Source organism: Lygodium microphyllum, chromosome 8 (assembly GCF_053477565.2).
Source record: "Lygodium microphyllum isolate KBCC chromosome 8, Lygodium_microphyllum_v1.1.10, whole genome shotgun sequence".
In the NCBI taxonomy this organism is placed as follows: Eukaryota; Viridiplantae; Streptophyta; class Polypodiopsida; order Schizaeales; family Lygodiaceae; genus Lygodium; species Lygodium microphyllum.
Genome location: NC_141142.1, coordinates 76929696 through 77073874, shown reverse-complemented (window position 1 = coordinate 77073874; position 144179 = coordinate 76929696). Strand labels below are relative to the sequence as shown.

Here is a 144179-nt window from a genome sequence, read left to right as displayed (position 1 = left end):
ACAATAGGTTATTGTTTCAAAAGACCACATGCCTATGAGTGATTAGAGTAGCGCAGCAAAAGCATGGTAGGCCCATAACCCATAGGTTCCAAAAAGATATCTCGGTTTCTCTCGAGATGAGGACATCTCGATTTCTCTAAGGGGAGGAGGATGTAATGTTTCCACACAATTAAAGGTTAGTTGGTTAGTTTAAAAGTTAGTTGGTCAATTAATAAGTTAGTAAGACTACTAACTAAAGACTAACTAAAGTAAAAACTAACTAACGTTAATAATTAACGATTTTTATATAATTAAAAATATATGTAAAAAAATCGAGAGTCATAAATTCGATATTTTTCTCGGATTGACAAGGACCGTAGCCAACCTTCACAGAAGTTACAACATGAACGAGGATTATGAGCCATATTAATCATTAGTGTTAATGTGTATAGTATGGGTGGTCCAAAAATATTAGATTTTGGGAAAAAACTAGCATATTTTAGATATTATTCTAAAAATATATGGAGATTTCTAGAACTCAATGTCATTTAAAAAAGGAGCAAGTGATGTTTCAGCTAGTTTTGGAGATATTATAAAAATGAAAAAATAAAGAGAGTAATTAGCAAAATCATGCACGCCGCAATCGCAGTCCACAGGCAGTAGACAACACTTCGAACAGGGAGAGAAAGAAGGAGTGGTCTAAAAGCTTTCCAAGCAAGTGTCTTGGGGTTTTACCCCCCTTTTTGAGCCAATGGAATGATCATATTTATGAGTTAAGCATAAAATCACTGAGTTTTCCAAAAGTCCCTCCACCAAGAACTCTTGTTCTCAATCTCATCCCCTCTTCTCTAATTCATTATAAATATGAGTGAATCCAACTGCAGTTCCGGTTGTAAGTAATGTATTTCTAAATTGATAGATGCTTGCTTTGATTCTTGCATGAGACACATTAGGCTCCATACTATGATGTACGAGAATAGGTCATGGGAAGGGATAGACCTCTTCTCACATATTCGAAAGATGGAGCTTGCAAAGTGCATATATCAAGGGAAGTTAATTGCACTTAGTTGCATATGACTTATTCGTTGATAGAGCAATCGGTCAGGGGTTATGAATAGCAAAATTGTAAAAAGAATAACATTAGGAATTGTGCATACAAGTATTAAGTAAATTTTACATAGGATCACTCTTTGATCCCAAGGGAGAGAGCGAATATGTGATGGAATTATTATCGTATCTATTCTTGTATTGTTTAAAAAAAATACAATTAGTTTTGTTGGTTGATTGAAAAACACCCTAAATACTTTTTTACAATCAACTGATTATTGCATTGTGATTTATATAAATATTCCAAGTGTTTGTGTTTGATTGTAAAAGCATGCCAAAGGTCACTAATGACAAGTAGCCATGAGAAATAAAAGAATGTTTCACTGGAAGATGATATTAGGCTGATTGCCTTGATTATGCTTGATTCTTAATTGAATTAATTAAGAAAGGATATTTTGCACGGGTGGATCATCTCACTCCAAGATTGCACTATGGATAACCTCGAGAGGGCACTGATCGATTCACGAGCCGAAGGTCGAGTGGTGAAAAGGCCAACCATAGAAGTTGTGTCTCACTCCTAGGTCGCTTGGGGTCAGGGGAGCTCTAGACACACCTTGCCTAAATCGGAATGGAATTATAGACTGCCGTGAGCCCAACGTCTAGGGTATTGGAAGATCCTATTCTAGATAAAAGATGAAAATTATGGTGCCATGTGATTTGGACCGAGTATTTTGTTGGACAGAAGGGATACATAATTCTCCTATATGGGCAGGAGACAAAGATTAACTTGAAGATAAGTTAAGGAACTTGTTTATCAAAAGGACTACTTGTTTTTTTTAAAATGTCTATGATGTAAATTATGCGAACAAACCCTGTTCTCTAAAAGGCTTAATTAGTGAAGCTGATTTTAAATGTCGCACATAAATGTAATAGGAACTAATTAGAAAACTAAAGCTATCAAGGGAAGCAGGTGGACGAAATCCCCGACAGGTTCTATGGTAGTAGGGTGGTCCCGAAAAACTCGGAGGCTTCTCACAAGGTTTTTACCAACCTTTGACCTTTAGGTATGGTTAGGTTAGAACCCGATTCATGTCGTTTTAGGGGATTGGAATGGGACTATGCCCTACGAGTAGAGAGGTTAGGTATGGTTAGGTTAGAACCCGATTCATGTCGTTTTAGGGGATTGGAATGGGACTATGCCCTACGAGCAGAGAGGTTGAGCAATGCATCCCTTTCATTTCCTATTCTCCTTGAACCAAGTGCGGCATGGGTCTGCTTCGAATTGGTTATCTTTGCGTAAGTAAGATGTCCAAAACCCAACGCTAGAATGCCGTCAGGAAATCTTGACAAATAGGAACCCGGATTTTAGGTCGACCTTAGTGGGTTCGGGCCGTGAACATTCTATTGCGAGGCGGACTTGGGAAACCCTAGGCAACATACACTCGAACATTCCATGGGAGTGCCAAGCGGTGAGGCTTAGATTTGTTTCTCGATGGTCCGCTAAAACATGCTTGGACAGCCAATAGGCGGGCACATTATAGTTAGCGACTAGGGCACACACTTCATCAATGAAGTAATAGCTCACCTCCTGTCCTCCTTCCTAGTCATCAATCGAAAATCCTCACCCTATTACCCATAGGAAAACAATCAAGCTGAATTGACAAATAAAATCCTAATGAACATCTTGAGCAAGGTCATCTATGCTTCATGTAGTGATTGGGATAACAAATTGATAGCGGCCTCGTGGGCCTACCGCACGGCCCCCCTTTAGATTGACATATGGCACAAAGGCAATCCTCCCCTTGGAATTCTTCGTACCAAGCCTCAAGATCACCCTTCAAGAAAGATACGATGGAAAGGAGGCAAGGACGAAACGCTTGATTGAACTCGAACGCTTAATGAAAACTAGTCTTCTAGCCACCCATGCGCTAATATGTGAGAAGGCAAGGCACAAAAGTTGGTTTAACAAGCATGTCAAATAGCACAACTTTGAACAAGGTGACTTAATACTGCTATAATCAGTCAAAGGACATAAGCAAAAGCTAAAGTTTCGGGGGCTAGGACCTTTTAAGGTTTAGACTATCAGTCGAATTGGCAATGTAGCAATCAGAACCCTAGAGGGTCAAGGAATAGGCTTCTTCAATGGCAGCTGCATAAAGTATTTCCCTCCCACACACCCCTTGCATGAGTCCCCCAATGCTAGCACCTCCTGTCCACGTACGAGTAGCCACTATCACTGAGATAGAGGTTGAGGATGAGGAAGCAGTACCACTAGCCTACCTCAACATGACGGTCACTGCTAAGCACACATACACCATCAACACATTGATTTGATGAGGGAGCTGACTTTAATATCTTAACCTATGACCATTGGACCCAAATTGGCAAATTGCCATTGTAGCCTACTAATGCTAGTGTCACCCCTTATGGAGGCCAACCCTACAAACTTCTGGGAAAGTGCAAGGTTGTAGTTTCTATCGAGTTGCAGCCTACTAATGCTAGTGTCACCCCTTATGGAGACCAACCCTACAAACTTCTGGGAAAGTGCAAGGTTGTAGTTTCTATTGAGTCTGAGAGCATACTGATAATTTTCTATGTATTGCCCAACACTAAGAATGTAGACAGAGAATTCTGTTAAGACGAACTTTCAAAAAGCAAGCTCGTTGCAATGTTGACTATGAGTCATAGCGTATCCACCTAGCCGTGGGTAACGTTCTCATAGTTACAGCTTTCGGCAAGGGTGGTGTGACTCTTTCCAAGTCCACAAAGCCACTGGTAGAGAAACCCATCGCCAAGTCTCAAGAGGGGGGTCGTGACTTGTCACAACCTCTCCAGCCTCGAGGCTAGCAACCCACTAGAACTGCCACTGAAACCCACGAACCCCAGTTCCAATGGGTAAGTAAATAGGGAGCTTCACCTAAGAATAGAAACCCATGGTCTCGCAAGGCCAACAATCTGCACCCAAAACCTAGGAGGCCAAGGCAGAACCATAAACATTGACACATGGTCAAGCTGCAATGGGTCCCTAAGACCTTATTGCGTGCGCAAGGCTACTATGAGGGTAACATGTGGATTTGGATGCCTAAAGCCAGAGTGACCAAAGGCCCTACGCAAGTGCCACCCTCAAGATTGACCACCCACAACATCATGTTAGAAACACTCAAACCACTGTGAATCGGGCCGTTGAGCCCATATAACCTACAAAGCCTAGCTCTGTAAGGCTTGAACCAATCTATCGCCCACAATCGCCGACTACTACTAACAAAATGCCCAATTCTAGCGCACATGATGCCACTTCAATCTCAAATGCATCCAGTGGCATGACAACTGCAACCACCACCAAAACCCTCAAACAGGAAACCCAGATCCAACCCGAAAAGCAAACCACGCAGTGACCATTACCAGCAGCTGAATTATCTAGCCCTGCTAAGCCTCAACCACCTCCTGGCCTTTGACCCTCTTATGAGCGACGATCAATTCTAACTTTGGCCGCGCAGGCTTAGCCGAAAATATGGGGGATGACTTGGTTTCTTGTTGCCTCTGATGCCTGGATGCTACTTTCATGACCTTGGCTAAAAGCTACGAACGGCTAGACTTAGGCATCTTGGAAGAACCTATAGCAACGGAAGTACGAACACTCCCTTGCTCTTGGGAAGAGTCGGAATTTGTATTCATCAAGGTTTCCAAAGCAGCTCAGAAATTAATTGCAACTAAGATATCCCAGGAGCAAGCTATCAAGTAGTGCCTCATTACGTTGTATAACAAGATTACAACCCCGGCCACAAATCAAGAAATCACGGAGTTGAAACAACTTACCGACCACAACTCCTTCTTGCGGAAATGGTATGCTCTACGATTGCAATGGGAGCAAGTGGGATACCAAATAATGACCAATGCCAAACAGCGACGTGCAATCAAGTATCTATATACAACCCAACCTATGTCGCTCGAACTTCCTATAGGGTGTTGACTTCTATTCGTAACCAACCCCTAGAAGAACACATTGAAGGACATTCATATTTAGATCGCATCATCATTGAGGAAGAGTTGCATGTCGCTAGTCAAATGGACTCCTGACTTCTTGCTTGACGTTCTCACTTATATTATGCACGTAGGCATCTGCCCTTTCAACATGGATAGCTATGCTAACCTTGAGTATAATCCAAATTTCTATGCCTGGCTCATGCGAAGGTAAAGCACTCACATTATGTGTTGAACGACCCTTCATCCTCTAACCCTTTAATCCTAGGAAGGATTCTTTTCAATTCAGGGGAAAAAGGATAGGTGAATCAAACCAAACACATGAGGAGAACAATAAAGGAAAACCACACATTGCAAGAGTAGGATGAAACAACTTGTGGTTGAGGAAAATATCAATAAAAGTGAAAACAATAGACCAATGGGAGGAATAAATCCATTGATGCACTCAAACATTTCAGTTCAACAAGTATGTAGTTGTTTCTCATTGCTTGTAATTATTTTGAAAAACACTAATGGTGAATATGGCTTCATGATAGGCACCCATCATGGCAGGACAAGAAAAGGCTTGCAAATTGCCTTTTCAGAGGAAGAACATGCAAAATATGAATTTTCAGTGGAAACGTGAGCCTTCAACCAGTTCAAATTCCGGCATATCTTCAACCTAGATGACATGGCCATTGAAGAATGGGCGATAAGGCAGATCATCGAGCAATGAAATCTGCAAAAATACATGGAAGCGGTGAGCCCGGGGGTGGACTACTTCCATTGCGCAGAGTTCTTGAGGACTTTCCATAGAAACTGCAGCATCATAACAGTGCATGAGGGGGAGGAAACTCGCCAAGTGTAGATTGAATTGACCCTGGAGCTGGTGGAAAAGGCATTGGGCCTGGCGAACAAAGTAGAAAGGAAGTCGAAAAGAGATGAGGGATGAACAAGGTAAAAGCCCACACCAACGATGGCATCAACTTGGCGGATATTCTTCATCCCGAAATCCAACTCCAAGCCAAGATTGTGCACACGCTATTTTCTAGCCAAAGATACAACTCCATAATGAGCCACATAAACATCCCCCTGCTAGAGAGTGTCGCAGCAAGGTCACTGGATGAGGTCAACCTGAATGGGTTCGTGAGATAGACCATTGAGACCTCAGCAAAAGCCTTGGCAATGAGAGGGCAACCCACTGGATGTACTATCTCCGCACAATAAAAGTTAGTTGGTTGGTTCGTAAGTTAGTTAGTCAATTAATAAGTTAGTAAGATTACTAACTAAAGACTAACTAAGGTAAAAACTAACTAACATTAATTATTGATAATTTTTATTTAATTTAAAATATTTTATTTAGAAAAATAAAAAGTCATAAATTTGATATTTTTCTCGAATTGGTAAAGACCGTAGCTACCCTTCACGTAAATTACAATGTGAACGAGACTTATGAGTTATATTAATCACTAAGTTCATGTGTATAGTTTGGAAGGTCCAAAAACATTAGATTTTGGGCAAAGCTAGTATAATTTAGATACTTTAGATATTATCCTTTAAAAAAAAGGATATAGAGATTTTTAGAACTGGATGTCATTTAAAAGAAAAGACAAGTGATATTTTAGTTAGTTGGAGATTTTATAAAAAGAAAAAAATAAAGAGAGGATTTGCGAAATCGCGCGCATCGTAATCGCAGTACACAGGCAGTGGACAGCACTTTGAACAGAGAAAAGAAGAAGAAGTGAACTAAAAACTTTCTAAGCAAGTGTCTTGGAGTTTTAACCCCCTTTCGGAGCCAATGGAACCATCAGATTTATGATCTGAGCATCAAATCACTGATCTTTCCAAGATCCCCCTCCACAAAGAGCTCTACTTCTCAACCACAAGCCCTCTTCTCTAATTCACTATAAATACGAGGCATGGGAGAGGCATAATCAAGCATAAGGAGACCCCGAGAGGCTGTAAGAGAGAGGTAGAGAGAAGGACACCCCTCCAAGATATTGTGAGGAAGAGCTTGAAAGAGAGCTTGAGAGAGAGAGAGAGAAGAGTCACCTCGAGAGGCTGCAAGGAAGAGAATTAGCTCAATTCCCTCTATCTCGATCCTCGACTTAACCATCTTCTCTTACGCTCTCCCATCTTGAATCTATTCCACCTCTTTAATCTCTTGAGTCTATTTGCGGACAATGGCCTCCAAGCGAAGAATGTCACGTGTGGATGACAATCTTGCAACTAGCAACAAGGCTTCGGGCAAAGGCATCACTATCAATCCAACTGCGGTTCCGGTCGTAAGTAATGTATTTTCAAATTGATAGATGCTTGCTTTGATTCTCGTATGAGATACGTTAGGCTCCATACTATTGCACGAGAATAGGTCATGGAAAAGGATAAATTTCATCTCACCTACTCGGAAGATGGAGTTTGTGAAATGCATATATCAAGGGAAGATAATTGCACCTAGGTACATATGACTTATTTGCTAGTAGAGCAATTACAAGGAAGAATTAGTCAAGCGTTATGAATGCCATAGTCATCAAAAGAACGACATTAAAAGATTGTGCACACAAGTGCTAGATTAAAGTATAGACAAGGGTTATAAATAGCATAATTGCTAAAAGAATATGACATTAAGAATTATGAATAGAGAAGTACTAGTTTAAAGTCTAGATACTTCAAAACTACTTAGCCTAAGAGCCCAAATATTAAGAAAAACTAGATTCTAGCTCAATGCACGGCCTATTGGAGTCTAATTACTTGAGATCATCTCGCACTTATCTTATCAAGTATTTACGCGTTATACCTATAACATGTTTGATATATGAGGATAATTTTCTAGTTGCCTCATGACTTGACTAAGAGCTAGTACAAGAAATTAATCATAATGGTTAAAACTAAGATGTCCTAAGATCCGTTGGATAACAATGACTTTTGCCAATCCAAATTCAGGGTTGGGTTATCAATCAAGGTAAGTGACCTATAGAACTTACATAATGAATAGTGTTTGAACCCTTAACATATATTCCCTAGCCGAAGGAAGGAAGTGTTAACAACATTTTTGCATGGTATTGCTCTTAGATCCCAAGGGGGAGAGCAAATATACGATGAAAATGTTATATCGTCTATTTTTGCATTGGTTGGAAAGAATGCAATTGGTTTTGTTGATTGATCGAACAACATCCTAAATGCTTTTATATTCAACTGGTTGTTAGTTGTTGTTTCGATGATTATTCCAAGTGCTTGTGATTTATGGTAAATGCATGGCAAGGGTCTGTGATGACAAGTCGCCATGGGAATAAAGGAATGTTTTCTTAGAAAATGATATTAGGCTGAATGCCTTGTTTGTGCTTGATTCTTAAAGGATTTAATTAAGGAATGATATATTGTACGGGTGGATCACCTCCATGGTCACACCGCATATTAACCCGAGAGGGCACTGCTCGATTCATGGGCCGAAGGTCGAGTGGTGAAAAGGCCAACCACGGGAATGATGTTTCACTCCTAGACAGCTTGCGGGTCAGTTGGAGCTCTGGACACCCCTTGCTAGGTCTAGAATGGAGTTGAAGACCTCTGTGGCCCCCAACATCTGGGCATGTTGGGAGATCCTATTCTAGATAAAGGATTGAGTTTTGGTGCCATGTGAATTGGACCAGTTACTTCTGCATGGCAGAAGGGATACTTTTGTTGGACAGAAGCGAAACATAATTTCTCCTGTATGGGTGGGAGACAAAGATTAACTTGAAGATAAGTTAAGGAACTTGTTTGATCTTGTTTGTCAATAGATTGCTTTGCTCTGTTTTTGTGTCTGTGCTATAAGTTATGCGAATGAACCCTGTTCCCTAAAAGGCTTAATTAATGAAGCTGACTTTAAGTGTCACACATAAATGTGGTAGGACCTAATTAGAAAACTAAAGCTATTAAGGGAAGCGGGTGGGCGGAACCCCCGACGGGTTCGTCCTACGGCAGGGTGGTCCCAGAGAATTGGGAGGCTTCTCACAAGGTTTACCATCTTCGACCTTAGAAATTGTTAGGTTAGAACCCAATTCATGCCGTTTTAGGGGACCGGAATGGGACTATGCCCTATGGGCAGAGAGGTTGAGCAGCGCATCCCTCTCGTTTCCCATTCTCTTTGAACCAAGTGCGCCATGGATCTACTTTGGATTGGGTATCTCTGCGTAAAGTAGGATGTCCAAGATCTGACGCTAGAATGCTAACAGGAGACCTTGACAACTAGGAATCCAAATTTCAGGTCGATCCTAGTGGGTTCGGTCGTGAACGTTCAGTTGCGAGGCGGATTCGGGAAACCCTAGGCGGCAAAGCTCGGAACATTCCCTGGGAGTGCCGGGCAGCGACGCTTAGATTCGTTTCTCGATAGATCGCTAAAAGAGTGCCTGGAAAGCCGATGAGTGGGCACCTCACAGTTGGTATTAGAGCGAAATTTTGTAATGATACGTGATTGATTAATGTATGGTTTGTAGACATATCCTAAACAAAATAATCTAAGTAGTATGGCTTGATTGTTAGGCACCTTCTGCACCCACGAATGTTGACATGCAAGAGAAGAAATTCCTTCTCAAGCAAATTAAGGTACCCGAGTTTGATGAAGGGATAGACATTGCAGCGGAGGCAGAGATATGGATTGAGTCGATGGATGACTATTTCTTTGCTTCGGGAACTGCCTCTACCAATCAAGCAATGATAGTCGAACTTAAGTAAGTTGGCCAGGCTCGGTTATGGTGGAAGCAATGGTGTAAAGATCAAGGTGTTTCTGAAGCCATTGTTACTTGGGTTCAGCTGAAAGATACTGTATGCAGACGATACCCTTCGCCGACCTACCAATCTTTGAAGATGAATGAATTCTTCAAGCTAAAGCAACTAGAATTAACTTTGGAATCTTACTACTCAAATTTTGTAACCCTACTAAAATACACACCACCTATGGATATTGCGCAGCAAGTATCCAAGTTTTGCCATGGCCTAAACACTCCTCTGAACCACCGTCTTGAAGCAATGCGTCCAACGGACTTGCAAGACGCATTACTCCGAGCGAATCCAATCGTCCAAGAATTTAAATCGAAAAATTTTAGTAAAGATAACTCCCAAGATCTGGGTAAGAGATGCCATACATGTGGAGAGATGGGGCACATCCGTAGGAGATGTCCCTACCGTCAATGTTTCCATTGCAATGAGCTAGGACATGTCCACATAGACTGCCCTGACTTAAGTCCAAAAGATACGGAGTCTCCAAGAAAACGAAGTTACACAAGTGCAGTCTTCGGATATATAGAGGAATTTGATGAAGACGAATACTTAGAACCTACTACACCACTTCAAGATTATTAGAAATCCTAGAAATTTTATCGACATGAAATACAGCTTGTATTGGAATAAACTTTACTCTTGTAACTACAATTAACTTGAGTATTATGAGTTGCATCTATTTTGAGCCTAGAACTTGCAAATGATTAGAGATACTCTGGCAAGGAATGATAGTCATAATGTGCAATGAATTTCTCTTAAGTCATTTCTTCTCAACTAATATAGATTGGGTCTTACCAGAATGTCGAAGCTTGGAAGTATTCTTTAGTATTACAAGCAAAGCCAATTGTCCATGGAGCTCAGTCCCAAACTAAGGGCAGGACAATCTGGAAATGTAGTTTCCAAGATAAAGGACCACTCCAATCTGCTAAAAGAATCCTAGGATACTTTGGTCTAAAGAAAAAATCCTACCAAAGGACAACCAAGAATCTTGTGACCACAAGTGATAAAGCTCCGCATTGTTTCTATTGTAGGGAGTTAGGTCATTTCAAAAGGGAATGTCCAAAGCACCCTAAATACCGATGCTCCGAGTGCCACAACATTGGACATAACTATATCATTTGTCCCAATGGAACTCGAAGAGAACTTGAGCTTACAAGAAATAAGCCGTACAAGCTCCAATGATCTAGAATATACCAAGTGCTTAGGAAAAACCTAGAAGATATCCATGAGATGTAACTACAATAAAATTTCTATTGTAAAGACTCAAATATATCAAATACCATAGGTTGTTTTTTTCAAAAGACCGTATGTCTATGAGAAATCAGAGTAGCGTAGCAGAAGCAAGGTGTTCCATAACCCACATATTCCAAGATGATACCCCCTATTTCTCTCGAGATGAGGACATCTCGATTTCTCTAAGGGGAGGAGGATGTAATATCTCCGCACAATAAAAGTTAGTTGGTTGGTTCGTAAGTTAGTTAGTCAATTAATAAGTTAGTAAGATTACTAACTAAAGACTAACTAAGGTAAAAACTAACTAACATTAATTATTGATCATTTTTATTTAATTTAAAATATTTTATTTAGAAAAATAAAGAGTCATAAATTCAATATTTTTCTCGAATTGGCAAAGACCGTAGTTACCCTTCACGTAAATTACAACGTGAACGAGACTTATGAGTTATATTAATCACTAAGTTCATGTGTATAGTTTGGAAGGTCCAAAAATATTAGATTTTGGGCAAAGCTAGTATAATTTAGATACTTTAGATATTATCCTTAAAAAAAAAAGATATAGAGATTTTTAGAACTGGATGTCATTTAAAAGAAAAGACAAGTGATATTTTAGTTAGTTGGAGATTTTATAAAAAGAAAAAAATAAAGAGAGGATTTTCCAAATCGCGCGCGCCGCGATCGCAGTACACAGGTAGGGGACAACACTTTGAATAGAGAAAAGAAGGAGTGAACTAAAAGCTTTCTAAGCAAGAGTCTTGGAGTTTTACCCCCCTTTCGGAGCCAATGGAACCATCAGATTTATGATCTGAGCATTAAATCAGTGATCTTTCCAAGATCCCCCTCCATAAAGAGCTCTACTTCTCAACCACAAGCCCTCTTCTCTAATTCACTATAAATACGAGGCATGGGAGAGGCATAAGCAAGCATAAGGAGACCCCGAGAGGCTGTAAGAGAGAGGTAGAGAGAAGGACACCCCTCTAAGAGATTGTGAGGAAGAGCTTGAAAGAGAGCTTGAGAGAGAGAGAGAGAGAGAAGAGTCACCTCGAGAGGCTGCAAGGAAGAGAATTAGCTCAATTCCCTCTATCTCGATCCTTGACTTAACCATCTTCTCTTACACTCTCCCATCTTGAATCTATTCCACCTCCTTAATCTCTTGAGTCTATTTGTGGACAATGGCCTCCAAGCGAAGAATGTCACGTGCGGATGACAATCTTGCAACTAGCAACAAGGCTTCGGGCAAAGGCATCACTATCAATCCAACTGCGGTTCCGGTCGTAAGTAATGTATTTTCAAATTGATAGATGCTTGCTTTGATTCTCGTATGAGATACGTTAGGCTCCATACTATTGCACGAGAATAGGTCATGGAAAATGATAAATTTCATCTCACCTACTCGGAAGATGGAGTTTGTGAAATGCATATATCAAGGGAAGATAATTGCACCTAGGTACATATGACTTATTTGCTAGTAGAGCAATTACAAGGAAGAATTAGTCAAGCGTTATGAATGCCATAGTCATCAAAAGAACGACATTAAAAGATTGTGCACACAAGTGCTAGATTAAAGTATAGACAAGGGTTATAAATAGCATAATTGCTAAAAGAATATGACATTAAGAATTATGAATAGAGAAGTACTAGTTTAAAGTCTAGATACTTCAAAACTACTTAGCCTAAGAGCCCAAATATTAAGAAAAACTAGATTCTAGCTCAATGCACGGCCTATTGGAGTCTAATTACTTGAGATCATCTCGCACTTATCTTATCAAGTATTTACGCGTTATACCTATAACATGTTTGATATATGAGGATAATTTTCTAGTTGCCTCATGACTTGACTAAGAGCTAGTACAAGAAATTAATCATAATGGTTAAAACTAAGATGTCCTGAGATCCGTTGGATAACAATGACTTTTGCCAATCCAAATTCAGGATTGGGTTATCAATCAAGGTAAGTGACCTATAGAACTTACATAATGAATAGTGTTTGAACCCTTAACATATATGCCCTAGCTGAAGGAAGGAAGTGTTAACAACATTTTTGCATGGTATTGCTCTTAGATCCCAAGGGGGAGAGCAAATATACGATGAAAATGTTATATCGTCTATTTTTGCATTGGTTGGAAAGAATGCAATTGGTTTTGTTGATTAATCGAACAGCATCCTAAGTGCTTTTATATTCAACTGGTTGTTAGTTGTTGTTTCGATGATTATTCCAAGTACTTGTGATTTATGGTAAATGCATGGCAAGGGTCTGTGATGACAAGTCGCCATGGGAATAAAGGAATGTTTTCTTAGAAAATGATATTAGGCTGAATGCCTTGTTTGTGCTTGATTCTTAAAGGATTTAATTAAGGAAGGATATATTGTATGGGTGGATCACCTCCATGGTCGCACTGCATATTAACCCGAGAGGGCGCTGCTCGATTCATAGGCCGAAGGTCGAGTGGTGAAAAGGCCAACCACGGGAATGATGTTTCGCTCCTAGACAGCTTGCGGGTCAGTTGGAGCTCTGGACACCCCTTGCTAGGTCTAGAATGGAGTTGAAGACCTCCGTGGCCCCCAACATCTGGGCATGTTGGGAGATCCTATTCTAGATAAAGGATTGAGTTTTGGTGCCATGTGAATTGGACCAGTTACTTCTGCATGGCAGAAGGGATACTTCTGTTGGACAGAAGCGAGACATAATTTCTCCTGTATGGGTGGGAGACAAAGATTAACTTGAAGATAAGTTAAGGAACTTGTTTGATTTTGTTTGTCAATAGATTGCTTTGCTCTGTTTTCGTGTCTGTGCTATAAGTTATGCGAATGAACCCTGTTCCCTAAAAGGCTTAATTAATGAAGCTGACTTTAAGTATCACACATAAATATAGTAGGACCTAATTAGAAAACTAAAGCTATTAAGGGAAGCGGGTGGGCGGAACCCCCGACGGGTTCGTCCTACGACAGGGTGGTCCCAGAGAACTGGGAGGCTTCTCACAAGGTTTACCATCTTCGACCTTAGGAATTGTTAGGTTAGAACCCAATTCATGCCGTTTTAGGGGACCAGAATGGGACTATGCCCTATGGGCAGAGAGGTTGAGCAGCGCATCCCTCTCGTTTCCTATTCTCTTTGAACCAAGTGCGGCATGGATCTGCTTTGGATTGGGTATCTCTGCGTAAAGTAGGATGTCCAAGATCTGACGCTAGAATGCTAACAGGCGACCTTGACAACTAGGAACCCAAATTTCAGGTCGATCCTAGTGGGTTTAGTCGTGAACGTTCCGTTGCGAGGCGGATTCAGAAAACCCTAGGCGACAAAACTCGGAACATTCCCTGGGAGTGCCAGGCAGCGATGCTTAGATTCGTTTCTCGATAGACTGCTAGAAGAGTGCCTGGAAAGCCGATGGGCAGGCACCTCACACTGGAGGAGAATCTCCCGCCACCAAAGCTAAAAGGAAAGCTTCATCTTCAAAGGTTGCAACCATTGAATTCAGTGGGGATCCTCACTGCGATCATCAGGGAAGCCCTGGGATAGGAGCAAGAAGAAGGAGAAGAAGAGGTGGATGAAACACCGAGTAGGTCGCCACTCCACTAGGAATGGGAGGCACAGTCCAGCGAAAGGACACTGAGTGAAGAAAAAGAGGGCAAGAAACAAGAAGAGCAAACTAGTCAGGGAGAGGCTAGGAAGATAAAGAAGAAAAAGCACAAGAACAGCAGGAGGAGGAGAGGAGGAAATAAGAAAGGGCAAATTTGCAAAGGGTCCGCAGGGAGTCCAAACGGGCCCAAGAGGAGAGAAAGAAAAAGCAAGAGGAGGAGGAGGAGGAGCTGAGGAAAAAGGAGGAGGAAGACATGGCCCTTGCCACGCGTAGGTCCATTGAGCAGCAGTCCAGGTGCGATGAGCCAGAACCCGCAAGCCTTGTCAGAAACAAAGGGCCAAGCTCAAATGCCTATGTGCCTGAGTTCGTGCCACTTGCTGCAGTGTAAGAAGGCAAGGGCAGGGCTTCGATCACCCCCATCCCTACCCTCATGACGCTTGTTACCACCACCTCTATCTCCACTCCTAGTTCTATGACCCAGGTAGACGCCAACAACCTAATGGCTTGGGTCCAAATAAGGAAATGGGCCAAGGAGCAGGAAAAAAGAAGCCCCCCTAGTAGGGACCAAAAGACTGGCTACGACAGATGCCAAGTCAAGGCAAGACCCTAAGAAGCAAAAGGTGGCAGGCTCTACAATCTCCGTCCCTACAATAGAGAGGCTGCCCAAAGAATACAATGAGTGCGTCAAAGAGCTCCTCTCTTAACTAGAGAGAGCCAAGGAGGAGAAGAGAACCATGATAGCAGAGCTTGAAGCTGAAAAGGAGGCCATGGCAGCATTCCAGCTGGAGAGAACAAGCCAAATGGACATGGCCCAAAGGAAAGTCAATGGGCTGAAAGAGCAGCTACAAGTTAAGGAAGAGACAGAAGCTGAATGGCAGGTGCACTTGAATGGAGAAACCGAGGCCATATGACACCTACGGCAGCACAATGAAGAGATTGTGGCACTCTACGAAGGTCTGCAAGCTCAAATGGAGAAACTTACTAAAGCCACAAAAGAGCTTGTCCTGCCGCCTCCTTCCTTGAGGCCTGAAGAGCAACAACACGTAGACACCTCCATAAAAAGAAAGGCGACACTAAGAGAAAGAAGGAAGCAAATGGTGGAGAAACAAGGACAAAATGGAATGCTAGGGGAGTGAGGGCACCTCAGATGCCTATCCTACCATGTGCGGATGACACCCTAGCAAGCGTCCACGCCAACCTTATAATTTGGGAAAGGCAAGAAAACATTGGAAAACAGGCTCTGGCAAAGATGGTTGGAAGAGAGAAAGTAGAACCCCACATCATGGGCCACAAAAGATGCCAAATTTTGGAAAAATAAAGTTTTTGAAATACCACGGTCTGTACCTGGCTACGAATGCTAACCTACATGGAGAAGAAGGGTCTACAACACCAACCTGGACACTTTGATGGCCTTTTGCAACAACCCTTCGAGCAGAACGACCCAAAATTTATGCCCTACCCTCAAAGGGTGGGAGTGGATTTTGACTCCAATGTCCACGATCACTACGACTTCCCTGTAATCTATAATCCTCATTGTACTACATATGAAGATACCCTCGTCTTTACATCAGAAAACTTGTATAATACCCTGATCCAATTCACTAACGCATTCTCTTCGTGCCCTGACATTAGGAAAAAAGTGAACTCACAAATGGGCCTTTTAGCCCCCCCTCTCTCCTCCTTAAAACAAGGAAAAGAGGAGAGAAGAATAGTAAAATAATACTCTTCTCTCTCCAATTTTGCAATCTCGTTTTGCCTTTTTTATATTATCTACAAAGATATACTTAGATTCCTTCTCTATTCTCATTTAAGAAGTCTTTTTCAACCAAATTTTATATTAAAAAAGAAGTTAGTTATGAGAGCGTGGTGCTTTGTTTTCAATGCAAAATGATTAGTAGATACGAAGTAATTGATTTTTTAATCAAGAATAAGGAAAATGAAAATTTGAATGTTCCTTTTAAAATATTTTGGGGATTTTTATATTCTAGCTTTTGGTCAAAAGACAAACCAGCTGGTCAAATTTCGTGTTTTTTGGAGGTAAAATAGAAATGTCTAAAATACGAAAAGTCTTGGACATCCCTACTCTCTGAGCTATTTTTCCCCATATCTATACTCTCTCATAGCTCTATTGTGATCTCTTCTCTGTATTTATGCAACCTTCATTAACAGAGTGAATTACTTACACCCTCCTTTCCCTTGGCACCTTTGTGTGCCTCTCTGTGCATCTCCACTCTACCTCCTGTGACAACCAAGTAGGCTCCCCATTTCTATTAATAGTAAAATGAATACAGGAAAGAAGGAGCTGCATATTAAGGTAGAGATTGAATACACCCCATTATTCAAAAGAACCCATCATACCAATGTCAACCCTCAGGTTTTGCAGAGCTATAGGCAAATGGGATTGAAACATGTGGACTTATGGGTTGATGGGGAAATCTACCCAATTGACCCCTTAAACAATAGACCTCCAACTTTCTCAGGAATCACAAATTTGTTGAAGTATGTGTGCGAGGGTGAAAATGGGTTGCTTTGTTACACTAGGCAGCTCAGTGATCAGGCGTTCAAAGTATTTATAACTTGCCAAAAGCAACTATAAAAAATTATCATGATGTGATCGCTACACATCAACTTCATATACAACAACTCATAGGATAAGTAGTACAACTAAATGACACTATAATTCAACAAAACAATCAAATTATTTCAATGCAGGACACTATCCATGACATTGGTATCTCATATGAGGAGGCAAATGCACAATTGGACGACCTGAGAAAGATCAATAGCAAGCTAACACAGGAGCGCAAATGAAAGAAGAAGACAATCAATGAGTTAATTGTGAATAGGGCCAGTGGAAGCAATGTATCAAAGCATGTAAGGTAGCTCAGAATGAGAACCTAGGTGAGGGTGAGGTTGGATCGTGTATTAGTAGATTGCTGAAGGCAAGTACATTAGAAAACACTTTGAGCAATCCTAAGTTTAAGGCTGTGAAGGGTGGGTGGAAGGAAAGGATGGAAAGAAGAACTAGCAAATGGTGACAAGTGCTGCACAGACACGAAATAGAGAAGAAACCACTTGGAAGTCCATCTTCAATATTCCATTGGATTGTATTCACATTTGTTCATTGCATACTTTTGTCAGAATCATGGAGAAACTTGTACATGAATAAATTTGCTTTGCTTATAGGATGCTACCAAAAAAAGAAGCCATTGCAACGTGTAGGAATGTGGAGCGAGTGCTATCAGAAATTGGGCCACACAAGCATCAAAAAGTGATGATTGAAAAAGATGAGAAGAGATCAAGAAAATCTAGTAACTTGCCAAAAAAGCCTTACTTTGGAGGAGCAAAGGCTAGGAAGTTTTTCTCAACACCCATCAATGAGGAAGGGAATATCATGGTTCATAGGCCGCAGGACTACGATGGGTGGAAAAAGTTACATTTTGCAGTTCCTGATCGAAGTAATGGACGAAAAACAAGGTTTGCCAAAGCTAAGGTTTGGATAAGTCTTAACAAATTGGATCCGCAAGATGGTGTTTAACAATGAAGATAAGCAAGATTATATTGATGTTGTGCATAGCTTCTACGAAAACATGGTGGAAACATGGGGCAAAAGCTCTATCACACATTACATGGTACGTACTAAGTTAATATTTTAAAATTGTATGAATTGTATATATTATTGAGCATAGTTATACTCATGTGTGATATGTGTCTTTGTAGCATATCCTTGAGGCACATGGGCCATACTTTGCAGAAAAGGGAAACATCGGAATTTGGTCCACAAAAGGGATGGAAAATTCACATTGGATAGCGCGTGGTGCATACCAAAGAAAAATCGATCATGGTGGAGGGGTGAATGGTAGCAATCTAATGATCCAATTGCTATCTTGGTGGTATAGGATTATAGTAGCGAATGAAGCTAAACTCTCGCAAAAGAGAGCAAATGAAAGTGCTGATGAATTGGCTCTAGCATGATGAAATCCCGTCGTGTCACTAAAAGAGTGCGTTATGAAGCCTTAAGTGCCAAAGAAAACCATGCCAAGTGGCTAAAAACAAGTTTTCGACAAGGCAGCAAATGGGTTCGAAGAGAGATAAGATAGTAAGATGAATAATGTGTTCAATGTGAATGCAATTCATAGTTTAAGAGAGAAAGAGAGCGTGTGCATCTATATGAATGAGTCTTACAGTTTAGGGTTATATAAAAGAGGGTTTCACTTTCTATCTGATTCATTGAGTTCTCACATCTCTTGTGCAAGAAAGATGGCTAGGTCTAAGGTAGTTGCAAATAAGCTTCCGCTCAGAGCCCCATATTGTATTCAGCCCCTTGGAGCATCTACTAGCTCAGATGCACCCCCCTTCTCAACCTAACCCAGCTTCCTCAAGCCGCCCTCACAAGGGTCCTCCTCAGCATCCCCACAAGAAATGCAAGTGGAAGCCAAGTACAGTGGCCCTGAAAGAAATTAGGATGTATCAACGCTCTTTTGATCTCATCATTTTGAAGGAGAGCTTCTCGAAACTTGTTCACAAGATTGTGCAAGACCTCTACCGCACAGAAAGCAGGAGGTGGTTTTTGGCACAAGGTCAAGATAGACTTGATCACTTCACAAAAGAATATCATCATGCTCTACAATGTGCTGCAGAGACCTTTTTAGTTAACTTGATGTGACTGATGCTCAATGTTGTGCAATACATGCGAAGTGCATCACTATAACTCCCAAGGACTTCCAACTTGTAAGAAATCTTCAAGCAGTGAAGGATGCATTCGTTCCAATGGAATGAGCACAGTTTGTAATGTTATTTTTTTTAGCATAGTGTTCTCCTCATGCATTGGATATATGAATATGTCCTAGTGCAAAAGTATTGTACGCGCCCTTATAATATGAATTAAATTTTTACTCTTTTTCTTTGCTCTCAACTTTGACTATGTATCTTCGTTGTATTTTCAATTCTTACTTATAGTTTTTGCTAGCACTGCCAACTTCAATAGGAAAAACATGCAAAAATTTACAATTTCTTATTGCGGACTTTACTCTTGATGCCTCTGTATAGTTTATGTGGTGTAAAGTTTCTAAGGGCCAGTAGTCACGATGTTGATTTCTCGATTATCAATCCATCCATAATTTTGGTGTGGGATAATTTTAAAAATACTAAACTGTATTGGAATGTGACAAAACTTCACATCCACACTTGTTAGGTGGCCAGGAGCCCTTTTTTTAAAAAGCATGCAGACCCTTGGTCCTAAGTCTGGCATTTGGAGCCACTTTTCTGCATCTAACGAGTGTGCTTGTAAAGTTTTGTCACATTCCGATAAAAGGTTATGGATCTACGATCACATGATGGATAGTGCATATGAAGTTGCATTAACCCAGGTTTGGGGTTTGAATGGGTTAAAAGTTCATTCTTCTTCTCATTTTCACATCTTGCTTTCTTTGTTTCCTCCATTCTCACACCCCCAATCTCTGTCTCTTCTCCATCTTGCCCTCCTCCTCGAGCTTGCATGGCAGGCACCAAGCAAGCATGTCATCGTTTCAGCCTCAGGAAGGCCTCACGCCAAGGCCCACCACCTGGAGCACAAGGTGGAGCCTCCTCTAGTGTAGCAGCCAGTAGGTGCTCCTCATAGAGCACAACGACCACCACAGAATAAGAGGAGATGGAAACCGAGCATTGTCACCCTTTGGGAGATAAGGAGAATCCAACGCGGATATGAGCTTCTCATCCCGAAAAGATCTTTCTATAAGGCTGTTCGGGCAGTCATGCAAGACTTGGAGCTGAAAGGGATGGGAGAATTTTGGGCAGCGCATGTACGGGATGGCCCACTAGTAGGAAAGTGGACTGCAGCTGCTATGGAGGCCCTACAAACAGCTGCAGAGGGGTTTCTCATCAGCTTATTTGATGATACACAGCTAGTGGCCATCCATGCAAAGCGTGTCATAATCATAGATAAAGACATGAACTTTATCTTTTGGCTTCGACACTGCAAAGGGACTCCTGTATAGGTTGTGAGATTAATGATGAAAGGTTTTGTGATGAGTGTTATAGCACCATAGCATCTTGGAACGCCAAATTTTTTTTTATACTCTGCCACATTGGAATATTTATTTATATCTACATAATATCTCATGTGATGTGTACTGAATTCAAATAATTTAGTAAAGTTCTTTGTTTTGTTTCTTGAAATACACAATTCTTAATTTTTGTTTAACATATGAATGCATCGAAAGTAGTAATACATACGGATACGAGTTACGTTATTGCTTATGCACAATCGCAAGTGCAGTACCACACGTTGACATAATTAAATTGGATTATGTTAAGTATGCGAATGTGTTATATTCAGCAAGAAAAATACATGCGATGGTGGGCTGATAGTGATGGAATATACAACTAGCCGATAGCCAACAAGAACTCTCAATTGTTCCTTGGTTTTTTCATCTGTGGAGAAGAGGGGCCAGCTTCCCATGAAAATATAAGTTCCTTATTTGCTTCAAAAATGATGCGCTCCCCCTTCAGCTCTTTCTCCAGGAGAAGCGAATTTGACACTTTAGCAAGGTCACCTAATGTAGTAAGCACACACATTGCTCCACCATGCATTTGGTCAAATAATTAAAGAAGCTTTGACCGCTTGATTAACACCACCTTCTCCAAGCTAGATGTCACATGTATCGCTCACAAAGGTCCAAACTTGGCCAGGTTTAGCACCCGCTGCACCTCTGGCAACTCCATGCCTTGCCTTTGGCTCGTAGCCTGTTGTTCCCTATTGTATTCAGCCATGCTTTGCAATGCTTTGCGGGCCAACTTTCTCTCCTCTTCTAGATCTGCAATGATAACATCTGCTATCCTACCGCAGTGCTCATACCGAGCATGACGTTGTAACTGCTGACCAGCTGGGCATCTGGAAAGGCTCCTAAGTCGAATTCCTCATTAGATCTACAGTCTGAACTTTCTTCTGCCATTGTCGAGTTATCGTGCTCCACCAAGCTATCGATCAGGTTCAATAGACTTGTCAGATCCACTTCGTCTGCGTCCCTTGCTTGGTTCTACTTTTGTGCATTGATGGTTCGTTTATGTCTTGGGTCCTCTCCTACTGGTGGATTCCTTGAGTGGTTTATCTGGGTGAATTCCTTCAGTTATTGAATACAGTCCTCAACTCATGGCCACTCAATGCATGTATCTTTCCTTGTGCACTTGTGCTCAATCAGGTTTTCAGTTTCCTTAAGTGTATTTCAAGTGCGGAAACTCAGGGTGAGTGCAGCAACCAATTTTCTAGGCATCTTACACGCGCTCGCGTTGTTTCGGCCTAATAGGCTTTGAAGGGGAGCTACAAGCTCTACCCCAAGAGCTACGGACTACTTATTGCTCAAGTGTTTCGAATCGAGCGGCCATGGCTACCTCTCACATAGCCAATGCACAATGCCTACCTTACGAGTGTAGTGAGCTTACCTTGATTCTTGATCAAGTACCCTCCTCTTTCTTGCACATCGATAGCTCCACGATCCTTGAGGCAAGCTCAAGCAACCTCAATCCCTCTCCCATGAGCTTCATCCTCCATAGCCATGGACGAGATAAGAGAAGAGAAGAGAGGAGGGGAAGATGAAGAGAGAAGGTGGAGAGCTTCTTCTCCAAGATCCCTCACTCTCACACAATCACTCCCTCACTCCCTCACACTCTCTCAATCCCTCTCTCAAGCACAAGCAAGAAGGCAAGAAACAAGAGAAGAAGAAGAAGAAGCTTTGGCTACACACAAGAATGAGCTTCTAATTCACTTTTCAACTTTATATACAAAACCCTAAATCCCTTTTGGGCGGTCATCCCCTTTTCCTCTTTTTTACATGGTCGGTCGTAGCCTAGGCCCATTTCTCATTTCCCACCGTTCTAATCTATCCTATTCCCAACTAATGCATACAATTTGCACAGGAGTGAGCCTGACGCTCTTTTACAAGGATTCGGGAGTGCTTTCACACTTAATGGTGTGCTTTTTACTCTTTTACTTTCCTTGGGCGACTCTAAGACTTCCTGAGGGTCGTGCCCATGCTTTTAATTTTTTCAGGGTCTGTTTACCGGTTAAGGCGCCTTTTTCTTCCTTTTGTCCTGCGCCTTTTGCTATTTCCTTTTTTCCATTTCCTGCTCCTCTGTGCTGCGGTAAACATTAACCCCTCCTAGCGAAGTGCCAGTCCCAGGGCACTGTGGTGGGAAGTAGTGGGATAGATGATGCTGTTGCTAGGTGGAACTAGTGGGTAGATGACACCGATGCTTGTCAATGAGAGGTGATGGAGTTTGATGACGATGACCAGGAGAGATTCCGGTGTGCTTTAGGCTCCATGAAGATACTCGGCATCTTTCACACTGTTGTGGCACCCCTTATGTAGTCGGTCATCTTTTGAGTATCCGAAATGCTTGAAGCAATAAGCAATCCCTTAGGAGGATGGTATTGGAGGGATTTATTCTGGAGAAACCCCCCGAACATTGTTTGCCTTGAAAATCCGTGGCCTTGGTTGAAGATCCTTGTCTTTGAGTAGAAGGTCTTTAGTTTTGAGTTGAAGGTCTTCAGGCTTGTGGAATCAATAAGCAATCCATAGATCTTGAGGCGTTGGGCATGGATCATTGGACGATGTGGTTTCAAGATCTATGCCAATGGCAGATCCATCATTGGGTTTTTCTTCTGCTTGATTTGGTTCAGTCATGGCAGCCATCAGTAGGCAGATGATTGGCAACATGAAATCTGTTGAGCCATTTAAACCTTCACAGCGAAGCTCCTGAAGTTGCAGTAATGGAGTCATGTCCGACTCATGGAAAAATTCCTTGTCATTGGAGGATGTAGTGGATGATCTTCTTCAGCCAAACAGCCAGTTCTTGAAACACGAACATAACCTGCAAGAAAAGTTGTGCACTTCCTAAGGAGTGTGTCTGTCTCACTGTGTAGTGCATGGTACCCATGCCAATGGAACTGGGAGATGGGTAACCTTGGGCGAGCCCTTGGTAATGTCCCACACTTGAGGACCCAGTTCGTGTGTCATTGGAGGTGCGGTGTAAAACTTAGGGTGACAGGTCTGAAAGTCCTGCCCTTGATGTGCCCTAAATGTGAAGTGGGGAAGGGGCTAGGGAGAACCCTAGATGCAATGAGTGTGGTGCACAATAACAATGAAGGGAGACTGCAAGCACATGTGAAGTGTTCTCCTTGTTAACTTACTTAGTAGTAGATTCATCTTTCAGCTTTGCTATTTTTTGCTCTTGTCTTTCTCTCCAGTCACCTTGTCTTTGTTTCCTTGTGGCTTTTTCTCTCTTTGCTTTCTTTTCTTTTCTTTTCTTTTCTTTTTTTTTTGAGAATAAGAAAGGGAGTACAATTGTCAAGGCATATCACACCCATTTAATCACACGGCAATCGCAGGTATTGAGATAAGAATGCGCAACTTTGTAGGTATTCTTTAATATAGGCCTTAGGTTTCAGAGGAGCGATTGACAAGAAAGGGTGATTACACCTTGTGAAGCGCGTGTCACTCATATTTTCTAAGAGCTCTAGATAGAAGGAAGGAAGGAGAGTAGCCGCATCATTAACCTAGTCATAGCTCTACTATCTATTCCCAGGTTGATATCAAAGAAGAGTGGGGGGAGATAGGCTTCCTCTGCTGTGGGTTTTTGGAGTAGGAGGAATTTGATAAGTCGGAGGTAATTACAAGTGGTCAAAAATGCAGGATCTAGGCAAGAAGAGAAGTCTGCAAGGAAACGATTTATAGAAGGAAGTATATCTTCTAACCTAAACACTAAGCATTCCTCAAGGCTCCTAGCATTTACATTATATATTTTTGGGAAGTCGTAATCCCCATGCAAGTCTCTATCATAGTCCACTCCATGCCTATGGGGGTAGGGCATGTAGATAGGATCATTGCGCTCTTCGGGGAGTGAACTGCAAAAGTCGGTCCATGCATCAAAATTGGTGTCCCAAATCCTCCTCCGCCATTTCGGCTGTGCCTCATAGCCTTGGACGGTTTTGAGAACCATATTGACCTTATCTTCCCAGTAATCATGTGGTTCTTGTCGCCACCTAGTCATTATCAGGCTCCTCTCTTCAATCCACCTATTTGCAAGTTCATTATCAGGCTCCTCTCAGTGGCATGGGCTCTTCAGGAAGTTGTCTTGGAATTGTGCATGCTCGGTGTTGGGCCTCCTCAGCTAATTCTTGTCTTCTCCTCCTTGCTGCAACTATACGCTCAGGCAGATGTGCATCTGCAGGTTCTTCCTGTGGGAGATCGGGTTGAGGCAGACTCGGCATTCTTTGTTGCTCTTCTTCATCACCTTGCTCGAAATCCGGACCCTCTTCGACATGTCACTCAACCACAGATGGGATGACTAGCGGTGGTGGTGGTGGTTGTTCATGCTCCTCAAAACCTAGCTCCTTGAGCTCAGCAGTGGAAAGGCTTGTACAATGTAAGTAGTGGAATTATTGCTCCTTAGTGATCCCAGTACTTATTGGGAGCTCCCGCTCTTGAGAGTGAGTGGCGAGGATTCCGGTCTCCGTTAGGCGCTCTAACTCCCCTAAGTGATTGGTCCAAGCCTCTCTTCCCTCCCAATGCTCCTGGACTGCTATCCTTAAGCTAGGGATGAAGAATTCTAAGGGTAAAATGGCTTCAGTTCCGTACGTCAGCCTAAAAGGCATCTGTCCTACAGCCGTTTTATAAGCTGTGCGATAGGCCCACAAGGCTGCCATTAGCTTGTTGTCCCAGTCACTTCCTGAAGTAGACACTACCTTTGTAAGCACGTTGACTAAGATTTTATTCGTGGATTCCGCTTAACCATTAGCCTGAGGGTAATAGGGAGAGGACTTCTGATGAATTATTAGGAAGGTAGAGAGCAGGTGGGAAATCACCTCATTAATGAAGTGCGTGCCTTGGTCGCTTACAAGTTCGATTGGACAGCAAAATCGTGAAATGACCTGCTCCCACAAGAACTTTGCAGTGGTTCTAGCATCATTCTTCCTCGTGGCTCGTGCCTCTGCCCACTTCGTTAGATAATCAGTTGCCACTATGATGTAGCAAGCTTGGGAATATTGTGCCGCAGGACTGATAGGTCCAATAAAATCGATGCCCCATTTTTCAAAGGGTTGTCGGGCTATGATAGGGGTCAACTCCATCTTGTCTTTCCGCACAGGCCCTTTGGTCCTTTGGCACTCATCGCAGTGCTTTACGAATTTAGCTGCATCACGGAAAAGGGTGGGCCACCATAGTTGGGATTGTAGCACCTTTCGGGCTGTTGTGTCCCCGCTAAAGTGTCCTCCAACGATTTTGCCATGTGATTCCTTCAATGCATCGTGCATCTCATGCTCATATACGCATCTGCACAATAAACCGTCTTGTCCCAACCTGTAGAGTTGGTCGGCTATCAGTTGGTATGGCTGAATTTTCAGGATAAGTCTTCTCAGTCTGGCCTTCTCAATGGTTCTCTCAGGTAGTCCGCTCTCTAGCACTTGCACTATGTCATCGGCCCAATACGACATCAGATCAGCTTTAAACAATTCTCTCTCCCTAGACAGGTTAAACAGATGAGCATCCGGTAAATCGTCAGGTATGCCTTGTCCAGCAGCTTCTCCTGTGGGTATGCGGGACATGTGGTCAGCCATGTAATGCTGCTTTCCTTTGCATACAACCACAGAGAAGTCAAACTCCAGTAGAAGGAGTAACCATCTAGCTATGCGTCCCATAGCGCAAGGCTTGTTCACAAGATATAGCAAGGCTTGATGGTCAACAAAGAAGACAAAGGGAGTGGCCAACAGGTAATGCCTAAATTTCTTTACCGCAAATACCATGGCCAACCCCTCCCTTTCTGTCATGGAATAGTTCATCTCAGTCTCTGTGAGTTGCCTGCTGGCAAAACTCACCGGGTAATCTAAGTTATGTTCACCAGGCTGGCATAGCACGGCTTCAATAGCGAACTTAGAGGCATCTATGTGTATATGAAACGTTATGTTCCAGTCTGGGGCTCGTAAGATTGGTGCACTAGTAACAACCTTTTTCAACTCCTCATATGCGCACTAGCATTCCTCAGTCTATTCGAACACTATCAACAGCTTGTACAATGGTCTAGCAATTAGTGCGTAATTTAGTACAAAGCGTCGATAATATCCAGTGTGTCCTAAGAAGCACTGAACTCCCTTGTAGTTACCGGGTGGTGGTAAGTCAACAATGACTCTGACTTTAGAAAAATCAGTGGCAATGCTGTTCCTTGAGACTACCTGCCCTAAGATGCATCCGTGTTTCACCCAGAACTGGCACTTTAAGAGGTTCAACGAGAGGTGGTACAACCTACACCTTTCAAAGACAGCTCTCACTTTCTCTAAGTGTTCGGCCCAACTAAAGTGTACGCATAAGTAGTCTACAAACACTTCCAGTTCGCGCCTAAGCATATCCTTAAAGATAGTGCACATTAGGCGTTGAAAAGTCGCAGGTGCGTTCATCAACCCAAAAGGCATGACAATGTAGGCGAATACACCCCATTCCGTGGCAAAGGCAGTCTTGTGCCTGTCGTCGGGGTGCACTTGCACTTGATTATAGCCCGAGAAACCATCCAGAAAACTGTAGGCTTCTTTACATGCTACCCTCTCAAGCAAAGGATAGTTATCCCTCTTTGTAGCGGCATTCACTTTCTTGTAGTTCACGCACACTCGAATTTTTCCATGGGATATTATGAGTCACAACCCTAGGGTCGACTCCCTTAAGTTCATCCAATGTCCAGGCAAATACATCAATGTACTCTTACAAGAGTGCAACAAGTTTGGTCTTCTCATCCTCCATCAAGTCATCTGCAATGAATATAGGTCTTGGCTTTTCGCCTTCCCCAGCCAAGTTAACTTCCTTGACTTTGGCAGGTCCCTCGATCGGTTCACTAGTTTGGCCTTGTCTTTTTGCACCTAGCAGTATCACCACTCTGTCACCCTTTTTAAATTTTGTAAACCGTTTGGGTAGATCCTGTGGGTTCTTTTGCCTTTCTGCTTCTGAGTCCTTTGCTTGCTTCCTGGCCTCCTCCTTTAGCCTTCTGCGCCTTAGGTGGACTGGCAAGTCTCCCTTGGTGTGTTTGACTTTAGAAGGTTGTGGTATCTCGGGATCACTCTCAGTGCTGACTTCTGACTCTGAGTTAAACTTGCATCCCTCACTTGAGGAAGGTGTTTCCCCAGGGGGTCGTAGTTCGATAGGTACATCCGTCTTGAGCACTAGGATCACCCATGGTCGTGCCACTCCGGCTTGCTCGTAATCCACGGCTCCTATGTGTTCTAGCCAGGATCTGTCACACTCCATTCGCATGACTCCTTTTTCGTTGTGATTGGTCCTTCCTCTCCTAGGCCTCGAGTCTGCCCTGATTTGATCTATCGCTTTTCCTTCCGTGTCGTACTCTATTGTATCTATCTCTTCTTCACTCTCTCCCGTAGAGCGACAGTCCTCATATTCCTCGTCATCAGAGTCCTATCCTTCTGACTGCTCATCATCACCTAATCTTTCCTCTCCAGTCTCCTTGTCATCAGTAACTAAAGCCTAGTTATATAACAAATTCAGGTCGTGGACCTTGGTCCATTTCCATTCTGGCTTAGCTAATAGATCACATAGAGGTTTTAAGTTAGCAGCCAAGTTGCCTTCCAGTTTATTGGTCAGATACTCTACGATTTCCTCAAGCTCTAGTTTGTTGTTGGGGATATGGAACGAGGATGGTTTGCCTGAGTTGAGTGAGCTTCCTACCATCGTGCAAAGTGCACAATTGGCTCCTCAATTGGCATGGTTGCGGCTTTAGCAACCTACCGATATAGTTATTCCTCATCCGAGAATGGTAGGTCAATGGTTGCCAAAATGTGCATCCAATCCCTCTCATCCTCAGGGCAAGGAATATATTTCGTGAGTGATCCATAGGGTTTGGTTGTTTGAGTATCGCCTTTCAACACAACTGAGATGGCATCTAGGTCAACAGGGGTCATCTTCCAAGTGTCCATCTCTACCCTTACTACACTAGTTCTGTTCCCTAGGAAAATCAAACCATTGCCCCAGTCCTCAATGACACGCGCATTCCTCATCCAAGGTCGGCCTAATAGTATGTCGTAATCCACTCCCTTCATGACAATGAAGTTTACAGAAAACTGCACGCCGGCAATCTTTACTGGCCAATTCTTTAAGACCCCGAATGGTCTTACCTTCATTCCATTTGCTAACGTGACGTTAAACCTAGCAGTCTCTACAAGAGGGTTTCCCCATGCCTCTAAGACTACATGGCTTAGTACACTAACATCTGCGCCTGTGTCTACAATTCCTTTTCGCGTCATATCTCCTAAGGCTAGGATGGGTAAAACTGCATGCATTTCAGTGCCTTCCCAAAAAGCATTGATGTGCAAAGACTTAGGAGTTGAGTGTAGAGTTAGACTTGGCATCTGTGTAACAGCATCATGATCTTGCGGATCAGCACCCGCAAGTCCTGTGTGTCCCTCCATCAAGTCTTTTAACTCCTGCCATAAGGAATGATTCTGCCTAAGTAGGTCTTCCAAGCTTAGAGTTACTGGAGTAGACAACAAGGTTGTGAGGAGGCTATTGGCTCTTGTCTTCCCCTGAGGCTAGCATTTCTAGGCCATGCGTTCTGTCTGCCCTGGCAAGTTTCCACTTGGCCTTGTTGCTGAGTTGCCCCCAGTGGTGCAAGTATGCTCACAGCTTGTGGTTTTGAAGGTGAGACCGGTGTGCTCATGCTAGAGAAATCGTCAATAGGATCTTCTAATATGGGTTCAGCATCCTTGAGGTGCTTTTGGGCATCCTTGACCCACTCCTTGACCTTAGCTATAGCCTTGAGTTGTCGTTTGGGATGGGGATATTCCCCTACCTTGGCACTCCCTAGCTCGGCTGTCTTAGGAGCTGAGGTCTCCGCCTCTGCGTCTGTGACCCTCTTTCCCGTTACTAACGTAGGCGCTTCCTCGGTTTTAAGAGTTATCTTTGCATCGGTTCTCTTTTTTCGTCTCCTCCAGCTTTTCTTTCCTATTGAGGTTGTGTCAAGGTTACTTGGCCTTGGCAAAGAGATGCCTGCCTATTTTGTTTGAGCTCACATCATAACATGTAGTGGGATGGGTGTATCCTCACTGTCAAAGGTTTCCACTCCAAAAAGCCCCAAAGGCACCGATGGCATGTTGGCAAAGCTGGTTGATGGCTTCTGCCTAGGACAGTCAGGAAACAAATGTGTGATTCCACACTCTGTGCATTGGAGATCCGCTTTGTCCTTGTTAGCTTGTTCTCGTTCTGGGCAGCGTGATGAAATGTGGCCTGGGTGGCCGCAAGTCCAACATGTGACTGGATCTTGGCTTGGCCCTCCAAAGCCTCTGCCTCTTCCTCTTTCTAAAGCCATCACCGGCACCGAGGCCGATAGTCCATCAGGACTGCGTTGCCCTCCTCGTCATAGGATATGTATGGGTTGACATATGTTTCTTCCTCATTAGGCTCTTCCACAAAGTGAACAGGAGTATCGCTAGATGGGTGGGTTACAAAAGGCCCTGATGGTCTAGGTATACCAGTTGGGTTCATTTCCAGCCTAGGTATGGCAGGTCTTGAGTCAGTCGGTGCTGGGAGAGCTAACTGGGCTCCCCTCCCAAAGAAATTGGGTGGCCTATTACCTAAGTATGGAGGGTTGTACTGATGCGCATATGGGAATCTTCTCGGCATTCTGCAATGAACTGCATCATGCCCGAATCTACCGCAATTTGAACACGGTCGAGATCTAGGATCTTGGCACTCAACTGGGAGGTGATTGCCGCCGCAGTATATACATTGTACATGCGATCTCACAGGCTTCCTTACCTGCTCTTGCAACCGTGCAATCTCCATTCTCATTTCTGCCATCCCCTAGTCGTGGTCTACACTCTTTTCCTTATGCTACACACTAGCAGTTGCTTTTTCCCCCGAAGTAGTTGATATCTCAGGGTCCCTCTGGCTTGCACTCTCTCGGTTGGTAGTCCTCATGCTACATTCCCTGAGTTGATCATCTATGCGTATTGCCTCCTCGAAAACTCTAGCTAGCACATCTCCTTGCAAGATGGAGTTATTGGCCAAAGCCTTGTAGAGCTCCTCACTCCGAATCCCATTCATGAACACTGTAGACACTGCCCTCTCGGTAGGTCGCTCATTGGCAGAGATTCTCTTGTAGAGGCTACGCACCTGAGTGACGTAATCCCTAATGTCTTCCTTCTCCCTTTGATTGATATTCATCAATCTAACAATGAGGTTATCCAAATACCCTACCTCCGAAAACCTCTTGATGAAGAGGCCCTTAAGGCGAACAAAGTTCGTACGTTCTACGTCATTTAGACTAGAATACCAGGTCCTCCCCTTATCACCTAAGCACAGGCCGAAAGCTTGAGCTCGCTGCGCAGGGTCAATAAGACCGTTTGCCTCACATACTTGCTCGAACTGCTCCATGAAGCTATACAAGTCACTGCTAGGTTCGTATCTAGCTAGTTGTTTTGCTACGATGGGGATTCTAGCGTGCCCTTTAGCCCCTTGTGTGACTCCCAATCCTGATAGTAGCACAATGGCTAGGGCACTAGCGCTCTATTCAATGGACGTATTGTCCAAGAGTCGCTTTGCTACCAGTTCGCTCAATGTCATGTCAGCCTCTGCTGCCCGTTCCCTCTCTACATTCGGTCCAGATTTGGCCGCTCCAACTAGGTCTAGCACTCGTCTAGCCTCGTACATATCTACGTCTTGCTGTAGCCTTCTAGCCCTTTGCTCATGGTTGTAGGCAATTATGCCTTCTAGCGCTCTCTTGATTACTCTTCTCTCTTCTTCCAGGTTTGCTACCACTTCCTCTACAGGTCTGCCCTGGGCGGTCCTAGTGAGTTGATCGTAGTTGTGGACCAGTTTCTGGACTGAGGTTGGGAATTCTCATAAGTCTAATTGGTCCTCTCCTCGTTCGCCTCTTCATCCCGACATTGTTTCTACTTCCAGCTCCACGAGGTTGTCAATAAATCCAAGCAGCTCCGACAACGTCCAATCCTCTATATTGTTGCTCTCCGTGTCTTCGTGTCTTCTCCAGGTCCTACTAGTAGGGCACTCAGGCACCTGTCTAAGTCTTGGGGTCTTCTCCTACTAGTGGGTTCCTTAATATTATTAGATATCCTGATGTGTTCCTTATTATTTGAAAGCAGCTATAATCCTTATTCACACGTTATGCTTAGTGCTTTCGTGGTGCTTGGTGCGAAAACGGGCTTTTCTCTTTTCTTGCAGTGCAAACTTAGTGGAACACAAGAGTGAAGTGTTGATGCAGAAAGCGTTTAATGCGAACTCCACTCTGTTTCTCTCCATGCCCGATTTGAGTTCTAAGCTTGATTCCCAGCTATTCTAGGGTCTTTCTGAAGGTATGTGCTATGTTTTCTATTTTGCTCTAAGTTCGATTGGTCTCTGAGGTTCTAATGGTCAAACTGGGTCTTGGGGGTATTCAGGGTTGTGTCCTAAGGGTCAGGTCTGTGGCAGGGTCAACTAAAGATCCTTATTGTTCCTTCTGGCAGGATGGTCCAATTCCCAGAATCAGACTGTCCGATTCTGGGAATCGGACACTGCTAGTCTGACTCTAATAGTCGGATGGTCCGATTCTTGCAATCGGACAGAGTGGTCCGATTCCAGCAGTCGAACAAGGCTGGTCTGACTCTTGCAGTTGGACAGAGTGGTCCGAGTGCCACGTGGCACGTCCGATCGGACCGTCCGATCCGGTAGTGGGGTCCGATTCTAATATTGTTTGGCCTGATCCGAATGTTGGATGGTCCGACTAGCACACAGTCCGACTCTCTCAGTCGGACGGTCTGATTCTTGGAATCGGACGGTCCGACTCTAGGACGCGGGTGGTCCGATTCTGGGAATCGGACCACTAAGACCTGGTCCGACTGAGTCTCGCGGCAGGTGCGATTTCAATGCATTCCGATCCCGCTTGACGCCTGCTACACACAATCACAAGAGACTTTCTAGATCTGATTAGGGCACTACTAAGAAGCACCAGACTCACTTGGAGCAGCACAAATCGATGGCACCCAAAATCGTTGAATCTGGTCCCCTGTTTCCCTGTTTCCAGCAGTAGCCAAAACCTTCTGCTTTCTCTTTTCTTAACCTAATCTAACCGTAATCTAGTGCAGCCAAAATGCAAAACAGAGATACAGAATGGTAGTCCTACACTAATGCTTCCAACAAACCAAAACACTTACTTGTTTCACGGATTAAAACCTCCTAAATCTCCTAGCTATCTCGAGCACCTGTTCGGGCTCCAAACCCTACTTCTATGCTTGATTTGATGCGTGCGGTGCTCAAGGCTCGATTATGTCTTCCGACAACGGAACCAAAATGAAGGGGAGCTACAAGCTCTACCCCGAGACCTACGGACCACTTATTACTCAAGTGTTTCGAACCGAGCGGCCATGGCTACCTCTCACATAGCCGACGCGCAATGCCTACCTTACGGGTGTAGTGAGCTTACCTTGATGCTCGATCGAGTGCCCTCTTCTTTCTTGCACACCGGTAGCTCCAGATCCTTGAGGCAAGCTCAAGTAACCTCAATCCCTCTCCCATGAGCTTCATCCTCCATAGCCACACGCGAGACAAGAGAAGAGAAGAGAGGAGGGGAAGATGAAGAGAGAAGATGGAGAGCTTCTTCTCCAAGATCCCTCACCGAGTGGCCCTCACCATTGCACCACTTAGCCAATTGCCTACCAACCTACAACAACATTAACGTGCCATGGGACTAGCACCGATCTAGGAGGGGGGTAATGTTAACCCCAAGTCGAGATGGCAGAAAAAGGAAGAAAAAAGCAGAAAAAACATGGAAAAAGAGCAAAGACATGCAGGCGACATCCAAAGCTAAGCTGGGGCAAAAAGCGCGATTTTAAATGAGGGGCGCCTCAAAAAACTCGAAAAACTCTTGTAAAAGAGCGCCAGGCTCCCTCCTGTGCCAATTGTAAAATACTATTAGCCCCCAACAGGATCACTACCTTATCACCTTTCTTAAACTTTGTGAAACATTTTGGTAGATCCTGTGGTTTCTTTTGCTGTTCTGCCTCCGACTTCTTCATCTATCATTTTCTGTCTTCCTTCAATTGTCTACGCCTTAGGTGGATTAGCAGGTCCCCTTGGTGTGTTTGGTCCTAAGAGGTCGGGGTATCTCTGGGTCACTCTCCGTACTGACCTCCGATTCGGAATTAAACTCGCAATCCTCACTAGAGGAAGGAGTTTTCCTTAGTGGTCATATCTTGGAGGATGCGTCTATCCTAAGCAAGGGTGATGCCGGTGGTTGGGGCCACTCCTGCTTATTTGTACTCCACTACTCCAACGTGCTCCAACCAAGAGCAATCGCACTCCATCCGCATGACTCCTCTCTTAACCCTATACGCATTCCCTCTTTAGGGCTTGGAGTATGCTCTTATATGCTCTATTACCCTTCCCTCGGTGTCGTATTCTATGGTGTATATTTCTTCCTTGCTTTCCTCACTAACCGAGAGGCAGTCCTCGTACTCATCATCGGAATTACCACCTTTTGATTGCTCATCATCTCCTAGACTCTCATCTCTAGATTCTTCCTCATAAGTGACTAAAGCCCAATTATACACTAAGTTCAGATCATGCACCTTGGTCCATCTCCACTTAGGTTTGTCCAGGAGGTCTCTAATAGGGCTTGAGATTAGCGACAAGGTTGCTAGTCAATTTGCCTATCAGATACTTGAGGATCTTGTGAAGTTCTAGCCTATTGCTAAGAACATGGAAAGAGATAGGCCTTGGTCGGCTGCTTGAGCTCCTGGTCATCATGCAAAGTGGCACTGGGAGCTCCTTCTTCAACACACTTGCAGTTTTTGCAACCTGTTTGTACATCCCCTCTTCGTCGGAGAATGGGAGATCAATGGTCGCTAGGATGTGCATCCAATCTCGCTCATCCTCAAGACAAGGGATGATTTGGTCAAAGGCCAGTAAGACTTCCTTACTGGCTCATCGCCTCTAAGCATGGTAGAGATGGCATCTAGGTCGATAGGGGTCGTCTTCCAAGTGTCCATCGCAACCCTTACTTCTTTCATTCGGTTTCCTAAGAAGATTAAACCGTTGCCCTAGTCTTCAATGACTTGAGCGTTCCTCATCCAGGGTTGGCCTAGCAGAATGTCATAGTCCACTCCCTTCTTGACAATGAAGTTCATAGAGAATTGGATACTCACGATCTTCACTGGCCAATTCTTCAAGACTCCAAATGGCCTTACTTTCATTCCGTTAGCTAGAGTGACATTGAACCTAGCTGTTTTGACATGCAAATTTCCCCAAGTCAAGAGCAAAGCATGGCTTAGCACACTCACTCCTGCCCTAGTATCTACGATTCCCTTCCGTGTTACATCTCCTAAGGCTAGGATAGGCAAAACTGCGTGCATCTTAGTGCCTTCCCAAAAGGCATTGACATGTAGTGACTTTGGCACTGAGTGCAACGTTAAGCTATGGGTATCTACATGATTGCATCATGATCCTGCAAGTTAGCTACAGCAAGCTCCATTGGTTCTTCCACCCATTGTTTCAACTTGTGCCATAGCGTGGGGTGTTGTCTGAGCAAGTCTCCTATACATAGAGTCACTAGGGTGGTTACCAACATTGCGAGGAGGTTGCTGGTTGCTTGCGTCTCTCCTAGTGTGGCGAGACTGGGTGCTCATGCTAGAGATATCCTCGATCTCGTCCTCTAGGATAGGCTCAGCATCCTTGAGGTGCTACTGGGCTTCCTTTACCCACTCTTTTACTTTAGCTATTGCTTCAAGTTGGCGCCTAGGATGAGGATACTTCACTACCTTGGCACTTCCTTTCTTTGCCATCTTTGGAGTAATAGTCTATGCCTCTGCATCCATGACCTTCTTGCCGGTCACTAGCATTGTCGCATCCTCAGTCTTAAGTGTGACCTTTGTGTCTATCTTTTTCTTCCTTCTCCTTTGGCTCTTTTTTCCTATTGATGCCGCATCTAAATTGCTAGGCCCTGGCAGTGATATGTCTGCTTGCTTCGTCTATGCTTTGGTCATGACATGTAATAGAGGGATGGGTGTATCCTTGATGTCAAATGTATCGACTTCAAACAGTCCCAAGGGTACTTATGGCAAGATCGCCGAGCTAGGGGATGGCTTCTATCTAGGGCAAAAGGAATAGAGATGAGTGATGCTGCACTCGACACATCTCAGGTCAAATTTTTCCTTATTCGCTTGTTCTCTCTCTGGATAGCACAATGAGATATGGCCCGGGTGACACAAGTCCAACTAAAGATTGGATCTGGGGTTGGCCTTGCAAATGCTCTTCTCTTACCTCTACCTAACGCCATCACTGATACTTGTCGATAGTCTATCAAGACTGGACTGCCCTCTTCGTCATATGAGACATAAGGGCTCACATAGGCTTCATCTTTGTTAGGCTCCTCCACGTAATGGACTAGAGCATCACTCGGTGGATAGGTCACGTAGGGTCCTGGTGGCCTAGGTATGCCTGTTGGGTTGATCTCCATCCTAGGGATGATGGGTTTTGTGTTGTTTGGTGCTAGGAGTGCCAGTTGGGCTCCTCTTCCAAAGGAATTTGGTGGCATGTTCCCTAGGTACGACGGATTGTACTCCTGAACATAGGGGAATCCCTAGGTAACCTACAGTGCATGGCATAATGGCCGAACCTACCACAATTCACACAAGGCCTAGATCTAAGATCCTAGCACTTAGTCGAAAGGTGGTTGCTACCGCAATGCACACATTGGACATGCATTCGTGTTGGTTTCCTCACCGATTCTAGTAGTTGTGCTAGCTTCATTCTCACCTCGGCTAGCTCTCCTGGCCTTGATCTACACTCTTCCCCTTGTCTTGCTTGGTAGGGGTTGGCCCCTCACTTAGAGGTTGTGGTCCTCTCTAAGGTCCTCTGACTGGGGTTATCACAGTCCAAAATTCAAGATCTTCTCTCTCTCAATTGGTCATCCACCCTATTTGCTTCATCAAAGACCCTAGCTAACACGTCTTGCTACAAGCTAGAGTTACTTGCCAAAGCCTTGTACAACTCCTTGCTACAGATTCCGTTCATGAACACAGTGGAGACAGCTCTTTCATTGGGTCACTCATTCATGGGGATTCTCTTAAAGAGGCTGTGCACATGAGTGACATAGTCTCTTATGTCCTCCTTTTCCTTTTGACTGACATTCATCAGTCCCAGACTATGAGGTTATCAGAGTATCATGCTTCCAAGAATCTCTTAATGAAGAGATCTTTTAGTCAGGCAAAGTTTTCCTACTTTGCCACGTCTAAGCTAGTGTACCATGTCCTACCTTTATTGCCTAAGCAAAGCCCAAACACTTGGGAGCGTTGTATAAGGTCCATGAGACCATTGACCTCACAAACTTGCTCGAATTGCTCTACATAACTATACAGGTCGCTACTAGGCTGGTACTTGTCTAGCTACTTAGCTATTGCAGGGATTTTTTATTGGCTCTTTGTCCCTTGAGTAATTCCTAGGCCTGAGAGTAGAGAGGTCACTAGTGCTATTGCACTCTATTCAACAGTCGTGTTGTCCATGAGCCACTTGGTCACAAGCTCACCCAGCATGAGGTTTGCCTCTAGCACTCTCTAACTCTTCATGCTTAGTCCCGCCTTGCTTTTGTCAACTAAGGCTAGCATGCATCATGCTTTTTGCACATCTATGTCATGTTGCAGCTTACTAGCTCTTCTCTGCTCATAGTTGTATGCTGTTATGCCCTGTAGCACTTTCCTAACTACTTTCCTCTCTTCCTCTAGGCTTGCCACTACTTCCTCTACTAGCCTTTCCTGGATTACTGTTCTAGTCAGCAAGTCGTATTCATTGACCATGTCTTGGACCGCGACTAGGAACTCACCCAAGTCGAGCGGATTGTCTCCCTAATCTACATTTGCTCCTGACATCATTCCTACTTCTTGCTCCACGAGGTTGTCAATCAATCCAAGCACCTTTGGTAGCACTTTGCTCTCAATCTTGATGTTCTTTCTGTCCTGCCGCAATCTCTTCGAGGGTCCTATTAATGGGGCTCTAAGGCACTTGACTGTGTTTTGGGGTCTCCTCTTATCAATGGGTTCCTTCAAGTTATTATGTGTGAGTGTGTTCCTTGTTACTGAAAACAATCCTCAACTTATGTATACTTAGTTCTGGGTGCTCTACTGTGCATGTGCAAATTCAAGCTTTCCGTCCTTTTGGTGGACTTATGTAAAAGAAGTCACTGTGGGGTACGCAAACAAAACAAAACAATCATACAGGTATGGCTACCCCCTTGGCTTGTCCACGACCTAGTATGGCTCTAAGTCAGGTTGATCTCTTGGTCTCTTGGCCAGCAGGCTGATAGAGGTCACTTCTAGACTACACCGTTGCGGTTTTCTCTGGTCTTTGGCTTCGGCGAGCCAAGTCGGGTTTCTAGTGGTGTTCGAGAGTGTGTCCCAACAGCAACTAGTCCTAACCTGGGGGGTGGTCCCATTCCTAGTTCTTTTGTCTTCTGCCCAATTGGTTTGATTCCCAGAATCAAACGGTCCGATTCTGGTGGTCCGACTCTGGGAGTCAAACAGTCCGACTAGTGCATCTGATTGGATGGTCTGATCAGACAATTCGACTCAAGTTTGGTCTGAGTGGCAATTGCGTGTACGATTGAGTGGTGGTCCGCGACTAGACCAGTCGCATGTTCCAATTAGGGAAGGTCGTCCGATTGAACATGTGGGTGTCCGATTGGATTGTTGGTTTGATCAGACCAAAGGGGTTGGTCCGAATGTCAAAGTGTGTCCGACTGGATAGGTGGTCCGATCAGACTTGGGGTGGCGGTCTGAATCCTCGAGTTAGATGGTCTGATTCACCCAATTGGATGGTCCGACTGCCACTTTGGGAGTCGAGGACCAGGACACAATGGTCTGCGACTACAAGTCCGACTATGGGTTCTGATGCATCTTGGCCAATTTCTCCACACAGTGGTTGCGGCTACCTACAAGACTTTCTAGATCAAGCAAAGACACAGCAAGGAAAGTTTGTATCTACTTGGGGTAGTTGAAAAGCTCTGAATCAATGAGCGTGATCTCTTTCATGACCTGCAACCTCTCTCTCTCTCTCTCTCTCTCTCTCTCTCTCTCTCTCTCTCTCTCTCTCTCTCTCTCTCTCTCTCTCTCTCTCTCTCTCTCTCTCTCTCTCTCTCTCTCTCTCTCTCTCTCTCTCTCTCTCTCTCAAGCTCTTTCTTTCACTCTCATTGTGCAAAAATGAGCTCTTTCCCCTATCCTTAGGGTTTTAGGGTCATGCCTTACTTAGTCCTTACCTCCCAACTCACCCTCCTTAGTCATTAGTCCTGGAAGCCTATCTTTTTCCTGCTCTTTCCTGGTTGTGCCCTGTTTATAGAAACAAAACCCTATTGTTTTCTCACGATATTTTAGTCCTATCCTACCTTAATGCAAACAAAAATCACAAGACAATGCTTGGGCTGAATTATCCTACTCATCTACATAGTAGAAACCCAAAATACTTACCTGTTTCGCAGATTAAAATGCTTAAATCTCCGATCTACCTCAACCACTGGTTTTTCGGGGATGAAACTCTACTTCCAAGCTCAATTCGAGGCGCGGGACGCTCAAGGCTCAAATCTGTTGGTCCTGACAATGGAACCAAAATGAAGGGAGCTCTCTAGCTCAACCCTCGAGACCTACAGACCGCTTATTGGTCAAGCATTTCAAGCCAAGCGGCCATGGCTACCTCTCACATAGCCAACGCGCTATCCCTACCCATGGGGTGTAGTGTGCTTACCTTGATGCTCGATCAAGTACCTTCCTCTCTCCTACACACCGGTAGCTCCACAATCCTTGAGGCAAGCTCAAGCAACCTCAATCCCTCTCCATCAAGCTCCATCTTCCATAGCCAAGGGGACAAGAGAAGAGAAGGGAAGAGAAAAAGATGAAGAGAGGAGATGGGGAGCTTCTTCTCCTCGATCCCTCACTCTCACACTCCCTCACTCAAGCACAATCAAGAAGACAAGAGAAGAGAAGAAGAAGAAGAAGCTTTTTTGCCACACGCCAAGAATAAGCTCTCATTCACTTTTTGAACTTTATATACAAAACCCTAAATCCCTTTTGGGCAATCATCCCCTTATCCCCCTTTTCTTACATGCTCGGTCGTGGTCTAGGCCATTTTTCCCATTGTCCTCCTCTCTTCCTAGCTTAGTCCTACCACCCATTCATGGTTACAAATTTCACAAGAGGGAACCTAGCACTCTTTTACAGAGGTTTTGGCTGCACCTTTATATTTAAAGGTGTGCCTTCTTGCTTTTGGCTTCTTGCAGCTTTTATGGTCGTGTCTTGTACTCCTGATGGTTATTCCCATGCTTTTAGACTTCTTCTAGGTCCAGTCTCTTGTAGGGTGCCTTTTCCTTTTTTCCACCTTGTGCTTTTCCTCTTGATGCCTCGTTTTTTGCTTCCTTTGCTTTGCAGTAAACAACACTATATGGCTACACCTACATTGGGATTTCGTTAAGGGTATCATGAGATACTTAAAGGGCACAACAGATATGTGTATTTGCTATGGTAGCCAGAATACATGAGTTGTGGGGTACATAGACTCTGATTATGCAGGACATGCAGATAGTAGAAAGTCCACTTCTGGCTATGTATTCACCTATGCTGGAGGTGCTGTCTCTTGGATGTCCAGGGTTCAAAAGTGTATGGCTCTCTCTACCACTAAGGCCGAGTATGTTGCAACCACTGAGGCTTGCAAGGAGGCCATATGGTTGGGTCGTTTGGTTCATGACCTTGGGATTGATGCTATACCTACACTGCATTCGGATTCTATGAGTACTATTCAACTAGCCAAGAATCTGATCTTCCATGCAAAGACGAAACACATTGAGGTGAGGTATCACTTCATACATGGGGTCGTGGAGAACAAGTCTGTTGACCTTGAAAATCATGTGGATCTACTCACGAAAAGCCTCACTATTGAGCGCTTTGCCTTCCTCAAGAGATTGATGGGCATTGGATGAGATGACATTTTTCCTCATCCTATTGTACATGCAGTGGATGTACTATTCACCAATGAAACTGCTAAAGTGGGGATCAAGAGATAACTATCCCACCCCCTTTAGTTTAAGAAGATTAATCAAACAAGGATGTCTAATTGCACATATGGTCTTCACCATGCTCCCTCTATTGATACTTCTAGATCTCCACTCGACTTTTTTAAAATGGTAACTCAAATCTAATTTTGGCTGAGAAAGATAATGCGGGGCGACTTCTTGACATTTATGAGTAGTATACAATTATTTGATGCGAAAAATGTTAGTAAGCCTAAGATAGATCTTCTCTTTCTACTAGGTTTGGAAGACAGCCTTGATTGGATTTCTCAACTAAGTTGTAAGGTAATTGAGGCAGGGGAAGTTTTCTAGTCTCTAGAATGCCCTCTAAGATTGGGCATATCCTCAACTAAGAAAATGGATTGGGTCCTAAGAAAGATTAGAAAATAGATTAGACAAGTTTTTAGTCTTGCCTTTGAGTTTTGGAGGTATATTAGTAATGGTAGACAACATATTATCACATGCCTTAATGTTTTTTGCAATAGTAAACCAATTCTCCAAGGTCTATTGGGAAATATATGAGAAACTATTACAAAGATTTTTATAAAGCTTTGGACCAAGTAGAAGGTGGCATTTGATTTCATGGAAAGTGATAACCACAATAAGAATTTGTGGAGGATTAGGGTTGGAGAAACTGAGTCAGAAGCCAAAAGATTGATCTTCAAATTGCTCTAGAAGTTTAGCAAGGGTAGACCCAATGGAAAACCATGGGCTACCATTATAAAACAGATGTCATAGAAGGCAAATATATTTGGGGGGAAATGTACAACACTTACTTGGGAGGACAAGTGTGCACCAAATGATAAAATCAAGCTCAGAGGATCCATCATGACAAAGGTGCTTGTTGATCAATGGGGACAAGTTGTCTCCAAGCTCCAATGAAGATCTAAAAAGCAGAGTCATATGGCAGGTAAAGTGCTATTATAAAGTTTCTAGCAAGCTTACATTGTGAATGTCACCCCCACTACCCAAGACCTCAAAATGGAAATAACAAGGGACTACTAAGATGGCTAGATATCTAGAACACTAACATGTAGGGAGTACTTGAGATGAGGAAATAATGTGTACTTTGTAGCTAGATCAAGAAGAGAGGGAGTGGTTGGCTACACTCCTCTAGAGCAATGAGGTTGCCAAACATGAAGGTCTCAAAGACACCTCATGCTCTCTTGTCAATGCAAGGGGAAAATCAACACACAAAAATGAGGGAGAAATAGGATTTTATAAAGAGAAGAGACATGTGATTGCACACATCAAAGAAGCATGGAAAACATCTTACCCCCTTAGACCATTGTTGGCACTTCAAGAAGAAGACAAGGAAGAACATGGATGGTGATACCAAGTCAAGTTTTGAACATAATGCTTTGAAAAGCAGGCACTTAAAAGATTGCTACTAATGTTAAGATTGTCAAATTGAAGAAATTTGATGATCAATGCTCCTTTACATGGTACATAGTGAGACAATCACCCATATCTTTTGGCACTATGCGGGGGCAAGAAGATTGTGGGCAAGGGTGAGCAAATAGGTCCATCTTGTAGGGCTAATGCTACCATCAGGAGGCACACAAATTTTTTTATTGAATAATGGATCTTTAGATGAGGGGTCCCTCAAGATTTGGATTGTACTAAGGGCCAGTTTTCTAAACATCATTTGTACTAATAGGAACATTGTTTTCATGAAAAGAAGGAAAATAGCTTACCAGTAGATGTTATGTTTAAAAAATGTGAAGCAATGCTCTGGCTCTACTTGGGGCACATAGGAAAAAAGATCCAATCTTCAAGGTTTCCTTCAAACACTTAGCTAAGCGTTCAAGCATTTTGGCTTAGCCAACTCTCCCAATTTTATGGTTGTATATATTCAATGTAAATTCCATTTCATAGTAAAAATTAAAATCATATAGATCTCTCTAAGTCTAATATCTATTAACTCATTATAATTAAGAAAGCTAATATGTGTTTTACATTAGCCTCTTATTAAGGACTAAAGTAGCCAATTTACTCAATCAAAACATTTTCTCTAATATAGAAAATAATCTGATTCAATTAAGTAAGAGAAATAAAAATAATGTACAACTAGTCCTCATTTTAGAAGTTCATTGTCCCCTTCTATTAATCAAACTATCATGTTAGCTAATTTCCATATGTAATGAGCTACTCAAATATTATCTAACACTTAGTATCAGCTAGTCATATGTTACCTTCACATGGCTTGGTGCACCACTAAAATAAAATTTTGAAGGAGTAAAGAGAAGAAATTCTCAAAATATCATAGGAAAATCAAGAAGCATTGTTGCACTAGATGGGCATGAAATGAATGAAATAGAGCTAGGATTAGCATAGGATTGAAAGATTAATTACTTTGAGGCTACCCATTTGTACAATATGGTGATCATTTCCAACATTTACTGCAAGGAAAAATAAGTCCATAATTATATCTAGATATGGCCATTTAATTATTAGAAGTGGAGCAGGCACATGTAAATGTGTGTCCACTTGTGGTAGGTGGCTCTTAGATAATCTGAGATTCACCTCCATTTAATTATTAGAAGTGGAGCGGCGACATGTATATGTGTGTCCACTTGTGGTAGGTGGCTCTTAGATAATCCGAGATTCACCTCCATATGGTCAATTCCAATTGTAATAAATTTATAATTTTTTTTATAAGCTAGACCTTAATAAATGTATAATTTTGTTTATAAGCTAGACCTTAATAAATTTATAATTTTGTTTATAAGCTAGACCTTAAATACCTAGACCAATGCTTGAATTCCTTATATTCTCCTATATAGAGAGTTCTAAGAGAATATAGGCAATTCTCTATATGTACTTATAATTCCCTACTATCAAAAGTGGGGAATGACATTCTTACATTTTCTTATATATTGAATCTTGAGAAAACATAATAATTCTCTAGAGTATCATGCAATTCTCTACTATTAGAAGTAGGGAATCACATTCTTGTACTCTCTTATAAAGGGAATTTTGAAATAATGAAGAAAGTTTTGTATTTTGATGTGTACTTTTCTAATAGTAGATGTGGGTAATTTAATTTCCTAGTTATATAAAGGAAAGACATGCACACATACATAGGAAATATTTGAAAATTTCCTATGGTTCATAAAATTTTATTGTGAGCACCCCTTGTGTATATGCTTGTAGCAGATCATAGTAGCATGAGCACATGACCTTAAGTGGCAACCTTGGTGGCAAATAGGGTGGGATGTGAGTTAAGTTGGATAGGGGCTAGCGTGTCTCATATGCAATGGAGATCTAGGTTGAGTTGCACTATTTTGTAGCATGATTTAGATTGCAACCTATCAGTGATGGCTAACATGAAAGCTTGAGAAGAAATAATGGGCATTTCGATCTACCTTTTGCAGCATCCATGTGCTCATATGGCTCTTCACTGGATGGTTCTCCCCCCTCCACTTTTTCCCCTTTTAGCAAACTACTAGTAGGCTACCATCAATAGTCATGTGCTAGGCCTAAGAGTGGTAGTAGATATTGTGTCGGTCCTTGCTTTCACCAACACATTGACAATACTCATGCGCTAGGGCTATGTGCACTATTTTTTTAGAGTGGGGTAGCTTCCATGGCTTGATACATTACACTTATACTTATTATGGTCCATACCTTAGTCTTTGATGTTTCCTAATAGGAATAGACATAGCATGTCATATGAAGTGTAGTTACTTGTGATGTTACATGCACAACTTGAAAGGGCATCTTCTATGTGTCATTTTTTATTGTTGGTGCCATCAACATACTGTATATTTATGTCATTTCTTGGTTGTATTCTTTGATTTCTACCTTCTAATGATGTCATGGCTCATTTATGATGTATTCTTGTAGTTGTATAGCATTATCTTTGAGTTTTCTATTTATTGCCTGATAAGGTATTATCTTTTTTCATATTGCCTACAATAATTTGTTGTATTCCTATATATAGTAGTGCAGCCCTATATGTGATCTACATAAATTAGGGACTGCAACACTTTGGTGATCTTGGCATTGTCATCCTTAATCAGTGGTTTGAAGCTTTGTTAAAAATTACTTTGTTTTATGGAAGAAAATCAAATTTCTTGTATGTAGCTCAAAGGGTTTCCTATGTGTATGTAGTGTCGTTGCTTTCCCAAACCTCTTGTTTAAAAGCCCAACCAAAAAATGACTCTATTTTGATGGCATGAGTCTAAATTTCTTGTAAAACTTGAAGCACTAACATATTCCCTAAAGTAAGATGATGTAGTTTCAATGATTAATCTTGCATATCTATGTATATGTCAAAGAATTATCCACCCTCGTCAAATGCCATCCTTACATGGAGCAAGTCCAAGGAATTAAGAGAAGTATGGGCTGTCAACAATAGTAGGGGATAGTGCAAAATGATGGAGAAGAAGCAAGAGGATTTACCACCCTAGATGAAGAAGTATTTACAAATTATACAAAGGATTTCTAGGATGTGGGTACCTTTGTAGGCACCACTATAGTTTATCATTCTCCTGCTAGCTCTATAGAGACTCCTCTAAGTGCCAAAGTCTCTCAACTTTAACCCTTTACCCCCATTGAAGAAGAAAAAAAAAAGACAATGAATCCCAATCCACCTATTAATCCTAAGGTTATAACTTCTAAATTTTCTAGAAAGAAGAAGAAGGATCCATACTACCATGTCATGCGATTTCAGATAAGGTTGTTGGGTAGTGTTTTAACAATATGTGGGACCACATTAAACTGTGACAATTTGTTGCAACCTTCAAGGATAACCTTATGGACTAGTATAGTGCTTATGATGTTGCCCATTTTACTACATATAATGCACTCAAAAATGATTTTCTAAGTATATTCAAAAAACATAAGACAACCACATATATGTTAAAGAAGCTAAAACAAATCAAACAAAAGTCAAAGTTGGTGTAGGATTATGCACAAAAATTCAAGAATTTATTGACCAGATTGGATGTTGCAAATAGACCATATTTGGATTTGAAGTGTTTGTACTTTATGAAAGGTTTGGGTTAAACCATTGCTAGTGCAAGGAAATGCTACCATAGATGTGTTGGCCATGGTAGCACAAAGGGTAGAGAAGAGGCTTGGCAAGAGTAAGTCCAATAAAAAAGAATAGTAAGTATTCTTTCAATTTTGACTTTGAAGATTCAGATTTGAATGATAGATGAAGAGGATTCCTCATCATAATTGATTCAGATAATATTGAGTCTAGAGACTTTGATGATACTAATAGGAAAAGAAGACAAAAGTGGCAAAGAAGAAGTCCACAAGGGACAAAGGATTTTCTAAAGGCAAGAAGAAAGGAAAAGTCAGAGAAGAAAAGACAACTCTAGAATGCCAGCTAGAAAAGAAAATAAAAAAATAGTTGCTAGATATTGAAGTTATCAATACTCCAAGAAGAGTTAAGTCATGTAACATATGCCAAAATATGGGTCATGAGGCCAAAGAATGCTAGTATAACCTGATGGTGCAAAATGCTAGAATGCAAGCAGCACTACCAGTAGCATCAATCAATCAGATTGTACTTGAGATGGAACAATAGTGAGGATTTAAAGGTTTTGGTAGATAGGGCCAACCACCGAAGTAGTGGGGCAATGACTAGCCAAGACAGTGGAATAATGCCCAACAGAGGTAGTGAGGACCTTGCTACTACTATGGCAGGCAACAACTCATGTCAAAACCTAATTGTGAATTATGGGTATGCCATAGGGTTAAGAGGGGGATGTAGATCGATAATCAACAAGAGATGCTAGCAGTAAGAGCACCTTGTGGATAGCAAACACTCGCACCCATAGTTGGGGTCCTAGTTGAGATTCCTATAGAGATCACAGGCAGTAGGTCAATAGCTGGATCATAAAATTAGAGAAGTTGTATAAAAAGATGTGTCAATTAAAGGTGTATCAAGTGTAGGCCATCATGGTTAGAGCAGCATGTGGGCTGCAATTGTTCAAATTGCATCATTATAGAGGATTTTCCAAATTATACAGTAGTCTTGGCCATAACTAGAGCCAAAGCTAAGAAGAGAATAGGTTGTAATGAGTAGGAGAGGCTAAGGAAATAGGCTCTCAAGTAGTCATAAAATTGCAAAAAAAACAAGACCTAAAACAATTTGGTTCCACAAATCCACTGCAGGGTTTGCAGCAGAGCCAATAACAAAGTATAGAAAAACAACATGTTCTGTACCAAAAAGACTAGCTACAAAGTAGTTTGGAAAAAGTTTGGATCCTTATAAATATTCTCAAGGTTCACATGAATTATTACAACATTAGCTAGATCTCCATTGCAATTAACTTTGGAGCAGATTCTTGATTTGATCCTAGGCTTTAAAGAGAAGAGCTTTTAGCAAAGATTATGGTAAATCAAGGGAAAACCTGGAGATAGTATGCTTAGGATCAAAAAACCATTTCAAATTTCAAGCAATGATCTCTACTTAGTCATCAACAAAAGTGGTGGATTATAAAATGGCAACAATTCAAGAGGAGTACTTGGGCATTAATTTTGATGATGTTCTCTTGGATGGATGCTTAGGGGGATACACAATTCCTAAATAATTGTATCTTGCTCATAAGTTGCAGGGACTTGTACCAACACCTCTCCAAGTTAAAATTTTGGATTAGCGGAGGCTTCAACCTTTGGGAATCCTGAAGAACCAACTTATTTGACTTAACGAGTTCGAAGTTCAAGGTAAGCTTTATGGTTCTTTGAATGGAAGGTCTAGGAGATTGGTACCATATGTTTTTGGGAAGGCCATGGCTCAAATTGTCTGAATTGAAGCAAGATTTGGGTGCATACATTGTTATTATTCCTTGTGGTGATAAAGAGGTAAAGCTATTAATGACTGATCAAGTTGTATTGAAACCTAAATATCAACCACTAGCTGCTCAAACTATAAATATCGCACCTGAAATAGGAGATGATGAAGATGAATTGTCCTAACAAGCTAATCCCACTATTGTGCAAGTTTTTAAGATTGATGTCGAAAAGATTTTGGCAAAATCAATGTATTTGGAGCAACACCAATGTAGGAGGTAGCAACACTACTGTAGAAAATAAGAACACCATTACAGGAAATCAGAATACTCTTGCAAGAGACAATCATTCCACTATAGGAAGACTGTGACCTAATATAGAAAAGTAGTAAATTGGGCCAAGAAGGCACTGATTACACTAAAGAAAGTCAAGAAGCTGATGGGGAGACTCAGAAAGAGCAAGATAGTACTTCAATGGAGACATAAGAAGCTTTGGATAAAGCCAATCAACATGCTATTATTGATACTAAATTAAAAGGTGAGCATACTATGAGCAAATCAACCAAAGTATTGGAAGATGATGTTCAAGAAGTCAATTTGGATACTGCTACAAAATTCAAAACCAATCAAGATGAGTATCTTTGTGGAGGAAGAGTTCAAGCAACCGGTAGAATTATTCAAAGAGTTATAAGACATCTTTTCTTGGGACTACACTAACATGAAAGGTTTTGATCCGTAGATGTGTCAACATAGAATCAACTTAAGAGCAAATGTCAAACCCATCATGTAGAAAAAGCACCATATGAATTTGAATCATGCTAAGTAAGTGAAGGAGAAATTTGATAAGCTACTGAGAGTGGGATTTATCAAGCTTGTGAATGAAGTCACATGGTTGTCATCCATAGTGGTGGTACCAAAGAAAAATGGAAAATTAAGGCTATGCGTAGACCACAAGAAATTGAATGCAGCTACCATTATTGACTATTTTCCTCTTCCATTCACATTTTCCTTGTTGGATGATGTAGTAGCCATGAAATCTATAGCTTCTTGGATGGTTTTTCAAGTTACAATCAGATAAGAATGTATCTAGAGGACATGCTGTATTTATCACTAAGTGGGGAGCTTTTGTTAGTACAATGATGAATTTTGGATTAAAGAATGGTCCACTTGAATTTCAAGGGCAACACATAAGACATTTGACCCATAACTCACTACATTTATGAGAGTATTTACTGATGATTTTTGTTTATTTGGTAAGAAAGCAGATCATTTGTAGTACTTAACCCTTTGTTTTGAAAGATGCTACAAGTTTAGAATGTCATTGAATCCATTTAGATTAGTTTTTACTACAAAAAGAGGAGTTCTATTGGGACATATTATTTCATAGGAAGGCATGGCCATAGGAAAATTCAAGTAGTTCAAAAGATTGCAGTACCTACAACAATACAAGAGGTTGCTTGATTTATGGAACAAGTGAAATGGCATAGCCCATATCTATTCCCCTCTTACTCTACTCACTAAAAAGGGTGTTTAGTTTATTTGGAGACATGATCAAGAGAAGGCTTTCATTATATTAAAAAAGATGTTGGTTGTAGCACCAATCTTACAACCCCTACAATGGAACATTCCTTTTCATGTCTTTGTCGACGCTCAGACATTGGGGTGGGGGAAATCTTGATATAGGAGAAAGTTGCAGGATGGTTTAGGCCAATTAATTATGCTAGTAGAAGGCTGATAGCAGTAGAGAAGAATTACATTGTGCTAGAGAGAGAAGCCCTAGGTATGGTATTTGTATTACAAAAGTTCATACACTATCTATTGGGGAATCAAGTAGTATTCCATGTTGACCATCATGCTTTATTGAGTTTGATTATTGTCGTGGAGATTAGCCAAATGAATGCTCTTGTTGCAAGAGTTTGATTATAGAATTGTACATTTATTGGGCAAAGAACATGTTGTAGCAGACTTTTTGAGCAAGATTGACTCAGAAGATCTTGTACAAGGTGTTAATAAACAACTGCTTGACAGAGAGTTATTTAATGTTTAGGTACACCAATTTAATTTTTCTTATGAGCAAATGCTACATTTTTTGGTTGATGGAGTCATGCCTACAAACTTGTCTAGAGACTAGTAGAGAAGGTTGGCATTGCAAAGTAGACACTTTCAGGTCATAATGGGTGTATTGTTTAGGTAGGGCATTGATAGTGTACTTAGAAGACATGCTACAGTTGATGAACAACTTGTTGTGCTTTATGAAACTCATGCGAGATTGTTAGGGGGACACTTTTTTGGTGAAATTACATGTAAAAAGATCCTCTAGATAGGGTTATGATGGTGGCCTATGGTTCCTAAAGATGCCCATCAATACGCAAAGGAGTGCATTGTCTGTATGTGGGAAGGTCAACCACAGCCTAAGGATAGGATGCAAAATCATCAAGTTCTACCCCTTAAGCCTTTTCAAAAATGGGATATAAACTTTGTGGGCCTTATAAAGCCAACATCTCATTAGAGTATGAATCAATATGTCTCGATGTGCATAGATTACTACACATAAATGGGTTGGATCTAAGGCATTAAGGGGTAATAAAGCAGCAAGTGTGGCTCAATTTCTTTATTCTAATGTCATGACTAGATTCAACTGTCCTATTGAGCTTGTCAGTTGACTGAGGTAAACATTTTTTGAATGGGGTTATTATGGAGTTGATTTCCAAACATATGATAATGCACAAGAAGTCAACAATGTATCATCCTCAATCTAATGGCAGGCTGAAAGTTCAAATAAAATCTTTCTATGAATTCTAAAAAAGATTATGAGTGATAGCTGTAAAGATTGGGATACTAAGTTGGACTCAACTTTATGGTCTGTTAGAACATCCTATAAAGTCAACATAGGCTTAACTCCATCTAAGTTTGTGTGTGGGCTTGAAGTAGTGATTCCTATGGAGTTCCTAGTTCCTATCTTAATTGCACTCACTCATAGGTTAGCCCTTGAAGAATCAATGCATGATAGGCTACAAAAGCTGATGAGCTTGAAGAGAAAAAGATTATTGCTCACTACTTGTCAACAATAGTGCAATCACGGAGGCAAGCTTAGGTTATAACTACCATGTGAAAAATAAAAAATTTAAAGAAGGGGACCTATTGGTGTACAACTCAAAGCTTGGCAAGCACCCAAGTAAGCTCAAGCTTCATTGTATAGATCCCTATGAAATAGTATAAGATGTTGGTCAAGGAACCTTTGTGTTAGCCACATTATAGGGTGAAGTCCTCAGGCCATCAATCAATGGATTTAGGCTGCAAAGCTTAGTGCAACTTGAGTATAATGATCCAAACCAAGAGTCACAAGTTAAGGATGCAACAATAGTCAATTTGCTTCAGGTTCCTGTAGTAGTGCTTGAAGTGACATTTCATGAATTTTTGACTATTATGGTTTTGTGTAAGCTTTATGGAGTTAATTCTTTGCAAGCAGTGACAACATTTCATTGCAGCATTATTGGGGATATCTTTATTCCAATGATTTTTTCTTCTCATAAAAAATCCAAACAAGGGTTAGTCTTGCTACAAGAGGTGTAGGATGTAAGTTGTCTTTCCACAATCCTCTTTTGTAGGTGATGCAGGTTTTAAGTGATTTGAGGCACTTTGTGTACAAAAGATTTGTCCATGGAAATAAGTGACAAAGTAAATATGTTTTTAAAGCTTTCTTACAAGTTGTCATGGCATGGATGAAGTGGAATTTTAAAAGGCTTTTGTCTAATAACCAATGTCATTTTGTTGATGGGCCATATGATCAACTGGGTGTAACTGTAAAGCTTTGTGTATTAGAACTAGAGGTGGTCTTTGACTCTTAGTTTCATGGGATACAATTTATGTGTGAAAAGTCAAGTCTAAATAGAATTTTTAGTACACCATGCAATCACGGCAGTGGTAAGTGTATCTTTTTGTGGTGTGGCACTCCTAGTTTGGATGAAAACAAGGGGAAAAGCGAGATATGGCCACGAACACGTCGAGATCACTTGCATCTTCATTTTTCACCCCTTAGCTTTTGATCCGTGCCTTGCTTCTCTAAATCAATTGAGTTCATCTCTTCATTCTCAACTTCATTTCCACACCACTACTACTTCTCATAACATGGTTAAAACAAGGAAAAGAAGCGTAGAAGTTGCCATTTAAGGGGAGTCGACAATAGTGCCAATGACGTGGATGATGATGATTAGTTAGATAGCCCCCTTGAAATCACACCTTCTAGGAAGAGGGAATCTATGACTAAAGTTGCTCAAAATGCTTCAAGTGAGGAAGGTCAATTGCCTACAATGCTGGTAGATTCCATATTTCATGTGGATACTTCTAAAGCCAATACCAAAGGTTGACTGTTGCAAATAGGCTTGTTGAAATTTGTAGAGCTTCGATGGGACTCATGGGCTAATAACCCTCATGCCCCATAACATTTAGCTATTTTCTATAACATAGGAAAAGTTGGTGGCAAACTTGATATACTCCTTCTTTGTTGTCTATGGTGTTTGCATTGGAATTGAATGATCATGTAAAACATTGGAGGTGCACAAAAGAAGCAATACAAGTAGAGTTTGGTTACCAACAGGTACATGGAATCAATATATTTTGTGGAATGTGAATCCCAAAAGAAGATAACATATAAAATGGTTCATGGAGAGGTTTCTCCTATTCATCAAGACCAATACTATCACTTGAGATACATATGATATTTTGTGGTATGCTGAAAATAATGTAGTGCCAAGTTGGGCAGTCTTCATGACAAAATAATGCATGAAGTGTATGTTCCTACTGTGAGGAAGAAGCAATAGAAAGGTCGGATTGGATCTATACTTGCAGCTCTCTACGAACACTTGATGGTTATTTGCCCCAATATATGATTCTTTAAAAGAGGACAAACATCATGCTTCTAAGAAGACCAAGTTGGTAGGATTAGTTATTGATGTTTGTGATAATGATGCAGGTCATAAGAATGCAGTGGTAGATAGTGAAGTGAAGTAAACAATGTATGTAATTGATTGGAAGTTAGTGGTGTAGTCAAATTGGATGTTGTACAAGCTTTACAACAATAGGTTGCAAACGAAAAGGAAAAGAGAGCTATTATACTACCTGCGATGCAAGAAATGTGAGAGTTACATGATAGTGAAGTGGAGGCTTTGAAGAGACAAGTTGATGAATATGGTTTGATGCCCCAAAACTAGAAAATTTCATCATTGGCCTTCAAGGAGCGGACTTATGCAATGCAAGAAATATTTTAGCATGAAATTCATGTGGTTGCTCAAGAAAATGTAAAGCTGAAAGTTGACAAAGTATTGATGGATGCTAGGATGGAACCTCTTTTGCAGGGTGAGAAGTAGTTAATGCAAGATCTAGAAATTGGCCTTGAGGGATCAGTGTTTATGCAAATGGATCTCAATGGAATGAAGAATGCTTTGGTTAAATGCATGCATGATCACTACAATATCATTGTAGGAAGAATGTCACAGGTTATTTCCAAGCCGTATGCATTTTTGCAACATACTTTCATATCGGAAAATCTGGAAAGTCTGATTTATGAGAAGGATGCATTGAAAGATAGGTTGGATGGCCTAAAGGAGGATTATGATAAAATGCTTGTTGTATTTTGTCATTTGTAGAGTGTTAAGTCAATTGAGTATGTTGAAATGCAATCAACTAATGTAGTGAAGTATGATGTTGATGAAGTTATTTTGGATATCAATAAGCAAATCAAGATTAGAGAGCTTAATCCTACTGAAGAGGCTCTACTCATGGTTTCTCTATGTGGCTTACTTCAAGGTAGAAGACATTGAGCAAGGCATAAATTAACTCATTAGATATGTCTAGTTTTGGATAAGGCATTTGACATCTTGTGACATGGAAAGGTTCAAGTCATGGTTGTTCCAACCATCCATCGAGTTGTGCCAGGTGTTAGCCATGGCTTGGTACATTACACTTACCCTTATTATGGTTATATCTTAGCCTTTGATGTTTCCGCATGGGAATAGATATACCATGTCATATGAAGTGTAGGTACTTATGCTGTTACAGGAGTAGCCCGAAAGGGTATCTTCTATTCATCATTTCTAATTATTATGAGTTGATGTAAGAGTAGCTACTGGTGCAATTTGGGATGTGGGAAAAATAAGCTATTTGATTTGTTGTATGATGATCATGCATATATTTGCAACTTCCACATCTATTCTCCACTTACACTCCTTCACCATGTAGAGCATGGCAGGAGGTAGTAGTGGACATAGCATTGGGGAGGAGGAGGACACGAGTTGTGCATGGAGGTGGGGGGCCCTTGTTCTCGCATCCGGAGAGTGTGCGCTGGCGAATGGATGGAGAACATCCTCCTGCCATGGAAGGACAGTCCGCTCAAGGAGACTGTCCTGCTCAACAATGTGTCCCCGATTCCCTTCCCCTTCCCCTTGAGTAGAAGCTAGCGAAGGAGGTCATCCTGTACAGCGGCAAAATGGACCTATCAATAGTGCTCGAGGAGGAGAGGAAGATAATTGACTTGACGTGCCTCCTGGTGGAGGAGCTGCACCAAACGATAGTGCACTTCGACGAGGAGATGATCGAGAAGCTATGGGAGGAGTGCAGGGTGGATCAAGAGGGGAGGTTCAATGCCTTCGATGCACTAGCCATGTATCTCATATGGCAGAGGATATGGATATAACGCTATCACTAGAATGGAACGAGGGGTGGACTAGACGTAAGCGCATGCATGGTGCCGGCTATGCGACAATTGCATCGTTGGGTAGACAGCAGCAAGCACAACAACGGAGCTGTAGAGAGAGAGCCTGGGCGAGATGAAAGCCAAGACAAGGGCCTGTGAGCGGAGCGTGGACGACAGGTATATCAAGAAAGCTCTAATCGTCAGGGAGAGCATGGACCTGCGAAAGCTGGTGTAGGGGGGCCGTACACATCTTCCACTCCATCCAAACTCAACCTTGCTTGCCTGACCCGACCCTTCATATGTAACATGCACTAGCCTCTCTCTCACTCTCTCATAGATGCCGAGAGGAGAAGGATAGCAATCTCACCAAGAGAGCTCTCTCTCTCAAATGAGATGGGTTTCAACAATTATCTTCTCTCATATAACGGTGGAGAACACAGATGGATGAATGAAGTTGTGGGATATCATATGCAATTAGCAATGCTTCTCTTACATATCTCTAGTGATTGGTCGTCTGCCAATGTCCCAATTTTGTTGTGAGTAGTGCTACAATATTGCTTGCATTGCCCTCGTATCATTATTAGTGATAACATGAGTAATGGTTTTCTTGCTATTGTAATGGAATTCGTTTTGAGTTATTTGTATTAGTCTATGAGCGAATTATTGAGGCTACGTAGTTATGGGTGAAATTATTGATGGAGGTTATATACTTGCATTTACTTCCTTCTCACAACCACTTTAATTGGTACCACATGAATCTTCTAACTGCAATATGAGCAATGTTTTTAGCCTTTAAACTACAAGCTTTGTGCATAAAATTCTTGGCCTAATGGGAGTAGTAACACAAAATTTGAACATTTCTATGTGTGTCACCTCATTTGTAAGTTCTAACACAAAGGACATCATCAAACAGGGCATTTTGTTCATGGGTACACAAATGAGCTAAAATCTGAGTCACACACACACACATATGCATGTAGAGAGAGAGAGAGAGAGAGAGAGAGAGAGAGAGAATTGTTGCATCACCATCACCATTGCTAGCTTTATCTCATGTCTTCTTGTGCACTATTTATAGATAGAGTGAAATGGACAGATGGGTGTGCAGCCTTCAGTAACGCACAGACTAATAGAAGACAAACGAGTGCAAACTTCTTCATTTTTAGTATAGATAGGTATGTAGCCCTGAGCATGTGCAAGCCAACAAGCAAAGTGAAATGGACCTATAATGAAGCAATGACCACATAAGGTTCTTCCTTGCAATGACAACTTGCAAGATATGGTTGTGGGCTGCAAGGACATACCTAAGAGAGAGAGAGAGAAAGAGAGGTAGAGAGATTGTGAACTACTACTATAAATGGTCAATCAGCCATGTAGAGTAGAGAGAGCACTTCTATCCAACTTGTGTGCATTATAGATTTGCAAACATGTGACAAAGCTTCAAAGAGAGAGAGAGAGAGAGAGAGAGAGAGAGAGAGAGAGAGAGAGAGAGAGAGAGAGAGAGAGAGAGAGAGAGAGAGAGAGAGAGAGAGAGAGAGCAAAAAGGTATCAAGCTATGATAGAGCTGAAGACTACTTTCATTGATAAGGTAGTGGAGGCTTTGGGACTTGATTCCAAGGCTGAGGAGAGGAAGAAATGATTCCTCGTGCTAACATGATGGTGCCATGTTCTGATGTTCAGCTGCTAGTCAAATGTAGCAAACACACTTCAGACGCTTTGATGTGGCGAATTCTGAAGAACCCCTATAGTTCGAGCATTAGGTGTGCTCTTGTGTAGATGTTACTTCTGCTCCTAACATATCTCGGGATTTAGACTGGGAGCACTTGTTGGGGTTTGCCAACACATTGCTAGGTGAGAATCTCCACCACGATCATGAAACTTTTTCCGATCAAAGAGAAATATGATGTTTTGGATGCTACTGTGGATACGAAGACAGTGTTGTATTCTTTTTCAACATTCTATGCAGAGAAGTTATTGTCTTCTTCATCGGTAAGATTCCAATCCTGTCTTGGATTTGTTAGTGGTTGTAGGGAGATTATCGTGATGAACTTTTTGTGGGACCACGAGGTTTTTAAGAGGTGAAACTAAAATTAGCAAGGTATCTTATGGCAAAGTTACTATTGATCTATGATATACGTTTGGTCCATGGTCTCCACCAATAGTTGCTTCAACGTGAATGCCTAGTGTGGGTGGAAGTGGAAGGCTGGCCGTGTGACAAGATTCACATGTGTGAAGGTGCCCGGAAATGGATAGAGTAAAAACATTTGGGTGGTAGGAGATGCTGCGTGTACAAGGAAAGAAGAAGGTGGCGGTCGTGCCAGTTAGAGACAATAGTCAAAAAGAAGCGCATGCACATGATGATGATCTAGATTTGGATACCGCAAGCAACGAGTACACAGGAGAGGAGCAGGAAGACTCGTACGGCTCCAGGCCAGAAGAAGAGGCGAACAACCGGGGAAGGGAATCAGCCATGGCGGCACCTTTCCGGGACCTCGAGATCATCATGGAGAACAACATCCGTCTGTCCGGGGTCTCTTCCTCTTCCTCCCCCTCCTGCAAGTCGCCTCTCGCATCGTCCATGGATGCCCTGCCTTCTTCTTCAGTTGCTTCCGAGCTGCAAGAGGAGCCAGCTCAAGTCCCGCAGCATCATAAGGACCTGAACCATTTCCATCGCCATGGCTTTGCCACTCTCTCCCTTGCCTTTGGCTCGGTCCTTCCGCTCGCCTTTACCCCGCCTGCCGCAAACCCTAACCTCAATAGGCCCTCCGTGGCGGCTCTCCCTTCCCAGAAGAAATGCATCAGTCCGTCCCCCATCATGCCTGCCATCGGTGCTGTGGCCACAGTCGATGTGGCTGCTGCAGCATCCACATTGTCTCCCAGAACGAGCTCTCGATCCAGTACAGCATTTCCTGATTATCAGCGGCTTCCAGACAAGGACAACAAATTTGGGGACCCGAAGAATGCAGCAGCAATGCACAGAGCTTCAATAGTGTGGTTTCGGAATGACCTGCGGTGCCATGACAATGAGGCTCTGGATACAGCAACAAATGAGTCTTTGTCTATTCTTCCTGTTTACTGCTTTGACCCCCGTGACTTCGGTAAATCAACATCAGGTTTTGACAAGACAGGACCTTATCGGGCAAAGTTCTTGCTAGAATGTGTCTCTAATTTGAGACAGAGTCTCCAGGAACGAGGTTCAGATCTTATTGTAAGGATTGGAAAGCCTGAAGAAGTGCTTGTAAGTTTAGCAAAGAGCGTTGGAGCAGATGCACTATATGCCCACCAAGAGGTGTCTTCTGAAGAGGCGCAATGTGAGAATAATGTCTGTGCAGCACTAAAAGAGGAAGGAGTAGATGTGAAATACTTTTGGGGAAGTACATTGTTTCACAAGGATGACTTGCCATTCAAGCTTGAAGAGATGCCAATAACTTACAGTGCATTTCGTGAGAAGGTACAGAATGTAAATATTCGTCAAGCTTTGGAAGCTCCCAAACAGCTGAGGGGTGTTCCGGCTCGCGGAAATGTAAAACCTGGGGACATTCCATCACTTCAAGAACTTGGCTTGAGACCTATATCTGCAGAAAAACAGGTCTTTACAATCATTTCTGATTGATTTCAAGAGTTTGTACTTTTAATACCTAGAATCATGTTAGAGTTGTCTTTGGATTATGGAGTGTGTATATATGTTTATTGGTTATCATAAGTATTTAAAGTCTGTGCACCTTATCAAACGGTCTACTATCATGTTGAGTAAATATATATTCAAATCATAGTGTACTCACAACTGTACATGATAGAAAATAGACCAGTATAGTGTTTAAGTAAAAGTATATCACTTAAAACCATTGGATAAGTAGTGTTTTTTAAATGCTTAGGGCTCACACTAGAAATGTTTCAGTAACTGAACCCAAACATTTTAATTTGTTAGAGGATATTGTAGGGCCCACATTAGAAGTTTTTTTTTTTTTTTGTTTTGATTCAGTACTAAAAATGTGTCATTACTGAATCAAAATTGTTGAGATGATGTTATAGAGGGCTCTGACTATACCCACTCTTACCGTGGATAGGGCTGTTGATCCATGAACAAGTTACTAAGGCCAACTCAGTAAAGGCATGTGTATTGTGAGCAAATTGAAAGTCCAAATAAGAGGAAGACGCAATGTGAGGATGGGTGGGGATTCCCTACATTTCAGCTGCCTCCAAGATGGTGTAGTGTATATGAGTGGGACCCTTGTTGTGGGAGCACCGTAAGCACTCTGTGTATGGGATGGGACTGTCATGCAGAGATGGAACTTCCAAGTGCATAGGGATTGTGTCATTGAGCGATCGAGATAGAATAGGATCAGTGAGAGATGATGTAGAGATAGAGAAGATTGGATAAGAGAATGGATTTGTGGGTGCGTGTTATGTGGAATTTGAGATTGGGATTCATTGATAACAAACTCATCAGAAGTATGGTGTAGAGCAATGTATCATGTATAGGGTCTTCCACTTCTAGCTCAATTTATTCTACCTCTAGATCATCTTGTTAAATTTACATATTAGTACGAGTTTGGGTTGTAAAGAAATGCTCGTCTATAGAATACAAACACAACCGTACGACACAAGAAACATAGTTAGGGTTACAGTTGATGTTGAGACAATGAACACAAGAGAGAATGAAATCAGAATAATGAATGAATAAGTACAATGCTAAATGCAGCAAACACTATGCAAGGTGAAAACTGACCCCCAAACTCTTATGTCTCAGGGACTGGGGCAGAAAGTATGAGTAGAAGAGTGTGTTGTACTTTGATGGATCCAAGATGCAACACGTAACCTCTGAATGTGTCTGGCAGCTGGAAATGCAGCCTGTGATGGCCGGAACCAGTGACAGACAGCAGGCAGCAGACGATGTAGAACAACAAAATGAAGGTATGTTAATGATGTGGCAGTTGTACGGATGTAGACGGATGCAAAACACAGATTTTGATGACATGGCAGATCAGACAAATGCAGAAATCAGTCAAACGCAGCAGTAGGGTGGCAGGCTAACAGGTGGTACGACAGTAGCAAACAGTGTAGTAGTAGTAATTGCATGCTGCTCTAGCCCAAACAATAATTGCCAGCTGGTAGAAGGCTCCAAAACCCGGATAGTAATTGCCAGCTAGTAGAAGGTTCCAAAACAACAATAGAAGGCTTGTATACAAGCACTAGATAGACAACAATGGGCAACAGCTCCAGCTAAGATACCCTCTGTGTACGGGGTGTGGACAGCAGTAAGAAGTCACTTGCAAGCTGAGAAAACAAGATTGAGGCTGAGTGGTTGGCAGCTTGTCTATTTATAGATGGTTGGGTCTTCCCAAATTTAGCTTTGGCTTCATAGTTGTTAGGTATGAAGGGTATGATATGGTACGGTATGATAAAATATGGTACTAAATGGTACCTTATGATTTTATAAGGTACGGTACAGTATTAGTACAAAAAAACTTGATCAAAAAAACCATAAATCATTAAATATAGAACAGATGTTTAAAGTGGAAATAGCCATTTCATTACAAATTAAGATGAGTACATGAGGGTGGCCCTCATGGTTGCATGTGCTGTGTGACATGCGATACAACTGGAGTCTAGTATATACATGGACAATGCATCATAGTGGCATGTGGATACAATGATAGTAGATATAAAAGAGAGAGAGACCTATGAATCTATGATGGGGCATCACTATCATCATCATCAGAACCATTTGAGGGTTCATCTAGAGAGTGTGAAGATGGCTTCTCTACACATAGATGATGGGACACTCATAGTCATTCTCACTGATGAGTCTACTATCATCATCAATTGATAGCTTAGGGCTGTGTAGACAAGTGGGAGATGTCATCATGAGGCCCGGGATGGGAGCTACTAGAGCCCTGCCTTTTCTATGTCTGCAAGCCACTTGAACCACCCCTCCTTGATGTTGAAGGATGTTGAATGACCATACCCATGCTACCACCTACTCAAACTCGTCACTGACGAGTACGCTATTTGCGAGTATCATGAGTATATGCTTCAATAAGCTCTCTATAGAGCTCTAGAAAGAACATCTCCTCATCCTTATCCACCTCTTGACGTGCACTCAGAAGAGTGTTGCCTGTCAACTTGAATGTATCAACATTCACGTACACAATGTACATAAGATTGTAAACGCTAAAAGTCTAAATTGTAAAGTGTAAATTTTAAAGTTTAAAAGTGTTTACTTGCTTTGGACTACCCATGCTTATCATAGCCCTCATCATGTGTAAGTTAGTGTGAGAATAGACTAGCCGCTCTAACTGTCATGTGCTAAGCATATTGCAAATCTTCATGTGAATGAGAGAATAGGCACTCCGATGTCTCTTATATGCATTTGAAGAGCAATTCTGAGCAAGTACTATTATGGTTAAGGGTTGTAGGGTCTCCAATGCATATCCAAAGTTTTACCACCAGAATATAGGCTTCACAAGTGACTCCTCCAACAAGTGGGAGAGGCCAAAGCCACATGTCTTCTTTGATTTGCAAAGCATCGTAGCTCCTCCAGTAGTGCATCGTGGTCATCCACAGGGACCACACTAGTCAAATAAGTAAGCTGGTCCGAATGGAGCTCTCTATTGTCCATGACCACCAGCAACTTGTAGGTTGGATATACCAATGTTGCAAAACCATGGATGGACTTATGCAGCCATGTCTATCTTCTCTTTGCTATCTCTAAAACATGTGCATGCTGTGTCTTTGTGATCACCATGCAAATAGATTTTTTCACAAATGTCTCTTTAAAGAAGTGAAGGAGAAGGCCCATGGTGGACCCCTTGCAATCACTCATACGTAACACCCTATAAAAGAGAGTCATTACAATGACAATGGCACATAAATTTTGCCAAAATGTTCATTGAGGTACAAGCGCTGCATGGCTTTGGCCTCCTTTGTCTCATGCTTATCCCACTCATTCCATAGAGTAGACACCAGTGTCTAGGGCGGACCGCACCTCATAAAGGTGCTTGAGTAATAACCACACATAAGCAAAGCAAGTTGAAGAAGGCTTCTTTAACTCAAGTATCCTATACTCGTGATACATCACAAGCACCTTTACCTTAACTGTGAAGAAGGTGACAATTGATGTGGCTTCGCGGACAAGCCTCTTCACCTACTTAAGCTTCCCAATGTCCTCCATGAGCAAGTCCAAACAATGACTTGCACATGGAATCCACACAATCGTGGGGAACTCAGCCTCAAGGAAATGGCCCATGCGTCAACAATTTAATGCATTGTCGGTAATAACTTGCACCACATTCGAGGGTTCCACTGACAATCACATTATAACACACACACACACACACACACACACACACACACACACACACACAGAGTTGACTTACTCCCTTGGGAGGACTTACTTCCTTGGCATATGGCAATTTCCTCTGCATCTTTGCCATGACTTTTGTAACTCTTTTGTCGTTTAGTACTTTATAAATACAATATCCATTACGAAAAAAAAAGAGTTGAGCCTTAAAAAATTCAACTATTAAGAATCAAGAGAGAGAGAGAGGCTTAGGGGAAGAGAGAATCGAGAGATAGAGAGGCTCGGGGGGAAGAGAGAATCGAGAGATATTAGAGAGAATTGGAAGATAGATAATTATGAACAATGAAAAAAACAAATTTAAAAGACAATGTATACCTCAATGATAGCTTGTCGAATGTGGCAATAGATGAAGGTGCCTACTGTTTTCTTGCCCCTCTTGCTAGTGTCTATGGCCCACAAAAAGTAAGTGCCGAGTGGACATGAGATGAGTATGTTAATGATACTCCGTTTCTTACGATCACTCCATTTGTCGGTTAGAATGGAGTAACCATATTTAATCCATGCGGCCAAATAGGATTAAGGGCTCTATCAATCCTCTCCTCCTTATTAATTTTTTTCGTCCTCATGTCGTTTGTGACATCGGTTCATCCTTCACATGGACCCACATTGATAATGGCTTTTACCATCTTCTTCCATTGCTCTTGCTTTAGGATATTGAATACAAGATTGTATTCAATCATTGTGTGCGCAATTTCAAGGTCTGTAAGTCATTGACTTTCTCTAAGAAAGGCAACTGATCCATACACATAATCGGGAGCTTGAGAGAGAGAGAGGAGATTGCCTCCTTGTTGCTACATGAGCCTCCACTCTTCGTCTTTTGCTGGAGTCGGATGCAGACATGGAGTCCCTACCACCAATGGTGGAGACCTCACCTGCATTGGTTGAAGATACACCCACATTCGATGCTTTCTCATTGGTGGACATAGGTATTGATGCCTATACGCCACTTCCTTCTCCTCTAGTGGATCCCCCTTTCATATTGACGAGAATCTCGTCCGTTATGTTTTGAGGGATTTCCTTGTATGGAGCAACTTGAAAAGATGTTGGAGGAGTTGGGTCACACCACTTATGTAGCGCTTCCCAGAATACTTGCACGTCAAATGGTGGGAGTTAGTCTTCTTTGCGTCTTTCTCCATAAGGGTGGTTTATAAGCTAGAGAAGAGAGTGGAACAAGAGAGGAATTCAAAGTGGAAGAAGAGAGAAGGCTCAAGAGTGTAGAAAAGAGCATCCAAGGCTAGAGCATGGGATCCAATGGCAATTGGCATCCGATGAGCAATGGGCATCCAATAGTAAGTGGCAATGGGCCGCCAAGTGCGCCACACAGGTAGAAAACATGACGAACACATGAGTAGAAAGTGCAGAATTGACTTTGACCGGGACGTGGAATGTAGTAGACATGGTGTCCAAAAAGTGGCGATTTTCATACGGAATTATATGGAATTGTACTAACCATACCATATGGATCGTATGGAATAAACAAGTCTTATGTATGAGGGGAACTATGTTTGGCATATGGGACATAGACACTCTAGGAATGTGTTTCTTTTAATGAAAGTTTCAGTAATTTGATTAACTAAGCTCGTTTTGGGGTTGTTTAAGTGGCCAATCAACATGTAATGCATTTTTTAGCTCAACACCCCCTCTCAGGCCTAAAATTGGAACCAGAAAGGGTCTATACTTGCCCAGGTCTACATCTTGTTCTTTTCTCAAAGCGGTCCCACCCCAAAGTAGCCAAGGCATTGGGCAAAGGGTGCACATCGGTTGTCCATCAACTTACCAAGACTATAGAGGTGATGATTAGCTTACCAAGGAAGCCCAAGTGATCACCCTAGAAAGGCCAAGGTATTGGACAAAGGGTGCTTGTAGGTTGCCTAGTGGTCTATTGGAACCTACAAAGGTGGATAGAACCAAAGTGAACTTTGCACTTTTTTTTTTTTGGGTTAAGGGTATCTAACTTTTTATTTGATTTAACATTAAGTGTAGGTTTTCAATCACTTTTTGTCCTATTGATTAATTTTGTAGCACAAGGGGAGAATAAAGGAATGGTCAAACCCATCACATCACAAAATGGATAAGTTGCGGCATGTTTACAAGAATAGAATGTCAGTGTATGGGGTTATGCAAGATGCAATACAGACCATCATGCTAATGCAAAATGCTATGCAATGGTGCTACTTACACAATACCCTTGTAAAGGAATTGTTCACTTGTCTAAGCACCCTTTTACAACCATAGGTATTCAAAGAATGTGGGTAACAATACAAGGTACAAATAATAAATGTGTGTGAAGCAATAATGAACCAAAATCCTGTGACCCTTAAGAGAAGAAGGCTGTGTCCTTTGAAAGTGGAAGGGAAAGCTTGAAGGAATCACCCTCTCCTCGTCAATCCGAAGAAGCAAGGGAGCATACACCCTCGTCCATCTTGGATAGCAAGTATTGAAGAATTGGGCAATTGACCTTCTTTGCTCAACATGTCTGCAAAACTGTCAAATGTAAGCACAAACTCTTGGTGGATGGTGCCTAGTCCAACCTGCTCTCTGGTGAGGTGGAAGTGAACACCATGCCGCATTTGTGGATTGATGATCAAGTTACTAGCTAGTGCAATGGCACTTTGGTTGTTGCAATAGAGGACAATCGGTGAAGCACATGGGAAGTGAAAAATCGTCAGTAATCCCCTTTGGTAGATATCCTTTGTGGTGTCATCTAAGAGGATTGAATACTCTGCCTCGGTTGTGGAAGCAATCACCATCTCTTGCTTATGAGTCAACCAAGAAGTTGGAGCCATGGCCACCAAAGAAAACTTGTAGCCATCGTGAGAACATTGGGTGTTGGGATCTCCAACCTAGGCTGAAACACTATAGCCTTGTACAAGCAAACCATGACCATATGTCAAAAAATCAGAAAAAGTATACTGGGGATATCTCAACACGTGCTTGCAAGAAATCCAATGTGATATTTTAGGTGCATTGAAATATCAATTGAGTAATGAGACAGAATATGGAAGGTTTGGTAGAGTGTGAAGCAACCAAATAAGTTTTTCTACATTTGACCTATAGGTGTGCTCATTGAAGGGCTGATCTAGGAAATCCTTATAAAGCTTTGCAATGGGATCAAGAGGCGTGGCCACTCCATGTCTAATCGATGCAATATTGCTCAACTAATTGAAGGGCGTACTGTTGCTTTGAGACAAAAATATGATCTCTAGAGCGAACTACCTCCATCTCCAAGAAATAGAACAACTGACCAAGGTCAGTTTTCTTAAATGTAGAACAAAGCTAGGCCTTTATATTCGATATGGTAGCAGAATTTGAGCATGTATTAAAGAGATTACCTACGTATAGAAGGATATAGCTGACCTCCCTTGAAGTGGTTTTTACATATATGTTCAGGTCATAAGGGGTTGATTGATAGCCATGAGTTCTAATGAACTTATCCTATGAAATCGAGAATAGAGTGCTTGCTTCAGCCCATAAAGAGCTTTACGGAAACAATGGATCTTGGCTTTATGGTTTGTGAAAGAAAGTCCGAGAAGTTGCTCCACAAAGACCTCCTCCTTTTAATAATCGTTTAGAAATGCACTTTTGACATCCCTTTGATAGGGTAGCTAATCATGGCGAGCGGCTAGTGCAACCAATAGATAGAATGATGTCAACTGGCTAGTGGGTACAAAGTTCTCCTCATAATCTATGCCATGCTTTTGTAGAAAATCTTGCACTACAAGGCTAGCCTTGTATTTATTCAAAGTCCCATCAATTTAGTCTCATAGATCCACTTGGTCTTGATGACTTTCTTGTCACTCAAATGATCCATCAAGGTGTAAGTCTCATTTTGGTCAATGCTCTCAAGTTTCTTTCCCATAGCTTGTCGCCATTAGGGATGCTTTTGAGCCTCATGTCAACTCTTCAACTTAGAATGCACTATATAGTCTATTGTAAAGGTAGACGCAAATGATACACTAGGTGCAAGTGGGATAGAACTTCTAGGGCCCTCCAAAGTAAATCCAATGAAAGAATCCTCAAATCCCACATGGTCTGTTGGTATTTGTGAGGTAATAAGTGAAACCAGCCTTCCTTTCGTGGATGGGTGGTAATTCCCTAATTACAACTTAATCATAGTAGTAACATTTGTTACAAAACTGAGAAACACAAATAACTTACAATCTTGGACAATGGACTCCTTGTTGGCCCCAAAACTGGCGCCCCTTTCAGTATTTATTTAACTTAATTGAAGAAGAAGTTGATATACAATGGGATTCTCCCAATCCCTTTTGGTATTCCAACTCCCCTTGCTATCCAAAATGACCAACAAGTCTTCAATTCGATTTGCCTCTTGATTCAGGCAGTCAATTGGCCTTCACCCTCTTTGATGGAGATGGAAAATACCCCAAATTCACTGATTTGCTGGTCCCTCCACTTGAATTTGACTAAAAACAGCTTCAGCCCTGCTGAATCCAAGTCTTGGAGCTTCCAATTTTTGGCATGCTTCACGAGGCTGCTACTAAACCCTAATTTCTGTTGTAGATTAGGGTTTTACAGTAGAGAAATCTGAAATTTCTCAGCCTCTGGTGATCTTAACGTTGCAATCTTTGGAGCAAGGCTGTAGATGTTGGGGGTAAAGGCGCCTTTGCCTAGTTGCCCGTGTATTACTACACTGATAGTACCCGTGCCTACATACTGTAGGCGGCGGGCGGTCGTCACTGTCACTTCATTCTTTATTCTTTCAATGATATTTGAATAAAGGGAAGGCCAGTCACACATTGTGACTGTTGGAGTTCCCACATTTGGAGTCTCTCTCTCTCTCCTGCTCCCACACCTTCCACCATAGCTCTTGCTTCCACTTGTGCTTCCACTTCAAGGCTCACCTCTCTTCAATTGGTATGAGAGCCTTCTTCTTCGCAAGCTCATTCAGTACACCCTCAACTTCCATTCGAATACCTACAGTAGTCATCTCTTTGTTGGCAGCCATAGTCACTCCGTTCGAGCTTCCTATTGGTTGCATTCTTCTTGGGCTCGAGTAAGTCTCATCATAGCCCTCACCCTGCTGGTGCAGAATCACGTTGCGTGGAACAGGCCTTTTTTTAGCAGCAGCTTAGGTTTTTCATCGTCTACAACATATCTTTTTCATTGGGCAGCTATACAAGCACTGATACACTTGGTTTTGATGCTTGGCATTGATCCTTCCACTCTTGGCATTCGATTTGAGCGTTAAGCTTCAGTTTTGGACTGTTATAACAGTCCACAGACTGTCATAAAATAGGGCAGCACTTATCTTTGATGTCTACACTCATTGCCATTGGTTGGATGATGCCCGGTTGATGCTTATATATTTGGGGATGCTATATCATTGCTTTGAGTTGATTTTGGACTGATTTAACCACTTCATTTACTCTATTTTGGCTGAGGTTTGCTTGCTGGAAAAATAGGGCAACACCCTGTTTGATGCTTCTATGATCAGCTTTGTTGGTCTTATGATGCCCGGTTATGCTGGGGTGATGTCTATATGTATGGGAATGCTATGCCCGTGTTATGGGTTGGTTTGGAGCTGATTTTGGTACTGAAATAGCTTGGTTTGACAGTGTACTCACTGCTGTATACAGCAGGCTTGAACCTCTTTTAACATGGATTTTACATGCCTATTGCTCTTGGCTATGATTCGGGTGTTCTATATGTACTACTGATGTGTACCATTGATGCTAGTACATTGGTATATCATATACCCATGATTTGAGGTGGCGTTGAGCTTGATTTGAGGATTGATTTACTCAGCTTTGACAGTGAATTTATTGTTGTAATAACTAGGGCTGAAGACTATTTAGTCAGTGTATGCTCTACCTATTGCTTATGGGTGCTTCTTGGGTGATTCATTTGACCATATGAATGTATATGGAGGTTGGAAAATGCTTTGTTTTGGTTTTGAAATACTTTTGAGCAGTGATTAAGCTCTGTTTTGGTCTACACTAACTAGCATTGGACTATTGTTGCCATTCTTTGTGACAGTTTTTGCCTATTGTCTATGCTTGACATCTAGGATTCATGCTTTGATGCTTATGTCAGAAATGGATGCTACTTGGAATGTCTATGTTTGATTGACATTTGGGGCTTCATTTGTGATTGCATTTGAGCATTTTGGAGATCTTGGACACTCAATTTGGTTGCCAGCTACTCGACTTGAGAAGCTTCAGTGCTTTATGCTTTGAGGACTTGAGTTACTTTGGGATTTATGCTCGGGATGTATCCTACTTGGATGTCGGATGTCTGATGATATGTACTGGATGTATTTGAGCAGTGCTTGCTCGGTCTGTATGTGACTTTCCTTCTAGTTGGAGATTCTGGCTCTATTTGGATGTACATAGAGCTTTGACTTTGCAGTTGAGCTTGAGATCGTGGGACATCGACATGCATTTACTCTCTCTGTGCTTCATGTATGGAATTCATGCTTAGTGGGCTGATTTGACCCTACTCTTGGGCAAGCACCTATCTCTATCATGGTGTTGTCAGTTATGTATGCATCTTGAATGGCTCTATATTGAGCTTTACTCACACTGCTCTATCAATTGTGCCTGTGCTTGGTCTCTTTTGTTACCCGAGACTTGTTACATGCATGACTTTTACGTCTATGAGATGTATCTTGTGGCACCTTGCTTGGTTGGCAGTTCTTGGTTCCCATTTCTCTTTTTCATTCACTGTTATATGCATTTGCTTCGTGGCAGTTGCAATTGGTCATGTATTAGTGATAGCTCCACTTTTGACTTCTTTTACCTACTACTGCAATTTATTACAATAAGCTGTAAATTGCAGACTGTGAGCATTTATGGAGGGCAATCATTACTGTTTGATACCCTTTTGGTTATATTTGGTGGATAGCTGGTCATTTTAGTAAATTGTCTTATTTTCAGCTTGTTTTGGCATGTTTCCTGCTAATTACAATAGCTTGTTTTCTGCATAGTTTGCCTCTGTTTAACTCATTATGGCTGGTCATCTCAAAGATACAACTTTGATTAACATTTCCAAGTTGGATGGCACCAACTATGGCTACTAGAAGTCTCAAATATGGCAGGTTTGGATGCAGAAATTGCAGATTAAACCACTAAGAAACAAGGGTATTAAACCTAAGAATATGGATGATGATGATTGGGCTATTTTAGATGCACTGTGCAAGTCCACTATCATTTTATCACTCTTTGAAGAGGTCCACAATCATGTTGTTGAAGATGAAGATCATAGAGCATAGAATCTAAAGGAAAAGATTCAGGAACTTTGAGCCCTACTTCGTAGATGTATTGGCTTAAACAGTTGATGGATCTCCGCATGAAGGATAGGATCCCATTGTTTGCTCACTTTAGCCAGTTTCATTCTATTATGAAGGATCTACTTCAACAGGATATCGAGTTTCAGAATAATCTGTATCCTTTGTTTCTACTTGGCATTTTATCGGAGTCTTGGGATGTATTTCGCACTGCAATCTATATCGATAAACTTAATGGGTTGAAATTGAAAGATGTAGAGAGTGCTCTTTTGATTGAAAAAATTAATAAGAAAAAATATTGATGCTTTCCACAATTCATATGCTTTATCTGTTAGAGGTGGCAGAAGTGGCAAGAAAGATAATGATCGTCATGGGAAGGACTCTTAGAAGTTTTGGTCTAAGTCACATGGATGGAGTAAGTCCTGTGGATGTAAGTTTGATCTTACATGCCATTATTGTGGGAAAGCAAGACATATACGGCCGCAGTGCTATAAGATACGTGATGACAAGCGCAAAGAAAAGGGAAAAGATAAAGTGCGGGAGAATCCAATGATCGTAGTATTATACCTATAAAGTCCAGTGTAAAGATTGAGGAGATAAATATCATGCAGCTTGAGGAGTATGATGGTGACTATATATGAGCAGCCTGTTTATGTGATGGCTCCCAGCTAACTGAGGCTCAGTCTATGCATGCACATTGTTGGCTCTTGGATTTGGGTGCGTCTTTTCATGTGACCCCCTACCGCAAGTAGTTTTATATCTATCGTAGTGTATTTGGTTTTGTGCGCTTAGGTGATGATTGGTCTCTTGCTATTGTTGGCATTGGTGATGTCACTCTACAGTTTTTCTCTAGTTGCACTTTTGTTATGCATAATATACGTCATGTACTTGTATTAACTAAAAGCCTTATGTCTATTGGGCGGCTTGATGATGCAGATTATCATATGTGCTTTGGTAATTCTACGTGCAAGATAACTTGTGGTAGGCTTGTTTTTTGAAGAGGTGCCAAGTTTGATAACCTCTATCCCTTAGTTGTATCTGATACTATTGACCATGTTTTGTTAGTGGGTTCTATCGCACATGTATCTCTCTGGCATGCTCGTCTTACGTATATGTCACTTAAAGGAAAAAAAAATACTTAGTGCTTTGCAGTATTTTCCGTCTTTTGACTACTTTCATTTTGAGTTGTGTGATCATTGTTTATATGGCAGTCAGACTAGGAATTGGCATAAAAAGTTTAGTATTCCACGCATGGGCGAGCCTTTTGCTATTGTGTATTTAGATGTATGTGGACCCATGCCTTGTTAGTCATAGTACATTGTTACATTTATTGAGGATTATTCATATAAGATTTGGGTTTATCCCATAAAGCAGAAATTTGATGTCTTGGCCGTCTTTTAGCGTTGGCTTGCTCTCGCAGAGAATCAATCTGGGCATAGACTGAAATGCCTAAGGATAGATAATGGGGGAGTACATCTCACATGCCTTTGAGCAGTTTTGTGACAAGCGGGATATTAAGCGTTAGTTGACCGCCCTTTACATCCCTCCTCAAAATGGTATGACTGAGCGCATGAATAGGACTATCTAGAAGAGGGTCTGCAATATGCTTAGCCATATAGGCTTACCACAACATTTTTGAGCTGAGGCAATCTCTATTGTTGTGCATCTCATTAATATGTAACACAAGGGTGATTGTCACTCCTGGGATAGGGCTATGTAGTCTGAGATTGACTCATTGTATAAGAATCATATGTGGGATCTCGTTTCCTTGCCTAGTGGCAAGAAGGCTTTGCCTTGCAAGTGGGTGTACAAGTTGAAAAGTATCCCTGGCCACCCCAAGCTGGCCTATAAGGCTAGATTGGTTGCTAAGGGTTTTAAGCAGGAACATGGTGTTGACTTTGATGAAGTCTTTTCTCTTGTGGTCATGATGACTACCCTGCGCTTAGTCCTAGCTTTGGTTACCTAACTTGACTTGGATCTTTATCAATTGGATGTTAAGATGGCTTTTTTACATGGGGACTTACATGATGAGATATACATGGAGCAGCCTAAGGGTTTTCAGAGCCTGGTAAGGAATACCTAGTGTGCAGACTGAGAAAGAGTCTTTATAGTCTAAAGCAGACACCTAGAAAATGGTACCGCAAGTTCAATGCTTTTATGCAGTCACAGGGCTACAGTCATAGTGCTATGGATCCGTGCTTGTATATGAAGAAAGCATGTGATGGTTCATTATTGATTTTGGTACTCTATATGGATGGCATACTTTTTGCAGGGAAAGCTCATGATGAGCTAGATGCTCTTAAGGCTGAGCTCAAAAAAAGCTTTGAGATGAAAGATCTAGGACATGCCTCTCATATACTTGGTGTGCACATTATGCGTGATAGGTCTTAGGGACTACTCTATCTATCATAGAATGAGTATATCCATAAAGTCCTTGAGCGCTTCTGCATGCAAGATGTGAAGCCCATTGGCTGTCCATTGCTTTCTCATATGAAGGTATCACACGTCAATTGTCTGCAAACAGATGAGCAGAAGGTTGAGATAGCGAAGAATCCCTATGCATCTGCAATGGGCAGTCTTATGTATGCCATGATAGCCGCCCGTCCAGATATTACTTTTGCAATTGGTATTGTGGCATGTTATATGGCTACACCTGGCAAGAGGCATTAGGATGCTGTGAAAGATATCATGAGGTACTTGAAGGGCACTGCTGATATGTGCATTTGTTATGGCAGCTAGGATACAGGAATCGTGGGGTACATTGACTCTGACTATGTAGGACATGCAGACAGTAGGAAGTTCATTTCTGGCTATGTGTTCACTTTTGTTGGAGGTGCTGTTTCATGGATGTCTAGGATGCAGAAATGCATGGCCTTCTTCACTATAGAGGTTGAGTATGTCGTAGCCACTAAGGTTTGCAAGGAGGCCATTTGGTTAGGCCGTTTGGTTGTTGACATTGGTATGGCAGATACTATCCCTACATTGCATTTGGATTCTCTGAGTGCTATCCAGTTAGCCAAGAATTTGGTCTTCCATGTGAAGATGAAACACAAGTTGAGATATGACTTCATGCATGAGGTCGTTGAGGACAAGACTATTGATCTTGTGAAGATCTCGATTGACCAGAATCTTGCAGACTTGCTCACACGAAAAGTCTCTCAGTGGAGCGTTTTGCCTTCCTTAGGAAGATAATGGGCGTAGTATGAGATGACGTCTTTCCTTATCCTGTTGTACCTATGTACAATTGTACTTTTTTCTTTTTTTCCTCCTCATTGAGGCAGATTCGCCTTTAAGTGGAAGGTTGTTGGAGGTAAAGGCGCCTCTGCCTAGCCTCGTGTATTACTACACTGACAATACCCGCGCTTGATTGCAGGTGGCGGGTGTCCATTATTGTCACTTCATTCTTTATTCTTTCAGTGACATTTGAATAAAGGGAAGGCTGGTCACACCTTGTGACCGTTGGAGTTTCCACATTTGGACTCTCTCTCTCTCTCTCTCTCTCTCTCTCTCTCTCTCTCTCTCTCGCTCTTGCTCCTTCCACTATAGCTCTTACTCCCGCTCGTGCTTTCACTTTAGGGCTCACCTTTCTTCAGTAGAAAGGCTGGGGAGATGAGAGAAAATGTTGAGGAGAGAGAAAATTTAGACCTTCTTCGCGAAGAATTGAAGAAAATCCGTTGTTTACTGTTGCTGCCCTGTCTCAACAGCTTATAGATGCAAATAATTGAAGAAAATTAGTCATTTACTACTGCTGCCGTATCTCAATAACCTGTAGATGCTGTCACTTTGCTATTGATTGCTCTTCTCCTACCCCTGGCTACCTGTGAAGGTCCTCCAACGGCTGGAAATTAGACCAGCAACATCTCCTCCGTCTCTCACAGGCTGAATACCCAAAAAATCCCCCTCTCCAACTTCTAAAGATGTTTTTCAGTTTCTGTGGATGGGTGGTAACACGAGTCTTGCAGAGGGGGCTCGAGTGCTGAAGACTTTGCAAGTGGGTTAGAGTAGATAGTGGATTTGGTGCAGATGGCGCTATCTCCAATATGGTAGGTGGAGGGATCCACTTAGAGGCCGATGTAGGGCCATGTATAATATCCCTCTCATAAAAATCGGGATCTCTCTAGACAATCACCTTGTTTGTTAAAGGATCAAACAAACTATAGTTGTTCGTCTTTGAAGAACGGACAACTAAAATAAGGAGATTAGTCTTGAGAGTGAGTGTTCTATCTTATTGTCAGGAGTGTGCATATAAGCATGATACTCCAAGACTCTAAAATGGGAAATGACAGACTGAGAGCCAAAAAATGCCTCGAAGGGGGTCCTTTGAAGAATTGTTGTAGTCAGGCACCAGTTGAAGATGTATATTGAGGTGTGAATAGCCTCGACCCAAAGGTGCTTTGGAAGCTCTGCTGTGAATAGCATAGAGTGTGCCATGTTCGTTTCAATCCGGTTACTACACTCTACACCTCCATTTTGAGAGGGGGGAGTTGGTAGAGGTGAGCTTGTGAGAGATGCCATGCTCTTGTAGAAACTCGATAAACTTGTGAAAGGTAAACTACTCATCACTAGAATTGCTCCTCATACATCCTACACGACGACCGGTTTATATGTATTAGAAGTACTTATGATGATAATTAGGTGAATGCGTTATATTTATGCTTTAGAAAATACACCACCATGTATGTAGAAAAATCATCTGCTATTAAAAAGAAGTACTACATGCCATTAAGGGTGAATGTCTGCCCACAAAAATTAACATATTAATCTTAGAGGTGCCTAAAATCTGTGTGGTCTGATGAGGAAATGGAGTGTGGTGTTGTTTTTTGAGGTGATATGCTGGACATATATCCTTGGATAGTTTTAGGCGTGGAAGGTCCTTAACCATCTAATGGCATGACAACTCATAGAGTAAACCATACCCAAGGTGTTCCAAGCGATAATGCTTAAGGCGCTCATTGTTTGTAGGCACCCATTGTGGTGGCTAAAGCCTAGAAGTGGTAGACCTCCGAGTCTTTGGTGGTCGGTTGGGAAAGAAACTGTGTCATCATGAAGAGTCACTAGGTGGTGCTTTGCTGCATGTAATCACTAAACAAATATGAGAATCTATGCCCTTGATTGTGGTCATTGTAAAGAAAACTACTCGTCTCAATTGGCAAAGCTGCTGAATGGACGAAAGGTTCACCCCAAGTTGGGGGGCATAGTATAAATTGTCCAGCGAAGTGAGATTCCGTCAAGATTGTTCCCACATCGAACGATCCCACTCGCAAGGGCTTGGGAGAGAAAAATGTCTTGGATGGGGGTCACACGATGAGTGGCTCCACTTAAGTGAGGATGTGCTTGGTTGGGTATAGTGGGCCTCTGTGGTTGCCTCATCAAGAGGTAGCTCATGAATGTGGATTAAGCTTGAAGCCTTAGATATGTCTACAGAGATGAGACGAGCGCCATGTCTTGCAAACTAGTCAGATAGGCCCTCTGGAGTTGAGAACGAGGCTCGTTGTGATGTTTGGCTGATTGATGGCAATGTGGGTCTAACCTTGCCATTGTTATGGGCACGACAAGTGGTCTTCGAGAGCGAGGAGATTGCTCTCACAACTTACAAGGGAAGAACTTGAAAGAGAAATTGAACTAGAGCTCGATAACAAGAGAACTCAATTACAAGAGATTCTCACAAGAGTGTGGCTTGATTACAAGACAAGACTAGAACAAGACAAGAACTTGAAGAGGACTTACCTCGCAAGAGTCTCATAACTGGTGTTGGCAAGATGAAAGGGCTTGTAGCACACGACTCCTATTTATACTATAGTCTGGGGAGGTTAAGGGGAACACATATCATTACAAGAGGATGCCACATGGCATGATTGGTCGATACATGGCATGACATGCATACTGACACATGGCATGGTAACATCAACGGTCCGGATATTTTCCAGAATGTTCTAGAATCTTCTAGAAACTTCATGGAACCAAGTTTTCCCTAGCTTGCATATGAACCAAGGGTTGTCCTTGCTTAATGTAATGGATGGTCAAGCAAGGATGGCTCTTGGTCGGTATGCAAGTTGGGATAGCCCTTGGTTCCATGAAGTTTCTAGAAGATTCTAGAACATTTTGGAAAATATCTCCATCATCACTTATGTCATTGGGAATGTTAGTGAGCCATGTGTCAGTATGCATGTCATGCCATGTGGTATCCTCTTGTTTTCTGACAATGTTGGCAATATCAGTTTTTTTGTGATACATTTTGTGACCTCAGTTTTAAGGATGACTAGGAGTTCCTTTGTGTCTCACTTATTTGGTTTTGCTGTTGAGTTTGCTTTTGTTTTTGGTTTTGTTTTGAGTTTTCTTACCTTGTCCTTACTGCCACTTCTTAGAAGAAACAACAAGAGCTTCCTCTACAGAGAAAGCACTATGAAATTGATTGAATAGTTGAGAGTAACATAGGAGTTGACACTCAAATTCATTGAACGTAGGCATGGTGGACCAGGGTTGCATTCCGTCCGCGGATGGATCCATATAGTATAATCCATCTAGCATGGTTGCATTTCATTTGCGGGTGAAACTATCCCGTTCGATCCGTCCAATCCGGTCGGATCCGTCCGGTTTGGTATGGACCTACGCGGGTGACCATTGCTTGGGGTTAAAGCTGACCGCTTTTGCCTTTTTTTTTCTTCATTCTTTTTGCCCGTTTTTTTTCCCCAAAAAGTTTCTCTTTTCAAATTGTTTTGGGCCTTTATAAACTGCACCCTCCCACTTCAATCTTCACACACAATTTTTAAGCCTACCGCCTTCTCCACTCAAGCCTCATTGCTCAAGCCTCTTCCTCAAGCTCACGAGTCATCTCGCTCTCTTCCTCTTCCTTGCAACTTCCAAGTTACCACCTTCTCTTCGAAGTTCCTCTTCCTATCTTCCCACCTCTTTCTCTTCCTTGCAATTTCCAAGTTCCATCTCCCTCTTCCTCCTCTTCTTTCTCCATTACCACTTCCAAGTTACTCCAAACCACCTTCTCTTACCACATCCTCTTCCACCTAACTATCTACACCTTGATCTCTCCTACCACCTCCATCTCTTCACCATGCCTAAAGCCCTTGATGAGGCCTTTTCTCTTCACACCTCACACCTTGAGAAAGCCACGAATTGCACCTATGCCTATCGTTGGACTTGCAGGTATGCCCAAGACTTGTGACTTACCCAAGACTCCTTTTTTAAGCCTATTGTACATGTCTTGAGACCTATAGATGAAATTGGAGTATACATTTTGTCTCAACCACTTGTTATGTTCATGAAGTATTGTTGAAACTTGAAACTTGACTCTCATGTGTATTTGTGATATTTAAAGGTTAGAACTAAGACTCTCATGTTAAAACAAGTAATATTTACTATACTATTCCTTAATTTTCTATGTATTTTTTAATGACCGTACGAAACACCGCCAACATTTTTTTTGTGTACATGCGGTACCATACAAAGTCCACAAATTGGATGGATCATACCTAACTACCCTGCCATCTAGTCTGGTTTGATGTGTACAATCCGTCTAGTTTTTGTCCTTTTTTGGGTGAGTTAAAAAAAATAGTTTTTGGTTGTACCCCTTTGCTCTTTATCCTCATTGAAATCTACCTATACCTCATTTACCACCACCTCCTCTTCTTCTACCTCTCTCTTATAAGCTCCTCTACTCTCCTCGAATCTCCTCCATCCACTTCTCTCTACCTCTACCTCTACATCCTCCTCTTCCTCTTATATCACTGTTCACATCCTGTTTGTAGCTCTATTGCAATTTCCCCTTCCTTTACCTCCTCGTCTTTCCCTTCCGCTATCTCTACCTATATCTCTATATTCTTTACGCCTATCACAAATTACAATGAATGTAGTGACACTAGACTCTAGAGTTAAATGAACCAAACTCTAGTTAGGGAGTGGATGCGTGGTTAGACGTACCTTAGACCTTAGTTGCACTTTGTACATTTATTGTGTTGTGCAATCTTTAGCTAATACACTCTCTTGAGCTCACATTATCTATTGTTCACTCTCTCATGTCTCTCTCCTCCATCGCCAATTCAATCTCACACATCTCTCTCATCCATAGCCAATTCAATCTCACTTTATCTATTGTTCACTCTCTCGTGTCTCTCTCCTCCATAGCCAATTCAATCTCACATTTGGTATTAGAGCCCCACATGTGGGTTTCATCTTGTCACCATGAGCTGGTGCCACCTGCTTGTGGTTCGTGCTGCTGCCAGCGTGGCTCAGATCTCGCGAAGGAGGACGAGGAGTTGCTGACATTCAAGGAGTTCCACCACCCTGCACAACTGCCCCAATAGTCTTCCATGTGCTGCCCAGCAGCAGCGCTGCCTTAGCCGGTTGCTGCACCACCATCAATGCTGCCTTTGCCTCAGCCCGCTCTCACCTGTGCCACCAACAGTGCTTCGCTCAGCTGCTCCTGCCGCCCAGACTTTGCCAGTGCTGCCAGTGCTGCCTGCAGCGCAAGCAGTAGTGCAACCTGCTACCCGCCAGTCACTACGCTGTGCCACCCAGTCCCAGCACTGCACTGCCTGCTGTCTTGTTCACGCCGCTGCTCCAGCTCTGCCACCACCGCCCTCACCACAGTGCCGCCCCAGCGTGCGGGTACATCTGCCAATCTGCCCTTTGCCACCATTACCCCTGCATGCTACAATTGCAGCCCTTGGATTGACAAACATCCTTCCTCAGGAGGAAAAGACACCCAAAAATTTGGGGCTTTTGCCCATTTGAAGTCCCGTGTGTGAATCTCCTTCAAAGTCACTAACATTGCACAATTTCTTTGACAATTGTTGGAGAAATTTGGAGCTCCATGATTTTTGGGTTCGTCATGCATTTCAAGGTGCAGTATAGTTGTCAGTTGTTGTTTATGCACATCCCGAAGCAACGTTTCATCGAATCCTAAGCCTGTAAGTATAAAATCTGTTCAATTTCTTGAAATTTTCTAGAGGAAATTTAGGGCTTTTGCAGTTCACACATCCCAAAGAAGCAAACAAGTGCAAGTACATCATTCAGCTGCTGTTTGACACACATTTGGCATAGAAATTGGTGAAATTTTGGGGATTTACAACATTAAATTGCTGAGATTGACTTTTTGGTCATGCATTTCGAGGTACAGGAGTGTATTGTTGTTTTGAACAGTTTTGGCATGTTTTCAAAGCATTTGTAGGCAAATTTTGCTTTGAGACAATTTTGGGCAGTTTTGTGATTGCATAATCTATCTTGTGTTGGAATATTGGTACTTGTGTGTACATTTTGCACTTTAGCTTGGAAGTTTTTGGTTGTAGTTTATACACTTTATTGCAGCAATGGTTCAGCAAGGTCACAGTGACCATAGCAATATTATGGGTGTCCTCACTTAGGAGGATAAATTAGATGGCACCAACTACTCCTTGTGGAGTTTGACAGTGCGCAATTTGCTTGTTGCCAAGGTTGTGAAGAAATACCCTAACGTATAAACATAAACTAAAGCATTGGGGTAACAGCGCAGAGACAATGAACAAAGTGAATCTGAATGAATAAATGAATACTGCATATACAATGCTCATGTAGCAAACAAATTGTGCAAGAATGAAAACCATATCCCAAACTCTTGTATACTCCTGACATATCACAAAATGTAGTAAAGGTAGTCTTCGAGAGTCGAACACCAACAAATGCAGCCAATGAAAGCTGGATTTGATGTAGACAAGTAGTGCGGAGAGAGAAAGACTAAAAGCGTAGGTACTTGAGGAGAGAGAACATTTGGGCAACAGTGCAAGAAGTGTAGGCGACAATTGGAGGAGAGAGAAAATCAGCAAACGCAAATGTCTGATAGGTGGCCATAGGATGTAGATGATGGCGACAACTCTAATAGGTGGTGATAGCAGTAAAAATAGCTCTAGAGGACTAGTTGATAGATGTAGGTGATGGTTGACATTGGAGGAGGCTGGAATTAGGAGCTAGATGGTAGCAAATAGCAAGGGGAAGCTCTAACTGTGATGTTCTCCGTGAATGGGTGTTGGTAGCGGGGATACAGCTCTTGAGACTTGCAAAATCAAAATTGAGGCTGAATGGAGAATAGTTGGCCTACTTATAGAAAGTTTCAAGGCCTTATATCACACACATATTTAAAACTCTCTTGAACCGCGTGTCAAATTAGGGATTTAATTAATTAAGCATTTTTGGGGCTGTTTAAGAGGCTAATTTAGCATTTAATGCTTATTTTACCTCAACTAAGGGTCTTTCGGATTTTGTGATCAGCGATTTAGCCAAACCAAGAGAGTTTGCACTTTAGACGCCTCAAAGAGGGGCTAGAGGATAGCAAGTTGCTCCTCTTGTTGCCCACATTCCTCCTATAGAAGAACAAAGGAAATGAGACTCTAAGGATGCATACCTCATATCTAGTTATGTAAGATCTCAAAGATAGCTTGGGATATCCTTGAGTAGATGTTTGCAACATGCAATGAGGCCAAAATCTCTTACTTGAGAAGATAATTGGTGAATGCACACATGGATAAGGGTAATGCTATGACATCACCTTACGTACATTCAAGATTTGAGAGAGTAGGTGTTGAATATTGATCCGGTGCTAATCGATGAGGAGATGATCAGCATCACCTTGAACTCTCTTCCACAGTCTTGTCTTGGGTTTTAGACTTCACTAAATTGGTCTTTGAGGGAAGCACAATAGCCCCTCACGTTTGTGGAGTTAATTAGCCTCCTTTTGCAGGAGGAATAGACTTCAAAGAACAAGGCTATGAGATTAGGTGATGTAACTATGCTCTCTAGGTATAAAAGCAAGGAAAAATGCAAGCAATAGATGAAAAATCAGCCTAAGGCTGATATAGGACAGCCATTTGGCAAGGCTTCCCATAATTCAGATAAAGGGAAAAAGAAGGGAAAATGCCACTACTGTAAAAAGCCAGGCCATTACATAGACGAATGTCAAAAGAGGTTAGCAAAGGAGGACTCCGACTTGGCTGTCCATACAACATCGGCCACTCGGTGTTTGGATGGTGATGCTACGACCAACTTGGTTGAGGAGGACTATGTATTTTTGACTTTCAGCTATGACATGTCTATGGATGTTCCGGTATTTAATGCTGTTGAAATGCAACATACATGGTATTTTGATAGTGGGGCATCTAGGCATATTACATCACGAAAATCGGATGTATTTGTGCACTTCAAACACTTGGTTGCAAAATTAGAAGCATAAATAGGTTTGAAAATGTAGACCTATGCATGTATCAAGGGGGCGGGGGAAGTATATGTCTTGTACATTTGAGATATTCTTACTTGAACGTGGCATTACGCGTCAAGCCACAGTGAGGATGACACCTCAATAGAATGGAGTGGCTGAAAGAAAGAATCACATACTCATGGAGATGACGAGTTGTATGCTGAAAAGTGAAGGATTGCTACATAAGTTTTGGCTTGAGGGCCTACAATGTATCAATCATATACTTAATAGGGCTCCGGCAAAGGCAATTAAGACGATCACTCCTTTTGAGGCATGGCATGATTGGGAATTGAAGGTTGATTACTTTCGAGTGTTTGGATGTATAGCATATGCTCACGATGCATAAGGAGCTTTGTGGGAAGCTAGATGATAAGGCACTTGAATGTTTTTTTGTTGGATATAGCAAAGGCTATCGTTTATATGATCCTTGCACTTCAAAGGTTTTTGTCAACAAAGATGTCATTTTTACTGAAAATGTAGCCTCTTCTCATGATCAGTTTGAAATGCTAGCCACCTATGAGAATGGTGATGTCTTTGAGGGTCTTTTGCCACTTGCATTAGGATTTGTGTCTCCTGTAAGTGCAGAAACAGATGTATTACAGCAAGCTCTTATTGCTCCACCTGCTGTAGATCAACCCTTGCTCGATCTTGTTTTGCCTCTAGTAGTGGAACAAGTTACTAGTAGTTGAGCAAGAAAGGGCTGCTGTAAATGTAGCAAAAACTGTCCCCAGATGGCTATTACAGACTCTCCAACAGAGTAAAATTGATGCTCCTCTACCTCAACGTTGTAGAAAGGCTACTAGATAGGTTGCCCACGATGCAAGGGGTACATTTTGTGGAAAACCTTGAAGTAGATGCTCTTTTTGATGAGCATGCATTTATGAACGAACTTTTGGATGAGGATGAGCCTACTTCCGTTGATGTGATGCACAACAAGATGTACATTGGTTGCAAGGCATGAAAGAGAAGTTGGACTCTATTGCTACTAATGGTATGTGGGATCTCGTTGAGGTGCCCCCTGGCAAGAAGGCTATTGGCCCTTAATGGGTTTTTAAACTCAAATGCAAGGCTGATGGTTTTGTTGACAGGTACAAGGGACGCTTGGTTGCCAAAGGATATACTCATTAAAAGGGCATAGATTTTGAGGAGACTTTTGCTCCTACATCCCTTGTGAGTATTGTTAGATGTGTTACTGCTATGGCTGCCCATCATGGATGAAAAGTACATTAGTTGGACATTAAGGCAACATTTCTTAATGTTTATGTATCACAACCTCTAGGGTTTGTGGTTAAAGGCAAAGAGCACTTGGTTGGCAAATTGAACAAGGCTTTATATGGATTGAGACAAGCTCCTTGTGCATGGTATTCAAAGATAGATGCTTATTTGAATAGCAAAGGGTTCAAGAATAGTCCAATTGCTCCTACCCTATAAGGCTATATGTCAAGAATGAAGAGGGGGATTTTCTAGTTATCATTCTTTATGTAGATGATATACTGTGCAATGTATCTAAAGAGGATAAAATTGCATATTTTAAGCTCAATTGAAAGATGTCAGATATGGGGCTGTTACATTACTAGTTGGGGATCCACTTCACGCAAAATCAGCATGGTATCATCATGTCACATTCACAGTATGTGGAAAAGCTTCTACATAGGTTTAACATGCGAGATTGTAAACCTATGAGTACTTCTATGGAGCCAGGGTTGAAGCTTTCTATACATGATGGGAGTGAGATGATGGATGTTGCAATTTACATCAAGGCTGTTGCATGCCTTATCTATCTTTGCAACACACGCCTTGACATATAGTTCATAGCATCTGAGTTAAGCAAGCTTATGCATAGCCCATGTACAGCTCATTGGCAAGGTATTAAGCGGATTTTCCATTACTTGCAAGGTACTCTGCCACATGTTGATATTTTTCTTGGGGGAAGATAGCTGTAGACTTGTAGCTATAGGCTTATTACGATTTAGATTGGGTTGGAGTCTTAGACACTCGGCAGTCTACCAGTGGATATTAGTTCTTTTTGGGCTGTTTATGCATTTCATGGCTTAGTAAGAAACAACCTCCAATGGCAATCTCGGCTCGTGAGGTTTAGGGTTTAGGGTTTAGGGTTTCATTGCGATAATGTTGAAAAGCTGTTGTTGGCCTACTAAAATAGCCATAATTTTAGTATTGCGATAATGTTGAAAAGCTGTTGTTGGCCTACTAAAATAGCCATGGAGGTTGTTACCTATAGCTTAGGACCACTAGAAAGACTGCTGCCCCCTTCTTGTTGTCATTTGCATAGTTGTCTCCGTACAATGCACAGTACTGTTCGTATTAAATGATCTGTTTGAATTCATACCTTAACCCTTTCTGGCCACCTTGCTTGTGTAACCTACGTTCTTAGTCCTGTGTTCCACCTGCGGCCTTGTCTTTACTCCTATGCGTTTCGCTTGCGTGTGTGGCACTTTTTGGGGGTGTGGGAAGCCTTGGATACCTCATCCCACCCCCTTTTCCAGCTATGCACTCCCTCTCCCTCCCAACCCTCCTTGGATTCCATCCAGCTGGCAGCCCTCTTTGATTGTTGACCCCTCTTTGACTGTTTGAACTTTGACCCTTCTCTCATTCACAAAAGGTGCTCCTCTCCTCCATGCTTCCACACCAATTCAGCAAGCATTTATCATTCTCATCTTCGTCTCTTGGATCTTGAATGGACTTGTGATTTGTCATTCTCATCTCCCACCCCCTCTCTCCGGCACCCTATCAAAGCATTGGCCATTCTCAAATCTCATCTCCCATCCCCTCTATTCCGCATCCTATCAAAGCATTTGCCATTCTCATTTGCCATCCCCTCTCTCTCACTCTTGAGTCTAGCTCTTTTAACTTTACCCCAACCCTCCGGCCTCTCGAGTCTCCCTCTCTTCAAGACTCAAGTTTCAAGAGTTGAGACTCAAGCATCTCACTCTTCCTCTCTCTCTCTCTCTCTCTCTCTCTCTTCAGGCCTCTTTATTCGTCATCGGCACCATGACTCATGAGAAGCATGAGGCCTTCAATTTGCACACGATCCATGTGGAGAGGGACACAAAGAAGTCCAACTTCCACCATTGGATATGCAAGTATTGTGGAAAACGCTATATAAGTGATGGAGCTTGTCTTCTCCAACATCTTTCCAGGACGGAGGGGCAAGTTGCTCCATGCAAGGAGATCCCTTAAAACATTGCGGAGGAGATTCTCGCCAAGATGAGAGAGGGATCCATAAGAGGAGGAGGAAGTGGCTTATCGGCACCAACTCCTATGCCTACTAATGAGGAAGCACCAAACGTGGGTGTATCTTTCAACCAATGCGGGAGAGGCCTCTATCATTGGTGGTGGGGGATTCACATTCGCATTTGGCTCTGGTAAAGAACAAAGAGTGGAGGCTCATGTGATGTTGGAGAGATAATTCTCTCTCTCTCTCAAGCTGTCGGTCTTGTGCATGGATTGGTTGTCTTTCTTAGAGAATGGCAACGACTTGTGGACATTGAAATTGCATGCACGGTGATTGAGTGCAATCTTGCATTCAATGTCCTAAGGCAAGAGCAATGGAAGAAGATAGTAAAAGCCATTGCCAATGTGGATCCATGTGAAGGATGGACCGGTGTTACATACAACAACATGAGGACGAAAAAGATTGATGAAGAGAAGGAGAGGATTGATAAAGCCCTTGATCCTATTGATAGAGCCCTTGATCCTATTCGGGCCGCATGGATAAAATATGGTTGCTCCATTCTCATCGATGAATGGAGTGATTGCAAGAAACGGGGCATCATCAACATACTTGTTCCATGTCCACTCGCCACTTACTTTTTGCGGGCTATAGATACTGGCAAGAGGGGGAGGAAAACGATGGGCACATTTATCTACCGCCACATTCGACAAGCTATTATTGAGGTTTACATTGCCTTAAATTTGTTTCACTTTCTTTCATTATGATGATTGATTTATGCATAACTATCTAGCTCCCTATTCTAATTTCTCTGTAATATCTTTCTCAATTCTCTCTTTTCCCTTAGATCCCAAGGCCTCCAATCCCCATCTCTCTTCATCTAATTTTTTGAATATTGAAAGTTGAAAGTTGAATCGTCAAGTCTCTCTTTCTCTCTCTAACCTCCAATATTGTTAGTATACTTGTAATTTGTAAATTGTGGTTGTAGGTGTACCCCTCGAATGTGGTGCAAGTTGTTACCGACAATGCATCGAATTGTTGACACATGGGCCGTTTGCTTGATACCGAGTTTCCCACAATTGTGTGGACTCCATGTGCAAGTCATTGTTTGGACTTGTTCATGGAGAACATTGGGAAGCTCAAGTGGGTGAAGAGGGCGGTCCGCCAAAGCTACATCAATTTCCACCTTCTTCACGGTAAAGGCAAAGGTCCTTGCGATGTATCGTGAGCATAGCATAGTGGAGTTGAAGAAGCCTTTTTCAACTTGCTTTGCTTGCATGTGGTTATTGCTGGAGCGCCTTTATGAGGTGCGGTCCGCCTTGCGCCAACCAGTGGTGTCCACTCTATGGAATGAGTGGGATGAGCATGAGATAGAGGAGGCCAAGGCCATGTAGTGCTTGTGCCTTAATGAGCAATTTTGGCAAAGAGTCCATGCCGTTGTTGTTGTGACTCCCTTTTATAGGGTGCTACGTATGAGTGATTGCGAGGAGTCCATCATGGGTCTTCTCGTTCACTTCTTTAGAGCAGCATTGGTGGAAGCACGTGCTTGTACAATGATCACAGAGACACAGCGTGCACATGTTTTAGAGATAGTGGAGAGATGGACATGGTGCATAAGCCCATCCATGGTTTTGCCGCATTGGTACATCTGGCCTACAAGTTGCTGATGGTCATGGATGATAGAGAGTTCCGTTCGGACTAGCTTGCTTATTTGACCGGTGTGGTCCCTATGTATGACTACAATGTACGATTGAGAAGCTAGGATGCTATGCAAATGTGAGAGGGCATGTGGCTTTTGCTTCTCTCACTTGTTGGAGGAGAGAGTCACTTGTGAAGCCTTTATTTTGGTGGCAAAACTTTGGACACGCATTGGAGACCCTTCAGTCCATTAGCCATGAGGGTCCTTGCCCTGGATTGCTCTTCGGGTGCATGTGAGAGAAACTAGAGTGCTTAGTTTCTCATTCACACAAAGATTTGCAATTAGCCTAGCACACGACAGTTAGAGCAGCTAGTCTATTGCTGCACTAACTTATGCATGATGAGGATTATCATAAGTATGGGTAGTCCGAAGCATGTAAAGTTAAAACACTTAACCATATAATTTAAAATTTATTGTTTTAAACTTTGAACTTTGAAGTTTATACTTTACAATTTAGACTTTAGCATTTACAATCTTATGTGCATCATTGCATTGTGTAGGTGAATGTTGATACATTCAAGTTGACGGGTGACACTATTTTGAGTGTACATCGGGAGATCAACGAGGAGGAGATGATTTTTGTAGAGCTCTATAGAGAGCTTATAGCAGCAGATACTCGTGACACTTGCAGTCAACGTGCTCGTGGGTGAGGAGCTTGAGTACGTGGTAGCAGGGGCATGGTCATTCGAGGCCCTCCAACATTGAGGCCCCTCTTGCTTACATAGCCACCACCTAGGGAGCCATCATTTGATGATGATGGTAACCTCATCAATGAGGATGAGTATGAGAGTCTCATTATCCGATGTCGAGGAGTCATCTTTAGACTCTCTTGATGAGCACTCCGATGGTTCTAATGATGATGCCTCATCATAGATTCATATAAAATCATAAGGTACAATTTAGTATCGTATTTTAATGTAATGTACCGTATCATATCTTTCATACCTGACAACTATGATCACCTGCACCAAAAGTACCTTGGGCGGCTATCATCTGCTCTTGGAGAGCTCCAAATTGCTGTCCCATGGTGTAGGACTGATCTCACTACGAAAATAAGCGAATCTACTAGCAAACTACATTGTTAGGGGCATATGCAGTGGTATCAAAGGTTTGAATCGATGTTTACCAAGATGCTCGTAGTGCTTACAATTATAAGTTACTTGTTTTCAATCCTTGCATTCAGTGCTTGAGCATATATTTCTTAGAGTTTCAATGAAGAGTTGATTGCAATCCTTCAAGCCATTCAAAGCCTTAGAGCGGAGAATCAACATATTTAAGAGTGATTTTCCAAAACTAGAAAGAATTAAAAAGCCAAAAAAAATCAGTGAAAGAAGCTCATCTGCTTCAAGGAGACAAAGCCATACCAATGAAAAGAGCCGATTAAGAATCTTAACTACTTCCAAAACACATATTGGAACAAATGAAATGTCACCTTCTACTTCAAGACTAAGAAAGAGATCACGTTGAAGTCCATCCTCTTCTTCAAAGTCATCCAGTGGCTTCTTTGATGCATCCTCATCAAATGGCGAAGAGTCACACCCTTGTTGTGGAAGACATTATCATTAAACAGAGGTCTCAAAATTTTGCAACCTCGTCTTCATCTTTATCCCCACCAACTACTTTATTATCTTCAACATCAAGATGTAGGCATGGATGAAGATATAAGAAGAAGAAGACCAATGCACTATCTTAACTTGAAAATAATATCAAATTCAGTATCTATGATGGTTTCTGAAATTCTAGTCGTCTTCTAAAGTTTATTTGTGAATTTCAAATCTTGTATGGTTGTGACAAGTATAATGAAAAAGAAAAGATTAAGTTTGCAACTTTATATTTGGATGACTTGGATCACACTTGGTGGACATGGTTGGAATATGGTCATGCTACGACAAAGTCATGGTGGTTCTTTGTTTGCATGATACAAGGCCAATTTCTTTCAATGCATTTCAAAAGAGATGCAAAAATGGAATCTTTGTAGAGTCCATGTGAATGCCATCATCCGACACAATGTGTCCCAAAAAGTGAATCTCATGCAAGAAAAACTCACTCTTCTTGTCGTTTATAAACAACCTGAGCTTACACAACTCATTGAGCACAATGTCCAAATGCTTTTAATGCTTTGCCTCATTCTTAGAGTAGATAATCATGTCATCAAAGAAAGTGCCCACAAATTTCCTATATTGCCTAAAGTGCGAAATGTGGCAGGAGCATTTGTAAGTCCAAATGGCATAACAAGAAACTCATACAACCCAAAAGATGTCCTGAAAGTTGTCTTACGAATATCTTTTGTCTAATGCGAATCTAGTGATACCCACTTTTTAAATCAATACACTTGAATACAAATGTCCCTTGCAATTTGTCCATTAACATCATCGATCCAAGGGATCGGAAATCGAGTCTTTATTGTGATTTTATTCAAAGAATGATAGTTAATGCACATATGTTACGATCCATTCTTTGTTTGAACCAAAAGCACTAGAGAATAAAAGAAAACAACGTTTGTCTTAATCAATGCTTTTTCTAACAACACATTCACCCGATTCATTATCTCCCCTGTTGAGCTGCACTTACCTTGTAGGGATTATGAGTCATTATCATTGTATCCTTGTATTGTGTTTGATCACCCATGATCTGAGAGGGTGTGAGCAGTCAATCATCTCATGAGTAAGTTTGGGGACGCCTATTTGTGGGTTGGGTATTATAGTTATTTTAGGCATTATTTCTAGTTATTAGTCATGTTATTTATGGCATTTGTGTTTTATTGACCAACATTTATTGCTGGTCGACCTAATGCATTAGTTGCATTATTTGTTACTTGTATATTTAGGCTTCCTCTCCCATAGTCATCATTCATCATCTGCAGCCTTCCAGGGCAGGTCTTGTTGGAGAGGGAGCGCGTGTCAGTTCCTATGCAGCTAGTGACTCATTGTTGTATGCAATCGTCTTGTGTTCATTTTGGTATATGGATTTCATTTCTTGAGTAGATCTCTAAGTTTTCCTTTTGTAGTGTTCTTTTGGTTTATTACAATAGTCTTCTACGCTTTCATTGCTACATCCACTTATGACATATCTAGATTTTTCCATCAAAGATTATCACCTTCTTATGAATAATCGCCTTTCCGTTACTTTTCCTATTTGAGTGAAAGTCATGAATTTCCTTATGCAAGGCAAAGGAAGGACACCCACTTTAAGTGCAATTGAGAGCTTCTTTTATTGGCTAGTAGTACAAAGAGATATACATAACTTCATTGAGATTTTTCTGGCATGTCAAAACTCCAAGTATAGTAAGCAAAAGACTCTACGATTGTTGCAATCTCGTGTAGTGCCTAATGCTTCATGGGAAAATATCACAATGGATTTCATCTCACATATTCCAAGAATATCTCAAGGTCATGATATGATTTGGGTCATAATTTTGATAGATTTAGCAAGCAGTCACATTTTATTCCATGTCATAAGCAAGTTGGATCATAATTGATAGACTTAGTAAGTAGTCACATTTTATTCCATGTCATAAAACATTGAAGACCTCACAAGCTACAAAACTTTTTATTCAGTATATCTACAGATCATATGGTATGCCTTTTGAAATCATCTCAAACAGAGATTTTAAAATCACAAGTAACTTTTGATATGCTTTATTTGAGAACTTAGGAATCACTTTAAAGTTCTCATCTTTTCATCCTCAAACTGATGGCCATACGGAGGTGATGAATCTCACTATTTTGAATATGTTGAAAGCATAGTTAGAGAATCTAAGTCACAATGGAAGAAGTATCTTCCATTGTTGAAGTTTGCTCACAACAATACAATGCACACATCCACAAGAAAAGTTCAAAACAACATAATTCAGGGTAAAGTGGTTCCTTCTTCAATTAGTTTGAGATATCTACTCTAGTAACTATGAAGGAAACACATTCAATAAATAATTAAATATACAAATTAATCAAAAGGATGCACATTCATTTTTTGTTGTGTTTTGTTATAAACTATGAACAAACAGGTAATGGAATCCATGACACAATATAAGAGATATACCATACAAGCCACATAGGTGAAGTGCATCTATGGTAACTAGCACTACCTCTAGACTCCCTCTCCAAATGGATGCGATCTAATACCACAAGAATGGAGAAGTGGAGTATATATAGACATTGGGGAGAGACTCGAGGTAAATGAGCTAGTCCCAAAATGGACTGCCTGACTGCTCAGAAGGCACCCATTACAAAGCCTAAAAAATGCCCAAACAGCCATAAAATGTACATTGCTAATAGAGATGAGCAAAATATTAGAGAAAATTCTCTCACTTTTCCATGAGGGAGAAATGCATGCACAACAGTCTCCCTCTGCTTCCAAGCTCAAAAAATGCAGTAGATCAAGTTGCCCTACTATTTCAGCCCCAAAAAGTGCTGTAGATCAGGTTGCTTTGTTTTTCCTTGATGGCTCACCCACTCTCTCTCAGCCCACAACTGATCTCTCCACCCTCAAATTTGCCCCAAATAGCCTAGAATGGCCTCGCATAGCCTTGCATGGCTCCGAAACTTAGCTAATTGCTAGGTGTCAACCTTGACAATGTAAACTCAGCCTCTAGACTTAGTTTCCAGCCAATTTTAATTGAGGTAAATGAAAAATGCAAGGCTCTTGGCCATGCCCTAGCCGCAATTTTGAAATCCTAACGGCTTTGAAACTAAAGTGTTGAAACTTTTGACAAACCTTAGTCTAAGACATCAAATCGTGTAAATCCCTAGGTCCCATTACACCACAAGTTATTTCCAAGGGGCTGTTTTATGTCCTTTGACCAAGACCTATCACCAAGCACCCCATTGAGACATGGGACCACAACTTCTAGCAATGCTCTCCATTGCCCAAGCTAGGATTGTCTGTCATTGTGACTCACATTCAGCTTAATCTCACGTGCACAACTACAATGTCCCAACTTAAGTATCTCAAGTGGTTTAAATTTATTATTCACGACTCAGCAAAGTCATTCAGTTACATGTTTTAATTAGGTTTGCCTAAATTTTACTAGCTCTAGCCACAAATGAATCCTTAAATGCTGTACCTAGGAGAGATTGTTGAGGCAAGGAGTCAAAGATGGAAGTGATGACAAAAAGAGAAGGCCACAGAGTATGTAGGTTTTATCTCCATTTAACCTTCTTTGGTACAAGATTGGCACTGCTTGCCATACAATGGCTTCCAGGTTATCCAGCAAATTGCCAAACTGCTCTAAGTAGCGCTGTTCTACGCTGTAAGAAAGAACCTTATTTGATTTGTTATTTCAGGCACCGTAGTAGTAGTTTGATCTCATGGTTCCAACAAGCGGCTTGATCAAGCCCTCTTATATTCAGATGGATTTGATAAAGGGACCTTGTTAGCTGAAGTTTTGCCAGCTTGAAGTTCGTATTATGTGGTAATGCATAAAGCTCTGTATGCTGGTTGATACATATTTACTTTTTGAGCTATGGTTTCCTTTTAGTCATTCCAGAATCTCCAGTTAGATGACCGGCAGTTAGAGATTTTTTAAATTCTTTTTCCTTCAGTTTGGGAGGCTTTTTGGGGGCTGGGAGTGCAGATACAAACAGTTTCCTTAGCTAAACATATAAAAATTGTTCCTGCAGGATGGGCAAACAGTGGCTCCATCTCCTCTGATTGGAGGAGAGGCAGAGGCTCTCAAAAGATTGGAGAGTTTTGCTATGGATCATGCAAAACAATCAAATAACAAAGTTGGGAGTAGTGGGTGTGGAGATAGCCTTTATGGCTCAAACTTTTCTTGCAAAATATCACCTTGGTTGGCTATGGGCTGTCTTTCACCACGGCGAATGTTTGAAGATTTGAAGAACAATGGGAGAAGGTAGAGTATCATTCCTTAAATGTCAGAGCCTGGGGATTGTCACAGAGACAACTTTTCTTGAAAACAAAAGCTTTATTCTCCATCACCTTTTGTTCACTTCTTGTTAGTTAAAGGTTTTCCATGTTTTTCACAAGGCAAGCCAACTTGTTTAAGCTTCACAAGTTAAGATTAAGGCACATCAAGTTCAATCTACAATTTACAAGCTTAAGAAAATAAGTCAAGTCAGATATGACAATTGAACTTATGTGGCTGCAGACTTAGGATAATTATGTGACTTATATGACTTATGGCTAGCATTTTAGTAGAATAATTGACTATAGTGTTTCCATTATCAGGATTGACTCACACTTTTGAGGTTTCTAGATGTGCATTATGTGACAGAGAGTTGGTTACTACAAGGACTGTCTTGTGGATTATCCTGTCTTGATGCAAACAAGGGGTAATTTCTACCTCTGCTATGCAAGATATAGAGTGATGGCATGCCAGGTTTGGGCATGCTAATCATGGCAGTCTCTTGGTACTAGAATGGTTTTGAATGGTGAATACATTGCCTTATTTAGAGGCCCCCCAAAACATGTTTGAGGGATGGATTCTTGTGAAGATGCATTGGCATTCTATCAAAGAGGATGGGACTGCTAGGACTGTTTGTGAATTTCAGCTTTGTCATAGTTATGTTTGTGGGCTTATGTGGACATAAGTTGGGAACTAGCTCTTTTGACTACCATTTGATGGTATGCCTAGATATATCCTATGAAGCAAAGTTTGATGTCTTTGCCAACTTTTGACGTTTTACTTCTACCATCAGGTTGCAAGTTGTGACTCTTTCAGATTCAGGGCAGAAGTGTATGCCGAATGCATTTCCTGCATTTTATTGAGTAAAGACATTGCTCACCAGTGCACTGCACTGCACATTCCTCAATGGAAGAGAGAGGCTGAAAGAAAAAATAGAACATTCAATGGCAGGGTGAATGCTGAAAGGCAAGGGGCTGCTTCATGCATTTTGGGTGGGTGCCCTGATGATCGTATGTGCTGCACATGCTGAACAGATGCCTTGCTATAGCTTTGAAACTCATGACACCATTTTAGGCATTGGTACAAGAGGAAACCATCTGTTGATCGCTTCGTAGCTTAGTAATTCAGCTTCACAGCACTAAATATGTAATGATGCTCAATTGGTTCACTGAAACAATAAGACATTAAAATAAGCTCTTGCTTTAAGAGTCAGTAGCAGAACAGGGTGTTTGGTTGCTTGGCCTATGCTCATGTTCCGCAAGAGTTGTGTGGCAAGTCTGATGATTGGCTGCATTGCCAGATTGAGAAACTCCCCCAAAACATGTGTGAGGGATGCATTCTTGGGGGGGCTCAATGACATTCTTTTATAGAGGACGGGGCTACTAGGGCTGTTTGTACATTTCAGTTTCTTTATAGTGATGTTTTTGGGCTTATGAACATGAGTATTGGGAGGCCAGTTCTTTTTGACATTCATTGGTGGCCTTTTGAGGTCTGTCTGGGCCTATCATTGGAAGGTTTTGCTGAAACAGAGGGTGGGAGTATATGTCAAATGTGTTTGCTGCATTTTTATTGGGCAAGGGCATTGTTCACAAATGCACCACATTGTACACTTCTGAACAGATTATAGTGGCTGAAAGTTAAAGTAAAGCCCTCGTGGAGATGGTGTGGTGCATGCCAAAAGGCAAAGTGATACCTCATGCATTTTGGATGGAGGTCATCATGTGGACTACAAAAATGCTTTGAACAATTGCTCCACTAAATCTTTGAAAGTGAACACGGCATTTCAGTTATGGTATGACAGGAAACCACCTGTTGATTACTTCTGTTTGTTTGGTTTCTTGGCCTATGCTCATGTGCTGCAGGAGTTGCTCGGCAAACTTGATGATGAGACAGTAGATTGGATAGTTGGTATATAGCAAAGGGAGCAAAGGTTGTCTTCTCTTCAATCGTGTTACAAGGAGGATTTTTGTCAGCTGATCTTGTTGGCTCGTCACAACTCTCCAAGAGAGTAAGCTTTCTGTCCCATTACTTGCCAAGACTGCATATTGTGTGTGTGAGACAGAGGGGGTCACACTATGTAGAGTCAGCTCGGCTGTGTACCTTCATATATTAGGAAGAGTTTGATTTCATGGGATAATGTGCATTGGTGATTGGCCGTAGGCCATACAGCAGTAATCAAACTCCATTAATAACAATAAGACTTTTGATGTCGTATATAAACCTGCAAGTAAAATGCCATTGGTACTAAGCAGGTATGTTAGCTCAAGCATATGCCTGATGGTACTGTTGATAGGTACATGGTGTTGCTGGTTGCAAAGGGTTATACAGGATAGATGCATGCTATGATAGCATTCTTGAATGGTGAACTTCAAGAAGAGGTGTATGTGGTATAGTCTCAGGGATTTGAAATGCTAAGGTAGGTGCATGAAGTCCCCAAGCTCAAAAGGAGGTCGTACTTGCATGGTATGCCAACATTAATGCTTGTCTAATTTAGTATGCACTGTCATAGGGGAGTAAACACATAGACAACACAAGGACATAACAGTAGCAAGTTATTAAGTGTGTCTTTTGGTACTTGCAATGGACTAAGAATTATGGCTCGATGATTCCAAGGGGGCTGAGTTGTGGTTACTCTGCTTGCAAAGATTTAGTTGGGATTGATTATTTTGACATGAGATAATCGACTAGTGGGAAAGGTTTCTTCTTGGGTCACTCCTGCTATCTTGGTTGAGCAAGTAGTTTATACTTGCTACCTTGTGTGAAGCTGAGTACATGGAAACTTTCACAAGGGTAACGGAGTGTCTCTGTGTGCTTTCTCTATTTGACACATCTTCATGCACAGAAAGTTTTTTTTTTTTTTTTTTTGTTTTTTTTGTTTTTTTTGTTTTGGGGGGGGGGGGGGGAGATGGATGCTAGAGATTTGGTTATCTGGTGGATGGGCATAGGCAATGAGTGTACAATCATTCTAGGACAGATTTATGCATTTCTGGATCAGGTCGGACAGATTATGTAGCTGCCTGTTGATCACAGCAGTTTTGGTCGTGCTGGCTGTGCAGGCAAGTTGGATAGTGTGCCACGTGGCAGGGCAGCATTTTCGTTGAAGCAGATTATCATTATTTTATTATTTTTGTTGCAGTTTGACTGTTTTACTGCAGTTGGCCAGTATTTTACTGGTTGACTTGCCTTATTTTATGATTGTATTTGGCCTATTTATAGGCTGGCCTGCTAGGGGTCACAGATAGGGTCACACATAATTCAGTTTTGGTGTGTGTAAGTTGAGAGAGCTCTGGCAGATGAACACATGCTTTTGTACTCATTGCACTCTGACATAGTATCAGAGCAGCATTCAAGGGCTGATTGATCGTGGGCAGACTTGAATAGCAGATTTCAGCATGACAAAAGGCTGCATTTTTAGTGTTCGAGGGTGGGTGGGAGGGCTATGCATCGACGCAAGGTAGAAACGAGCGGAGAAGTGTGGGAAAGGAGCAAGGTTGCTGTTTTTTTGCAGGTTTTTTCTGTTCACGAAGGAGAAAAGGATGTGTTTTTAGCCTTTTGCAGCAAATTTTGAGCTTTCATCATGTATGGTGGGTGGAAATGAGTTCAGCACAAGTAGAGGAAGTCCTAGCAGGCTGCATTTTCAGAGTTAGAGGGGGTTGCCCTTGTTTTTTTCCATGTTATTTAGGTGACAATGTCTTTCGAGCTTGACACGGAGTTCTAGTCTATTATGGACCCTAAGGTCCTTGTATTATTGTCATGATGAGTGAGCAATGGAAACGTGAGCCTGAAGTAGAGTAGCAGCAATGTTGAGTGTGAGATGAGTGTACTAGCTTGTCATGGTACACAAAGAATAGAATGTATTTATATGTTAGGGTAGAAATAAGTGTGTTCACACCCGTATAATTGTATACACATGGAGATTAAGAGACTTTACACCCAAAGGGACTGTTGTGGCGAGAGTGCAATGGAGTGCGAGACAGGAATGGAGGAGGAGTAGAGCTGAGAGTGAGAGTGAGAGAATCTCAAGATGAGTGTACCAGTTAGTGTTATGGTACACAAATAATAAAAAATTATTTATATTTTAGGGTACAAATATGGGTGTGTTCACACTTGCAAGTATATACACACGGAGATTAATGGGACTTGATACCCAAAGGGACTTTACACCCAACACCTCCCACTTAAAGGCCTGAAGTGGTACCTTTAAGCTAGCCGACTCCCACTAATCTAATGCAATGCTCATGCTGAGCCTTTGCAAGACTTTTAGTGAGAATATTTGCAAGGTTATCTTGGGTTTTAACCTTAGTGTGTGACAAGACCATCATCCAAGACTTGTCGAATAAAGTGATATTGAACATCTATGTGTTTGGTTTGTGCATGAAACATGGCATTCTTAGCTAGACATATGACACTCTCACAACCAAGCACTAGAGTTCGTGAAGATTGCCAAAATCCTTGACTAAATGGCCAAGCCAAATAGCTTCCTTAGAAGCTTCTGTGGCTGAAATATATTCAGCCTTTGTAGTACTTAGTGCTACAATTTTTTGCAACCTTGAATACCAAGAAATAGCCCCACTAGCCAAAGTAAAGACATATCCACTGGTAGATTTTCTAGTGTTAAGATCTCTTGCCATGTCTGAATCACAAAGTCCCTACCAACTCTAGTGTACCCTTTTCATAACATATGCACTTGTCTTGTGTACCTTTTAAGTATCTGAAGATACATTTCACTACTTTCCAATGTGGTTTGCCGGGGTTAAACATGACTACATGAGCAATGTCAAGACGAGTTGCAACCATGGCTGCCTTTTAAGAAGGTTGAACTCAGCTGCCTTTTAAGAGCATGTGAAGTACTCTTATGCTTTCTTGCAATCAGCATGTCATCCACGTATAAGACCGGCACAATAAGGCTTCTATCACCAACCATTTTAGTGTATAAGCAATGATTTGCACAACTACATTTGAATCCATGGCCGAGCATAAAAGTATCAAACTTTTTATACCACTATCTAGGGGCTTGTTTCAGCCCATATAAGCTGCATTTCAGCTTACAAACTAAATGCTCTTTCCTTGGAATAGCAAAACCTTCAGGCTGTTTCATGTACATCTCCTCATCCAAGTCACCATGAAGAAAAATAGTCCTCACATCCATCTGATCCAACTCTAAATCCAAGGATGCAGTGAGAGTAAACAAAACATGGATTGTAGTCATCTTCACCACCGGTGAAAAAACCTCTCGGAAGTCTATGCCTTTCTTCTATGTATAGCCCTTAGCAACCAAACGTGCCTTCTACTTGGGCTTCCCATTAATATGTTTCACCTTGTAAATCCATTTGTTAGGGATAGCTTTTCTATCCTTGGGCAAAGGTACAAGCTTCCATGTGTTATTTGCATACAGAGACCATCTCTTCCTACATAGCAAGCTCCCACTTTCTCTTGTTTTCACATGATTATGCCTCTCTAAATGTCAAAGGCTCACCTTCATCAGTCAATAAAATGCAATTGAAAGATTGTTGAAACATCTATAGCTACCTTTTGACACGTGTAGACCTTATTACCCGATGATCCGTATTGATAGGCAATGGGCCTGTATCCTTAGGTAGGTGCACACCATCACTTGGTGGTTGATTTTCAGCATTTTCTTGCGCTGTAATCTATTTTCAGCATGTTTTTCTTGTTATCCTATTCCATCCTGTGAATCTATTTGCTGTCCATTATCTTTTGGTTGTAGCACAATAGGTTGTTGCTCATTTTCAGCATCACAAGGAACATAATCTTTAGCTAACGGTTGGATGTTCATGCTGAAATTTGACCTTTTTGTTGAGGTCACCTTGTTAGCGTGTTTCAACAACTTTGTCTCATTGAATACTACGTTTCGGCTACGTATTGTCTTCCTGTCGTGAAGAAGCCAAACTCTATAACCCATCTCTTCCTCATCTCCATATCCCATGAAGATGCCCTTGATGAATTTCATGTCTAGTTTAGTCCTCTAATCTATAGGAATATGCACAAAGGCATCACAACCAAAGACACACAAATGGTCATATGAAGCAGGTTTGCCAGACCAAACCTCTTTAGGAATGCCATTTTTCAATGCATGATTGGGAGAGCCATTGCATACATGAATTGCAGTTTTAAGAGCCTCTTCCTAGAACTGCTACAAGAGATCAACTGTGGAGAGTATGCATCTGACTCTCTCACAAAGTGTGCGATTATATATTTCAGCCATGCCATTTGATGTAGGATCGTAAGGGGTTGTGAATCCCCTCTTAGTGCCATGTATCTCAGGAAACTTTTTGAACTCATTAGAAACATACTTGCCTCCATTATCCGTTCTTATAACTTTTAACTTAAGCCCTTTTTGTGTGGTATCAGAGGCATGAAACCTTTTAAAGGCATCCAACACTTCTTTTTTGCTCTTTAACCCATACACCCACGACTTTTTGCTGAAATCATCAATAAAAGTAACAAAGTATCATGCACCCCCATATGCAATGACATGCATAGTGCACACATCAAAGTGTACTAAATCAAGAGCATTGGACTTCTTAACGACACCATAGTAATAAGGAGACTTCACACGTTTTCCATATATACAATCATTACAAAAGTCGAGACCATAGCCTTTTTTATCAAATTTTCCTAGGGAGGAGAGAACTTGAAGCTCTTTTTGGCTCATATGGCAAGTCTTTTGTGCCCAAGTTCCATCTGTGAATGAACTTCAGCTACAACTAAGAACTTGCCAAGTAATGCTTTACAATGCAAATAGTGTAAAGTCCCCTTTTTGCTGACCTTATCAATCAACATAGAGCCCTTGTGGACCTTCCAAGTTCCACCACCAAAGGTAGTAAAATATCCTCTTGCATCAAGTTGCCCAAGTGACAATAGACTTTCTTTATACCAAGCATATATCTGACATTGTGTAAAATCAGCTCTTGGCCGTTTTCAAGAGCCAAATGAATGGTACCTATATCCTCTATCTTCAATGCATAGTTGTTACCCAAGTAAACCTTGCCTAGGCAACCTGTAGTGTATTTAGAAAATGATTCCAAAGAGGGAGTAACATGAAAAGAGGCACCATTGTCCACTATCCATGATTGGTATAGCCCATCATGAGCTGAAAGCAAAGCATCAATTACCTCCTTTTTGGTGATGTGCATATCACATGCTGCTGCCATAATATCTACATCATTGCATGCGGCTACAACAAGTGTCTCTCCAGTGTCAGAGAGCTCTTCAATGACCATACTAGATGCAATATTTGCCTTTGCAACTTCTTTTGAGGGAGAGCTGTCATCATCTTTCTTGTCATCCTTATTTTTCTTTCTTTGCTGTTTCTTTTCCTATTGCACTTTCTTGTGGTATCGACAATTGGGCTTTTTATGCCCTTTATGCCCACACTAATAGCAAGTAACATCCTGTTGTTTGCCCTTTCTTTTACTCCTACTTTTGCCTTTATTTGCTGCATTATCCCTCTTCTTTGACCTGCCTATAAGATCATAGGCTGAACCACACCTTTCTCCATTGGACTTTCTTCTGATCTCCTCTTTGAGAATAGAGCCTCTAACACCATCAAAGGTTAAAGTAGGGTTGTTGCTAAGTGAAACAACGAAAGAGTCCTATCTATCAAGCAAAGTCATCAACAAGAGAATAGCCTTAAGTTTATCATTGAAGGGCTCCAAACTAGAGTCTTGCAAATTGACTCAAAATCCTTGTGAAAGCACTCAAATGCTCAGATGCTGGCTTAGACTCATCCAACTCCATGTTCACAATCTTGTGTTGGAGATGCACTTGATTCAATGGAGTTGTATTTTCATAAGTATCCATTAACTTTTTCCATATGGCATAACCTGTATCAAGATGCTTAATGTCTATAAGTACATCATCAGATACAACCATTTTAATGTATGCAATGGCCTTCTTGTTGAGTCTAGCCCAATCCTCATTTGTCATAGCTGCAGGCTTGATTTCTAAGAGAGCATCCTCACAATCCTCGAGAAACAAAATGCCTTGCATCTGTCCTTCCACAAGTCAAAGCCAGTGCCATCAAACCTCTTGATTTCAAGAAGGGATTTAGTGTTACTGCTGCCAGGAGCATTAGTGGCCATTATTCAGCAAAGTGCCAAGTACCAATGCTGTATTTTATGATAGTAAATATTAGACTGAATATTCAGCTAATTTCAGCCCAAAATTTCAGGAGATAAGAGCAAGAATTGATCCGAGTTCATGTACAATAGTAGAAGGAATGACTTTCAACAATATAAGTAAGATTTCAGTATATAAACCATGCATACACGACTGCAAAGTGACTCCCACTTCAGCAATATCACCAAAAATACATTTGCAACAATCTTTGATCTGCAAGTGATCACTAAGACTGCTGCATCATGAATATTCAGCAATATATCAACTCAATGGGAGTTGCCAGACATGTGTACCAAGAAGCACTTTTGATACACAAAAAACATCAGAATTCTCTGCAATTTCTTCAAAATCTCACAAGTGAGAGATAATAACTGCGAATTTCACTACGTACAACACCAAGTTTGCTTCAGCAATGTCCCCAATGTACGTTTCAGACATCAATTTTACCAAAACTCACAAATTTCAGCAAAACCCCCAAAATTTCACTGATCAATCAGCCGCCGCGATTGCATTAATAGTTCATTCCGAGAGCATAGAACAAGCAAATTCAGCAAAATTTCACAAAATTTTGCAAAAGCCCCAAAATTCTGGGGTCCAAATGTGCACCAATGTCAATAAATTTGGCTCAGTTGAGCAAAATTTCATTGATGCATGAAACACACAAAATTTTTTTAAGGCCAATGTACACAATTTCCACAATTTTCGGATCCAATGTCATTGTTATGAATGACCAACATCAAATTTGGAAAAAACCCTAAATTTTAGGCACAAATTTGCAGATTGTGCAAGCACACGAACTAGGGCTTAGGTAGATGTGTCAAGTCACCAAAAAAGATTCTTAGCTCCCATTGACTGTCAGGTTGTGCCGCTTGCCGTTGCCTGGATCCACCTTGTCTCGCCGGGTCACGATTGATTGACACTTGCTATATCGCCTGTCCACGACTGACTGCCGCCTGGTCTGCTTGGTCTCGCTAGTCTCCCTTGGTTATGCTGATTGCCAAAGACATTGTCGCCTGTCTATAAAAGTGATGACCTACCTTCTTGGCACGCACACGCAATCTTGAATTGACTCACACTGTCCTTGGGAAGCGTGCACACCTTTGACATAGCTTTGATATCACTTTGTCAGGACGAGTGTATAGTGGGAATGCAAGTCGGTAGTGGAGGAGCAACAGTATTGAGTGTGAGAGTGAGAGAATTCCAAGATCAGTGTACTAGGCTGTCACGGTACACAAAGAATAAAATGTGTTTTTATATTAGGGTATAAATAAGGGTGTGTTCACACTCGTGTAAGTTTATATATACAGAGATTAAGAGACTTTACATCCAAAGGTACTTTACACCTACAATTATTGGCTCTTTCTCAAGATTAGAAATTCAATGGGGAGAATTACCGCATATGATGCTTGCCATCTTGGAAAGCAATTGATTGTTGCTTAGGAGATATGGCTAGAATTCGATTAGTTATACAATGGGATGACTGTGATGAAGTGGGTGTCTGTTGAGGTAGTGATGCAAACGTTGAACATGTCCAAGTCTGCTTTCATGCGGGAGTATGATTGCAGGCTCAAAATGTAAGGAAGGCGATTACCTTAGAGGACGTTGCGATAACTTTTCTTTTGTAGTTACTATGCATTTTACTCCACCTTCTTTTGTAGTTACTGTGCATTTTACTCCGCCTTGATTGCTTTAGGATGGACAAACACCCTTAAGTGGGACGAGTCGGTTTTAACGGTCGTGTATCAAGGGAAACAACTCAAAGATCAGAACCCTCCAAAGATAGAGATGTTGACATGTCAATCTTCAGAGCAAAAGGGAAAGAAAAAGAAGAAGAAGAAGGATGCAAAGGCTAAGCAAGACAAAGTCAAGGAGTCTACTTGTCACATTTGTGGCAAGATAGGTCATTGGAAGAATGATTGCTGCGACAAGGACAAGAAGGATACCAAGGAGAAATCTATGAAGAACTTAGGTGCAGTGGTTGCTCCTTCATCAGTCACTTTTTCCATTTGGAGGTGATTTGGGATTTGACACCAACGGCTTTTGATGTAGTGATCATGGATCCCTAGCCTCGTGAGTGGATTGTGGATAGTTGTGCTTCTTGCCACATAACTCCTATACATGGTATTGTGTGTATGCGTTCGATGCATGGGCAAATTCTCATTGGTGATAGTTTTTTAGTCTCCATGAAAGGCAAAGGTGATATGCGACTGATTCTGGATGGGCATGGTGGTGCTCACACATTAGAGGTTCTCTATGTGTCGGATTTTGGACATCATCTCCTTTTAGTGAGCAAGATTTGTGCCCTTCGCCTTATGGTCAAGCTCGATAACTTCTTTTGAGTTCTTGATGGAGATTCGAGACAAGTTCTTTGTGTAGTTCATGAGGTGATTGGAGTCTACAAGATACACGCTTCATCGATCTTTACCTCTCATTTTCTCAGTGTCACGGTGAGGTGAAATTTTAAGATGCTTTAATCTTGTCCATAATATTTGATTAAGTTATTAATGAAATATGCAAGGTTGTTTAGCACATGTGATGCACATGGCAATTATTTTATGGTAACGGGCCAAGGACCCCGAGGATATAGTAGGTAGCAAAGGAAAAAGTTGCAATAAGTTATGTTTGACAAGTACTAGGTGGTACCTAGTGTTAGATTTTGGCCTAGACCAATTTATTTGCCACTAATGTCAATGGTAATATTAGAGGCTAGGCATTAATTAATGAATTGATGCTGGTCTAAGGGTCAATAATTGCTCAAGGATACTTGGAAGACACATTGACCTAGCCAATTTAATTATTGTTGGATGAAATTGATTTTTTAAGTACTATAATAATATTAAAATTAATTTTCAGAATTAATATTTTAAAAATTAATTTAATAAGTTGAATAATGTTGAAAAATGGGATTAGAAGGTTGTCGCTTGGCAAAATTTGCCAATGCAAGTGGGATAAACGTTTTTAGGGACTTGTGGAAGTCTATTCTAGCCATCGTGAGAGAGAAGGCGACTGTTAGAGAGCAAGGAGATGTTGCTGATGTGGTTTGCAACCACCATGGACCAGTCCTACAACAACTAATAGCAATTTGGAGCCCTCTAGGAGCAAGTGATAGCAACCGAAGGTCCTTCGAGTGTAGGTGATAGCATATAGGAGGGGGCAATAGACTTTCTGCTAGTCCTAAGCTATAGGTGATAGGTTTGATGGTTGTTGAGCAGGGGAGCAACAAATTTTTAGTGTTTCTCATGATGAAACTCTGAGATTTCTCTCTCTAGAGCCATAGCTGTCAAGTACGAAAGGTACGGTATGATAAAATATGGTACTGAATCATACCTTATGATTTTATAAGGAGGTACGATTTGATAAAATATGGTACTAAATGGTACCTTATGATTTTATAAGGTGTGGTACGATATTAGTACGGAAAAAACTTTAAGATGATTTTTTTAAATAACAAAAACCATAAATCATTAAATGATAGAATACATATTTAAAGTGAAAATAGCCATTTCATTACAAAATAAGATGAATACATGAGGGTGACCATCGCGGTCGCATGGGTTGCGTAAAACATGTGATACAACTACAATCTAGTATATCATAGTGACATCATGCATGTGGATACAATGATAGTAGATATCTGATACAAAAAAGAGAGAGACCTATGAATGTATAGTGAGGCATCACTATCACTAATATCATCATCATCATCAGAACCATTTGAGTGCTCATTAAGAGAATTTGAATATGACTCCTCGGCATCGGATGATGAGATACACTCATATTGATCCTCACTAATGAGGTTACCAGCATCATCAAATGATGGCTCCCTAGGTGGCAGTTGTATAGACAAGGGGGGGACATCATCATGAGGCATAGGATGTGAGCTACTAGAGCCTTGCCTTATATATGTTTGCAAGCCACTTGAACCACCTCTCCTCGATGTTGAAGGGCGTCGAATGACCATGCCCTTGCTACCACGTACTCGAACTCCTTGCCCACGAGCACGCTGACTGCAAGTGTCATGAGTATCTGTTGCTATAAGCTCTCTATAGAGCTTTGCAAAAATCATCTCCTCTTTCTCGTCCATCTCTTGATGTACTCTTCGAAGAGTGTCACCCGTCAACTTGAATGTATCAACATTCACCTACACAATGCAATGATGCACGTAAGATTGTAAATGCTAAAGTCTAAATTGTAAAGTATAAACTTCAAAGTTCAAAGGTTTAAAGCAACAAATTTTAAATTTTATTGTCAAGTGTTTAAACTTCACCTGCTTTGGACTACCCATGCTTATCATAGCTCTCATCATGCGTAAGTTAGTGCAGCAATAGACTAGCGGCTCTGACTGTTGTGTGCTAAGCCAATTGCGAATCTTTGCGTGAATGAGAGAATAAACACTCCAGTTTCTCTCACATGCACCTGAAGAGCAATCTTGGGCAAGGTCCCTCATGGCTAAGGGTTGAAGGGTTTCCAATGCGTATCCAAAGTTTTGCCACCAAAATAAAGGCTTCACAAGTGACTCTCTTCTCCAGTAAGTGAGAAGCGAAAGCCACATGCCCTCTTTGATCTGGATAACATCCTAGCTCCTCTACTATTGCATTGTGATTATCCATAGGGACCACACGAGTCAAATAAGCAAGCTGGTTTGAACAAAACTCTCTATCATCCATGATCGCCAACGACTTGTAGGTTGGATGAACCAAGCGGCAAAACCATGGATGGGCTTATGCATGCATGTTCATCTCCTCTCTGCTATCTCTAAAACATGTGCACGCTGTGTCTCTGTGATCACTGTACAAGCACGTGCCTCCACCAATGCCACTCTAAAGAAGTGAACAAGAAGGCCCATGGTGGACCCCTTGCAAACACTCATATGTAACACCCTATAAAAGGTAGTCATGACAATGACAACGGTACTGATTTTTTCCAAAACTGCTCATTAAGGCACAAGCGCCTTTATGAGGATTGTCTCTTCGGCACCGCATGAGGATTGTCTCTTTGACTCATGTGTCCCAACCGGCCATGCCACAAAGAAACACTTGGCTGCTCGGTCACGGCAACAACACGGTCATGCACACTAGATACATGAAGTGGATACAAAGTATCACTCTTGCAACCTCTAGCAATCATAGTTAAACGAAACGCCGTTTCTGGCATTTTAGAAACGCTACATCGTTTCTAGAAACAGAAACGCCCAAGAAACGACGTTTTTGCAGAATGCAATTTGGGGCAAAAATTTGACCCGAAAGTGCCTCTAGACTCCCACATTCTAGTCGACTTTTCGCCTGCCTAGGTTTCTTCTCTCCACTCTGTCGGGCTTGCTCCTTTGTCGACTGAGGACTCCAGAGCCACACACACACACACACACACACACACACACACTCTCTCTCTCTCTCTCTCTCACACATCTCGAATCTTCTATCTCAAATTTCTGTGGTTGTAGGTTGTAGCCTATGAATCGTGATTCTGATTTGTGAAGCTGTGACCATCTCACGCTGCAGCTTGGGCCTTGCACTCATCATGGTGAAGAATGCTGCATGGGATCATGTTGACGATTCTCACCGAGTATAGAGGTGGTGGTGGCTCCAAGCGATGGAGATGTAATTATTGTGGCATTGAAAGAGGAGGGGCAGCCACAAGGATCAAATATCATCTTGCACATGTGGCAAATAAAGACATAGGCCCGTGCCCATATGTACCCGCAAACGTGAAGGCTTCTCTTCAAGCGTGGAAGCTTAGTCGGTTAGGCAATCAAAGTGCGTCAGTTATAGGGGAGAGGGGAGTAGACGATGTAGCTTCTGCAGCTACAGGGCCATCAAAGAGGAGTAGAGCTACATTGGAGTCAGATGCAGCTTCAGTGGGAGGGGTTGGGGTGCACAGGACTCCATTGGCAGGGTCCACTAGTAGTGGAAGTGGAGTTGGTACATGTACAGTGGCAGGGCTGGCAAAAGGGTCACTTCAGAAGGCAAGCATTTAGGCAAGCTTGCAAAAGCAAGCTATTCACGAGGCCACTAGGGAGCTCACTCGCTGCTTTATACAGTGTGCTATACCTTTTTATGTATTGCGAACCCCACGATGGAGATCAGCCGTGAGGGCCATTAGCCGTATTGGATGCGAGTGGGAAGGTCCCTCCTATGATGGTATGCGCACATGAGAATTGAAAAATGAGAAGATGCGTATACAGGCTCAGTTAGAACCATTGAAGGCCACTTGGGTAAAGTATGGATGTACTGTGTTATGTGATGAGTGGACAGATGTACGTAAACGCAGTGTATATCTAGTGTCCTCATGCAAGGGGACAATGTTCTTGAGAGCCATTGATGCTTCAGCTCCTGGTACAGTGATCACAGGCTCATACATCTATGGGCATACACACACAACCATTGAGGAGATAGGGCCAGAAAATGTGGTGTAGGTGATTACGGATAATGGTTCCAATTGTGTTTCCATGGGGCAAATGCTTGAGGCTGCCTATCCCAAGATTAGATGGACTCCGTGTGCATCACACTCTCTTGATTTATTGATGGAGGACTTGCAAAAATTGAATTGGGTAAACACTATTCTTACTACTGCAAAGTCCATGGTGAACTTTGTCACCAAGAAGCCTAAAGTGTTGAGCATCTATTGTGCACACAGTGACCTTGAGTTGCTGAAGCCATCTAGCACACTCTTTGCGTATATGTTTATAGTTGTTGAGCGGATTGTGCGAGTGCGCTAGGGCTTGATGCGCAGAGTTGTGTCCAGAGAGTGGTCAGCCATGCTTGAGCATCAAGATACACACTATAGGGTCTTTTGCGCGACAGGCTATGGATGAGACATTGTTCTTGGAGGCTGAAGCTTTTGTGAAGTCCATCAAGCCTATCTACTTCGTTTTACGCATCACTAACATGGAGGGGAGTACCATGGGATTGTTGTATGAGTACATGGATAAGATCAGAGAGGCTTTTGAGAGCAATGCCTATCTTCCTCGCTCAAAGTAAGTTCCTTTTAAAGTTTTAACTTTTTCCATTGTGGTATTAACTTATTTTTAGTGTCTAGAAGACACTAATTGTGTGCGTATTTATGATTATAATTTGTTATAAACTTATACATATGTCAATATTGGATTGAGGAGCTTCAATGTGTGTGGAACACGCGATGGGATTGGTTTCATAGACCAATCCATGCTGTTGCACACGTATTGCATTCTCTATGGCATGATGAGATGCAATACGAGAATGAGGAGCTAGAGCATGGCATTGAGGAGTACTTCTCAAAGTGGGCAGGAGGAGATGTGCAGATGCTGAGAAGGCTAGAAGATGATCTTCTCCTCTTTCGAAATAGGAGTCTCTCTTTTGGTCGCCCTACAGCAGAGCTTCGAGAGACACAGTTGCAGCCTGTGTCTTGGTGGGAGAAATATGAGACATCCGCACCTACCTTGGTAAGTAGGCTAACCCATAAACCACAGTCTAGACTCAACTTTCAAGCTTCAGGACAAACATGAATCATGATACAGGAATCAATTATAATATTTTTTTCTTGTTTTTGTCATGTGATTGGCAGAAACGTCTTGCTATTCGAGTTCTTTCACAAGACTGAAGCTCAGGTCCTTGTGAAAGAAACTGGAGCACTTGGGTCCTCTTCCACACAAAGAAGAGGAACCGTTTGACTACAGCATAGCTTGAGAGACTTGTGTACTGTCATTGTAATCTTCGCCTCCTGGAGCACACATCTTCATCTCCTGAGCCTTGCCAAGTGAATGTTGACAAGATTGACATTGAGAAAATGGAGGACATTTCAAACATTCCCAGAGAGGAGCTAGACATTTATACCATGCTATATGAGGAGATATCAGTTCTAGCGCACCACACATGAGCTTCATCATGGAGGTCAAGGTCGACAAGTAGGGGTGCCAGCAGTTCAGCAAATGTACCCTCGCCCTCATTTAGTAGTGCCGATGACCACTTTGAGTCAGATATTACTTCTGTCAGTGCATCTAGCAGTGCTAGTGATAGTGATGCAGATGTCGAGGAGGGTGATCACTGATGAGACTTGAGTCTTGACTCTTCAGAGTTCAGACAGATGTTCTCTTGTGTGACTTTGTCTTATCATTTATATTTATGGTCATTGACTAAGGACTCAGTGGACTGTGGTGTTTTATGGATCATTAGTTATCAACTTATCTTTTATGCTCTTGTATCTTTTTTTCATGATTCATGAATATGATCCAACCTCTAGGTGTTTTTGTGATTCATGTATATCTATTATCATGTTACATGTAAATTTTCATGATCTAATCTTTAAAGTGTGATCTATGAATATCTTTAGAGTGTGCTTGGCACTTGTGCTGTCCCCCCCCTCCTCCCCCCCCTCCTCCCCCCCCCATTCCCCCGTTGTCTATCTGCAGGTCGACAGTTGCATGGTCACTTGCCAGCAAAGCCCGTTGGCATCGTGGGCCACGTTGGACCCTCGACCATTCGCCTAGCTTGTTACGCCTACACCCGACTGTCCCGTCAGTCCCCGCTAGTCGTCGCCATGCTAGTCAGCTCGTTTCGTTAGCTCTCATCGCCTACTGTGTCCGATTGGTGACTGTCGCCTATTCCCGACTTGTCGCACTCCGTCCCACAGTCCGTTGACTTGGACTTCGTCAGTCCTGTCGCCCACGATGCCTGCAGCCCAACCTGCAACTCTGACTCTGCTGTTGACACTTGCAAGACTGACAGAGTGTTGAGCACGTGGGCTCTGATACTAGTTTGTAGTGACGGGTTAGGCACGGAGATCGGGACACACAGTCGTTACATGCAATGAGAGACTGAGAGAGTGAGATAGAGTAGAGTTGAGAGAGCACGTTTGTAGGTACAATGACGATAGTGTACCTTTAGGTTTTTAGATAGATATATATGTGTAAGTACAAGTGCTAAGGGTATGTTCACACCCGAGCACATTTAAAAGGCATGAGACCTTTACTCCCAACATCGTATTAAAGGTAGGCGGAACACGGGACGCGCAGACGAGGTGGCCAAAAAGGGCCCGTTTCAACGTAAGGTACCGTACGGATCATACGGTATGAACACTACCGTACGATGTATGGAGACAACTAGGTCTAGAGCATTCTCTTTTATCCCCTAGCCATCTCTCTAGTCATCTCAGCATTTTCTAGTAATTTGAGCCATCAAAGGAAGAGATTTCAGTCAATCTTTGCTGTAAACCCTAATTTGCAGCCAAAATTAGGGTTTTGACAACTGTCTCAGGATGCGCGTTTAGAATTGAGGGCCTAGGACTTGAATTCTAGGAGTTGAAATTGAGAAATTTTAGGGAGATTCAAGAGGCTAGCCAAGTGATATTAGATTTGGGGCCGGATTTGTCTTTGAAAGAGTAGGGTGAAGGCCAATCCCCAAGCTAACCAAGGGGAAAATTGGTTTGGAGGTTTGCTATCAATTTTGACAGAAAGAGGCACTTGGATTTTCGGGGGAGTTCAGAGGATCTCAGTTGTACTCCCCCCATTTGCAATAAAAGTTAAAGAAATACTGCAAGTGGCACCAGTTTTGGGGCCAACAGGCTGTCCAATGTCCAAGATGTACGGTAAAGTATGCATTTAGATTTTGTGAATTTATTAATTGCTGTAATTAGTGCTTAATGGGGCTATTTACATTTGTTAATTGTTGTAATTAGTGCTTAATGGGACTATTTACCACCCTATGTGAAGAGAAAGGCTCGTTTTACAAAGACCGAGCTATGGCATGCTTGGTTTGGCCACCTCAACTATGAGTACCTTAGGAAGGCGGCTCAGGGACAACTTGTTCATGGCTCGTTGGAGATGGAGTGAACCATTCCATATGTGTGTCTTGCAGTCATGGCATGCAACATAGAGATGCGATTCCTAGCAAGGTTTCATGAAGGGCGAAGAAGCCCTTGGAACTTGTTTTAATGAACTTATATGGATTGATGAAGACGGAGTCCCTTAATGGGGGTTTGTATTTTATGCTAATTGTTCATGATTTTAGGAGGATGACATGGGCGTTTTTTTCATGGAGTTGAAGTTTGAAGCACTCTCACACTTCAAGGATTGGTTGATCTTTAAGGTAAACATGTTTGGTAGGAAACTCAAATCCTATGATCAAACAAAGAAAGAGAGTTTGTCTCTAACAAGCTTGCTAGGTTTTGTGCACATTGTGGCATTCACCAAGAATTTGCCAACATCAACATATCAGGAAAATGGTATATTGGAGTGTGATTGAGATGGCGTGGACTATGATGGAGTATCGATGGACACCACAATGTCTATGGCCTAAGGTAGTGGCCACCATTTTTCACATCCTTAATTAGTCGCCTACATTGCCATGGTTGGTATGAAACCTTTTGAAGCTTGCAATGAAGGCCTATTGATGACTGCCCGAATCAAGGGACAAGTCAAATTGAAGACTTGCTGGTCATTTTGAATAGGAAGGGAAGTTGGAATGTGGAAAGGGATTGGGAAAATCCCCTTATACATCAACTTGTTCTTTAATTAAGGAAATACTAAAAGGGGCGCTAGTTTTGGGGCCAATGGGGTCTCCATTGTTTGAGATTGTGAGTTAATTTACATTTCTCGGTTCTGTAGTAAGTGTTGATGCTGTAACTAAGTTGTAATCAGGGAATTACCATCCATCCATGGAAGAAAGATTGATTTCACACACCTTGTTCGTCCTTTAGGTCGAGGATTTTATTCTGAGAGGTGACTGTGCCTAGAAGGTTAAGCAGACAAAGGAGGCACTACATGAGATCTTTGAGACGATGGATATAGGACTTCTCGACTTCTTTCTAGATCATGAGATTTGGCACACCTTGAGGAAAAATTTTCATCTTTTAGTAGTGGTATGTGTGTTAGCTTTATTTATTCTTGTGTGTGAATAGACATTTTTGTGTGTAAAAGTACATGTTTAGATGTCAACACCTTTTACACCACTTAGCATTAAATAATGGTCAAAGGATTAGCTATATATGCTAGCCTATATATTCAGGCCCTATCACTTGTACTTGCATCTCATGTATCTCACCTATTATTATGAATCTATGGAGTTGTATCCACCATAGCCTATTGGTTACACATGTAAGCTCCATATCCAACAATGGTATGAGAGTGGGTTAATTGTAGCCTCAAGCTTTTATGTTTACTTCTTTGTTCTACTCGGTGCCCATGCCCCAAGAAGAAGGTGATGAACTTGAAGAAGAAGAAGAAGAAAGAGAAGAAGAAAAGCGACCTGTCTTGTCATCATGTTGTCCCAATAGACCTGCTCAGCACCTATTATTGCACCTTCGTGTTTTGGGATCTGTGTAGTCTCTAGCACCACGTTCGAAGAGTCACGGCTGTTGACCTGCAGCCATTTGTCAAAACTGTCGATAGTCTGCACGTGCATTTGATTTGTTTGTCATCTTGTTGTGGCCCATGTCATTAGCCTTTCGGCTCATCACACATTTCCAAGAAAGATAAGGTTTAATTTAAACCTTTTTGAATTAAAGTTTAATTTTTGTTTCTTTAGGGGCATATCACATGTAGATTGGAGCATTTCAAAATTATCAAAAGTTCTCCAAATTTCTTCATCAAAATTGTATAGGATTAGACACTTCCTCTCCGAGGTAAGGCCTTCCCTTTTCCTTTCTCATATGTTTCTTGTCATGGATTCAGTTACCCATGACCCAAAGGGGGATTTGTTAGCTTTATTTATTCTCGTGTGTGAACACACATTATTGTGCGTAACAGTGCGTGTTTAGGTGTGAACATCTTTTACACCACTTAGCATTAAATAAGGGTCAAAGGGTTAGCTATACATGCTAGCCTATATATTTAGGCTCTATCACTTGTACTTGTATCTCACTTACCTTACCTATTTTTATCAATCTATCTTTCAGTTTCTGTACTTGCAAGAGTTCTCTGTGTGTATGTTTGTGTCTCCATGGAGTTCCATCCACCATAGCCTATTGGTCATATAGTTGAGTTCCATACCCAACAATGTTTAGGAGCTTTTGACAAGCTTTGAGATGGAGAGGTATGGGTCTATTTCTACTTCCCTGGATTTGAATTGGAAGTCTACAACCCATGCCGATTCACTGGCAGCAAATGTTACTTGCCACATGCAGTTGATTCTGTGGTTGATATGGCTCTTAAATACTGGCATTGTTTTGTGTTTCATTGTTGTTTTTATTATTTTTGTTGCAGTTTGACTGTTTTGCTGCAATTATTTTTGCGATGAAGGGGAATTGGGAGATGGAGGAAAGCCACGGAAGGCAAGGGAAGATAGAGAAGGAAGGGGAGATAGGAGTAGCATGAATTGAGAGAGAGCACATGTGAGGAAGGAAGCAGATTGAGTTGGAGATTAGATGTCAAATCAAAATAGGTACCTTACAATCCTTTTGGGGTTGATTTACATAGTCCCCCACATTTCCCACATTTCCCTACTATTTCCTCATCTATTTTCCACATAAAATCCATGCTTTTCCCACCTTCATTACAGCCATCCCTTCCCAAAGAATTTTCCCCTCAAAATTTCCATGAGGCTGCCCTGAATGAGAAAAATACAGCAGAAACTGATCAGCTTTGTAGGAGATAGAGGTAGTCCTGCACAATGCTCTCAGGTTGCCAAGAATTCTCATCTTCAGATAAACCTTTCCATTTGATGAGGTATTCTGTGTAGGCTTTATTCTTGAGCACGTGATCTCTGAAGCCTTTGACTTGCTCCGGCACATAAATGATGTGGCCCTCTTCATCCATAGGAGGCAACTTAGGAAGAACCTGGACATGCTGTCCGACATGTGGTTTCAGCAATGATACATGGAAAACATTATGGATCTTGGAGGTCCTGGATAGTTCCAACTGATATGCTATCTCCCCAACTTTGCGGACGATTTTGTAGGGGCCATAATACCTGTGGGCAAGCTTGGTGTTGGTATTACCTTTCAGTGAGGCATATCGATTCTTATGGAGACGTAAAAGCACATAATCCCCTTCTTCAAAAGATAAGTACCTCCTTTGTTCATCCGCATACTTCTTCTGCTTGGCTTGGGCATCCTGCATATTCTTCTTAGCCAACTGTAGAAGGGCATCCATACTCTCCAAATCATTTCTTGCTTGCTGATTTTTCACAGCCAAGTCTGCAACCCTGGAAGCCATTCCCACTTTGCATCCATACATAGCCTCGAATGGACTCATGCCAATAGAGAGGTGTTTGGTGCTGTTGTAACAAAATTCAGCCAATGCTAACCATTTGTCCCAAGACTTCTGTGTGTCATGACAGTAATGCCTTAAATACTCCTCCAACCATTTGTTCACCCTCTCTGATTGTCCATCTGTTTGGGGATGATAAGCAATACTAGGCGCAAGGGAAGCACCGACTGTAGTGAATAATTCGTGCCAAAAGTGGACCATAAACTTAGCATCCCGGTCACTGACAATCTTTTGAGGAAAACCATGGTGCTTGAACACATTTTCAATGAATTGCCAGGCAACCTGTGAATTGGAGTACCGAGTCCTAGTCGGTATGAAATGGGCCTGCTTGGTCATCCTGTCAACCACCACGAATATGCTATCCCAACCCTTATCTGTAGAAGCCAAGCCTGTAATGAAGTCCATGGCAATGTGAGTCCATTTGCCTTCAGGAATGGGTAGCGGTTGCAGAAGGCCTGCGGGTAACCGGCACTTTAAGACTATGGTCTATCTCTGTAGCAACCAATCCCACTCTTTGCAATGTTCTGCAATTAATGAAACCGTGAGCGCTACCACTGTCTACCAATACATGAATAGATCTGCCATTAATCATTCCTTTCAACCTGATTGTGTCAGCACTTTTGACACCCATCAAGGCATGAAGTGAGATGGTATACAGTGTAGACTGGGCATCCCAATAAATCTGCTCATCATCCACAGGGACATTACCATTAGCATCACCTCTGACATGAAAAGGCATTGTAGGTTGATGCTCCAACACAGAGAGTGTTGGCTTACGGCCTGTCCTGCCTTATGTAGGCTGAATATCAATCTCATGCATCACACAAGTGGTTTGCTCAATAGCCCCACCCGGATTAAAGGGAAATGCAGTCCCCTTTGTGGCTTCTGTGTCAGGAGATTCATCTGCATCATGAGCTCCTGTCAATTCCTCATGAGAGACATCATGGGGGTCTGCTACATCAGCCACTTCATCATCATCTGATAATTCAATTATCATGCTGAGCTTGGCTGAGCTGACATTCTTCATTTTGCACACATCTCGGTGCTCAGGTGTCCATTTCTCTCCACACCTAAAGCATAAATTTGCCTTTTTCCTACCATCCATTATGACCTTGGAATGTTGTTTAACTTCTGATTTGTCAAAACCAGCACTGGGTTTGACACCTGACTTTGCATCCATGGGCCTGTATGGCTTTGCATATGGCATTGTACTCCCAGTAACCGTTGGATATCGTGGAAAGGGGGCAGCTGCTGATTTCTTATCGATCCAATCAGCAAACTTTGTCTTCCTGTCAGCCTCATAAACAGTATCATAGGAGCTACCTGACAAATGCTTGTACTTGCCAGCATATTTTGGCTCAAACACCTCAGCAAGCTGGGCTGCTCGCTCAATGGTTTGAGGATTATGAGCTCTCACATCAGCAGCCAGAGAGGGATTTAAGCCTTGTATAAAATGCAGCAGCTTCCCCTTCTCGGAAATGTCTTGTACAAATAAGGAAAGCCTCCAAAAACGCTGCAAGTACTCCTGGACCGTACTTGTCTGAGATAGTGCATAAAAATCAGCCAGGTATTGTTCAAGGATTAGGGCCGAGACGAAAGTCGTGACCATAAGCTCCTTGAACTGTTTCCATGTGGTTGGCTTCTGAGGCGACTCTCGCATGTAACGCCACCATGTATGTGCATAATCCTGTAAATGCATGCCAGCAAAAATGATCCTCTCCTCATCATTCTTAGGGTAGAAGCGGAAATAATCTTCCAGCTTCGTGAGCCACTCCTCCAACTCATTGGGAGTGCGAGTGTCACCCTTAAACTTGTGCACAAAGATTTTATCTTTCACATCTTTGGCTGCGTTATTCCTGGAGTGACTACCAGCATATCTAGCATCCTCACGCTTGAAGCTCACATACTGTAAAAAGGGTATCTCATCACGAACATCCTCAGGCAAAGCCCTGTATGAACGTAAGGCATCTGAAAGCATATCATCCATGTTTGCATGCTGCCCACTTTCAGCATCATGCTGGTTAGGAGAACCACTCCCCTGATGCATAAAGTGCGTCTGACTGAAAACATTACCTCCCTGATACGCAGGCTGAGTCTGACTGAATGTATTAACAGGAGTGTCATCGAAGCATGCAATCCCTGCTGAGTCTGCCTGCCAAAAACATCTCGGTGAGTGGGTGGCATAGAAAAAGGCTGAGAAGAGGACTGGCCTCTCTCCCAACTGCCCTGAAACCCAACACCCAATCCAGGCATGCTCGCCGTGGGCGGAAATATGCCAGTAGGCCGGCCCAAAACGGACGGCTCAGCCAATGAAATCTGCGAGCCAAATGGCGGCCTAGAATCAAAAAAAGAAGTGCTTGGCGGCACAGGCAAGGCATCACCTATATCAACATAATCCCCATGCTGGGGTGCATGCATAGAACCAACATCATAAGTGCGACGATCATCAGCCATAAATCCCCTGCGTGGGTCAGGAAAATCACCCTGGCTATCCGACTGATCCCCGTGCTGGGGTGCGGCCTGCTTACCCTTATCATGCATACTGATGGCAGTAGTGATTTGCTGCCCAATGTTCTGACCCATCTGGGTGATAGCTGTATCATGCATAGCCATAGTAGTGGTGAGCTGCTGCCCCAACTGCTGACCCATTTGTCGAAAAGCCCCCTGAAGCATCGAGGCCAATGCATCCAAAAACTGTGTCTGTAGGCATAGCAGGAACTGGCTGTGAGGGAGGTACACCCTCTGTAACTGGCATCTGCTCCTACTAAGCAACATCATCGCCATGCTGAAACGTCTCATCTGATCGGGGTACATGCTTGGGAGCCATGAGTGTGCGATGGAGTCGATGAAGAGGCTTGAAGAAAACTCGGTGAAGAGGATGGAGAGAATGCTCGAAATGAGCCACAAAGGTGGCTGAGAAGGGCCCAGAACACGGCTGTAGAAGTGCCCTAAAAGAGGTTTTTTTTTTTTTTTTGGGAAGTCCTAGGATTGTCCTAGCCTAGCTAGGACTGGTAGGACTGTCCTAGCCTATCTAGGACTGTTAGGATTGTCCTAGCCTAACTAGGATTGTTAGGACTAGACTAACTAAACTAACTCACAATTAATGAGTTAATTACCCCTCAGGTTAACTAACCTTACTAGCCTTAGGAAATAGATTAGAAAATTAGTCTAAGGTATGAAAACGGTGGCGGAAACGGTGGCCAGTGGAAGGCGCGGGCGGGTGACGGAAACGGTGGCGGAGGAACGACGGAATCGCGGCAGCGTATGACAACGAGGGGTGCACCGAACAGGCGCGAAGAGATTGTCAGTCCGGTGGAGATGGCGTATTCCGGAGGAGTTGGCGTATTACTACCTCGTGGTCGAGCAACACTGGCGAAGATGGTGGCAGGCAGTAACGGTGACGTGAACATAAAAAAAAGACGGACAGAACTGTAGCGAATGGACAGAACGGTGAGGGCGACGTGAGGCAGAGAAGTGACGGCTGAAGCGAGGCTGCTGGTTTCTCCAAACGAAATGTTGAGTTCGTGATTGGCGGAAGCAAACGGAATGGCTCACTGGTGGAAACGGTGCGTGAGGGAGTTTGGCCGCCTTGAGTGCCTTGATTCCAATCGACCTGCACTCTCTTTCACATGCTGGATTCCATTTGGTTCACCTAGATAACAATAGTTCTGTCCATCAATGCAAAGCTGCTCTGTAGGTGCTAGAATTTTAGGCTTTGATACCAATGCAATGAAGGGGAACTGGGAGATGGAGGAAAGCCACGGAAGGCAACTGAAGATAGAGAAGGAAGGGGAGATAGGAGTAGCGTGAATTGAGAGAGAGCACAGGTGAGGAAGGAAGCAGATTGAGTTGGAGATTAGATGTCAAATCAAAATAGGTACCTTACAATCCTTTTGGGGTTGACTTATATAGTCCCCCACATTTCCCACATTTCCCCTACTATTTCCCCATCTATTTTCCACATAAAATCCATGCTTTTCCCACCTTCATTACAATTTTACTGGTTGACCTGCCTTATTTTATGATTGTATTTTGGCCTATTTATAGGCTGGCTTGCTTGGGGTCACACATCATTCAGTTTGGTGTGTGCAGGTTGAGAGAGCTCGCGCGGACACATGTAACAGCCTAGTGTACAGATCTGCTCCCTTTATTAGCATTCATTCACTGCAGATTTCTACGTTCTACTCTCTCTCTCTCTCTCTCTCTCTCCTGTCCATGTTCATCGTCTTTTCAGTCCGGTCATATGCTTCCCTACTTGCTGCACTCTGACAGGGAAAGGGTTCCTACTCACCAATAGTTGGATTGTTATTGCTGTAGTATGGGATTCAAGATATGCACAAGTGGCCAAAGAAGTTAGTTAGTAGCCTAATCCGAGTCACTATAAGCATGTGACTACAAGTCACCCATTGGAAAACATCAAACAAAAATCCTGAGTGCACAAAGAACATGCTCAATGGTTTGCCAATTCTGCATACGTGGGTTGTGCTTATGCATGCTCGTGTGTGATGCAGCATACTGAATGTTATATCTTTGGTTGCATAAATAGATAGGGCCACAATAATGTGGCTTTACATACTAGCATCAAATAATTGATTGCCATCATGCGTAGACAATTTTAGCCTTAACTCCATAGGAGTCGTGATAGGTTGACAATTATGCAATGCGAACCACTCTAGCAATCTATATATACTCTTAGATTGTTGCATAAGAATGCAATTTTCATTTTGTACAAATTGAATGCCCAGCAACCCATGTTTGACATCTCAAATGTGCATCTTAGATGAACCTTGCATTCTTTGATTTTTCCTTCATTGGTACTTGAGAGTTGCAAATTGTCTACATTAAGGATGAATATCTATCAACAAACCCTCCCATCCTTTAGGATTCTTGGGGCACATTGAGGGTAATGCTTCCCATACAGTCCCTAGATATATGAGATACTATTTTCTAGAGAAATAGTAGACATGTACATATGATAGATCTTTAGATTATATGATGTTGATATGCACACTCCACTGTTTGAGCTTACACAACATTTGTTGGGAATAAAGGCCCTCGTGCCTTTTAAATGTGCTAGGGTGTGTATACACCCTTAGCACTTGTACTTTCATTTAATATCTATCTAAAAACCTAAAGTGGTACACTCGTCATTGTACCCAAAATCGTGCTCACTCTCTTTGCTACTCCACTCTCTCTCTCTCTCTCTCTCTCTCTCTCTCTCTCTCTCTCTACTGCTAACAATCCTTGCAAGTCTCGATCCTCTCACGGGCCCGTCACTACAAACTGGTATCAGAGCACAGATTTCGCGAGCTTCCTGAGACCACGGCACAAGCTGTTCAAGCCACAAGGCTCGTTCAGCACAGGTTGTGCTGAAGACTAGTAATCAAGTGACCAATACGTATGTGGCAATGGTGCGATAGGCTGGGCGAGGAGGCAATGGCCTGATGCGCAGGGGGATAATCAGTCGTGCAGGGCGATAACCAGTCGAGTAGGGAGCAGCGTGGCAGCGTGGCGACTGACAAACAGTGGATGGGAGATGGTAGCCAGGCGTCAGATGGCGACCAGCGGGCGACTTCAGTGGGGTGCGCGACGGATGAGATGAGTGGGGCGAGGACAGTCCTGACGGGTCAACGGACCCGTCATCCAAAGATTTAAAAAAAAATATTTTCTCAAACTCCTCCCTCTAACCATGGTTTGCGCACGCAAGCACAAAAGGTTAGATTTGTGCAATCTTGGCCTAGAAATTTGGGGCTTCTCCAGACCGAGTATTGTTCATGCAAAATTGAGGCATTTGCGTCAGAAATTGCAGACATTCTATGCATTTGAATTGGGGATTTCCCCAAAATTATTGAAATTTTTCTCATTTGAGTAAAATTTCTTAACATTGGACCCATAGAATTTGGGGCTTTTATCGTATTGGTGAAATTCTGTTCAGTTGAGTCAGATTGGCTGACATTGGTGCACATTTGGACTCGAGAGAATTGGGGCTTTTGCAAAATTTTGTGAAATTTTGCTAATTTTTCTTGTTTTATGCTTTTGGAAACATGTATTAATGCAATTGGGACAGATTGGTCATTGAAATTTGGGGGTTTTGCTGAAATTGCTCTATTTTGGCAAAATTGGCCTATTTTATGCATGACAGAGACAGTTCAGATATATGGTTAATGCTTTGAGCACAAAAAATTTTGGGGTTTTTGACCGTGCGTGTCAAATTTTATGCCCGTGGGTACATGTACAACAGAAATTGCAGCTAACATTTGGGACTTCTCATGTAATGTAATGCATTTGCCCTTGGAACAGCTGTAATCAGTTGTAGAATGCTGTAGCACATGATTTGGTGCTTCTGAAAATTTAATTACAAATCTGAAATTGCTGCTTCTACGTGGTCATTTATTGCTGGTTGGTACTTGTTTGTACCTTGGTCACTTGTGTGACAGTTTGGACTTGCATTTGCTGAATTTTTTGGTCACATTTGGGCTGAAAATCATGGCTGGCAGCAGTGACAGCAGTAATCTCATGCACATAAAGAAGCTTGAAGGAGCACATAACTTTGCAGTTTGGCAAAACCAGTGCTACAATATCGTGTTGCAAAAGAAGCAGGCAAAGCCAATTAAGACAAAAGGGGCAAAACCCGCCGATATGGAACAGGACGATTGGGATGAGTTAAATGAGCTTGCACGCTCAACCATTGAGCTATCGATTTCTGATGCCTTGTTGTTTAACATTGAAGGTTTGGATTCTGCATATGCTATTTGGACTTGACTGGAAGAACTGTATGTACAGAAGAGTGCGGCAAGCAAAGTGTATTGGCTGAAAAAGCTTATGGATTTGCGTATGAAAGAGGGTACAGGAATGTCTACTCACTTGAGTGAGTTGAACTCCATTTTCAGCCAGCTAGTTGCCTTGAAGTTCTTGATTGATGAAGAATTTAAGCACTCTTCCAGAGAGTTGGGATACATTTAAGACTGCTATGAGCAATTCTAATGCGATTCTTTTGTATACTGATGTAGAGAGTGCTCTACTCATGTAAGAAATGAATCAGCAGAACAATGTATCCAGTAAGTTTTCCAGTGCTTTGCATACTAGGGGCAGATCACAGCCAAAAGGAAAATCTGATAGCAAGGGATGCAACAAATCACGTGGCAAAGATGTTGAATGCCATCATTGTGGCAAGAAGAGTCACTTAAAATGTGACTGCTACAAATGGAAGAAAGAGAAAAGAAAGGGCAAGAAGACAGATGATAGCAAGGAAGAGAAGGAAGAGGGTCAACCTAAGAAGAGCAATGTCAAAATTGAAGAGGTGAATGTAGTCACTCATAACAGTGACAGTGGGAATGACGTACTCTTTGTCTCTTCACCATTTGGTGCACATGCTTTACTTGCAGATACAGATGATGACATGCATACCTGGATTCTCGATTCAGGTCCTTCCTTTCATGTCATCCCTCATCGTGAGTGGTTCTTTGCCTATACAGGGGTCGACATGGTGTTATCCATCTTGGGGACAACTATGCATGTGACATTGCAGGTATTGACAGTGCGCAGTTGTAGTTTCAGCATGGCTCTGTCTTCACACTTCAGCATGTACAGCATGTACCTCAGCTCAAGAAGAGCCTGATTTAGCATAGGGCAGCTAGATGATGATGGATTTTATACCAGCTTTGGTGATAGGAAATTGAAGATTTGTAAGGAATCTAGAGTGATTGCTAGAGGTCGTAAAAGTGAAACCTTGTATCCTCTCCATGTATCTAGTGCGAGTGTCCATGTTGTTGCCGTTACCAAGTAGCCAAGTGTTTCTTTGTGGCATGGCCGATTGGGATACAAGTCAAATATGAATGAAAGTGCTTTCTCATTTGGGTTACTTGCCTTGTCTTTATTATGCTGATTTTGAGCATTGTGATCATTGTGTTTTGGTAAACATGCACAGACGTCTCATAAAAAGTCTCTTTCATTGAAATCTTCTCCTCTAGAGTTAGTACATTCAGGTGTATATCAGATGCTAGGGTTATCTTTAGGGGGAAAGAAATACTTTGTCACCTTTGTCGATGATGATACATGGAAGGTATGGGTTTATCCTATTCGTAGCAAGGATGAAGTGCTTAACAAGTTTAAAAAAATTATTGGCATGATAAGACACTTAAGTGTCTTCGCTTTGACAATGGTAGGGAATATGTGTCCAAGGCCTTTCAGGCATTTTGTGACAGCAAAGGATAAAGAGGGAGCTCTCTGCCCCTCATAATCTACCCCAAAATGAAGTTGCAGAGCGTATGGATTGGACTATACAGGATAAGGTTCGTATAATGTTGTCTCATGTTGCATTACCCCATGGTTTTTGGGTAGAGGCTGTTATGACAGCCGTACAATTGATTAATCGGTCACCAAGCAGGTCTTTTTTGGGGGGGGGGGGGGGGGGAGAGTTCCCTAAGAAGCGTGTTCGGACAAGCCACCTTCATATGCTCACCTGAAAGTGTTTGGCTGCGAGGCTTTTGTGCACATTCGTAAAGAAAAATCCAGCAAACTTGAGCCAAAGTCATGTAAATGCATTTTCCTAGGATATGTTGATGAGGGTGAAATGGGGTATAGATTATGGGATTCCAATAAAAGGAAAGTAGTACGGAATAATGATGTTATATTTCAGGAAGATCGCATGTATAAACAGCCCGAAAAGACTGAGGAGGTCCATAGGGTTGTATTCCGGGAGGAAATACCTTTTGGACAGCAAAATGTGCCCACTGTACATCAGCAAATACCTGCTGTAAATGAACTTGTAAATGCAGAAAATAATACTGAAAATGATCAACTAGCTATTGCCCATGATAATGATCTACTACATGTGCACGAACAACCAGAACAACAAGCTGTTAATGTTGATTTGCAGGCTGAAATGCGAGGATAGCAATCTGAAAATGCTCAACAGCCAGCAAACAATGACCATTGGGTTAGGAGATCATCTAGGGCTACTAAACAACCCGATAGATTCATTCCTAGTGCAAACAATGTGGTTGATTATGTCATGTTGATAGACTGCGGTGAAATGTCTTGCTTCAAGGAAGCAATGGACAGACAGGATAGCAAGAAATGGTATAAAGCCATGTTGTCAGAAATGGAATCTCTTGAGAAAAATGACACTTGGGACTTGGTGCAGTTGCCCAAAGGACAAAAAACACTTCCATGCAAATGGGTTTATAAGATGAAGGTCACTTTTAGTTCCTTACCAAAGTACAAAGCAAGATTGGTTACGAAGGCGTACAAGCAGGAACATGGAATTGACTTTGAAGAGATCTTCTCTCCTGTAGTGAAAATGACTACATTGAGAACCGTTTTGGGCTTGGTTGTAGTTGAAGATATGGAGCTCACACAGATGGATGTAAAGATTGCATTCTTACATGGTGATCTGCATGAAGACATATATATGCAGCAGCTTGAAGGGTTTGTGAAAAAAGGGAAAGAGAAGATGGTATGTGAACTCAAAAGGAGTCTATATGGGCTGAAACAAGTGCCAAGAGAATGGTATCATAAGTTTGATACATTTATGCAATCTCAAGGTTTCCATAGAAGCCAAATGGATCATTGCTTGTACACCAAGAAGGCAGCAGATGGCAACTTGATTATCTTGGTTCTGTATGTTGATGACCTGCCGATTACTGTTAGGGATACTCATGCCTTGGACTCACTGAAGCAAAGTCTTCATGGCAGCTTTGACATGAAGGATCTTGGTGATGCAAATCACATTCTTGGCATGCGAATACTCAGAGAGAGGTCGAAAAGATTGCTCTATCTATCTCAGTAGGAGTATATCTCCAAGGTTTTGCAGCGTTTCAATATGGAGGGGGGGAAAACAATTGGGGTTCCATTGCTTTCATATGTGAAACTCGGTGCAAAGGACAGCCCTACATCTGATGATGAGAAGGCTGAAATGGCTAAGATACCATATGCTTCAACTGTTGACAGCTTGATGTATGCTATGGTTGCTACACGTCTTGACTTTGCCTTTGCAGTGCGAGTGGTTAGCAGATACATGGCAAACCCTGGTAAAAAGCATTGGGAAGCAGTGAAAGGTATTATGAGATACCTCAAAGGCACAAAGGAGTTGTGCATCTGCTTTGGAAAGCAGAAGGCATCTGTCGTTGGCTCTACAGATGCAGACTATACTGGTCATGCGGATTGCAGAAAGTCCACTTCTGGATATGTGTTTACTTTCATAGGAGGAGCAGCCTCTTGGATCTCCAAGCTACAAAAGTGTGTTGCATTGTCTACTACAGAGGCAGAGTATGTGGCCGCCATTGAGGCATGCAAGGAGGCTTTATGGCTTTCATGTCTGGTGGGAGAGCTTGGCATTACAGAGTTACTTGTTCTCCATTGTGATAGTCAGAGTGCTATCATGCTAGCATGGAATCGCGTCTTTCATGCGAAGACGAAGCACATACAAGTGAAGTACCACTTCGGTAGAGATGTACTTGACAACAAGAGCATTGAGCTTGTCAAAGTACATACAAATGATAATCTTGCAGACCTTCTCATGAAGGGTCTTCTAGCAGAGCGGTTTGCTCATTGTTGACACATGATGGGAGTTGGATAGATATATGTATTTCAGCTTTGTACATACCTAGACTTAGCTGATTCTTTTCTTCTCTTAAGGCACATTGCCTTTAGGTGGGAGATTATTGAGAATAAAGGCCCTTGTGCCTTTTAAATGTGCTCGGGTGTGAACACACCCTTAGCACTTGTACTTTCATATATATATCTATCTAAAAACCTAAAGTGGTACACTCGTCATTGTAACCAAAAAGTCGTGCTCACTCTCTTTGCTACACGACTCTCTCTCTCTCTCTCTCTCTCTCTCTCTGTGTTTGTGTGTGTGTGTCTCTCTCTACTACTAACAATCCTTGCGAGGCTCGATACTCTCACGGGCCCGTCACTACAACATTTGAGTGAGGCTTTACATGCAACAAAAATAGATATAACTTTCTCCCACTCACAACCCACACAACTTGCTTCCTCTAGGTTGATATCTTGGAACAACTGGCATGATGATGAGTGTTGTAAGACTAGAGCATGTCTCGCTAGGATCTACTACCCATAGACATGCAAAGTTGCTCTTCAAACACATCATAGAGCAGGAGAGAGCTTTTGTCATTGAGTTGGAGAGAGATTTGTACCAACCATTCTGGAGTCATGTTCATCACATCCTATGATAGGTGGGGGAAATATGTACACAATAGAGAGAGCATGGGGAGGCCGTTGACAAACTATGCATAGGTAAGGCACAAGATCATGATAGCTAGGTAGCCGAGCATGTGATATATGCTAGAGATGTGGTGGCAAAGCTTATGGCATACATGTTTAATATAGCCATGTGTGAGGGCTTCCCAAAGAGTTGGAGTACTAATACCATTGTACCTATTCTCAAGTCAGGCGATCCCACTCTACCCAACAATGATCATGGTTGGGCAAAGATTGGCCAAAATATACGCCTCCATCCTTGAGGAGGGGTTGAGCCGATGGGCATAGAGAGTGGGTCTCAAGGCATAGGGGCAAATTGGTTTCAAGAAAGCCTATTTGACACTGGACCATGTCTTCACATTGATTGCCATTATGGAGGGGGATAGGGCCCATGGGACACGGATCTATTGTTGCTTTTTGGAGTTTTGAAAAGCTTTTGATACAATGCTGAGGGCCAAATGGATGCAGGGGAATACCTAGAGAGGTCACCTAGAGTATTCAAACATTATATGAGAAAGTGGTTGATAGAGCGAGGACACCTAAGGGTCTCTTAGCTCATGTTCACTCCCATTGGGGTAAAGCAGGGACATCCTCTCTCACTGACGCTTTGTGGACTATAAATTGATGAGATCTCCAACTATATCTCCAGAAGAGGAGATAGAGGAGCTCCACTGGCTGGTAATTGGACTTGGATACCTCTCTTGCTATATGAAAATGATATCATGTAGATAGCTGACTCTCCACAAGGGCTACAGAGACATCTCCATGTACTATACTCTTATGACTAGAATAGATGAGTCTATTAACTATAGTAAAACCAAGGTTATGGTGTTTAACACCACATCAGAGTGGGTTAGGAGATCAACATCCAGCTTTACCTATGGATAGTAGGAGGTGGAGTATGTTGATTGTCATACATATTTGGGTGTCTTATTTATAGGGCTCACTTTCTCTATGAGAGGTAGGAGAGGCGGGGGTTTACAACATGGAGGAGAGACCAGGGTTTACAACATTGGGAGGGTTAGAGACGGTATGCTCACATATACAGTTGAAGGAACCCTACACTAAGCTATGACTATTTAATACTCTAGTTATATCCACACTCCAATGCGGAGAATAGATCTGGGCAGTGGGGCCTGCCACCTCATTCACCCTTGAGTCTTGAACTCGGCCACTGGTGCTCCAGATTTGAAGGACTGCGTATCTTGTCCTTGTGCTCCTCGTGTACTGCTGCCTTCTGTGCGTCAATTGCAGCCTGTCCATGTAGGGAACCTGCCTGCACGCTGTGCTCGAGATCTTCCTTCCTTTGGAGTCTACCCTGCAATGCAAGTTTTCTAAGATTGCATCCTGCACACAGCTGCTGGTATGCAGCTTGCAACAGCTCATAGTTGCAGCAGACAACCTGCACAAACTTTCCTAGCTTGTAGCGACTTGTCTGGTCATCACCATGCACAGATTTTTGACCCAGTTTCTCCACCCGACTAGCATGTGCTTTTTTGTTAGATGAATTTAGCTTGACAGTCCACTTTTAAGTGAAAACATTATTAAACATTAATCCTTAATCAGCCTGACTCCCACAAACACTTGTTTGCATGTAGCCTCTCCATAGATACAAAATTTGGAGATTTTTGCCACATACATAAATTTCCACTCAATTTCTTCAAAAAAATTGGGGCCTTTTGTCCAAAACCCCCAAATTTCACCAAATTTTTGAGGATTTTGTGTTACGTGCACAAAATTGCCCTATTTTACATAAAAAAAACTTGGGGCTTTTTACATTCGAGCGCGAATTTGACCAAAATTTCATCAAATAAATTTGGGGTCTTGTGAAATTTGTCCAAATCCTTGACATTGAGGCTAATTTCATCTTTCTGCATTGACATTTGGGGACGTTGGAGCCTCCTCACAGCTGCAAATTTTTCTTTGACATCATCTATTGTGTTCGTAAAATTGTAAATTTTTTGGAAAATTTCCTTGCTATTTCATATTGCTACACCTACAGGTATATGTCTTGGTAGCTATTGTCGTGAAAATTCAGTTTTATGCAGGAAGCAATGGCAAGCAAAAATGGCTTGTCAAACATGTTTAGGGATGTTGACAACTTGGATGTCACAAATTATCCGATGTGGCCATATATGATGAAGTATGTTTTGGTCGCCAAACAATTTTGGGGTTAAGTATTTAGTTCAAAGGTTAGGCTTGCAGGCCGTGTTGTATAGAATGCTGTAGGTTCATCCTATTCTTCCATTCTCACAATTTCTCTAGTCTCTGTTGCACCTCCCACCGTTGCTTAGTTGACATGGGAAGAAAGAGATGCCAAGGCACATGCTTTGATTGCATTGTCATGCAAAAGACATGCTATTCCACACATTCGTTCACGCATAGTAGCTAAGCATGCTTGGGATAAACTTGCCTTGCTGTATTAGGTGCGCAAAAAAGCTCGTGTAGCCTGTTTGTGCAGCCAACTTGAGATGGAGCTTATGATTGAGGGTGATTTGGTGGATGCACACATTACACATGTAAATTATATAATGGAGTAGCTTGCAAATGTTGATGAGATTATTTCTGATGCTTCTCTTGTTTCTAGTCTTGGTTGGCCTACGTGAGTCTTATCCTAGTTTTGTCACTGTACTTTGCTTGCTTGTAAAAGGAGATGTTGATGCATAGACATCTGATGCGTTGGTATCATTGTTATGGCAAGAAGAGCAATCATAGGTGAATTGCACTAACATAACTATGGAAAATCAAGCATTTGTAGCCAGCCATAGGAACAAATGAAAGTCATGGCAGCCATCAAAGTCAAAGGGCAAAGGCAGATCAGCCTCTTCTACAAACTCTTCAAGCACCAAGGATTAGTGTGCTAAGAAAAAGAGATTCAATTATTGCAGGAAAAGGGGGCCAAATTGATCAAAGAGTACTTGTGTTTTGTTATCTTCATTGATGACATAATCTGTCATTATCGGGCATATGCTTTGAGGCACAAATTAGAAGTGTTTGTATGCTTTAAAACCTTCTTGGTCTTTGTTGAAAATGGTAGTAGATGCAAGTGAATTACACTCCGTATACGTTGAATGGGGGAATACGTGCCATGAGAGTTTTAACTCTTTTTTGGCTGAAACCAGCATTAAACATCATCATGATTCATATTACACCTTATGCACCTCAACAAAACGTTGTGGCCGAAAGAAAGAATCAGACTTTGATGGAGATGGCAAGTTATATGCTTTCACACAAAAATCTGTCCCCAAAGTTTCAGCTTGATGCTATTATGTGTGAATATGTGCTGAATTGCAGCCCCACTAAAGCATTAGTTGCTTGTACACCTTACGAGCCTTGGAATGGCTAGAAACCAGTGGTGTCACACATTTGTGTCTTTGGTTGTTGGACTGTAGAAAGTAAAGGGTATTGCTTGTAACAACCCTCTAGAAACAAGATTTTTGTTAGTAGGGATGTAATATTCGCTAAACATGCTGGTCAGCCCTTCATGGATTGCATAATCCAGGCCAATGTGGGGCCTATGGATATGTTTGACAGTTTGTTGCCATTGTTTCAGCAAAGTGCACCCAATTTTGGTCAATTTTAGCAACCTATTGAGGGTTTATAGTAGTAAAATTAGCAACAAGCACATGTTGAACGAGATTATGGAGAGCTGGCACATAAGTTGAAGATGAAGGGATAAAAGTGGGACTGCACATTGTCCCCTTTTGTGGAACATTTTGAACCATTTGTCCTACTGAAATGTCTGGTGTCATCTAAAATGCAAAGTTGCTTTTTGGGGTTGATTTATTTTGCTAGGAAAATGTGATAATTTGAAAGGAAGTTTTAGGGAGCTTAACACACACCGTCCTCATCTTTGGTCAATTAGCCCATTATTGCCCACCCATAGGAGACACCTGCTGAGACACTTCAGCCTCCCTATGTTGAAGCAGATGCTGTAGCACACTTTGAGAGGGAATTTGGGACAGCTATAGTTTATATTGTGTTTATGCCAGTGTTAAACTTCTATTGGCAAGGCCAGGCTAGCACAAGATTTTGCAGAACTAGGTGCACTGGAGAGAAGCAAATCTGTGCATTTTTTGCTGCTATTCATTTGATGGTAGCACCCCTTGGCAGGATACTGTAGGTTGGATAGAGACATTAGGTTTTGTGTACTTTGGGATTACATATGCCTTTGCCGGTTTTCTTGCATATTGAGCTTGAAAGTGTCAAGATCTTTCATATACAATCACATTTTGACCTCCTTTTCCAATGCATCCTGTGCATGCAAGCAGATAGTACATATTGTGCAGCAACATGGCACAAAAAAGATTAGAAACAAATAGAGGTTCAGCCTCAAAAGGAGTCAACTTCCCTAAATTATTTCTCAGTTTGAAGTGCCAAAAATTTATGGGAAAGAGTTAAAAAAAAAAGCTTCATAGTAGAAAGTTAAGAAGCTAATAGATTTTCACATGATTACAATGTGGAGAAACTGTTGCAGCTTTGACTTTCGATGAAGGAAGATAAGTTCCTCATTGGATTTGGAAGAATGATAGAAACAAATAGTTCAGTTGACCGATGTAGTTATACTAATGCATGCCCATCTCAACCACCTTATGACATTCTTCACGGAATGTGTATGATTGGTGCTGGATTTGTTAAAGCTCAAAATGCTATTACACCATGCCCCCCCTGTTCAAATCGCTGAGCATTACGATGTACCTTTAATCCTTCTCCTCTAAAGTGAACATGGTTTTATAATCTTTAATTTTGTATTTTGTGGTGGTCTTCATCCCATTTAGACTTTCTTGCAAACTAATGTGCTTTATCACAAACAATTGTGCATGTGCATGTGTATGTGCGTCTGTGTACTTTTGCACATGTATGCTTATCACAAACAGTTGTGCACATGCACTTGTATGTGCTCGTGCATCAGTGTTTTTTTGCACTGCATGTTTTTTTTTGCAAGTAAAATGTGGCTGATTATATTACTTTAAAAAAACTAATTACAACAGAGTGCTCATGCTCAACAGACTAGCTGAAGCTAATGCAAAGTCACAAATACATCATGTATACAAGCCTCTCAAGGCGGTCTGGGGGGGATGGGGGCAAGAAGCCATGGAGGGGGGATGTATCGCCATTTAGGGCTGCCTGCATGCATCACGAAAAACAGGTCGTGGCCCCCCAAGTACGCATGAAACGACAACGGAGCTCTTGACGAGTCCTGGACTCGCCTTGCACCTGATCCCATTGGCCGCGGAGGGAGTGGATGATGGAGGTCCAGAGCTTTGCTAAGATTGCTTGTACTGAAAATCTCTCTCCACCGAAAGCTTGCTGACACCGCCCCTTCCAGTTATGCCATCTAGTAAGACTCCCTATGATCTCCCATATCTCAAAGCGGTTTGTTGTGGGCTCCAGTACCTGGCGGATGGGTAGAGCCTCCAAATCGACCACTGTGCATGACCTTGCCTCGATGATGAATATGGTGTCTTGTATCCCGGTCTCATACAAAAGGTGACGGCCTTGGTTGATTGCCTGCCAGTAGAAAGCTCCCCATGAGATACATCCAAGGCTGGGTGCTATATGGCAAAGGATGCGGCATGCTCCTCTCCACACGAGCTGCGTCTCCTCACATGACCAAAGGCAGTGCTTTGGGGTTTTAGAGACTGCTGTGTGTAGCGCGTACAACCTCCCTCCTGTATTTGGGAAAGCCAACTTCCCATCACCAAGCTTCCATGTGCCACGAGCCATAATAAATACGATACCCTCCTCGGCCTCCAGCTATCCCATAGGCGGTGCTAGAAGGTCCGTCGGAACAACTCTGTGATGTTGTGCTCCGCCTAGTGCCTGCTACGTGACAGTGCCCAATCCATATCCTTCTGCACTAGTACGTGTCTGCCAATCCTGGCAGTATACTCCAGGAACCTCGGTGGCTTCTTGGCGATTGTAGTGGCCAGCCATAGCCACTCTCTTGGATTCCACTCCAGCTCATCAAGTGGTCTGTCCTCCCAGATCCAAAGGCGCCACTCCTTGAGCTCATTCTAGAAAACATAGGGGTCCAGTTGGCATGTCTTTCCTTGAAGGCCCACCACACGAATCCTCCTCTACGAAAGGGCAGCTATCCCCTCGCTGCCCTTTGTTAAGGGCGAGACCCCCCCCCCTCCTGAACGATGAAGAAAGTCCCCTGCGAGGCGTCGCTCACTCTACTTGCCACCTGTAGGGGGATGCCTGCTGGTGAAAACCTAGCGGTCCATACCTCCCCGAGCTCTAGCGGCTCTCGTATTGGGGGAGCAAGCCACTCCAAAGGTATTGGTGCGTCTATCTTCCTTCTCCTCAACTACACTCCTCTTCTTTGTTGGCAGCCTGATACTCATTGCAGCACCTCCTCATCTGCCATCCTGTACACCTGCCACCATGTCCTAATGGTACGAGCCGGTTGTTGGTAATAAAGGGCCATCGTGCCTTTTATATGTGCATGGGTGTGAACACACCCTTAGCACATTGTACCTTCATACATATATCTATACACTCCTCATTGTACCGAAAAATGTATTCACTCTCTACTCTGCTCTCTTACACTCTCTTTGTCTCTCTCACTGTGCGTAATGACTGTCTGTCTCGATCTCCATGCCTTACCAATTCTCTACAAATTGGGATCAGAGCTGGCAAGAGACAGCCGAGGTGCTGTAGGAGTTCGACGAGTAGCAGTTGAGAGGCAGTCGATAGGAGCAACGGGCAGTTGATGGGCTGGGTGAACAGGCGACGAGTTGGACAGGTCAGTCGCGTGACCAAGTGAGCGACAACTGCATGGGACAGGCGACAGCTGCACGTGATGGGGCGATTGCAGGACGATCAGCTGACAGGGCGTGAGGGACCTGCGACAGGCGCCGTGTCCAGCGGGGCAACCAGCGTGTAACGGCGAATAGGCGGGTGTTATAGTGCACGACTGACGGGTCAACAGACCCGTCAGAATTTTTCCAAAAAACTCAATCTTTTTTGAAATTTCTTTCACCCACTGACAGGGTTTCGCATGCGTAAGCACGAAATCTCTGATCTGAGCAAAATCGACTCAGAAATTTGGGGTTTTTCTCTAATTTGGGGATCTCAACACAGAATTGGACAATCTGACTTAGAAATTGCAAAGTCGGTGCACATTTGCCCGGGAATTTTGGGGCTTTTCACATTTTAGTGAAATTCTTTCAATTTCACTGAAATTAGTGCATGCATGACTAGGAAAATTTGGGGATTTGTCCAGATTTGGTGCGAGCAAGATGCAACAATGATATTTGTCTTAGAAATTGCAGGAATTTGTGACATTTTGTCCTCGACATTTGGGGCTTTTCATGTACATGCACAAATTGGGCTGAAATTGACCTAATTTCTTGACATTGAGACACATTTGACCCCGTGCAATTTGGGGCTTTTGCGAGGGGCAAAATTTGTGCAGCATTTGGTCATTTTATGTACATGCAAGTTGAATTCCGCACGATTTGGACATCAACACTTGGTAAAATTTGGGGGTTTTGCTGAAATTGCTTTATTTTGGCAAAATTGGATAGTCGTATGCATGACAGAGGAAATGTAGATGTGTGTTTGACGCTTTGAGCACAAAATTTTGGGGCTTTTGACCGTTTTGTCAAATTTTATGCCTGTGGGTACATGTACAACAGAAATTGCAGCTGAAATTTTGGGATTTCTCATGTAATGTGATGCACATGCCCTTTGGAACAGCTGTAATCAGTTGGATAATGCTGTAGCACTTGGTTTGATGCTTTTGAAAACTTAATTACAGATCTGAAATCTGTACTTCTGTGTGGTCATTTATTGCTGATTGGTAGTTATTTGTACCTTGGTCACTTGGGTGATAGTTTGGGCCTGCATTTGCTGGTTTTTTGGTCACATTTGGGCTGAAAACCATGGCTGGCAGCAATGACAGCAGTAATTTGATGCATATAAAGAAGCTTGAAGGCGCACATAGCTTTGCAGTGTGGCAAAAACAGTGCTACAATATCCTGTTACAAAAGAAGCAGGCAAAGCCGATCAAAATTAAAGGGGCAAAGCCTGTGGACATGGATCAGGACGATTGGGATGAGTTGAATGAGCTTGCACGCTCAACCATAGAGCTATCGATTTCTGATGCCCTGCTCTTCAACATTGAAGGCTTGGATTCTGCATATGCTATATGGACTAGATTGGAAGAACTGTATGCCCAGAAGAGTGCTGCAAGCAAAGTGTATTGGCTGAAAAAGCTTATGGATCACTTGAGTGAGTTTAACTCCATTTTCAGCCAGCTGGTTGCCTTGAAGTTCATGATTGATGAGGAATTTAAGGCTACTTTCTTGCTTTGCACTCTATCGGAGAATTGGGATACATTCAGGACTGCTATGAGCAATTCTAATGTGATCCTTTTGTATGTTGATGTAGAGAGTGCTCTACTTATGGAAGAGATGAATCGACAGAACAATGCATCCAGTAAGTCTTCCAGTGCTTTGCATACTAGGGGCAAATCACAACAAAAGGGCAAATATGATGGCAAGGGACGCAGTAAATCACGTGGCAAAGATGTTGAATGCCATCATTGTGGCAAGAAGGGTCACTTTAAATGTGACTGCTACAAATGGAACAAAAAAAAGGAAAAGGTAAGAAGACAGATAATTGCAAGGAAGAGAAGAAGGAAAGTCAGCCTAAGAAGAGCAGTGTAAAAATTGAAGAGGTGAATGTAGTCACTCATGACAGTAACAGTGGGAGTGATGTACTCTTTGTCTCTTCACATTTTGGTGCACATGCTCTATTTGCAGATATAGATGATGACATGCATATCTGGATTCTTGATTCACGTGCTTCCTTTCGTGTCACCCCTCATCGTGAGTGGTTTTCCGCCTATAAAGGGGGTTGACATGGTGTTGTCCATCTTGGGGACAACTATGCATGTGAGATTGCAGGTATTGACAGTGTGCAGTTACAGTTTCAGCATGGCTCTGTCTTTACACTTCAGCATGTACGGTATGTATCTCAGCTCAAGAAGAGCTTGATCATCACAGGGCAGCTAGATGATGATGGTTTTCATATCACCTTTGGTGATGGAAAATGGAAGATCTGTAAGGGATCTGGGTTATTGCCAGAGGTTGCAAGAGTGATACGTTGTATCCACTTCATGTATCTAGTGTGCGTAACCATGTTGTTGCCGTGACCGAGCAGCCAAGTGTTTCTTTGTGGCATGGCTGGTTGGGACACATGAGTCAAACAAGAATGAAAGTGCTTTCTCATTTGGGTTACTTGCCTTCTCTTCGTTATGCTGATTTTAAGCATTGTGATCATTGCATTTATGGCAAACATGCACAAACATCTCACAAAAAGTCTCTTTCTTTGAAATCTTCTCCTCTAGAGTTAGTACATTTGGATGTATGTCAAATGCGAGGATTATCTTTAGAGAGAAAGAAATATTTTGTCATCTTGTCGATGATGCTATACGGAAAGTATGGGTTTACCCTATTTGTAGTAAGGATGAAGTGCTTGATAAGTTTAAAAAATTCTTGGTATTGGCTGAAAACAAGACAGATAAGACACTTAAGTGTCTTCGCTCTGACAATGGTGGGGAATATGTGTCCAAAGCCTTTCAGGCATTTTGTGACAACAAAGGGATAAAGAGGGAGCAATGATCCCTTTGTTGTCACAAAATGCCAAGAATTTTTTAAAGAGGGAGCAATGATCCCTATGTGTCTCAAGGCTTTTATAGAAGTCAAGTGGATCACTGCTTGTACATCAAGAAAGTAGCAGATGGCAACCTGATTATCTTGGTTTTGTATGTTGATGACATGTTGATTACTGGCAAGGATACTCATGCCTTGGATTCATTGAAGCAAAGTCTTCATGGCAGCTTTGACATGAAGGATCTTGGTGATGCAAATCACATTCTTGGCATGCGAATACTCAGAGATAGATCTAAAGGCTTACTCTATCTATCTCAGTAGGAGTATATCTCCAAGTTTTGCAGCGTTTCAATATGGAGGGGGGGAAAACAATTGGGGTTCCATTGCCTCCATATGTGAAACTCAGTGCAGAGGACAACCCTACATCTAATGATGAAAAGGCTGAAATGGCCAAGATACCATATGCTTCAGCTGTTGGCATTTTGATGTATGCTATGGTTGCTACACATCTTGACATTGCTTTTGCAGTGGGAGTGGTTAGCAGATACATGGAAACCCCTGGCAAGAAGCATTGGGATACAATGAAAGGTATTATGAGATACCCCAAAGGCACAAAGGAGTTGTGCATTTGCTTTGGAAAGCAGAAGGCATCTATTGTTGGCTTTACAGATGTAGACTATGCTGGTCATGTGGACCGCAAGAAGTCCACTTCTGGGTATGTGTTTACTTTCACAGGAGGATCAATCTCTTGGATATCTAGGCTACAAAAGTGTGTTGCATTGTCTACTACAGAGGTAGAGTATGTAGCTGCCACTAAGGCATGTAAGGAGGCTTTATGGCTTTCACGTTTGGTGGAAGAGCTTGGCATCACAGAGTTACCTGTTCTCCATTGTAATAGTCAGAGTGCTATCATGCTAGCACGGAATCCAGTCTTTCATGCAAAGACAAAGCACATATAGGTGAAGTACCACTTCATTAGATTTGTACTTGACAGCAAGAGCATTGAGCTTGTGAAAGTGCATACAGATGATAATCCTGCAAACCTTCTCATGAAGGGTCTTCAAGCAGAGCGGTTTGCTTTGCTGACAGTTGATGGGAGTCAGATAGATATATTTATTTCAGCTTTGTAGATACCTAGACTTAGTTGATTCTTTTCTCCTCTCAAGACACATTGCCTTTATGTGGGAGGTTGTTGGGAATAAAGGGCCATCGTGCCTTTTATATGTGCACGGGTGTGAAGACACCCTTAGCACATTGTACTTTCATACAGATATCGATCTAAAAACCTAAAGTGGTAAACTCGTCATTGTACCAAAAAACGTGTTCACTCTCTACTTTGCTCTCTCGCACTCTCTCTGTCTCTCTCACTACGTGTAATGACTATCTGTCTCGATCTCCGTACCTAACCGATCCTCTACATCGGGCCGGCCTCTCAACCAGCCCATTGGATGTGGAGGCGCTTGCCAATGTGTGCCCCTTCCCGATCTTTGACGTGGGGGTTTCAGATCACCGTCTGACGGTCTATCTCCTCCTGGCAGCCTAGGGGAGGCCCTGCCACACGTGGAGTAAGCTGCGTAGGAAATGTGATGTGGGGGGGTAATCTCGGCTGATATAAAGATCCATCTCAGGAACGGCCTCCACTCACCAGCAAGCCTTGGTCTACAATCTTGAAGACCCTCTTGCAATAAAATCTTCTAGGTTTGCCTGTCAGGTGTGACACCTCGGACAACTAACTTGCTTAAGAGGGCCATACTCTGATACGCTCGGTCTATGATCCCAAGCCCTCCCTCTGACCGATGTCGTATGATGGTCGCCCACGCTACCTTGGCCTTGGAATCCTTGGAGCCATCTGACCCTAACCAATGGAAGTTCCGCACTAGGCGGCAAAGCTGCACTACGCAGGATGAGGAGAAGCACCAATACGAGGCGATGTACCAGGCCATCGCTAGGAGGACTTGGTTAACCACCAGGGCTCGACCGGCTAGTGAGAGGCGAGCCGTGCTCTAGTAGGTCGGCTTTCTCCGAATAGAATCAACGACAAGAAGAAACTGTTGGGCAGGAGTGATGTCGAGTCCCACCTGGAACCCTAGGTATCGGACAGTCTGCTAACGCATCTAAATCCCAGGTGGATGCCCCACTCCGTGCTAGAGTCCGGGTCTTTGAGGAAACCAACCAACTTTCGCCAGTTTATTTTCGCTCCCGCTGCAAGAAGATAGAACACCTCAGGAGTTAGTCTCACTCTCTCCAGCATCAGCTCATCGTCCTCTATGTAGAGTGCTGTATCATCTGCATACTCTTAGTCTAACAACTCAATCTCCTCTCTCACCGAAAGTCGGAGGCCGCATAATCCGCTCACATGTGACCTGAGGAAATGGGACATCGCCTGTGCAAAGAGTAGGAACAGGTACGGGGCCAGGGGGCAGCCCTGCCGTACCGATCTCTCCAGCCAAAACTCCTCCGCACACCTACCACCTATGAGAACCCTGTTGGTGGCCGATCTGTAAAGTGCGGAGACCCCGCGAATCCAAGTCTGAGGGAAAACCAACCTCACCATGGTGTCCTCTAGGAAGTCCCAGTCCACCTTGTCATAAGCTTTCTCAAAATCCAAGAGTAGTATGGCCAGTCTATGCCCACTGTGCTGAGTCTACTCTGTCGCCTCAAAGAAGGTGAATACATTGTTCAAGATGCTTCTATCCTAGACAAAGCGTGTCCGTGTGTCATGGATGATGTTTGGAAGCACGGGGCGTAGTCGCCCACTAATCATCTTTGCCAGTGCCTTATAGGCCACTGACAATAATGTGATCGGTCTCCACTGGGAAAGCTCCAACCGGTCTCCCCCTTTGGGGAGAAGATTTATAAGGCCTGCCAAAAGAATCCCTGGCATCTATCCTGAAGTGAAGATCTCTTGGAAGGCTATCAGTAGGGGGTTCTTCACCACTTTCTAGTTGGTAGTGAAGAAGGCCTTAGAGAGGCCATCCTCTCTCAAGCATTTCTGCGTGTCCTGTGTATGGAAAGCCTCCTCTAGTTCCTTCTTTGTGAAGGGGGCTAGGAGGGAGTGTTCGATCTCCTCTGAAATGAGGGATAGGATGTGATCCCATACTTGCTGTGTACATCGCTACTTCCTAGTTGAGGCTGTCTCCTGCCGGAACACGTGATTGTAGTAGTCGGTGGCAATCCCCATCACCTTATCTGGGCTAGAACGAGTCCTCCCATACTGATCTCTAAGGCTGCGTATTTGCTCTCCTGAGGAGCAAGGCTAGTGCACCTGGAAAAACTCCCTACACATCACATCTCCCTTTCGTGCCCAGAAAGCTGCTGAGGTGCGGAAAGAGAACTCGGAGAGGAAAGAGAACTCGGAGAGCTTGTCCTCTAGGCCAGCATTGGCTGCTCGCGTGCGCCCTTTTATGTGAGTGGAGAGTGAGATCCCTTGGTGCCTCCTGTAATAATCTCTGCGTGGCTGCAAGGTCCCGCCGGAGTGCTCTCTTCTTCTCCTAGCTCTACTGCCTAGCCTGTATGGCTGCCTCTTGGTAGATTTTGCTCGACTCAGCTAGGACCTCTGCAATGTCCTTTGCGATTCGATCCCTCCTGCTCCACTCATTGGTCCAAACTTGCTCTATCTGTCTCGTCACCGCCTCCCTCCTATAGATCGAGTCATGGATCCAACAGGATCGTGTGTCTGGGGAAGATGTTGGGGGGTCTAGTGTCAGGAGAAACGGGCAATGATCGGACAATGTGGTGCTTGCCAATTGCCCAATCTGGTCTCCACGAGAGCCTCCCCACTCTACCACATAAAACCTGTCCAACCGCTTCAGCAGGACTCCACCTAGCCGCCTGTATCCTCAAGAGAAGTCCAGCGATCTCTTCCTCCTGTGGAAGGCAGGGTCTCTCCAGGCATTGTGTGCTCCTACTGCTAGTAGAAAGACCTCCCTCGTCTCCTACTCCTTCCCAGCCATGCTGTGGTAGTTCCTGTCTCTGTCCTGCTGGTCCTCCAAGAGAAGTCCAGCGATCTCTCCCTCCTGTGGAAGGCAGGGTCTCTCCAGGCATCGCGTGCTCAAGAGAAGTCCAACGATCTCTCCCTCCTGTGGAAGGCAAGGTCTCTCCAGGCATCGCGTGCTCCTACTGCCAGTAGAAAGACCTCCCATGCCTCCTACTCCTCCCCAGCCATGCCATGGTAGTTTCTGTCTCTGCCCTGCTGGTTCTCCAAAGCTTCCAAGTTGTTGATGTCTCCTCGAACAATCCAAGAGTCCACCTCTGGGAGTCCATCCGTGATCTCCACCCAGAACCTGCTGTGTGCCCTAACTTCCGTAGGGGCATAGACATTGAGGACTCCAAGGCATGAGTCCCCAATATCCAATCTGATCCATAAAACCCTCCATGCCACTATCGTCCCGTGGTCTCGTACACAAGCGGTGAGACTCGGGCCAATAGAGGTGCATACGCCTTCACTCCTGTCATGGGCACCTATGGCGTGCTCCCAGTAGGTGTGCGAGCTGCTCGGGAGTAACTTCCCTACCCGCTAGGCTTGGGTGGGAGTGAGTTTATGCTCCTGTAGAAGTAAGATGTTGATCCGTCTGGCAAGGGCAGGTTGCAGCTTTGTCGAACCATCAACTTCCTGGAACCACGTGCCCCACTATAGTGAAGACTATTCACATTCGAGGATGCAAGGTGTAAGCTCATGGGGAAACCTGCTACTGACCGAACAAGCATCTGCTCGGTGTGGAGGCTGCTGATGAGGAGGAAAAACTATGGGGCATGCAAGTATGCTTTGCCGTAGGCTTGGACGGCGAACTCCAGTCCCCCATGGTGGGCCTTGGCCGAACCAAAGGGGTGATAGATGCTCCAAGTGGTACTATCAATGCATCTATTAGCCATGCTGAGAGTCATGTCTCTGTACATTAGTAGAAACGGGCCACCTATGCTAGGGGCCACTCAATCACATCCCTCGGAGCTCTCCATTGTGGGGGGGGCTCGAAAGATCATGCTCAAGTGTGGTACCTCGGCTCCAGCCCACCATGCAACAAGGCCACTACTGTGCAAATAGTGCTAGTCCTTCTCCCATCCAATTGGAGATGTGGTCCGCCACCTGACTCTTCAACTCCTCAATCTGTGTCATCGTCCAATCCCGTGAATGAGAGGACTGAAGGAGAAAAGCGTAGTTTCGTCCATCCGATGGTACTAGTAAATGGACCTTGCTCCTCCTCGACTTACGAACCACGAAGATCCCCACCTCTAGAGATACTGGGAACTCTCCGTGCTCCGCAACTCTCAGGTAAGACCATGGGCCATTGCGGAAGAACTCCTATCGTAACAACTGTGCATGTCTCGGGAAAGTGTGATGGGCGACAGGGGCAGATGAGCTGGTGGTTGTGTGGGAGGGGGAACACTGCTGGTGCGAGGAGGATGTGGGAGTGTGTGGCTCATTGCCTCTTGTGGGAGGAAGGGGGGTGGATCTAGGGGGTGGATCTAGGAGGGATCACCTGAAATGGGTGCAGATTAGGGGGGGTGGTGGGGGGGAAGAGGATCGAGGGATGGTCGGAGGTACGTGGCGAGTGTTTGGGGGGGGGGGGGGGGGCTTGGTGGCCCTGGAAGGGGAGGGGGTTGTGGGCCATGGTTAGTGGGGGGAGCATGAGAGGGGGGGGGGGGGGGTGTGGCATCTTAGGTGGGGTAGTATGTGGCATAGGTGGTGGCTGTGGGGGATTGCGGTCTTGCCGGGTTGGGCTATGGAGTGCACTGCTGAGGGGGCGTCGCTCACCCTCCTACTCCTTGCTGTCGAGGCTGTGTCTGAGAAGCTGGTTGCGGCCCCCCCTACCATCATCCTCTTTGTCGTCTTTGGACCCGTGTGAAGCCGTTAGTGTCCACCTGCGGGCCTGTTGGCAAAGCCGCCTTGGCTCCGAAATGCGTACAATCAGCTGCCTAATGCCCAAAGTCGTGGCATCGCAGACATTGCCTTGGTTGCCCAGTTACAATGACTTGCTGCTTAAAGGAGTGACCTCTTGCCTCGATCTCCAAGAACTTTGGGATACTCTTTGTCTTTCACGGCCACTCATACCTAGCATCCACCTGCGGGCTTGTCGGCGGAGCCGCCTTGGCTCCCAAACGCGTACAATCTGTTGCATGATGCCCAAAGTCCTGGCATCGCAGGCATTGCCTTGGTTGCCCAGTCACAATGACCTGCTGCCTAAAGGAGTGACCTCTTGCCTCAATCTCCAGAAACTTTGGGATACTCTCGGCCCATGAGGATTGCCTCCACAAGAAATGGGCGGAGGGGAGGAAACAGGCGAAGGGTTGGTCAAGGAGGAGGGGGGGGGGGGCAGCGGGCGGCCAGGGGGAAAGGCGGAGCGCAGGTGGCCCAGGGTGGCGTGTGGGCCGCCGGGGGGGGGGGCGCAGGACGGGCAGCCATAGGGTAGGCCTGGTGAGAGGCCGGGGGCCACAGGGTAGGCCTGGTGAGAGGGTTTGGGGGGGGGGGGGAGAGCGCAGGGCAGGCGACCATAGGGTAGGCCTGGCGGGAGGGGAGAGGCCTGGCGAGAGGGCGCAGGGCGGGGGGGAAGAGGACTGGCGCAGGCGGGGGGAAGAGGGATCTGGTGCAGTGGACAGTCGATACCGGGGGGGGGGGCAGCGTTGCGTCGCGATGGCGGGGAGGAAGAAAGAGTATAGTCCGCTGACTACGGAAAAGGTTCTCTTGAGGACCAATTCTTTTGCTCTGCATGTTTGATTAATAGTTGTCTTTCTTGAAGCTTATGTGATGTTCTTCGTCACAACAGCAAGTTTCACTGTTGAATCTGGCCTTCTAATCACAGGTTCTTTGAAACTAATTCAGCTCATGAGTTCCAAGGTGATACAGAAAAGAAAATTGAGCAGCTGCCTGAGGCTATTTGTTGCTTCTGGAAGTTTCTTTTTGAGTCTTAAGTTTTTGTTGCCAATTGATTTATGACTTTTAATTTGAAGCAAAGACGTATCAGGTGTCTCCAGCAGATCATTACTCTGGTGCTCTGATTTCTGTGTAAGAAAATCATGTCTGAGACAAAGTCCTTTCTTCTCTTGCAGTGCGTTATCTACATCTGCATCTGCAACAACTTCAACTGACAATGGTCTGAACTGGCTGGTTTTTGAACTGCTTTGGCGAGACTTTTTTAGGTAATGCCAGCTCTTGTATGATTACCCAAAAGTACTCATTATGAAGTCCAAAGCATGAGGATTTAACTCTTTGCCATTTGAACAGGTTCATCACAAAAAAGTATGCTGCAAACAAACAAGTTTCGGAAGTGGTATCAGCATCATCAAGTACAGCTGTACTTGCTTGATGGAGCAGAGGTTGTGTGGGTCTGTTATGCACTGAAATACTAGAATCTTGTATAGTTTCTGCAAAAGCAAGTCCTTGGCTGTGGCTTGCATGTAATAGGGATGAAAGTTGGAACCCTCACATGTTATGGGAGTTGAACCTTGAGATTGGCGCAGCTCACATGTGATGGGCCTTGGATCTCTCAATCACAGATTGCAATGTGCTATTCATATAGGGCTTTTTAAAACTATAGTGAGATTAGTCATTTCCACAATGAATCATTTCCACAATGAATTATGCTGTCTATACATGAGTGAAGTAAAACACACAGGAGGAATCTGTTCTGTCAGGTAGGAGGTCATTAATGAGTTGAGTAATTTGAATCTTTGTTTTTCCTTGAGGACAGAAAGTTCTACTAGTAAACCCCTCTAGGCAAATGTATCCCAAGGCAAAGGACAATCATAGCCCTATAAGGGACTTTCAAAACAACAAATATACAACAAAGTAAAAGTCTATTACAAGGCACTTTCATTGTAATAGGCCTTCACATTGTAACAGACATCTGTAGGTGCTTCCACAAATGAATCTCTATGAATCCACATCTTAGAGCCCCACTGTTATCTTCGAAGAGGCCTTGTGTTGTACACCCAATATCACAAGCCATGCATCATGCAGGTTGTAGGGTCTGGGCCTAAATACCAAGTCTTGTCATGATGAGTCACTACTCTAATCCTCTGCCGAGAGCATTATGTAATGCTCAACCTTTCAAAATCCTCTCTCTCAAGTTCATCACCCTCATAATACTAAAAAAGTGAACTCTTTGTGGTGATAGCAAGCATTGTAAGAAGACTTCTCCTTTGGTGAAGAGGTCATTCCTCAACCGATTAAAATCCTCTCAAGTTTACTGCCCTCCTGCTAAAAAAGTGAAGACTTTGTGGTGGTAGCAACCATTGCAAGAAGAATGTCTCCTTGGTGAAAAGCCCAATCCAAGTCCAATAGGTGTTTGTATCATTCCTCAACTTTTGTAGGGGGGAAGGAGAACGATCTCCTTAATGCTCTCCTCATGTCTCTGGCCCCTTTGATATCATGGAGCCTTTGTTATGTGATTATTGAGCTAGTAACTCTAGAGAGACAAACCACTCCACTCTGGAAGTAATAACAAAGACAACCTCCCTCATGATAAGTAGATCCTCACTTTGATAGTGTAGCCTCTCTCTCTCTCTCTCTCTCTCTCTCTCTCTCTCTCGTAATTGGTTGAAGAAAAGAGTGTGCCTCATGTTCTCTTGGAGTGTGCCTCATGTTCTCTTCAATGATGATTGGAGCAAATGGGTGAAGAACTTGGTTAACCATTACTATTCTCCTTGTTAGAGAGCCTTGTTGTCACACTCCAATTATTACCTTTTGCTTGATGCTCAAGAGTGAGGTTGCTATTGCAAAGGAAGTGGTAGGGCAAGCACAAAAAAGAGCTCATTGATTAGTTGCAAGATCAAAAGGTTGAATTATGGATGGACTTCAAGCATAGGAGCTTGCATAAGCTCAACTATGTCAATAACACATCTACTTTGTTACGAGGGGACTATCTCGAATGAGGGCCAATGGGGATTAAAGATGGGGTTGGAGCCCATGTTTAAGATTACACAGGCCTTAGGAATCCAATACATGCCTCATTAAGTTAGGCCACAATGGCTCACTTGGCATTGGTGTATTAGCAAGCTATGTGGCCTACCTGAGTAACACTGGGGGGACTTGATATCTGCAAGTGGGATACCCTTGCATATAGATTCCCATTGATACTTTGTTTGGGAAACTCACCATCATTGCACCTTTATCACTTGTGGGATAGAAAAGTTCCTATGGAATATGCACCAAGTGGAAAGTAACCTTGGTATGGTGAATTGTAGATTGCATGTATGTGAATGAAGGAGGGAAAGTTGGTACAAATGTTGTGATGGTGTAACGGAATGGTTAAACAGAGATAGAGAACTCAAAGTTTGTGACAAACTAAGTGAAAGCGATAAAATTGAAAAAGAAGGGAATTTAAGAGTGATGAATAAATGAATGAACGATTAGACAAAATGTTGGTATGATGCAATGGGCCTTAAACCTTTGTGTGGAGGGGGGCATCATAGATGAGATGAGTTGCAATACAAGTTGGAGTAATTGAAAACTAAGAGAATGTTGTGTTTTGAATGGATCTTAGAATGTAGCAAGTAGTCTTTCTATTGGAATGAAGAAGGCATTTGAGTGATAACCTAGGTTGTTGGAAACATAGATTTGGTTGAGATGAGATGACATTTGTCAACAAGAGCAACTAAGGACGATTGATGGCATCAGAGTGGCTTGCATGGCAACAAAATGTAGATGGCACTAGGGTGTCAATGGCCTTTTGCAACAAACACATGGTTAGAAATCGCAAGTGACAATTAGAGAAGCATAGGATGCTAGGTGGCTTGGAATAGTAGCAAATACAGTTGGTTGATGATATTGACATTTGCTAGATGGTCATGGGTAGGTGGCAATCAATCAAAAGATGGAAACATAGCTCATTTGGGTGCTCAATCAAGTTGCCTAGTTGGAAATTGATGAAGGATAGTTTGACGATGTGTGTTTTGATACTGAAAGTGTGAAGTAGACCAAGTGAAAAACTTAGGTACTACTTAGGGAAGCACCACAAATTGAGGTATTCACTACTAGAGGAGTATGGGTAGCAATGGGTGTGGGGAGTGTTGATATTTAGTTGGAATGAGTACACTTGACATACACTAGAAAATAAGTTATTTAAGAAGAAGAAGAAGAAGAAGAATAATAATAATAAGGCATTAATGTGCTTTTGGGGTTGTTTTAAAGAGACTTAATTATGGGTTAATAAAAACACAAATTTAGCGGCCTAACATTCTCTCTCAAACTCTAAAGTGCACCTAAGATGGAGTGAAATTTAGTCTCTCAAAAGGTTCCATCCCAAAGTGGCTAGGGCATTGGTCCAAGGGTGCTCATTGGTTGTCGAAGAACCTAACAAGACTATTAGGAGAGTTTTAAGGTCTTGAAAATGTCTTTTAGGAGATAGAGAGAGAGTGCTCTAGATAAATAGGAGCAAAGTCTTCATTAACGGAACTTCTATTTAAAAAAAGCAATAAATAAATAAATAAATAAATAAATAAATAAATAAGCAAGTAAGAATACAATATTAGTGAGTTTGGGAATCTTTAAATTTCCATTCTTTGAATACTAAAAAGGTGGCACTAGGACAACATGTCCATCAGTTTTTAAAAACCATATGATGTGATCTATCATTGGAAAGCACTTGAAGAATGGAATCTATTGAGCTATAGAGCACTCGATTTGGAGTTATAGTGTTCAAGTTATGATAGATCCAAAGATTTGACCATGTGTCTCAAACTTATGGAAAATTTTCATATTTCCCAAAAAGGTGTTTAAGTATGTATGTACATAATATTATGAATTTGTATTATCAATATCTATTTTTAGTCTCTTATATTCATGATTATGATATTCTTTGCATTAATAATATACAATCTTGATCATTTTTATTTAATAATATGCTTGGATTAATGATAATGATTGGTTTAATCAAAATTCAAATTAGTAAAAAGCTTGATACTTATTTTTTGCATTTCTTTTATTCGTGTTTTTTCCTCCTTTGTGATAGTCTAATATTCTCTCTCTCTCTCTCTCTCTCTCTCTCTCTCTCTCTCTCTCTCTCTCTGTGTGCCATGGATATAGAAATTCGACCTTCAACAAGTCCAGGCTCCCAAATCACATCCATATTAGTGTCTAACTCATTCCAAAAAGATGAAAGATGGATTTTTACAATCATTAGCAAAGGTAATTGGATGTTCATGCAATAGGTAAAACGTGAAAAAATGCGAAGATATGAGAGTTTGTTCATCTTTGGTTGGAAGGGTAAAATTCGAGATTTTAAGCTTGGAGTAAATATGAGTACCATAAAAGAGGTACTTATGCAATATGTGTTTATGGATAGAGAGCAATAGTTAAACCTTGAACTTCAAATCTTCCATTGCATAGTCCAAATGGTAAGA

At 42.4% G+C, this 144179-nt stretch overlaps 1 protein-coding gene and 2 pseudogenes across 1 annotated transcript; 2 read left to right on the top strand and 1 right to left on the bottom strand.

Annotated features, from left to right (window-relative positions):
- Positions 1-56396: 56396 nt before the first annotated feature.
- On the top strand, positions 56397-140395 carry LOC148032473 (blue-light photoreceptor PHR2-like). The gene is made up of 4 exons (XM_087683143.1): positions 56397-57666; positions 90430-90662; positions 139887-139976; positions 140062-140395. The coding sequence occupies exons 1-4, from the start codon at positions 56548-56550 to the stop codon at positions 140141-140143; spliced, it is 1524 nt and encodes a 507-aa protein (XP_087539269.1). The 5' UTR covers positions 56397-56547; the 3' UTR covers positions 140144-140395.
- Positions 105061-106838, top strand: LOC148032475 (uncharacterized; annotated as a pseudogene).
- LOC148032474 (uncharacterized) lies at positions 112848-114447 on the bottom strand (annotated as a pseudogene).
- Positions 140396-144179: the final 3784 nt, after the last annotated feature.

Excerpts from the sequence above, each read along its gene's own strand:
- LOC148032473 (XM_087683143.1), top strand. The coding sequence starts at position 56,548 with ATGGCGGCACCTTTCCGGGACCTCGAGATCATCATGGAGAACAACATC. Across the intron at positions 57,667-90,429 it reads CTATATCTGCAGAAAAACAG|GATGGGCAAACAGTGGCTCC; the intron begins GTCTTTACAATC and ends TTGTTCCTGCAG. Across the intron at positions 139,977-140,061 it reads CTTTGGCGAGACTTTTTTAG|GTTCATCACAAAAAAGTATG; the intron begins GTAATGCCAGCT and ends CCATTTGAACAG.